A 144179-nucleotide genomic window follows, 5' to 3' on the forward strand; every position below is an offset into this window, starting at 1 on the left:
TATCGATAAGGACCAGTGATTACACCGACAAAATGTCATTTATATACCTTATTCACTTCTGGGTGATTTCAAAAACTTTTTAATAACCCCTCATATAGTTCAATGTATGGATGCTTAGCATCATAAAATCACAAATTTAAAAAACATTTTAAACAGTTAAAATTGGAAAAGTGCAAAAAAATCATTGTAACATCAAATATTTGGATTTTCACAGTAGGTGGGCCATATTGGTACCAAAAATAAACCAGCTGCTGTGCTGATAAGCAAAATTATGACAGACTGCATTTCTTGATGTTTTATTTTGTTAGTTATTGATGTATTTTGTGCTTAGAAATAAATTCTGTACATAATAACTTCCTGTATACTTTTGTTTTCAAATTACGGCTAAATGGGCTATTCCAGTTGAAAAACATGCACCCCCCCCATGGAAGACATGACCTTAATCTTCCATACAGGGAATGTGAATTTCAAGTGGGGTTACCTGAATGGGTGACTTCATTTGAAATCTACATCCCTTGTGTGGGAGATTAAGATCATGTCTTCCACAGGGGGTATATTTGAAATCTATAACCACCCATCCATCACCTGACATTTTAGGCAGCAGTTTGCTCCTGGGACGACAGGAATATGCTGAATTCTAAAAGTAATGCTTGAATAAATTCTGTCATTATGCAGTTATTGTCCTCTTCCCTATACTTAATACACAGAGCCCGCACAGTACATCGTGACCTCCCAATTTACACTGCGTAGATCCATGTGTTATAGGTATGGGGGAGTTACTACATGTAGTTAGCGTTGTCAGTGAAAAACGGTATGCTCAAATTACTGGAATTCTCACATAATCTAGGAAATCTACTTTTTAAAGACACCTGTAATTTTCATAAAAAAATATTATTCAGAAGATTAGCGAAGGGTTACATGTATGAGACGATGTCAGAGCAATCTTTCTCAGAAAAGCGTTCAAATTACATGTCAAATTCGCCTCAAAGTACCGCTATATTCATCAGGTCGTATATGGTCATTTTCACGGTAAAGGGTGCAACTTTGGATTTTTAACATTTTAATCCGTAGTGTTCTAATAAAGACACAGAATTCCATGATTTTTGGCCACATAAGTCATCTAGTTAGCAGCTACCTTGGGTAGCATAATCAGCTTTGGGAGTTACTGCGTTCAGTTTTAGCAGGCTTAAATGTACTTAATATTGCCATTTTGAAAAACTATAAAAAACAGTAACATTTTTGTAAAACCTTGTGTTTTCTTCAGTTAGTTCATGGATAATTTTTCTTATCCTGAAAGTACGGTCATATGTTCAGTAAACACTGCCACATTAGATTTAATTTTGAACAGCCCTGTATTTTTGAGAACCGGACTTGAGATTTGTCGTTTGAGGTTTCATTTTCCGTTAACAATTGTTAACAAACTTTGTGGGTGTAGCTTTCATAGGCGTAGATCCTGGGGGATGGGGGATTTATCCCCCAATATTTTGCCAGGGGGATGGTCCATACAATCATCCCCCCAATGTTGACGCCTGATAATGGGTTTCTGACCAAATTAACCTCATATTTGCACATTTTAGCCCCAAAAGTGCAAATTTTCAGCGCTTAGCGCGCATTTAATCTACTTTTACACCATATTTCATCAGTTTAGCTTCAAAATAGCAAAATTTTTCGCGCGCATTTATATCAAACTAATTTTGTCGCCAATTGATGCTGGATTGACTATACTTCAAGATTTTTTTCCAACTTCATCCCCCCAATGTCAAAAAGAAATCTACGCCAATGGTAGCTTTGGTTCATAATTCTTGGTTATTTCTTCACTTCTTCTTGATTCATAACAGTTGTTATCTTAACTTGAAATGGGTAACAAAAATTAGTCGATTTGCAAGCTTTTAAAATTTTTATAAAAAAAGAGCCGTTTTTCCGTTAACTTTTTGAAGCCTCCAAACAAACTGTTCAGCAAGCTTGTGCAAATATAAATAAAAGAGCTCATCCAATCTATTTATCAAAATGTAGCAAAGTAGATCCTCAAGTCACATGTTTTTTATCGTGGAGATATATATCACCGTTTGAAAATGGGACCCAATACAAACTTTCCGTTAACAATTGAAGCCTCCGAAACAAATGAAGCCTCCGAAACAACAATAAGATTAATTATCATCTATGCATATCTAAATTGGTGTGTTTCATACTGATATCTGCATTGTAATTATTACTTGATATGTGCAGAATGTCATAAATTTAAAAAAAATTTGACATTATGGTTAATGTTTGGAAAATATACTGATACCCAAAAAGCCTGTTTCGGAGGCTTCACATGCAAAAAACACCATACTTAACAAATGGGTGAAAAAATTAACATGTGATAAATCTACAATATCTGCCGCATAGAATCATTGATTCAATATACACAAGAAAATAACAGCTTAGATGATCCCAACACTGTTGTTTTCAAAAAACTACTTCTGCAATGTTTAACAATTGTTAACATGAAGCCTCGAAACAAAAAAAAAATGACTTGCTGTGATAATTTAATTTTGTCACAACTGAAATTCAATACTTAGAAGCAAAGCATGAAAATTGGTAATTGTGATATTTTTTACCTATTTTTTATGTCAACTTGTAGTGGTTAGCCAAATATTTTACTTTTATGATCACCTGTGTTGTTAAAGGCCCTTTCAGTGATTTCACAGGAACATTAAAAAAATGGAAATTTGTCAGAGTTGCTTAGAAATAAAGAATAAGTCTACAGAATTTCATTAAACCACTTTTCCCCTGAATACATCGACAAATTAGTCTAAAACAGAAGTTTTAGAAAGGTTTTCTACTTCAACTCAGATCGACTCGAGAAAATCGAGATTTTCGTGACAGTCGCCACCAATCGACTGGAAAAACTTCCTAGTCCAGTGTTTCTAACACGGGGAAGTAGAGTCTAAATTGATTTAAAACAGACGCTTAATTTTTGTAGTAGAAAACAAAATCAGCAATTAAAGGTCACCGAGGCAAACTAACGGTTAATTCAAATATGAAAAACAGTTAAAAGCTGTTAAAATTGTGTATTTTGTTTAAAATAGTAGCTACTGATGTAATAAGTAGTAGAAACAATACGCACGCGTGTTGGTACGTGGAGAGTGAGCTTCTTTTCGATCTCGAGTCGGACTTTTTGTACTGTCAGTATCAAAAGTCCAGAATCATGCAAATGCTTTATTTTGTCTAAAATACACGGCTTTCGACCGAACCACTAGCAGGCTATGTTAGCACATCTATGCCAATTACAAAGGTACCAAAATCTGAATTTTGATGATTTTTTACGATCGTCCGGATGAGCAAATCACTGAATGGGCCTTTAACTGAAGCCTCCGAAACACAAATCGCTTGAATTGCCAATTCTAAAAAATAACTCCAATTTCTGTAAAACTTGGCTGGGAGGTTCCTTTCATCAAGTAGTATTTGTACATGAAGTTAGACATTCAAATTATTTTTGGAACCCAATTAAAACTTAAAAAATATGTTTAAGGTTTGGAAATTTCCATTGTAAATGACACTTGATGTTAAAAAATTTCAAAAGTGCAATTACAAACATAACAAAACATGGTATAAAATTTAACTTATATCTGTTGACTTACTTTGGAATGGGATTTCACATGTATTCCAGCTTTCATGTCATAATTTTCTGAGGTTATGTAAAATACATTTTTCTTGGATTTTAACCAAAATGTTATGGAAATGTCAAATTTTTATTAGAAATCAAAAGGTTTAAGCCTTGAAACATTATTTTACTGGAATTTAAGTTGCTTCTATGCATGATTTCAGTAAACAGAAACATATTTAAGTGGTTTGAAATTTTGACCCAAAAATCAAAAGTTACACCCTTTACTGTGAAAATGACCATATAGAAGCAAAACGCCTTGACCAAAAACCTTTTTCTTCAGGTAAATAAATAATAATAAATTTTGGATTTATACGCCCACTATATCCTTATATGGTATGTGAAAAAGAAATATGATTGGATGGTGGGAATATATGCGAAGGATGTCATTATGTAAATGACTTTCCAGGCCGAATTACCTGAGTTAGTGGATGTCATCACCATTCATCGTACACACACAGTGTGCATGATTATCGATCAATTTTCTCATTACGTTTCACTACCTGGAGAGAATTGATCAAAAATTGAATTCCCTCCTGAGGTTCGTATCTGTCAATGAGTTGACCAGATTACAAGGATGTCATTAGAGCTAGAGGCAGTATATAACACAAAAGGGTCAATGAGTTACATAAAAATGACCTTGTGTGGTATTTAGTTCCCAGGATGTGAGTTTTGCTTGAGGCAATTTGTGGTTAAATGTTCATCCCTCACTACAAGAGTTATTACCGTCGATTTGGTTAAAAAGGGGGTGAGACATGATCAAATCTCTCCAGGTAACAAAACGTAATGTCCTCTCTTTTTTCGCCGTTGTGATGGCAGCCGGGAAATATTTTTTACTTTTCTCCCTACCCACCAATTTTACAATATATAATTTTGCCCTCCTCTCCTATCTATTTTGTATTGTTTCCTCTGATCACCTGCACACTTATACTTTTGATGCTATGGATAGCTATTTCAGGGTGTGATTCAAAGCTTGTGAAATATCCTATAAGTAGTAGAAAATACTGAAAAACAGTGTGAAATTGGGCTAAAATGCTGCCAAATTTTGGCCAAAAAATCCAGGATATCAGGAAAAATCTTGGAAGATTCACATCCCTGCTACTTTTTATAGGGGCTGTGCAATAATTATGTGTACCCTGGGGTGGTGAATTCTCAAAATGGTCTGCCAAAAATCGCTGCCCCCCCCCCCCTTTGGCCATGCCAAAAAATCTTTGCCGCCCCTTTTGACATGCCAAAAAACCTTTGCCCCCCTTTTGACATGCCAAAAGTCTTTGTCCCCCCCCCCTCTTTACACCTGTAAGATTTTGAAGAACCCTTATTTAAAACCTTAAACATTGCGAGCGAAATGTTGCATATTTGAACATGTTCCTGTTTTCGTGATCAAATCTCTCCAGGTAACAAAACGTAATGTCCTCTCTTTTTTTCATTGTGATGGCAGCCGGAAATATTTTTTACTTTTCTCCCTACCCACCAATTTTACAATATATAATTTTGCCCTCCTCTCCTATCTATTTTGTATTGTTTCCTCTGATCACCTGCACACTTATACTTTTGATGCTATGGATAGCTATTTCAGGGGTGTGATTCAAAGCTTGTGAAATATCCTATAAGTAGTAGAAAATACTGAAAAACAGTGTGAAATTGGGCTAAAATGCTGCCAAATTTTGGCCAAAAAATCCAGGATATCAGGAAAAATCTTGGAAGATTCACATCCCTGCTACTTTTTATAGGGCTGTGCAATAATTATGTGTACCCTGGGGTGGTGAATTCTCAAAATGGTCTGCCAAAATTGCTTGCCCCCACCCCTTTGGCTGTGTCAAAAATCTTTGCCCCTATATAGAATAGGTCCTTTTGACATGCCAAAAACCTTTGCCCCCTTTGACATGCCAAAAGTCTTTGTCCCCCCTCTTTACACCTGTAAGATTTTGAAGAACCCTTATTTAAAACCTTAAACATTATGAAATAAATGTTGCATATTTGAACATGTTCCTGTTTTCGTGATCAAATCTCTCCAGGTAACAAAACGTAATGTCCTCTCTTTTTTCGCCGTTGTGATGGCAGCCGGGAAATATTTTTTACTTTTCTCCCTACCCACCAATTTTACAATATATAATTTTGCCCTCCTCTCCTATCTATTTTGTATTGTTTCCTCTGATCACCTGCACACTTATACTTTTGATGCTATGGATAGCTATTTCAGGGGTGTGATTCAAAGCTTGTGAAATATCCTATAAGTAGTAGAAAATACTGAAAAACAGTGTGAAATTGGGCTAAAATGCTGCCAAATTTTGGCCAAAAAATCCAGGATATCAGGAAAAATCTTGGAAGATTCACATCCCTGCTACTTTTAGGGGCTGTGCAATAATTATGTGTACCCTGGGGTGGTGAATTCTCAAAATGGTCTGCCAAAAATTGCTTGCCCCCACCCCTTTGGCTGTGTCAAAAAATCTTTGCCCCCTATATAGAATAGGTCCTTTTGACATGCCAAAAACCTTTGCCCCCTTTGACATGCCAAAAGTCTTTGTCCCCCCCCCCTCTTTACACCTGTAAGATTTTGAAGAACCCTTATTTAAAACCTTAAACATTGCGAGCGAAATGTTGCATATTTGAACATGTTCCTGTTTTCCTACACCTTTTTAAGGCATAATAAAGAAATGGTGCCTAAAATATCTCTGCCAAAAATTGCTTGCCCCCCCTTTTTGGCCTCCCAAAAAATCTTTGCCCCCCCTATAATTCACCACCCGGGTACACATAATTATTGCACCAACCCTTGTTTGAGCTTGAGTTTATTGGAAACATGGATGCAGCAATGGACAGTTATGAAATGTTTTATGAGTTTACAGCAAAGATTTTCTTCTATTTAGCTTTGAATGAAATTTACACACAGATAGTAATAAAAAACCCATTAAAATTATCCCGGGGGGTCACTCTCACACAAAAGTGCCTCCCACCCGTGTCCGAACACCTCTGAAATGCACCCTTAATGCAGGGCTGTCAACTCTCACGCATTGGCCGTGAGTCTCACGCATTGGGTCACTTTCTCACGGTCTCACGCCAAGGTAGTATAATCTCACGCCTAGGTAGTAAATCTCACGCAAAAAGCTGGAAAATGAGTAAAATCTCACGCATCGTCATGAATAATTTGTTGCTCCTACCCCCCCCACCCCCGCTTTTCACATTCTCGAGCGCCGTGGCTCAAATAATCATGCTACAAAATGAACACTGGAGTCGGCAAATCCCGGTACGCCTCGGTTTCACGCCAAGCAATTCCAAAAAGTTGACAGCCCTGCTTAATGGCGAATTTTCACATAACCAAATTGCACCCCTTAATGGCGAAACACATGCAAAATCCTACCCTAAATTGCGTAGCACATGCAAAATCCATACCCTAAATGGCGTCAACTGAGAAATATATATATTGATACCCTAAATGGCGTAAACAGGGAAATTAACTAATTTGATACCCAAGGTGTCTTTTTGATGTTGCAGACATATAGATAATGAAGAAAATATGCTCAAAAGTAACAAGAATCAGTAATAATATTACTAACCCTAAACGTCTGAAAAAGGACCCCTAAATAGTAATGCCTTCTGAAAAAGTACCCCTTTTTCAAAAAGACGTCGACGTCGCTGTGTGGTGAAAAACATACCCTTTTAGATGTTTTTCTTGGACACAGGTGCATAACAAGTCAAGTAGTGAGTGACCCACCCAAGAAACTAAAATCTAAACAAAAATTTTGAAAAGGGGCGACCCTGATTTTGGCCAATTTTTGGTCGGTCGGTGGAGGGCAAGCAAACAAATTTTTTTGGCCTAATCAGGAGGTACATTATTTGGCCCCAACAAGGGACACTCAAACATGGTCGAGTTGGCTCTCTTTGGGCGTTATCACAATCTCTTTGATTTTGGACAGAAAATCTATTCAAGTCTCTTTAATATTCCAACAATTGGCTATTCCATTTAAAATTAATACACCCCATGAGGGTTACCCAAATGGGTACTCAATTTGATATCTACACCCCCTATGTGGGAGATTAAAGTCACATCTTCCATAGGGGGTGTGTGGATTTCAAACAGAATAGCCTACCTGGATACAGACGGACACATAAAGAGTTCAGGTGTACACTTCATTTCGTTAAACTTTTATTTCATCACACTTTTATGTTACTTGTAAACTAGGATGATAATAATGGTAACCTGGTTGTGTTTGGTATAAATTGCAACCAGAGCTGTAGCCAGGGAGATGCACCCCATGCCAATCTGGAAAAAGGTCCACTTTTTTCTTCAAGAGCATTGAAAATCAGCCATTTTATTAAAGGACAAATTCACAAAAGGTCTGCTTTTTTTCATTTTTTTTTTAAAGATGAGCCCTTTTTTGCAGGGAAAATTCACTTTTTATCTCCCTCCAGCCCCAGTGAATCCTGGCTATAAGTCTGATTGCAATTACATCTAGTTTGGTCATGTTTTACAAGAATTCTACCAAGAATCAACTCATCTCTGACCAGAAAATGTGTAGATTTTTACAGTTATGGCCAATCCCAATTATAGAGAAGGATAATAATTATTTGGACTCCCTTTGTCGTCCTGTTTGATATAAAATTGGATCGGTTGAGCCCATATTTATTGGTCGAGCTATGAGTTTAAAAATATTGGACAAGACTTAGTCGAGTCCAATATTTTACAACTCATAGCGAAACCAATAAATATTGGGCGTAAAGCATCCAATTTTATCATTATTATGTTTTGGATCCAATATTATCACAACTTGGATCCATCAAAACATAATAATGGTGTTTATTGGTGCAATAACTGGCAGGGTTTTCAGGTATTCAGGTTCTTACCAACAACCCATGGAAACTACAAAAACAACTGCATCAAATCTTACGATAAATATGCGTTAGTGACTTTGTGTCACTCCGAGTAAGTTGTGCCATGACAGATTGTACCTAGGCCTAAAAAAGTTTGTACTGCCCTAAAAGTTTCAAAGTAAGGGTTGGTTGATCTGTAAAAAGTCTGGCTGGTAGCAACACCTGGGCTTATGACTATTAAGTATTGGTTACTAGTCTGACGAGTTAGGTTAAAAAAAATGTTGAAGGTACACCCCAGAATGTAAGGTTACACTGCATACATATTCATCATATCAGTCATGCTAATCTTTCTCTATAGGGTGGTAAGGCAACAGAGCCAAACGTGTTTGAACTTTCAATCAGCTATGCATATGGTATTTATAAATACCGCATCAATTTGGACACCATTGCATGCTGCCATTATGGCTAGGTGGCAGTATGTCTGGAGAGTTGACCTCTGGCACAGTGGTTGGTACCCAGTGATTTTAAATGGGAAGACAATTGACATGAACAATTTCAACTTGTCATCCAAAATTTGGTGTATTTGTCTCAACAAAAATCATTATAAAATGCTTTGTTCCTGGGAGAAAAGTTTTCCATAACATATTAAAGTTGCAGCATAACCCAACAACTTTGCACGAATCATTTTTGAGTAAATCCATGCACACCGACATGTGTCCTATTCGCTTCTCTGGAGTGGATGCTTTCATCTAGGTACTTTTGCTGGACAAATTGTATGCAGTGGCTGTGCCCTTTATATATCCCAAGTAATATAATTTATAAATATCATATCCATAGCTGTCAATTGAGCATCGATACTTGTTGACCTTTATTAGTTTAAGTTTTAAAATATCAATTACTTGAATGCTGTTACTTGTGAAACATGGAAGTTGACATGACCAATACAATTTAACCAGTAATTCTGATTAATTAGTTGATAGTTCAATAATAACGAGTATCAATGCAGCACCAACAGTCGATCCTAAGATCAAACAAGTTTGGCTCATGTGCCTAATACAATTGGTGTATTTCTTCATCTCATTTTGTTTAATTCAATCAATATAATACACACTGCAGAAAACACATGACTACACACATGCTGGACAGGTGTCTTCTTTGCACATTGAACAAAAGTGTTGAGATTTTATGGCACTGTGGATATTTTTCTACCTCCGATAACCGATTAAAATAGTTCAATAGCAATGGATGTTCTTTCCATACAGCAGTTCACCAGCACTAGTCCAGTGTATGTTTCCAATCTGTTAACCCCATGGGCCCTACTGACCAAATTATCATCTTCTAAGAAGTATTTTGATTGGTTGCAAGGAGGACTATATCATGTATTGAGCCAATCAGAGATATGGTAAGAATAGACAGTAGGAATGTGGGAATTAAGCTTAAAAAGGCTAAGCGATCTAAAACCTCAATTTTGTTTTGATTATATCGTTTTCTACCAATCAGGCTCAGTAAGAAAATCACACAAGAAAGTAACTAGCCTTTTTGGAAGACCACAACTCAAAATATTTTTTCATCACTCAAATTTTTTCAAACTAAAATAGCAAATAAGTCCTATTACTTTTTTTTTTAATTTGTCAATAGTGCCAAAACCATTGCCATGTCACATGGCTATTTTAATGGAAAGAGCTGCATATCCAAAACAGATCCAATTCCAAATATTTGAAATCTACACACCCTGTGTGGAAGATTAAGGTCATGTCTTATAGGGGTGTATGGATTTCAAATGGGTTTACCTGAATGGGTGACTCTATTTGAAATCTACACTCCCTGTGTGGGAGATTAACATCATGTCTTCCACAGGGGGTGTATGGATTTCAAATGGGGTTACCTGAATGGGTGACTGTATTTGAAATCTATACCCCCTGTGTGGAAGATTAAGGTTATGTCTTCCATAGGGGGTGTATGGATTTCAAATGGGTTTACCTGAATGGGTGACTCCATTTGATATCTATACCCCCTGTGTGGGAGATTAAGGTCATGTCTTCCATAGGGGGTGTATGGATTTCAACTCAACTGGCATAGCTCATTGAACCTTTTGAGAATAAACCTCTTACTCTCAGTCGCAGTCAGGTAAACCATACATAAAGAACTATGGGTCAATTCTACTCTTGTTTATAGAGGATAGAAAAAGAAATCAACAGTGCCATCCAAATCAATCTCACACTTTTGATATGGCAATAAAATATAATAATTCACTATACAGTTCAAACGCAACATCACGAGCCAAGCTTCTTGCCAGCGCCCTCTAGCAACGCTTTTTCTTCAGCTTCTGAGCTCATTCCACCTTGCAGTCTCATCTGCAACTCGTTTCTCTCGTCTGGCGAAGTAGTATGGGTATTGGGCCTTTTCTCTCGGATGATACATGTCTAATACCTGTGAAAAAAGAAAGTTATGATGAGAAAATAAATAATGTAAGAATTTAGTCATGATAACAATAATATAGTGACAAGGCACATATCCACTCAATTAAGAGTGCTCAAGGCACTAAAACAAAAAACAAACAAAAACTAGAAGCAAAATCATCAAGGAAAATAACTTCAGAATTACAGAATGTCTCTGACATACGATGAGTTTTAACAACTTTTTAAACACAGTAACATTTTTAGCAGTTCTAATATAAATAGGCAGTTCATTCCATAGACGTGGAGCTGCGATTGCATATGATCTGTCACCCCATGATTGGATTTTGCTTCTTGAAGAATTTGGATGTGTTTCCAGATCGAAGAGTACAAGTGGTAACATAATTTGAAAGTTCAGATAACCAAAAAAATTATGGTTTTACTTATTAAGGGATCTGGAATGAGCGTTTTGAGCGTTTCGACAGTATTTTTTGTGGGACATGAGAGCACATCAGACATATCGATTTGCATTCTGAATACGAAAAATGTCTTTCTGATATCAAATAATTTTCATTTTTTGAAATTCACGATATAATACAAATTTTATGACAAATTATTAAAATTTGATATTTTTCACATTTTGATATATATAACAGTCCTCGAGTAAATTTTATAAATCTAATAACATATTCTTAAAGTGTATGTAGCTGGGAGGAAAAGCCGAAGATCAATTGAAAATTTTGACCTTTCATATTGAAAATATGGATTTTTTCCCAAAAAGACCTATGTTTTGGAAAAAAAATTCACATCTTCATTCCACCTACATACACTTTTAAGTATAAATATCAGATTTATAAAGTTTACTTCGAGTACTGTTTTAAATATCAAAAATATCAATTTTTAATCATTTGCCATAAAATGTGTATTACATTGCGAATTTCAAAAAATCAAAATTATTTGATATCAGAAGGACATTCTTCGTATTCAGAATGCAATTCGATATGTCTAATGTGCTCTAATGTCCCACAATAAGTACTGTCCAAACGTTCATATCACAGCCCTTAATTACTTGGAAATTAATATAAAAGTTACGGACGTCGTTGGAAAACAGGCAGGCCAAAATCCAGTGAAAATCACGAAGGGTCCCAACTGACACAATCCTATCCTCGGATAGATTCCAGAACCCATACACCCACTATGGCAGCCTTAATCTCCCATGCACAGGGTGTAGATTTCAAATGTGGTCACCCATTTTGGTAACACCCCCTATAGAAGACACAACCTTAATCTCCCACACAGGGAGTGTGAATTTCAAATGGAGCCGCCCATTAAAATAAATAAATAATAAATGTTTGTATTTATACAGCGCCTTTCACATGTGAACATGTACCAAAGCGCTTTACATTTATTTCGCCGTCATTAGAATATGTCAGCTGCCATACAATGCCCAAGGCATGCTCATACCTTTAGGGCGGCGCTCAATGGACAGTATTCATAACAGCTCCCCATTTCACACCTGGGTGGAGAGGAGTAATCTCACGTTTAATCGAGATAAAGTGCCTTACTCAAGGGCACAACACGATGGCGTCGCCGGGGCTCGAACCCGCAACCTTACGATTATGAGTCCTAGCCCGTTCCGCTCGGCCACCGTGCTCCCATTCAGGGTTGTCTGTTCCAAAATGGGTTATTCTAGTTGAAATTCATACATCCCCTGGAAGAAACAATCTTATCTTCCTAACAGGGAGTGTGAATTTCAAATGAGGTTACCTGAATGGGTGATTCAGTATCTAATCTACAACCCTGTATGTGCAATATGACAATTGACTTTTTTAAATTCCTATTACACCCCCTGTGCAATATGACAATTGACTTTTTTTTAAATTTCTATTGATGGGGAAGAACAATTTGAGGCATATCACAACATGATGCAACAAATTTTACATTCAGTTTGGCCCCATTATGACCTTCGTGGGAAGCATGGGGGCATAGAAAACATGGAACCAATTCTAGTTTTATCATTTGAGGTGTTAAGGATGCCAAACATAATTGGTGTCACTAATGTAGCAAGAAAAAATGCTAACTCAAATAGCACTACATAGCGCCACATACTATAACTTACAAATTCAGGGGATGGTATATCACGTTCATATCTGGTTCCACCGGGTGAGTCAATAACTGTTAAGAAAATATCAAATAAGTTGAAATTTACAATAGATGATAAAATAAAATTTAATAAGTAAATGATGTTAGGCCAAGTAATAACCAACATGTATATCATCCAAACTTTCTCAAAATTTGTTGAGGGAGGCCCTTATTATTTGTTACTGTGTTATAAATTGGCCATTCATTTCTGTGTAAAATCGCAATTGCAAAGGCTTTGTCAACACAAGAATATCATAAAAAGTGGGAGGCCCTAATATATTTGTTTTATCCCCATAAGTCCTACCCTTAGGCGACCAAAAAAGAAACCCTGTTCTACGGGCGGACGGACCTTTCAAGTAGGGTCGGTCGGTCGGCTTTTTTTTTGTTTTGGAAATGACCCAAAAAATAACCATAATCGGTAAATAATTTGCAATTTGAGAAAATAAAAAAAAAAAAATTTTGTTCCTGAAATTTCCAAAATTTGGGTCGGCATTCATTTGTACAGGAAAAAAAATTTCCCCAATTTGTTCAAAATCTGGGTCGGTCGGGCCCGTAGAACAGGGTTTTCTTTTTTTCGTCGCCTTAGCTTGAAGAAGTGTTTGCAATGTGTTATGATAACCATGAACTTCTGTACATGCTTTTGCCATTTCAGAAACAAAGTAAAGGAGCAAATAAGAAAAATAACAAAATTATTTGAAAATCTCAATAAAATCGGTGAGGGCAGCCTGCAGGGCAGGGATGATATACATGTAAATGTTATAAATTTATTTTACTTGGCCTTATGTGAATGAATCTGAAATGTTTTTGACATATTCACAAAAGGTTAGAAAAGGTTACCAGAAAACATTTAAATATTGGGTTATATTATGGGTATAGGGTATTAAACACTTTTATAACATTTCAAAAACATTTTTTTACAATTACTGCAAATATTCAAACATAATGGTATTGAAGTGTTGACAAATATTTGACAAAAATGTTTGCCATTTTTTTTTTACAATTTAACATTTTGAAAATATTATAAAAAGGTTGTTGTAGTGTTTGAAATGTTTTCATGACCTTTATATAACCCTACAATTAATGTTACTAAAACCTTTTTACCCAAAACCAAACTTGTTTTAAAAAGCGTTTTGTGTTTGCTGGGCAGATACAAGTCTACGACCTGCCCCCCCAATTACAATGATCTGCCGTGTCTGGAGGATTGTAAACACTACGCTGAATGAAACGCGGTGTCGCAAGGTACATCCCTGCTAACCAACACTCTGGTTACTTTAAAAAAAAATTAATTTAATATAAGCCAAGGTGTCATAAATCATTCTTACATTTGTATGGTTGTGGATGTTGTGAGGTGTACATGTCTATATATCTACATGTGTATATCATTCTTACATTTGTAAGGTTGTGGATGTTGCGATTCCCACCATTCATCTTCTCCTTCTTGTAAGAGCCGAGTTGCTACCCTCATATCAGTCTCATTTTTATGTTGATCGAAACGATCCCTCAAAAGTGCTGCCTGGTACATAAACTTCAACCTGAAATATATCAGAAAATTTTATACCGTACCATGGTACATTAAAAGTATTGTTACAGAAATATAAGTCAACGACTGGATTGAAATAAGGGACCGGGCCGGGACCACAGGCAAGTTTTGCTAAGAACCAGGGGGCAATTTCTAATAATGAGGGGCATTTTTTTTGTATTTAAATACCCTTACACTACGACAACCTCTGTCGGTTAACATTCACTAAAATTACACGCATAACTTGTACAGTTGTAAACGACAATGATTCAGTCTGATGATGAGTTACCCAATCATGAGTATAAACTCAGTTTTACACAATGACTAATTTACATCTAGGCACAAGAGGCAGCGTTCATGTACTGTTACGGTCGATCCTTCATGTAATTATTTCAATCCTAACTCAATTTTGTAAAACTTCTGTGGTCCGGGTACAATCGCGTAGAAGTGAAAAGGTCAAAGGTCGCCGCGCTGGTAGGACGCGAAATAAAAGAGCTCCGCGAAAAGGGACAATTTATTTTATAAAATCCGTGATTATCTCATCCATCCTGAACTCTTTCTCATCAAATATCAGACATTATAAGTATCTACTGTTTTGTGGATAATTGGGGAGAAATTCTGTGGATTTCCGAAGAAGATATCACCATTTTTTGGACTTGTGTATTTGTTGTGTATAAAACGATTAATGTTACGTTGAAGCTAAATGCAGCGGAGACCAACATATTTTATTACAGGAGCAGTTAACGGAGCAGACCTAAGTTTTTAATATTGTGTGGACTAACCAAGTTTTTAATTATCGTCGCTCATTATAGTCGAGTATTTGTATAAAGGAGAAATCCAAATTTTAAAATTTTCGCGGGAATCGACGCCATCTTGGAAACCGGAGCTGACACCCAATGAAGAGGAGGAACGCAAGTATTATCAGTATATCCTATAGTATTTATGCAGATTTCATAGACTAGTTTACGTGCCATAGTGAATAGCAATAGTGAATGTTATCAAAGCGTTGTAGTAGTTGTACATGTAAAATCATCACACGTATGCAGGACCAAGCCAAGTAGCAGCTATAGCAGAGAGGAGTGTTGTTGGACAAAGTTGTTCCAGTACATGAGTATTTTAAATTAAATGTTTGTGGCCGTGCCCGTGGAAAGTACAGTGGAAAGTAAAATTTTGTGATAGTAAAGTACATTTTGTGATATACCAAGAAACTTATTGTAGCGAATATCCAGCAGTGGCTTCGTTTGCAGTTTACACCGAGACAGACAACATACAGAAGAGGAATTTATTTGGCCAGTGTCAGTACAATTGTTTTAAAAAAAGTTATATGGTTTGCTGTTGAGTGAAGTGACAATTCCGTATAAATTGTGCAATATATTTTTGTGAAGTACTTATCGTAGCAGGGTATCCAGCAGTGGCTACAGCATCCAAGACAAGCAGCAGAGAAGGAGTGTATTCATCAGTGGCTTCGTTTGCAGTACCCAAGCTAAGCAGCAGAGGAGGAGAAATTTAGTCAGTGTCAGAAGTTAAATATTTTGCTATTGAGTGAAGTGGCATTTTTGTGATAGTGCATCGTACTTTTTGTGAATTACCGTACCAAAGAAAATAAATGTACATTGTAGCAGAGCATCCAGCGGTGACTACGATAGAAGCAACAGATTAGTCCCAAACAAAAATGTTTGGTAGACTCATAACCGGTGCGATCTTACCTTTCCGATGTTGATTAAGATACTTCTTGCATCGATCCCGAGATGCGGAAAAAACCAATAGTCATTTTGTCCCACATAAATGAATAAATAACAAAAACCCCGATCCCCGAGTGGACTCACCCATCCGGTGACGTCACACACGATAATCATCCCTTATCCGACTTGGGCAGCCCCTACTCGCCAAACTTGTAGGGGCGGGGGGTCGGATAATCAACATCGGAAAGGTAAGATCGCACGGTTATGAGTCTACCAAACATTTTTGTTTGGGACTAGACTCAGTACACCGGTCGATCTTACCGCTTCCGATGTTGATTAAGATACTTCTTGCATCAACATCTGAAAGATCGATCTAGCAAGTAACCGACGGATGGAGGTACAAGATTGGCCAGCATCTGATAAGGATCGGGAGTGGGTAGCATGGTAATCGCGAGGTCAAACTATTTCCCCCCCTCACGGCCGAAACAGAAAGACTACGTGAACAGACAAAAACCCTGAACTGAAAGTGCAGTGGTTAAGAATAGAAACACTGGTTCTTACCATGTTGGAATTCTGATTGTCCGCAAAACACCTGATACCCAACCACCATGTTATCTCCCAAGAACAGCCCTGGTGAACTTATCGCCTGGTCGTTGGTTTACGTTTTTGTAGTAAACCGTGGAAAAGGACGACGGGTTCTTCCAGGACACAGCCTGACAAATCTCTTCAATGGGGACCCCCCTATGGTAGGCCCACGATGATGAGATAGATCTGGTTGAGTGGGCCTTGGGGCGCGGCGTCTTTTGCCGCCCGAGTCCACCAACACCTGGACCAGCCACCGTGCAGAGTCTGCTTAGCGGCTGGACCGTGCGGTTCTGCGTGGGTGATAAATAAGCGGTCATGAGCCCCTCTTAAGGTTTGTGTTCGGCCAAGGTAGTGCTGTAGCGCCCTCACCGGGCACCACAACCTGTCTTCGGCTATTGACGAACCCTGCCCAATACTGGGTAGGAAGAGGGGTGAGTGTCGGAATGTACTTCGCTCGTTTTTTGCAAGAAAATCCGGGCGTAGAAACAGCGTCGCTCCGTTGTTAGTAAATCGGAGGCTGACTTGAGACTGCGTGCAACTCCGAGCAGCGCCGTCCCGAAGCCAACGCCAGAAGAAAGGCATTTTAAGAGTGACGTATTTAAGGGTCGCTTTTGACAGGGGCTCAAAGGGGACCCTTAATATACTCCAAGACTGTGTTGAGGTCCCATGGCGGGACCACCTTCCTTTCCGGCGGGCGCTCGTTGAACATACCGTCGAGAAGAAGACTTAGGGACCCATCTGAATTGATAGTCGACCGCCTTCAAATCCCGATGAATCGAGAGAATGGCTGACTTGTAGTTGGCTATCGTTGCCTGCTGAAGTCCTGACCTGAACTTTTCTGTCAGAAAATCTGCCACTAGAGGCACAGGGGCTCTAGTGGGAGATGTATTCTCTCATCGCACCATGCGTAGTAGGGAGCCAAACGCTGACTATACGTGCGGAGGGTAGACTCGCTCTACCCCGGCGATGAGAGAAGCAGCTTCTGATGAAAAGCCTCCCTCCGCCGCACGTTCCCTGATAAGGGCCATGCAGCTAACTGCAGGTGCTCTAGTGGTAGACTTGGTACCTCTCCTCCGGGCATCCGGAGTAGATTTGGTAACTTCGAGTACTCGCGGCTGTGCCGCTAGTAGATCCACCATCGGTCGAAACCACAGGTGTTTCGCTAGAACGGTGCTATCAGAATGACGTTGCAATCCTCCCTCCCGATCTTGGTCACCACCCTTGCGAGCAGTGAGATCGGGGAAAGCGTAAGCAGTCATTCTTCCCAGTCTCACGGACAGAGCGTCCACGGCGAATGCCTGTGGGTCTGCGACCCTCGAGCAGTACACCGGCAGCTGATGATTTCGATGAGCTGCGAACAACTCTATCGAGGGGTCGTACATCACCTCGAAGATCGCCTGGGCGACCTGCGGAGCAAGGGACCATTCTGTAGGTCCCGACACCTTTCCTCGTGACAGATCGTCCATGAGGATGTTGGTGACTCCCGCTATGTGCATCGCTCTCAACGTAATCTGCCTGGCCTTGCACCACCCTATCAGGCGTGGTGCGTGCAGGCACAACCGTGGTGACCTGGTGCCCCCTTGTCTGTTGAGGTAGGCCACCACGGTTGTGTTGTCTGTTTGGACAACGATATGAGATCCCACGATCACCTTCTCGAAATGCTGGAGAGTTCTCTCCACTGCCCAAAGTTCGAGAAGGTTGATATGGAACTCCGCCTCCGTGGCCGACCATAGGCCCGAGACTGAGTCCCGTGGATGTGGCCCCCCAGCCCAGCTTTGACGCGTCGGTCGTCACTACGTGGCCGACCGCTGGTGCAGGAAACCTGACACCTTGAGTCAAATTGGGCTGATGGGTCCACCACCAGAGTTCCTCTCGCGATCTCCGACATCGGAACCGCGAGGGATATTGGGTGACGACTGGGCCTGTAAAAGGCTAGAAGGTGTAGTTGTATAGGCCTCATGTGAAAGCGGCAGTGCGGCACGAGGTCTACCATACTGGCCATAAGGCCCAAAACCTTCATCCATGCCACAGCGGGTGCCCCTCTGACTCGCCAAGAGTCGGGCACACCTCGCCATGTTCGCACCCTCTCGGTGAGGGCGCCGCGATCCCTCCTTGAGGTTGATCTGGGCCCCTAAGAATAGTGGTGTCTGCGTCGGGACCAAATTGGATTTCTTGACGTTGATCAGAAATCCCAGGTCCCGCACCGTCGGACTACTAACTCCACGAGACACTGTGTCTCCAGCGGGTGCGTCCGTAAATGAACCAATCGTCCAGGTAGCACCACATGTTGACTCCCCTGCGCTTCAGGTACGCTGCCACCGCCCTGACCAGGAGTGTAAACACTCTGGGGAGGTGGACAAGCCGAATGGCAGGCATCGAAACTGGTAAGTTTGACCCTGTACCTTGAAGCGTAGAAACCTCTGATCTTGAGGTGCGATCGGAACATGCAGATATGCGTCCGAGAGATCTAGCGATGCCGCCCACATACCCTTGATGGGGCAGGCTAGCACCGAGCGAGAGTCTCCATTCTGAACCTCTTGGGCCTGATGAACTGTTCAACGGCTTGAGGTTCAGAATGGGCCTCAGTCGCCGGTCTTCTTTGGAGCCAGAAAAAAGTGCTCCAAAACCCCTTGGTGAAAGGGGGGTAGACCGACAATCGCTTGCTTCGTGAGAAGCTGAGTGACCTCTGACAGTAGTGCCCGACGCTGGGGGCCGTCTGGCGGCACTACCGTGGACCTCTGAATCGTGCAGGCGCACGAGGGGTGGCTGGTAAATTCCAGCCTGTAACCCCCACTGACCACTGACAATACCCAGGCGCCCGGTGAGATGGCATGCCATCTCTGGGCGTAATGCAATAAGCGTCCGCACACAGGGGGAACCCCCTGTGGGATGGCCAAGGCCTGCCGGCATGGCCTGTCGACCGCCGTGCCCTCAGGACCGATCTGGTTTGCCACCCTTAGAAGAACGGCTCTTCTTAGGGGCTTGCCATCGATCCAGCACTACTCTTGCGCTTCCCAGTTTTTTGGGAGGTGCTGGAGTAGCCTCGGCTCGGGTGTAGTCTGTGGTGCTGGCGTCCTGCTGAAGCCGGAGCTGGCGCTGAAGAACGCTTAGAAGACTTCTTCTTCTTGTGCTTCTTCTTCATTTTACTGCCCTTCCCTTGGTCAGGGCAGCCTCTGACTTCTTCAGAGTGCTCTCATTGGTGGCCTTCTTTGCCCGGTCCTCTACCGTGGCGCAAAAGGCCTGTCCAAAGAGTAGCCCCTGTCCCACCGAGTCTGACTTCTTCATTGCTTCAGCAAAGTCGGAGACCATAAGTTGACTGGAGGGACAGACAGGCATTCTCCGGCGGCGAGATGACATCCTATGGGCTAGGCCCATAGAACTCTCGTTGAGGTTAGCTGTTAGCACCGCTAACAGATTAACCTCGCGGAAGAGTTCCGACGTTGCCCGCCGGTCGTTCGCTACCTTCCTACCGAGGTGCTCGGCAAGCGTGGTAGCGACGCTAGAGACTCTGATAACCGAGCGTGCTCGCTTATCGATGAGCTTTAGCTCCTCCTCCCACTGGGGAGAGACGACCCGTGCGCCTTGGCCGCTAGCGGCAGGCGCTAGCAACGCCTGGATCCATGTCAGGGACCCTGAGGTAGGTTTCGTAGCCCCCCTGCGAAACACGCAGTGGAAGCGTGCAAGCACGCGGCGTCGAAGCTCCAGCGAGCCTGACAGCCCTACGAAACCTACCCTTGAGGTCCGCCGGGAATGCAAGTGCGGGCGACCCTTGTGTGGACGCCAGCTAGCTGGGCATCCTACTGAAAAGATGCCCTGGTCCTCCTGAACGGACTCCTCCTGAGAGAAAGCCAGGCCCAAACCTTGGGCCACACGGCTCATCACCTCAGCGGTGTCCGCAGGCAGACCATTGCTAGCGAGTTCCTCACGGGGAAGCGGGGGAAGGATACCTGAAGCTACCTGCACAGCCTCATCAGACTGTGAGTCGCTACTGGTTTCATCTTCCGACTTCTTTCCCTCGCCTTCAGACTCTGACTCACTCTCTGATGAGGAAGAGATCTGACGACGGGCATCTGAAGGTGGACAGGGAGGTGTCGCCACCGTGTGGCTAGCCAACTGAACACCAGCAGAAGAGGGAGTACTCCCGCCAGACCCGAGATGCTAGCCATAGCACCCGGGATCCGCGCTCTCGCTGCTGTCGCCCTAGCCATAGCACCGTGCGGCCTACGCTGAGCTCTGTCAGGGTTAGCCACTCGCCGCCCAGCCTGGGTAACAGCTGGTGGTACTGCGTGCCCATCGCTAGGCGGCACTTGCCACGGTGCTGGACCGTGGAAGAAACCACCCTGCGGCGGATACCACGGGCATACCCTGTCGGTAGCTGACCCTGAAAGGATCCGCCACCAGGGAAACCCCATGGAACGGTAGTACCAGTACCGCCTCCCCCTGTTGCCACAGAGACTGTGGCAACCAGGACGCAGTACTGCGGTACCTGCGTGGTTGTAGCGTAGGTGCCCGGTAGGGCTCCCGGCTGCGCACCACTGTACCCATGCCTCACAGCGCCCCCCGCTAGAGGATCAAGCCGTGTGTATGGGTACCCCGCTATACTGGCTGTCCCTTGGCTAGAAGGAGCTTGCCTAGTATCACGGGTAGCTGAGCGTGTATACCCCGATCAGTCACCTCGCTACCTGAATAGGCAGTATCAATCAATGGAGCCATGCTCCGCTGAATAGATAGTGATCGATCATAAGAGGGTAATCGACCCATTGACTGTAATGGATCACCCACGCTCTGCTGGCTCTCGAGGACATAAGTGGGTTGTTGATCAGCCAGGCTGTTCAAACTACCTACCCTAACCTCTTGAGCCTCGCCCAAGGTCGCTGTGTGTGGCGGACCACTCACGGCAGCTATGGGCGCGCGTGCATAGTGGCTACCACTGAAGTCGAGCCGTAGCTCGTCTCGTAGCTGCCACCGTTTGCACTTGGGTCGCTGTCCCGTGAGAGACTGCGAGCCCAACCCGGTATAGCCGCTAGCCAGTCCCGGAGGACAGCCGGCAGCCATTCCAAGGCCCAGGGCATCACTCGGCGGTCCCGCCATGGAACGCTGCCGTGTGACAACCCCAGTTGGTTCTGCTAAGACTACACCCGGCGTTAGCCCCGGTATCGCCTCTCTGCTAAACCCATGCACGCCATTCGACCCTTGCGGGAACGAAAGGCGTGCTGCGTGCGTGGATCAACCCAGGCAAGCCCGGGTTCCACTGGCACGCTGCGCGTGCTACAGACCGCCGAGGCAAGCCCGAGGTCCGTTCGCACGCTGTATGCTAGGATTCAACCCAGGCAAGCCCGGGTACCCTTGGCATACTGTCCGTCGCCGGCTACTTCGCGGTGCTAGACCCGCTGTTACATCCAGCAATAGACGGGTGTCCACCTGCAAGAAACTCGCTAGAGATCTCACTGGTAGACTGGTACTCGCCTGTTAGGGGCAAGTACCGCCCTGCTGCCTGCTACTAGCTTAGACGTTATGTCAGTGCTTTTCGCTGGCTGCTAGGCCTTCGGGCTCGCTAGCAGTCCCCGGAGGGTCCGCCTGCTTGCCGGGACCGGAGCCCCAGAGGTTACCTTAGCGTGGCCCTTGCCGTCGCGCTAGTACCTACCATATCAATCTTACCTGTAGGCTTCTGTTTCTTGGTCTTCGCTTTCTGTCCGTGTCGAAGACCCAAACGAGCGCTACTTTCTAAATCCTCGAAGTGAATGTCCGATAAGCCTATGCAAAAAGAAGCACACTTATTTGATTTAGAGCAATCCCTGTGGGTGTAGCAGAGTGGATCGGGTCCCACTCTGCCACAAGGGAAGGGCATGATTGACAAGGCCTGGACATTGTAGTAATCGGGAGCGTATAGCACTACCCCCAGAACACAAGCTCAAGCCCAATAAACAGACCCACACGCACAGTGGCTGTCGCTGATGTAGTGGTATGATATAAAAATATATGTACAAAGGGATGAAAACTGAAAACCTTTTGCTATAGATTTGTCAGGCTGGTCCTTCGAAACCCACGAACTCTTAGCAGTAACTCGTCATCAGACGCGTACTGAAAGATATAACGATAGAGCACACCATAAACATAGCGATAATCACTCACCATACATGTATACACAGTACTGTACAAACATCTATTGTAACTTACTAGTCTGCTATAGTTGTTTTACGTGAGAACAAAAATAAAATGGCGCCCTAAGGGCGGCCATTTTGAAAACGTGTGTCCCGTATACGAACGGAAACAATCATACAAGCTCAGTTTTTGGATCGTTTTTGTCAATTTTCTAGCCGAAAAATGTCGTCAAAACTATCTCCCTAGCGTACTATACTGGTTGGTTTTTACCTCAGGTGTAACAAACAAACTGTATATCTCGTCCTTTGGTTCGTAATGATACTTAGCGTTGGTAAAGAAAAATCCACACGCCTATCTCATCTAGAAACCAAGGAGGATAAGGATGATTATCGTGTGTGACGTCACCGGATGGGTGAGTCCACTCGGGGATCGGGGTTTTTGTTATTTATTCATTTATGTGGGACAAAATGACTATTGGTTTTTTCCGCATCTCGGGATCGATGCAAGAAGTATCTTAATCAACATCGGAAACGGTAAGATCGACCGGTGTACTGAGTCAAGACAAACAGTAGTTGGCAGCAGTGAGTATGAAAAGACTTGTATTTGTGTAGTGCAATATATTTTACGGGAGCAAAAGAAATAATTGTAGCAGTGGCAACGAACAGCGGCAGCAAGCAGTGGCAACGTAAGCAACATCCAAGATAAGCAGCAGATAAGAAGTTATTTTATTATATGAAGATGCTAAATGTTTGATGTTGAGTGTAGCTAGTGGAAATTATCGTGACAGTGCAATATTTAGTGGTATGACTCTTTCATAATCATCGTACAGTGTAGAACAATATATTCTTGTGTAGTACCAACTGACATAGTAACTGTTAGCAGTGACATCCAGTGATAAGATATGTTATGAAGCTTTCTTGATTACTGTGAAGTGAAGTGAAGTGTCAATTATATGATAGTAGCAGTGGCAACGAACAGCGGCAGCGAGCAGTGGTAACGTAAACAACATCCAAGATAAGCAGCAGATAAAAAGTTTTTTATTATATGAAGATGCTAAATGTTTGATGTTGAGTGTAGTGGAAATTATCGTGATAGTGCAATATTTAGTGGAATGACTCTTTCATCATCGTAGAACAATATATTCTTGTGTAGTACCAACTGACATACATGTAGTAACTGTTTGCAGTGACATCCAGTGATAAGACATGTTATGAAGCTTTCTTGATTACTGTGAAGTGAAGTGAAGTGTCAATTATAGGTTAGTAGCAGTGGCAACGAACAGCGGCAGCGAGCAGTGGCAACGTAAAACAACATCCAAGATAAGCAGCAGATAAGAAGTTATTTTATTATATGAAGAAGCTAAATGTTTGATGTTGAGTGTAGTGGAAATTATGGTGGTAGTGCAATATTTAGTGGAATGACTCTTTCATAATCATCGTTGAACAATATATTCTTGTGTAGTACCAACTGACATACATGTAGTAACTGTTTGCAGTGACATCCAGTGATAAGACATGTTATGAAGCTTTCTTGATTACTGTGAAGTGAAGTGAAGTGTCAATTATAGGTTAGTAGCAGTGGCAACGAACAGCGGCAGCGAGCAGTGGCAACGTAAAACAACATCCAAGATAAGCAGCAGATAAGAAGTTATTTTATTATATGAAGAAGCTAAATGTTTGATGTTGAGTGTAGTGGAAATTATGGTGGTAGTGCAATATTTAGTGGAATGACTCTTTCATAATCATCGTTGAACAATATATTCTTGTGTAATACCAACTGACATAGTAACTGTTTGCAGTGACAACCATATGTTATGAAGCTTTCTTGATTACTGTGAAGTGAAGTGAAGTGTCAACTATATGATAGTGCAATTAATATTGAAGCGTGCTCCAAGTAGACGGAACGCTTTCCTGCATCGCTTTTATTAACTTTTAAATGATTTTCGCTTAGTGGATGTATCCTGTTTTTAAAAGAGTCGTGCCAGGAGATATTTAAATCGCAGTGCATCATCCTTTTAACATTGCAGTTTTTGGTGTTAATTTCGTGAACTTTGTGAACTAGTGAAATAAATTGTGTTGCAGTGTTTTGAACTTTTTTGGTGTGCATCATAAGCGGGAGTAGGAGCATCACAACGCTCAATCTTTTTCATCGCAACCTTTTTCAACAATGGTAATCCCCATCAATCAGGAAAACCAGCTAGCAAGGGAGTGTAATGTGTGTGGCAGACAGGGAAGTCATAACCGTAGATGGATTACATGTGGTGAGTGCAGCCAAGATTACCATGCCAGCTGCTGTGGTGTATCAACAGGTGATTTCAACCAAATCAGAAATGGAAAACAGTGGTCTTGTCCAGAGTGTACATCTCCCTGTACCATGTGTGTTGACAACGTAAAATTTGGTGAGGAGGGCCTGGAGTGTGATGCATGCGGGGCATGGACACACTGTGCCTGTGCTGGAATGGATAATGATACTTATGATGCCCTCACAAATAAATCTTTCAACTGGTTGTGTCCGCACTGTGAGATAACTTGCTTCACCAACTCGTATTTTTCTTCAACTGAAGGAGAGACTACTGACAATGATGACAATGACAAGGACAACAAGAGTGGGGACAACGACAGAGACAAAACTGACAGGACCAAAAATAAAAGGAAGCCCGCAAGCAAGAAGAACTTGCGGAGAGAGATGTTGTTTACTACTCTGAACATAAATTTCCAGAGCATCATGAACAAGCGTGCATGGAATGGGAGGCTATGATTCATGAACTAAAACCGGACTTCATCCATGGGACAGAGACATGGCTAGACTCTTCAATAGAAAATGCTGAATTTCTGCCAGATGGATACGCTTTGCACAGGAGAGATAGATCTAGTGGGACGGATAGACATGGTGGTGTCTTTTTTGCATACAGGAAGGACCTACCAGTCAACCCAGAGGAGGCTTAAAGGCATTCCTACAATGCACTATGATTGGGAAATTTGATCAATATAACCTAATTTTAAAGGCAAAGTCCCCATTGCCACACACACAAAATGGTCATTTTAAAACTGCAGCCAACGAGCTAATAGTTGAGACTTAGGACTGATATTTGATTTTCTTACAGGAAACATTCATATTGTCCCACTGCATTAATTTTATTCCTAAGTCTCGATGTTATGAATGTTAAATAATAGGATGAAAACACCAGATATTTGCACACAATTCCAATGCAAGGCATGATCAACTGTACCATATGTGTACAAAAGCCAGACATACAAGGTCAGAAACCCCATTGGGTTGTGGGAATGTCTTTAAACATCCTCTGCAGTCAACCGTAGACAAGAGCTGGAAACAAACAGTGAGATGCTTTGGTGTCAACTTGATATCCAGGGGAGAAGACCTATACTGTTTGGAACATTGTATAAGCCCAAGCATGATGATATAGAAACGGTCGAAGACCTAGCGGTGATGTTAGAAAACATCAACAACCACTCCAAACTCAAGGACGTAGTCATACAGGGAGACTTAAATCAACCAAACATAGACTGGGTAGACAAGACGGTGATTGTAAACCATCCGCATCCAAAACAACTGCAGAGAGGCTGCTTCAGACTGTACAAGAGCATGGCTTAGAACAGGTGGTTGACAAACCAACCAGACTCAACAGCATACTTGATTTCGTTCTCACCAACAACTCTTCCTTCATCAAAAATGTGGAAGTCATACCAGGCTTAAGTGATCATGAGGCTGTGCTATCAGTGCTAAATGGATTTGCTCAAGTAAAGAAGAAACCTCCCCACAAGATCTACCTGAAGCACAAGGCTGATGTGGAGAAGATAAAGCAAGACATGAAGATCTTTGGTGACTCCTTCAGAAATGAAGCCAACCTCACTGTCCAAGAAAAATGGGACATGTTTGATAGTAAGATCAAACAAGTGATGGAGGAGAACGCTCCAACCAAAATGTCATCCAACAGAAGAAATCTTCCTTGGTTTACTAGAACTCACAGAAGAATGAGCAGGAAGAAGGGTAGAATGTACAGTAAAGCCAAAAGAACTGGCGATCAGAAAGACTGGGAAGAATACAAAGAGTTCTGTAGAACCGCCAAAAGAGAGTTGAACCACGCCAAAAGAGAGTACGTTATGGGTAAGCTAACACTTTCTATGGAGGAAAATCCAAAGGCCTTTTGGTCTTTCATAAAGAAGATCCGCCAGGAAGATACAGGAGTTGCTGATCTGAAAGTCAACAATAAAATAATCAGTGATGATCTTGGGAAGGCTGAAGCCCTTAGTAACCAGTTTGCAGGAGTATTCACCAAAGAAGACACAAGTCGAATACCATCACTAGGAAGAAGTAGCATCCCTGACATTCCAGATCTCCGGATTGGTGAAGAAGGCGTGCTGAAGCAGATTAACAACCTGAAACCAAACAAGGCCCCTGGTCCAGATGGTATACCACCGTGGATTCTCAAAATGTGTGCTGAAGAGATAACCCCTGTTCTCACAGACATCTTTCAACAGTCGGTTGAGGAAGGAACTCTACCCAATCAATGGAGAGAGGCAAATATTTGTGCCATTTTCAAGAAAGGGGCTAGAGACAACCCTGGTAACTACAGAGGCGTATCTCTCACAAGTGTAGTGAGTAAAATTCTGGAGCACATAATACACTCACATGTTATGAAACACCTGGAGAAACACAATATTTTGGTGGACAACCAACATGGTTTCAGAGCCAAGCACTCCACTGTCACTCAACTAGTGTTAACCACTCATGACCTTACTAAAAGTATGGAGAATGATGAGACAGTTCATATGGCCATCTTAGACTTTGCCAAAGCATTTGACAAAGTCCCCATGAGAGACTCCTTGGCAAACTTGATCACCATGGTATCAGAGGATCCCTGCTGAAATGGATTAGACACTTCTTGACTGAAAGATCTCAGAAGGTGGTATGCAACGGCATGGTATCGGCCCCAAGGGAGGTGCTTTCTAGTGTACCTCAGGGTACAGTACTAGGCCCCCTATTGTTCCTGTTATTCATAAATGACCTGCCAAACAACATCAGGAGTACTGCTAGATTATTTGCAGATGACTGCGTCATATATGCATCTGGGAAGACCAGTAGAGAGATGGACATACTGCAGAAAGATTTACACCAGTTGGAAAAGTGGCAAGAGGAATGGGAGATGTCATTCAACCCAGCCAAGTGTTCAGTCATGAAGCTATCAACTAAGAAAGAAGCGCCTCGACAGAAGTTACAACTTCTGTGGACAACCGCTGCAAGAGGTAGACTCTCATCCATACCTTGGTGTCGAAATTGATAGCAAGATGAGCTGGAAGGCTCAATACCAGAAGTTGACATCCAAAGCCAACAAAGTTCTTGGTTTCCTCAAGCGTAACTTGTGGTTTTGCCCGAGAGAAATGAAAGAGACAGCTTATAAAACGCTGGTACGTCCAATCCTGGAATACGCTGGTTGCTCTTGGGACCCGTACAAGAAGAAGGACATCGTAGCCATCGAGGCAGTGCAGAGAAAGGCAGCAAGATTCTGTATGAATGACTACAAGCAACTCAGCAGTGTCACAGAAATGACCAGAGTGCTGGGATGGAAAGCGTTACAAGACAGAAGAAAAGACGCCAGACTCCAGCTCATGTATAGGATCATGAATGGGGAAGTTGGAATTAGAGCGGAAGACTATGTTCAACAGGGTGGAACAGCAGGATTGAAAACAAGAGGAAACAGCAGGAAACTCAAAAGGGAGCTGATCAGGAAGGATGTGCACAAATTCAGCTACTTCCACAGAACGATTTAACCGACTGGAATGACCTCGACGAGACGACAGTGACAGCGACGAAGCGGGAAATGTTCAAAATAAACTTCATTAATTAGCTCTTTTCGCGACGCGACGCCATTAAATGCGCATAGATAGGGACAGGTACATCTGAGTGAGGGCGCTATTTATTTTACTTGATAATAAAGCCCTATGTAAATCTGTGCCATTTGTGCCACTGAAAACACCATTTTTGGAGAAAATGATGAATAAAACCAAAATTTATCTGTTTCAGATGCTCTAGTATACAAATATTTACTGCTCATGAGGGATCTGGTGGAATCTATTGGTCCCCGAGGTGAACTGGAGACCGTGAGCCTACTATTTTCCCGAGACCGCCAGGTCGAGGGAAAATAGTAGGCTCACGGTCTCCAGTTCACCGAGGGGACCAATAGATTCCACCAGATCCCTAATTTAGAGCAGTAAATATTTGTTTTATATCCTTCATTAATATATTCTTTGTTCATTAAACACAAGGCATAGGCCTAGGCATAAATGTAGGCTAGGCCTAGTCAAGGCTACGCCGGCCTTGCTTTGTTTTGATTGAATGCACAAAGCACGCACACAGTTGAGTGGCTAAAGCTTACCGTGAAAATGTGTGACAACCTCTACAATACCGCCGTGAAACGAGTAGGCCTAACCATGTTAACATGTTCCCTGTTATTTCACCATCAATATTAAGATACTGATCCTGATGTAACTCAGATTTATGCCATTAAAGCGCCACATTTTAGCTGCACTTCTGTCATGTCTGTGCTGCTTAATTTTCCCGTTAGTTGTGTGCTTCGCAAGACCAGAGAAGATGAGAAGAAAAGACAAAACGAATTGCTACACATTAATACCCCGGAGCCGGTACTGATATCCCGCGATGTGGCGAGTTGCATTGACCACTAGGAACTGCGACGCAGTTACGAGGTCATACGCCGCTCGGGACGCAGCTCAGAGGGAGATAGTAAAACTATTTCCCGGAGATAGTACTTTGAATAGTACCCGTTCCTCATCAATCGGCTTGTTAACAAGTTTGCAAAATAGCAAAACTATTTTTGGTCACATGATACTCGTTTAACCAATCAATGAACGAGAATATATTAATGAGGGATATAATTTGCATTGACAACAGATTCAATGCTTTAGGAAGCAGAATGCAACATAGACTTCACTTTTGAATTTTTTTTTCTGTGAGATATGCCTTGGTGAAAATCACCGCTTTTGGTCAAAAAAGGGGTCAAAAGGGACATTTTGGGAAAAATTCTATTTTGACCCAAAATTCATCTTCTGACAAAAGGAAACATGGTTTGACAAAACTTTCATCCTTTTCACATAACAATTCCAGTTTACTTATTTGCTGGGAGAAAGCACTTTTTTGTTATCGCTTGGGAAAAATCATTGTTTTTGCCTAAAATGGGCCCAAAATGGCCGAAAAATGGCAAAATTTGACCAAAATTAACACAAAAATCACTTTTTTACCACCTTAAAATTTGAATTTTCATACAAAATTTCACAGATGTGTTGAAAATGATAACATACATAATATTCAACAAAAATTAGATTAAATTACAGTGAAAACAAAAAATTGACAGGGGGCACAAAAATTATCAAGTCCCCCCATGCCATGTTCCGACAGTAATTTCGCCATAACTTCACTTAGCAATACAGTAGAAGATTGGTTTTGGTGTCAAATTGTTTCTGAGAAGTTCTCTCTTCCAATAAACAACAATTCATGTTAATAGAATTAATTTGAAATTTTTATGCCTGTCCCTAGCATAGACCTTTGTCCGTGAAGTTGGTGAAGTACAGCATGTCTGGCAATGCTGACTCAACCAGAACCAGAACCAGAACCAGAACCAGGTCGCCTACTACGCGCCGCGCAGAAGACCAATGGGTCAGCCGGGTTGTTATCAAGTGCATTGATCAGCCCATCAGCGTGATTGTTTTATGCTTTTGTGTTTACGCTTGTGTACGCGATGATACGCACAGGCACGACCACAGCACAGAAGAAGTTTAAAAAAAACAACTTTAGCGTGTACGCAGTGTAAGGCGCGTGTATACTTTCTTCTGTAACGCGCTATATTCACGTGTGTTTATCGCGGAGCCACTAGCGTTCACAGTGTTCCAGTTTGGCCAAGAATTACTTAATTTGATTGTAGTACAGGAGCAAAATTCTGCACCATTCCAAGCTCCCAAACTTGCATGTAAAGCCTCTGTCATGTCTGTGGCATGCCTATTTACATATTTTGTATCATACCTATCTGCTCCGATCCATGATTCCAAATGACGGTAGCTTTTCTTGTACAAACGCAACACTCGTTGCGAGTGTGAGAGGAAACTGGTAGCCAAAGTAGCCATTTTTTTCCAGATTTTTTCAGTCGAAACGCCCTCTACCGACTCGGGATTTTTGTTGTTGGTGGTTTGTTTTATCAACAAACCAAAAGAGGTCGCACCAGCGGGAAAAATGAACTCAGGCGAATGAACTCGCGGTTCAAGCCTTTTCGTGCTAGAAATTTACTTAGTAGCCAGTCTGAGATGGATACACAGAAGCTTCATCATCATAGTAAAAAGCTCAAAGATGTCTTGGGTAGGGTTGTGTTCATTTTTATTCATCAGTTTTGATATTACCGGTAAATGAGTCTGGATTGACATGCATGCCATTGCAAGCATGCCTTCCGAATTCTGCATCCCATACATGCATACCTGTAGACTGTAGTAGTGTATATTTAATATTATTATTTATTTTTCATGTAATATATGTAATTGTAAGCTTATGATCAATGGGTCAAGAAGTCAAATAGCACCCTGGGCTTTCTACGGCTACGCAGGAGGAACCTACGGAAATTTCCCACCCAACCAAAAAAGGAATACTCTTCGTTTTTTTTTTTCTTCTCGGATACTGCTTAACGTCCCAAGTGGAATAAGGCAAGCAGGAATTTGTGCATGCGTGTGATTTTCTTAGTCTCTTATGTTGCTTTCCTTTGCTTTGAAGAAGCTGTGTAGTGCTTCCTTGAATTGTTCAGTGCTGGTGATTTCAGTTATGTTGTGTGGGAGGTCATTCCAGTCTCTCACAGTTCTCGGCACATACATGTATGACACATACTCTGTCACCATGAGGATAAATGTAGGTATGCTAGGTGAATTCAAATTTGCCATCAAACTGCATCATTTTATATATCAAATTAAAGCTCTTGAGTAAGGCCGTAAAATAAAATTAATATTTTTTTTAGATTTTTCAATTTTTTAGACTTTGGAATGATTTATGAAATCTTCATACATATAAATAAGTTTATTAGAGAACAAGAATCACTTCCAAGTCTTTTTGTGGTACTCTAGGGGGTTTATCCCTCAGAATTTTACATTTGAAAAAAAAAAAAAGGGCCTCATCGCTTCCTCGAGCACTGTTGGAGAAGACCGAAAACTACTGACAATGCTAATTTTACATTGAAAAAAAAAAAAAAAAAAACACCTCCCTCCCTCATCAATTCATGAAAATCCTCTGGGCGAGAACCAAAACATTAATTTTATACGGCCTAAACAAAGCCAAAACTGAAAACCTTTTTTTTCATTGCACTTTCCGTAGCAAAGTTACATCTTGTCAAAGATTGACTTTCATCAAAAAGATTCAGCTAGCAAAATTCCCCAAAACGGCATTTCGGGGGTGTTTCTAGATCTTAGTCTCATTATGATAGCAGCTTTTTTTAATGGAACTGCTATCAAAATCCCTCTAAAATTCCATGTGCGATTGTCTTATAACCATAAAAAATCATATATTTGGGTCAAGTGACGTATAGAAAACATATTTATGTAGGTTAAGTAAATTTCCTTCTTCGGCCAGTTGTTTTAAATTTCTATGTAAATAATGCATTGACATTGTCGGCGAATTTGACTGACTAGCAAATGTGTTAACTAAGGTTTGCCTGGGATACCTAGATAATGTAGTTCACCACGTAAACTTGTATGGCTCAAAATTCGAACTGCTCACCATTAAGTTTACTGCTTTCTGTGTTTTGAAATTTGTTGACGTTTTAACGATCCCCGATTCCTGGTTGATTATTTTAGCTGTGTCAATGCATTGAATTTGAATGCATTTTGAAATCATTTAAAGGGCATTTCGTGATCCACAGCCTCATCCCCCACTTTTCTCAAAAAAAGTTGAGATTTTTATATCACTGGAAACCTCTGGCTACATAATGTTTATGTACAAAATATTTCTTGCAGATTAATTCGCTTTGCAAAGATATCGTGAAATTTGAATTTCGTTCTATGGAGCAGTGTAATACATAAATCATGCATAACTCGCAAACGCAAAATCGGAATCAACTGAAATTTTGGGAATAGGCTAAATTTCGTGGATATGTACCGAAAAATGTCATAAAAAGAGGATGCTAGGATCACGAAATACTCCTTTAAGGGGGTACTACACCCATTGGATTTTTTTGCGGGTTTTCTGCATTTTGTGGAGAAATGAGAAAAAAAATTGGTCAAAGTGGTATGCAAAATGAAGGGGCAAATCTTCTTGTTCTATTGGTGGCATCGGTATCAATGTAGCTTACATGCTTTTAAAGGTAGAAGCTCGGAAGAGGTACATAGACCTCGATTCACAAAATCGAGTTTCTTTAGAATTTCAGAATTGATACCGTTAATCCAATCACTCACACTTGTTAAGCATTTGTGACAGACGCTAAAAGTATAAAAATTATTTTTGGGGGGAAATTAATTAATTATGCACAGCTTTGAAAACATTAATATGCATCAATTTCATGTTATCAATGAAATTAAACTTATTTCCCCCCTTTAGTTGACAATGATATGCAAAATTTGTGTTCGCAAGGCAGCATATTTGTTTCAGGTTTGATAAGGTTGAAATTAAAGAACAGTAAATGCCTTGGTTTTCAGTATTAGGTGAATTTTTGCTCAGTTTTCTGAGGAAATACGGGAAGCTTACAAAACATGATTTATAATGCATTTGTAATGTGAATCGGTATGTTCACAATGATAACAGCTAAATGGGACACCCTACTAGTTCATGTGTATTAACAGTTTCGTCACTTACCTGTACCGCATGCTGAAATCATTCCACTTTAAGAAAATCCATTATAAATCCAGTATAAATCCATGAAACTCACTGTATTCGCTTGCGAAAGACTTCCGCATACATTTTTGTACAGACGCCATGATTTGGTTTTTCTAGCGGTGGGCGATTCGATACCATTTTGGTATCGGTCAATTTCGATACAATACTTTATTTTTATGGAACGAGGCCTATTGAAAACAAAAATAATTATTCAAAAATTGAAAACAAATATTAAATAAAAAATCTTTCATTCTCTATTAGCGACTTCAGGTAGCGAATAAATTGTGTGTGGTAGGCCTATAGGGACCGTCGACCGTTCACAAACACTTGCTGGGGGGGGGGGGCCGAAGCAAAAAAAATTCATCACACAAATATTTCGGGGCCCCTTTTAGCCTACAGACCTCCTATCATTCACATTTAAAAGTGCATAGAAACTAGTTTACGCTAGGAATCCTCATTTCATACAATTTTTAACAATGTTTCACACACCCAAAGTTTTCGTGTTCTTGAGCATTGTAAAGTTGCAATGTTCGAATCCAATCAAAGTAGGCCTAATTGCAAATCTTTTACAAAATATTTTACAAACACCACGGTTATATGTTATGAAAGATTTGAAACTATAGCCAATGTATTGGTTTTGTTTAATGTTTACAATTAATTTCAACACAAAAATTGTGTTAATAATGTTTTAAACTTAAATTGTCAACAGAAAGAGTCAGCTGATCATCAGGTTTTATGTCTTCTTTTAACATGAGTGGAAACAAAGGAACCCAAGAATGTGCAAAGTTATTGACTTCGCTAGCATCTTAAATTTAAACTCTGAGTCAAAAATAAGCTTTGTTTCATTAATTAAAAAGAAAGTTGTAAAGTTGTTGTATCTTGTTGGTAAAGTGAAGTTTGCTCCTGGTTTTATTATTACCTGTGTTGCGATTCAAATCCCACAAAGAGTAAAAACGTTAGTTATTAAATGTGGTAGGCCTCAGTACCCCCTCCAATCCCCAACATAGGCCTACACATGGACTCAATTAAGGCTGGATTCAGGTGGCTGGCCGCCCCCAAATAAATAAATAAAGAGAAGAGAAGGGAAGAAAGGAGAAAAGAGAAGAGAAAAAATGGAGGAAAGGAGGAGAGAAACTAAATTGCACGTAATTGAGTAGGCCCATGTGTAAATAACCGCACAGTCGGGACGATTGGAAGTAGGTCCTATAGGGCGAGTTTCCCGACAGGAGTCTTATTAAGCCGTAGTCTTAAGGTGGCCTTGAGGCTATTAAGCCTTACCCGCTCTCGAAGCCCGAGTCTTAACTTTAGCCGGATTTCTTCAACGCAAATTCAACCTAGTCTTAGTGGCTTTGCAGGCTTAACGCTTGACAACCTCGTCCCTTTCAACCAGCGACTTAATTGTATAGGCTGTTGGAGGTAGATGTACATAAGCTGTGGTCCTCACGGTTTACCGTACTAACAAGGTTGCCGTCTCATTATCGCAATGTTCCCGGTGCAAAGACTAGCCTGGACCCACGGTCTTGTGCTTGGGCTTATACCGTACACAACTTGATGCAAGAATATTGTGTCTGTTTTTGTGTCTTTTATGTATTATTTTATTTCCACTTGACTTTTTATGAGTCCAACTTGTATGAATGATACGTCTATGATTTATACTGTGATTTTTTCTTTGCATCCCAAAAGGGTAAAACTGTAAGCCTAATGGAAAGGAATCTGTGATTCCCTAAAAGGAAAGCAACCAACGTGCTATCTACTGCTGATATCAGTAGTCTTCTCAGGTCTCACATGAAGTTATTTGTTGGTACAATATTTATAATTATTTAAGTAGAAGATATAGCAATATTATTAGGCCCATGAAAGTCAATTCCGAGTTTATCGTCCCTTTTTTTTCCCAGGTTGGTGAAGTGACTTTTTCATTTTTCATTTTTCATTTTTCATTATTTCATCAGATTTCATTATTGACCTAAAGTGCGTGTTGATTTAAAGCCACACTCATACATGTTATTTATAAACATGTTTTTATATGGGTAGGGACTAGAAAAGTTAGAAAAGAGCCTGGTTTTGGTTCCAAGTTATAAATTTATATGTTTTACAAACAAAAATATATGTTTCCAATTGCTAAAACTGGTGAAAACACTGATACATGGAAAATAATGAATTATTTTGGCATTTTGAAAATTTGACGCGGTGTTTTGGTGTCCAAAAAGTGACGCTGGCGGGGGACGATAAACTCGAATCGACTTTCACGCTACTTTATATGCATCTTATCCGTAAATTCAGTTTTAATACTGCATGCATTATTGTTTCGTGTCAAATATTTACTATATCTTTACCAATTTTGTCCTTCTTCTATTGTATTAAATTGATGTCCAACCTGGTATAATATAGGCACTCCAAAATAATATTGTAATAGGCCTACTTATGAAAATACGAGTATCAAACTATTAAGGCTTGGATAGGGACATGTGGTATCATATAGGTCTTCATGATGATGATGATGATGATGAAGATGATGATGATGATGATGATGATGATGATGATGATGATGATGATGATGATGATGATGATGATGATGATCATGATCATGATGATGATCATGATGATGATCATGATTATGATCATGATGATGATGAAAGATTAAAAAAAAATTATATTCGTTGTTAAAAAAATCATCATTCAAAATGAGCAGGTCTTATGATAGCAACAGCTACTTAAAACAATTCAACTAACTCAAATGAACACTAAAATAAAATGCTGAAATGTTCAACTAAATCGTCGAACAATTACTTACCCACAGTGGCGTAACTAGACATTTTCATTTGGGGGTGGGGTGGGGAAAGCGGGGCAAACATAATAAATGAGGGCAGGCATCGTTCATGCTGTTAGGGTTTGTAAGGGGTGGAGTGGGTCTGAGGAGTTGTGGGATCTGCTTGGAATGTGTCCCCGAACATTGGCGTAGATTTCTTTTTGACATGAGTTGGGATTGAAAAAAATATGGTACAAATGCCATAGTTTAATAAGCTATTAAAGCTGGTGACATATAGGCCAATGGTACAAAAGTGGGATAAATGCAATTTATTTAACTTTAAAAATGAGTTTTAAGGTTAAAATGACCAAATATGAGGTTAAATAATAACTCTCAGAAGTAGGCCTAATTTAGCTTTTTCATGGGGGGGAAGAGCTCCCCGCTTCCCTAGTTACGCTGACTGTTTACTCATGTTAATTGAAAGACCGTCAAAAATATGAAAGATAAACTTCAATTACAATTTAAATAATTTGTAAATTGAAATAGACCAAGGCTTACGACCTAAGACCTGCTCTGAGGCAGGGCCAAGAAAAGCCGCTGTAAGCCTGGTCTAACAGGCTTGCGTAGACTACTGCTACAGAAGACTGATTTCGAGAAATGCAAATTTTACTGAAGCCTGGGGCTAATCCTACAAGCCTGGCACACGGGCTAACGAAGCCTCGAGGCTATGGTAGCCGGGCTTCGGGAAATACGTTTTCAGTTAAGCCTGGTCTTACGACCTCTTAAGCCTTGAGGCTAGACAAGCCAATTGCTAAGCCACCCGTCGAGAAATTCGGCCATAGAGGCCTGCGACTAGGCATTGCTTGAAGGCGGGTCCTCATCCTAAAAGCACGTGAAAATTACTGCGGGTCCGCCGATATGCACGGCCCCTTACATTTTGCCACCAAAGTCAAAAATTAAGACGGACTCCATAACGACTTCATCGATTTATGCATGCTTTAGTAATTGCCAATCTCAAGTTTTGCAAATTGATTTCGGGCCCTTTTTCTGTTTAAAGCAATTGATTCAAATAGTAGTGTAAAAACAATACCGAATGGCTTCAATTCGACCTTCATTTTGCAAATTTTTTTTATTTTTTAGGGGGGAACATCCCCCTCATACTCCCCCTTGTGTTGTGGATAAACATATGATCATTTTCTCTCTTCTTCCAACATTTGCAAATTTAAGCCCAATTTATGTATAGGCTTACAGGAAAACTTGTCCAAGGAAGGTTTCATGGACCATCATTTTACAAATGTGCGGCTAAAATTGTACACACTAGTACCAAAATGGTCCACCAAGTCACTTCAATTTAGTCTTCATTTTACCCTCCCCTCGTGTGTCGATATACAAGTGGCCATTTTCGCTTCTGCTTTCACCGATTTATGTTTAAAACAATTTATAGGCCTACGATAATAGGGAATTGAAACTTGTCCACGAAAGGCTCTCACAAATTTTCGGCCGCCAAACTAAAATTTTACACTAGTATATAGGCCTTGGCATAATAGTGCCAAAATTGTCCACCAAATCGCTTCAATTAGATCTTCATTTTGCACACGTTTTTTTTTTTTTTTTTAGGGGGGTACACCCTCCCTCAGTCAACCCCCTGCGTTGCGCAAGCGCGCTCCGCTGCCATTTTTTTTTTTCATTTTTTATATTTTTCTACAAATTCACCCAAACCCCTGACTGCTCTAGTTCGACAATGGGTACCAAAAGCTGGTATCGCCCATCCCTATGAAGATTGACTACGTACTCTCGCTAAATAAAAGGGATGAATAAGCGTCCTTATCAACCAATCAACTTTTAAGACAAATAGGTGAAAAACGATGTTTTTTCATAATTTTTTTAATTTCACATGATCCGTGCATATATCGCCTAGCTATAAATGAAAAAATATTTTTTTAGACCAATCAAACCAATATATGGGTGTAGTACGCCCTTAATAGAGTATGACATGAATACAAAGTATCGATTTTCATATTAAAAATACAAAATATCTTGAATTTTTTTTAATTTTTTTTTTTTTTAGGTCAACCATGAATGATCCTGGCATTTAGGTCTAGGTCCAGGGACACTACAAAACCGAAATAATAATTTTTTTTTGTTGCAATATTGGGTACCCGTTACCCGCCTGAAAAATGCAGCGGGCACCCGGTACAAAATTACCCGAAAATGCCAGGCCTAATTCCAAAGCAAGTGGTTCAACCTAAATTCATTCCAGCTATTATGAGTACTAACAAAACCAGAGGCAGCCACCTGCAGGATTCAGTCCTACCAGTTCTCATTCTTCCTCAGCGTCATTAATTTGCCTGTGGAACGCACTACGGTACCAGCTTCAGTCGTATCTGCCCCGTCTTTGGAGACCTTCCAAAGCAGACTGAATTCACTATCGTTTCGCTAGAATGGAAGAGGACTTTTTTACTCGCACATCAGCACCATTTCATCTGCACTCAGCGAATCTGTGTTTCCGCTCGCACCCTTTGCACCGCACACAGTACGACTATACCAGTGTCCGAATTAAGAAAATAAAAGGGGTTGTCCCACGGACAACCAGGTTGTAATTTCTGGTTGTCCACCAAAGTTTTTGGTTGTCCGTAAGCTGCCACAATCTGAAACAACTACACGTGACCAATAAAGTGGAGTGAGTGGAGTCAATTTATGAACAATTACTCTTAAATATTTTTAAATATTGAATTGTTAAAACAATTCATCAGTTGTGTCAGGTTTGAGCAAACTAACATGCTGAAAAAGTGACTTTTGGCTGCAGATCTTTGGTTGTCCGCCGGACAACTAGAGCATTATTTTCGGTTGTCCGGTGCATGTTTTGGTTGTCCCGGGCGAACGGACAACCATAATTTCGAACACTGGACTATACTCTCGGGAGTGAAACAGTATGACTATACTCTGGAGTATAAGGCTAAGAGGACTGGCTAATGGTTGGGGCGCGTCCACGAGCTTCATAATCGAAATGTTGCAGGTCCACGGTCGGTGTGTTGCGTCCTTGGGCAAGATAGCTTAATTCCCATTGCTTCACTCCACCACTGGTTGTAAAATGGGGAGCTGTTGGGGGTAATCACAATCTAATTCTCTGAGAGTACCTGTGCATCAGTTGCGGACTTGGTGAAGGGGAAATGATTCTGATACAGGGCATAAAATAAGGATTCTGAAGGGTGCCCATTTCAAGGCAAATTTGAAAGGGCACATGTTAAAGAATTGACTTTGGACTTACTTGGACTTATTGCTTTCCTCCCTCGGATCCTGGGAACCTTGGAGCCAGCCGTTTCACTCACCATGGAAGTCCATATGCCTCTGTTTGTGACCATACTCCTTGCATTGTAGATTGATGTAATGCCAAGTTCTTGGCAGCTGTTTTTTTATGTTGTCAAGCCAGCGCTTTGGGGGTCTACCTCTAGGCCTGTGTCCAGGTATTCTACCTTCAAGGGCATGTTTAGTGTATCTGTCCTTTGGCATACATATGATGTGACCAAAGTAGAACAGTTGTTTGGCTTTGATTTTGTCTAGTATTGTGACCTGACTGCTTGTTGCCTCTCTTATTGATGTGTTCCGTAGCCTATCTCTTCTGGAGACTCCCATTATCCATCTTTAAAACAAGACATCTCGAACACCAACAATCTCTTCTCGTCTCTTTTCTTGAGCGTCCAAGCTTCTGCCCCATATGTAATTGCTATTGACAAGATTAGCACCTGGTAGCAAGGTCTTAGCTAGCCATGCGTCCACCCGTCTTTAAGACGGCCTAGTCTAATTTTAGACGGGTGGATTTAATGGATTTTACAGATGTGATAGCTCTAATGTGATGATTTTAAGGTTATATGAACTTGAGACTAATTCAGAGTGACATGTAAAGGCCAAATCAGGACATATTTGACCCTAGTGACCCTTCCATGGGTATAGACAAGTTGTTTTATATTTGAGGGTCAAATTTTGGTGTCTGCTTGGACGGGTGGTTTCCGATTTCTGGCTAAGACTGCCTGGTAGAGTTCCATTTTTATGTCAATACTAATTTCTTTTGACTTCCATATTGTGGTTAACTTCCGCATGCTTCCCATTGCTAGTCCAATCCTCCGTTTGATGTCTTCCGTACTGGTTGAATTCTCTGTGATAACTCCTCCCAGGTAGGTGAAGGTTTGGACTTGCTTCAGTTGGTCACTTTCTATGAAGATGGTTATTGGGTGGCTGACTATGTTGATGATCTGTACTTCAGTTTTCCCCTTGCTTATAGTGAGGCCAAATTTCCTGCTTTGAGTGTGGACTAGAGTTGCAAGTGATTGAAGATCTTCCTCTGAATCTGCCATTAACACAACATCATCGGCAAACCGCAGGTTGTTAAAGAATAGTCAGCAATTAATAGGGCATCAAGGCAACTGTCAGGAGGCAATTTGCCTTCGGGTATTTTGCAGCCTGCTGATATATCCTAATGCATGAATTGCAGCGGAGCAATAATTGTTGAAGTGTGCTGATAACTAGGTCATGCTTAGATGAAGTGCATGTTAAATCACCGACATTTTATTTTTTATGCGGGGGATGATCATTGAGTGTGTAGAAGATGCCATGTAGGCTCGCCCTTTAGTTACGGGCTCGCAAGTCATCACATCACCATGGTGATCATGCCGCCTCGCCTGGCAAACCTAGCCTCAGGGCAAGGGGTGAATAACTTACATACTCGAATTAGAACACGATAGTTACACCCTGGGGGAGGCACTCCCTACATGTAACTGAAATGACAGGGATGTGCCTAGGCCATGTTAAAAGTAGGGGGCTTTCAGGTCAAATGTACAATTACAAAAATATGGGGTTGTTCAGTACACAACCTGAATAAAAATGGGGTCATTCGGTATGAAGCTTTATATAAAGTGGGCCATTTTTGGGGTAACAAACTGTAAAATTGGGGTCATTGGGTACAAGATTGCCAAAATGGTGTTATTGAGCACATTAAGGTAATACACTATTTTAAAGTGTTGCGATTTGGTAGTTCACAACATCTTGCGAATGGTAATGAGCTTTGGCAAAATTGCATTGCTCATTTCCTTATGAGCGTGTAGAAGAATTCAAATATCACAGAAATAATTTTGTAGGTCCTGTGGTTCTTGAGTTATGTTGTAAAGAGGGCTGAAACAACAACACTTTTGTAAAATGTACATAACTCATTAACAACAATAAATTAAGCAAGTTTTCAAATTATATAATTTGTAGAATGAACATTTGCAAAACATCAAGGTGTTATTTGTCAATAATTTATTGATCTAGAGAATGAAAATCGATTTTTTTTTTTTGTTTCGACCAACAACTCCTCGTCTACCCTTAAGTGACCCTTCCATGGGTATAGACAAGGTATAGACAAGTTGTTTTATATTTGAGGGTCAAATTTTGGTGTCTGCTTGGACGGGTGGTTTCCGATTTCTGGCTAAGACTCTGCCTGGTAGAGTTCCATTTTTGTGTCAATACTAATTTCTTTTGACTTCCATATTGTGGTTAACTTCCGCATGCTTCCCATTGCTAGTCCAATCCTCCGTTTGATGTCTTCCGTACTGGTTGAATTCTCTGTGATAACTCCTCCCAGGTAGGTGAAGGTTTGGACTTGCTTCAGTTGGTCACTTTCTATGAAGATGGTTATTGGGTGGCTGACTATGTTGATGATCTGTACATTGTACTTCAGTTTTCCCCTTGCTTATAGTGAGGCCAAATTTCCTGCTTTGAGTGTGGACTAGAATTGCAAGTGATTGAAGATCTTCCTCTGAATCTGCCATTAACACAACATCATCGGCAAACCGCAGGTTGTTAAAGAATAGTCAGCAATTAATAGGGCATCAAGGCAACTGTCAGGAGGCAATTTGCCTTCGGGTATTTTGCAGCCTGCTGATATATCCTAATGCATGAATTGCAGCGGAGCAATAATTGTTGAAGTGTGCTGATAACTAGGTCATGCTTAGATGAAGTGCATGTTAAATCACCAACATTTTATTTTTTATGCGGGGATGATCATTGAGTGTGTAGAAGATGCCATGTAGGCTCGCCCCTTTAGTTACGGGCTCGCAAGTCATCACATCACCATGGTGATCATGCCGCCTCGCCTGGCAAACCTAGCCTCAGGGCAAGGGGTGAATAACTTACATACTCGAATTAGAACACGATAGTTACACCCTGGGGGAGGCACTCCCTACATGTAACTGAAATGACAGGGATGTGCCTAGGCCATGTTAAAAGTAGGGGGCTTTCAGGTCAAATGTACAATTACAAAAATATGGGGTTGTTCAGTACACAACCTGAATAAAAATGGGGTCATTCGGTATGAAGCTTTATATAAAGTGGGCCATTTTTGGGGTAACAAATTGTAAAATTTGGGTCATTGGGTACAAGATTGCCAAAATGGTGTTATTGAGCACATTAAGTGCCAAAACTGTGAAAAAGAAACTTGGCCACCTTGGGAACTTGAATCAAGCAACTGGATGTTAACTTTTGGGAATAAAAAGGGGGTCATTGGGTAGCAGGAAATAGAAAACGGGGGGTCATTGAGTACCTGATTTTTTTAAAAGGGGGTCATTGGGTATTAGGTAGGACAATAGCTGAATGTGCGATCACGGGGCAGGGAAAATAAAAGAAAATCACATTTTTAATAATATTACTTACTATTTTTTGTTATTTGATAAAATTAGAATCACAAAATGTTCTGATAATTAATATGAACAGGGTGCATTCATATTATTTTCATGACTAAACAGTTGTTTATGTCCGAGGGCCATAACCATTTAGTCATGGAAATATATGAATAAACCCTTAACTCATTGGCAAATTTGAACTTTCTATCATGCTTTCCATGGTCAGAAAGTAAATATTTTGTTCTGGGACTGAATTATTTGGGCTAACCAATTGGCTCTTGTTGTCATGATTACTTTCACTCGAAAAAAGCTGGATTGAGATCAACAGACAATGGACGCCTGCTGGAGCTTCGCCCAGGAACCCTATGGGGAGATAGATCCTTCGAAGTTGGTGTACCTAAACTATGGAACACACTGCTTGTAGTACCGTACTAAGAACATGTGACAATATCACAGCTTTCAAATTTGGACTTAGGACCCATCTGTACAATGAGGCATTCAAAAAGTGACTCTTTTAGTATTTGACTATTTTTCTTATGAACTGTGTCACCATGTTGATATACTTTTCTCAGATCTTTTGAACTTGTTGTGTCAAGCGCCATTGAGTGTCGAAGGCGGATACCGGCGCTATATATCGTCATTATTAATTATTTTAAAATCAACCAATCAGGATGATTAAAAAAAAAAAGATTTTTCTAATTTTTGATTAGCCAATAGGAAGCTCCATAAGAGGCCATTATCAGGAGGCAGTAAGACATTGCTAAGAGAAGCTGTTCTACAACTTATAGATCATCATCAACAATTGGACCTACTTATTAAAGAGGTAAGGATTTAGCCAATAGGAAGCTCTGTTATATAATTGAGTTGTTCGTAGTGGAACCTCTTCCCTCTTAAACCATAAGCTTCCAGCATCTATAGGATTATGATGATTTTAACTTCTGCGCTGTATTTTGTGTGTAAATCCCCACTACACTTTCATTTCGTCATATTAATAAGTGCCCTATCCAAAAAATAACTTTGAACGTTTGGACAGTATTTTTTGTGGGACATGAGAGCACATCAGACATATCGAATTGTATTCTGAATACGAAGAATGTCCTAATGATAGCCTTTTTCATGTGTCTTAGCCAGGCATTGTCTAGCTTTTGCGTTGTCATTTTAGGCTTGCTGTTTCATCTGTCCTGGCTTCAGCTTTTGCAGCTATAGGTCTATATCACAGCATCTTCAATGAGTGGTGGGAATCAATTACCTTTGTTTTAATATTCCTCATTGCAATTTATTTGAATGCTTTGCAATTAATGGTTGCACTTTAATGTTGTAGGCATGTAGCTGACTTGAAGAAGGGGACTGGTGGTTATCTCAATGTATCTTTCTCCAGCACCCACCAGTTCCAAGTACAGGGCAATAAAAACAGAAAGAAAAAAAAAGAATGTCCTAATGATATCAAATAATTTTAATTTTTTGAAATTTGTGATATATATAACATACTACAGTACTTGAAGTAAACTTTATAAATCTAATGATATTTACTTTAAAAAGTGTATGTAGCTGGGAGGAAATCAATTGGGTCCTTTGTATCAAAATTTTCAATTGATCGTCGGCTTTTCCTCCCAGCACTATACATACACTTTCAGTACATATCATTATATTTAGAAAGTTTACCTCGAGGACTGTTAAATATCAAACATTTTAAATTTTAATAATTTGTCATAAAATTTGTATTATATCGCAAATTTCAAAAATTAAAATTTATTTGATAATATCAGAAGGACATTCCTCATATTCAATTCGATATGTCTGATGTGCTCTCATGTCACCTAAAATATACTGTCAAAACATTCATACCATGCAGAGCCCTAAAGCACCTACACTGTAGAGCGAAAGCGTTAATATACTGCCAAGCTACAGTGTTTAGTTATCTGTTACTACCGTACTGACGCGAGTATAGTCCCACCTTCGAGTAAAGTCCCACCCCCAAATTTTCGAAAAATTTCAGAAATTAAAAAAAAAGAATGCATTCAAATTCAATGCATTTTGAAATCATTAAAATAGAGTATGACATGAATACAAATTATCAATTTTCATATTAAAAATACAAAATATCTTGAATTTTTAAAAAATTTTTTTTTAGGTCAACCATGAATGATCCTAGCATTTAGGTCTAGGTCCTGGGACACTCCAAAGCCGAAAAAAAAAAAAAAAAATTGAAATTCAAGTATAGTCCCACCCCCCACCCCCAATTTTGAAAAATGTTCACCCAAAAACGGGCTCACGTCAGTACGGTACATTTCATGTTCCATCAGGAACAAAACCAAAAGTTTGATGATGTCTTATAAACTAAAGTGCCTTTGTTAGGATTCTGATGACCCCCTCACTTCATCCCTATAATGTAAGTCTGAACTGAAATATTAAAAATTCTAACTTAAAAAAAACCCAACTCTGACCGAAATTTTAACTAGTTTTTTACAAACATTTTTGACCCCTCCCCCTATAAACGAAAGGACTTTTATTTTTGGTTTGTTCCTTATAGAGCTCCAGTTTGCAAAATTCATCAAGAAATGTGATCCCTTCAGAAGTCAACAAAGATGACACAATATCTCACACGCATGGACAATTTTCTGGTAAGAAAATGTTTGCAAGTACCGTAACCACTCGGGTAAAAGCCCACCCCATACAATGTAGATGGCAGATTTCACTTCAAAAATGGAGGTGGGCTTATAACCGGGGAAGGGCTAGTGCATGAATAAAAAAAATAAGAACAATCATCCCCCATTTGTATGCCCAATGTACCAGTAATTTCTATCTTCTATGTCAATTTCTTAAAATTATAAGATAGTGTGGAATGTTAATTATCAAGTGATATTTTTTATATTTGTTCTTAAATATAAGAGCAAAGCACTGATTTGATTTAAGAATTTGGCCAAACTTTAGTACTGGGCTTATACCTGAGTGCACCCTTGTTCCCAGAATGTTTTGAAAAATGGGGGGTGGGCTTATAGCCAAAGGTGGGCTTATGGGTGGTTACAGTATTATAAGAATATCTGCACAAACATTATTAACCAAACATACGGAAATTAAATCCACATATCGTAACATTTGCTGAGAATGATGCCCTCAATACTTAGTATCTGTCAAAATTCTGATTTTGATACAGTTGCAATGTACTTTAGAAAACTAACATACCTTGCATGAAAGATTTTAAGGCTTTAAGTGCTGTAGTTGTGACAAAATCAGACATTTTGAATAAAATAACGGCATAAGTTGTTGAATTATTACAAGCAAAGTAATAGTTGAACTTATAGTTTATAACACTGTACCTCTCACAGTCCTACATGTACATACTGTCAAAGTGGTAATTTTTGCGCATATAAATTTTTTGCACTTTGCCAAGTTTAAGGTAAAGGAGATGATAAACAGTGATCGGAGTGCCCATCTCTCTTTCATTGGCGATTGGGCCAGACTCCTCCATGTAATGTTGCTATACAGGGATCGCTATACCTCCTCTACAGCGAGTCTGTTACCTTCCCAGCATTTAAGAATGCCGGTACCCATTTAAACGCCTGGGTGGAGAGGAGTAATCGAGATAAAGTACCTTACTCAAGGGCACAACACGATGGCGTCACTGGGGCTCGAACCTACAACCTTCTGATTCTGATTATGAGTCAGTGCCCGTTCCGCTAGGCCCCCGTGCAAACCGTAAGCACCCCCTTTTCAGTGCACCTGTTCGGGGGTGGGGGGGCTATGTGACTGATACAATGGATTCCAATAAATTTTTTTATGCTATTTTCCCTTATTACAGTTGATTCCTGTATATCATATCTCAAAGCACAGGCGCAAGCAGCTGGCATACCACTGGCAACATTGGCAGCTAATGTGTGTGTTGCCAAATTGAGTGAAGTTCTTCAGCAGTATGAACCTACGAAGTGTCCATACTTTGATAAAGAGGCAAAGGTAATTGGGCTATTCCGTTTATAATCCACACTACCCCTGTGAAAGATTTTAGAAACAACTTGGGGAGTATGTTTTTCAAATGTAATTGGCTAGGGTCAATCATTTTGAAACCCATACTCCCTCTGTACAATGTAAATGGCTTTACCTATATCTTCCACAACTGGAGTGAGTTTATCAAATGTAAGTTTCCTAATTCTTTATTCTATTTGAAACTCATACTCCCACTGTGGAAGACTTTAACTAAATCTTCCGCAGGGGTAGTGTGGATTTTAAATGGAATAGCCCATTGCATTGTCATAAACATTGGTCTATTCCAGTTGAAATCCCTATGGAAGACATGATCTTAATCTCATATACAGGGAGTGTGAATTTCAAATGAAGTAACCCATTCAGGTAATTCCATTTGAAATTCACACTCCCTGTGTGTAAGATTACATGTAATGACTTCCATAGGGGTGTATGGATTTTAATTAGAATATATAGCACATTGTACTTGTGTAACGGTAAAGTGAAGGTATACCATTTACAACTAACTTACATTGGTAAATCAAGAAGGTGGTAGGTGTATTTCTAGCATTTAACAAGCGAAAACATTTTATTGGCCCCCACACATATGTGGGGCTTATGTTTTATGGTTGCCAGCCTTGGTGGTTGGCTGCCTGCCTGGTTGGTTGGTTGGATGGTTGACTGCCCATCTGGGCGGAAGCAAAACAGTTAATCCACACTGCAGCTTAAATGCAACAAATGTAACAAATCAACTTCAAACTTGGTATGGTGATAGGATATGGTGGGCTGATGTGCTGTATATAGTTTTGTGTCATTTTATTTGCATATTTCTGAATATTTATTTGCATATTTTGCCCACGTTTTCAATAATCCACTCGCTTATCATTCCCTCACTTCTAAACTCATTTAAAATTGTAATGTTGATATTTGTAAATGGAGGTGTTATGTAAATGAGTTATAATTTCTATTGTTACTGTACAGGTCAGTAGCTCACATTTTACCAGTTTTAAATATACTTGCAGGGCCTCCTTTCAACTAAGTCCTTTGTCTTTGAAGGGCTAAAGAAAGTTTACATAAATAAAATAAATGTGCTTGTTTGCTTTCAGAATGCTGTTGAATCTATCCTGGACATTGTTGCCGCATTGAAAGAAACACACTCTTTTGACAGGATACAATTTGTCAAGGAACTCAATGCCAAGGTACTTTTCTACATCCAAATATACTTAAATGTATTACTATTAGGAATGTATTAAAAATACATCCAAATGAATTAAGAATATGCCTAAATGTTAGGAATTCACCTAAATGTATTAGGAATACACCCACATGTATTAGGAATACACCTAAATGTATTAGGAATACACCCAAATGAATTAAGAATACACCTAAATGTGTAAGGAATACACCTAAATACACCCAAATGTAATAAAAATGCACCCAAATGAATTAAGAATATACCTAAACTAGATTTCGCGGTTCTCGGGTCGGGCGGTTCTCGTGATAGGCCTATTTCAAAATATCCAAAACCTGTTACCAATATACCTGCCATGACCTTTCAAACTACTTTGAAATGCGTCTCTCAATGATCAAGACCCAACTTGACACAACTTAATCAAATATGTAGCTGTGATGCTTACTTAGGTAGTTCGGTAGGCCTACCCATAATCTGGAAATCCACCATTCGCCTCTTCCAAGCCCTGTCCATTGGAGGCTGTTACTAAAGTAATAAAATCAATCAGGAGAAACGTGATTGTGTACGCAAACACGGTTATAGCCCTTACCATAACTGATTATTTTTATGTTAACCATTCTGGAGGACCCCGGAAATAGCCATGTTCTGCTGAAATAGGCCTATATGCACGTGTTCCGTATATATCGAAATATATGTATTGAAAATAGGCCTATTGGTCCGTTGAGATGCACCTGTTAGTCACACTGTATGTTCCTTTGCTTTTGCATTGCAAGTTTTGTTCCTTCATATTTCATTTTCCCCACGGACTTACACGGAGAGGGATGCTGCTTTGAGATGTGCGTGGCATGGCCCTGGGTATGGGTTTTCGGCGTGCATTTTTGTCCGTGTACGTTGGCATGTTTTCATGGTCCCATTCCTATATGTTTTCCCATCCATGTTTACCTTTTTATCTTAATTATTATGGTGTTTTGAAGTTTTTGGCCTGACCGCTGTTTTCTTTACTCAAATTTCAAATTTTGTAGAACTTTTTTCTATTTCATTTTAATAATTTTTGTTTGTTTGTGTGTTTTATTTTTGTTTTTGAACTGTTGGCACTGTGATGGTTGAATGCAATAATTGTTACAAATATATTTATGGTACAAATTCTATTCAATGTAATTTGTGTACATCAATTTATCATAAATGTTGTGTTGATGCAAATCATGATGATATTAACAACTGGTATTGTTTCAAATGTTCTTGAACTATTTTTCCCTTTAATCATATTGCTGATGATAATGAGTTCTTATTTACAATTCAATCTTTGAATAATTGCCATACTTATAATAAGTTTTTAGAATTAAAATTTGATCCCTTATTATTTGAAATTGGTATGAACAATCATACCAATGATTATTTGCAAAGTGATGTCTTGAATTCATGTAATTGTATTTTTAATCCAAATTCAGACTTCAAACTATCCATCAAATCTGGTTTCTCAATTCTTCATTTAAATGCTCGTAGCTTTAATAAAAACCAGGATCTTATTAATGCTTTTATTTCCAATTTAAATGTTACCTTTTCAGTTATTTCTTTATCCGAAACCTGGTTTAAGGAAGATCATTCTAATTTGATTAACATTACCAATTATAACTTGCTTAATTTTCCTAGAGAGGGTAGAAGAAGTGGTGGGTCTGCTCTTTACATTCATGAGTCGTTGTCTTACATTGATCGTTCGGATTTAAATCTAACTCAAAACCAACATAATGTTATTAATCATTCGGAGTCTGTTTTTGTTGAAATAATTTCTCCAAATTCTAAAAATATAGTTGTTGGTAATGTGTATAGAGCCCATCATACTGATGTCGATGTTTTCAACTCTGATTTATCTATATGTTTAGATCAGATTCTAGCTGAAAATAAGTTGTCTTATATTTCTGGCGATTTTAATTTAGACATTCTCGATTTTGACAAAGACCGTAAAATAAATGAGTTTGTTAATAACTTTTATTCTCACAATATGTACCCTCTTATTGATCGTCCTACTCGAATCACTGATACTTCTGCCACTATTATTGATAATATTTTTACAAATGTACTTGACAAAAAGATTCAGTCATGTATTTTCATTAATGATATCACAGACCACTATCCTATTTTTCAAATAACTGATGATGTTGATATTCATATTGATGCTCCTAAATTTATTTACACTCGGTCCTTCAATCAGAGTAATAGGGACATTTTTACAAATCGCCTTGAATTGACCGATTGGAACCATATCTTATCCGATAATTCACCCACTGGTGCATATTCAAATTTCATTTTAAAGTTTAAGGATATTTATGATAGTTCTTTTCCAGTACAGCGCAAGCGAGTTTCTAGAGCAAATGGAGTCCCTCACAAACCCTGGATTACTAAAGCCATCCTGAAGTCCATCAAGAGGAAAGATAAGCTCTATCGTAAATATAAACATTCTCCAACAGCTTCAAACAAGCTTGCACTGTCTGAGTATAGGAACAAACTTACTTCAATCATTCGTGCATCTAAGAAAAGTTATTTTTGTAATTTACTTGATATTCACAAACGTAATATGAGGAAGACTTGGGGAGTATTGAATGGCCTCTTGGGTAAAAGTAAGAAAAGTCTTCCGGATTCTTTTGTTATTAATGGTAACAGTGTGTCTGATCCACAACAAATAGCTGATGGCTTCAATGACTATTTTACCAACATAGGCCCTAATTTGGCCAGTAAAATTCCTGATGTTCAAACAAATTTCAATGATTTTCTCACATCTGCTCCTTCACCAATGAACTCGATCTTTCTTAAGCCAACAGATGAGGAGGAAATTGTTGATATTTGTTCATCGTTCAAGTCTAGTACAGGTTGTGGTTATGATGATATTAAGCCTGACATAATTAAGAATATTATTCACTTAATTAAGACACCGTTAAGCCATGTTTTTAACTTATCAATAAGTACATGTGTTGTGCCGGACGATCTCAAAATTGCCCGTGTTGTTCCCATTTACAAATCTGGTGATTCTACTTTATGTAACAATTATCGTCCAATTTCTGTTTTGCCCATATTTTCTAAAATTTTAGAAAAAATTATTCACAAAAGATTATTTGGATTTCTTGATCGTCACAATTTACTTCAAAATTGCCAATTTGGATTTAGACATAACCACTCTTCTTACATGGCACTTCTCACTGCATATGATAAAATTGTTTCTGACCTAGATAAGAATTTTCATTCCATGGGAATCTTTTGGACCTCTCAAGGCATTCGACACCATTGACCATAACATTCTCCTGTCCAAACTTAATCACTATGGGGTCAGAGGAAGTGCCTTGAGTGGTTCAAGAATTACCTTTTGAACAGAACTCAGTATGTTGTCTTCAAAAATCATAAATCATCATTTCGTTCTGTATCATGTGGTGTGCCACAAGGCTCAGTGTTAGGTCCACTGCTTTTTATTATCTTCTTAAATGATATTGTATTCTCCTCTGACAAATTTAATTTTGTAACGTTTGCAGATGACACTAATGTCATCGTCTCACATCCAAATCTTTCTAATCTAATTACTATTGTAAACACTGAGTTGGAAAATCTTTCTGTATGGTTTAAATGCAATAAGTTATCACTTAAGAGCCAGTCTCCCTTATTATGTACCCAAATCAGGGGGGTTGTGATACAAAAAAAAATAGAATTTTCTCTAAAAAATAATTTTGGTACATATTAGCACCAACAACTCACATGTAAAATATGAGCGTGCACAGCGCCCTCGTTCAACTTGAAAAATTCTTGAAATTTCAGCCTCTCTGAGCCTTACTTGCAAATGGTAAACTTTGGAGGTGCATAACATAAATGCGCCATCATCATCCCAACCTGCATTTTGCATTTTTTTAAGTACCAAATGGTTACATTACAAAAACCAAGAAAAAAAATTGGGATCTTGATGGCGCACAAAATCAGCAAATCCAATGATTTGATGAAAAGCGCCCTCGTGCAAACTTCAAAGCATCATAACGGGCTGCGCCATCAAGATCCCAAGTCCGAACAAGTTTGAAATTAAAGACCTCCATGGCAAGTTTCATTTTTCAGCAAAAATTTTTTGGGATTTCATTGGCTCAACGAGTTAACAGAGGTCAAAGGTCAAAATTTCCTATTTTCGCACATTTTTGCACGCCTGTATTATTGAGCGCAAACGTCACCCAACTCACCAAATAGGATTTCATCAAAGAAGAGGTAATTCTCTGCAAAAACTGAAAAAAAATTAGCTTGGGATCTCTTGATCTTCAGATTTTTCAGATTTTTTGAAAATGGACTTAGCGTCATTTTGGAGGTCAATTTGACCTCTTTTTCTCACTCGCTTCTCTATGTGGGCTTTTTACTGCATCATAAAAGATCGCCAACAAGATCCCAATTTTATTTTTCATCGTCTAGCTTCTTTGGCGACCAGTAGACAAAAAACAAGCAACAGCTAATTGGGATCATGTGGGTGCACTAATATAAAAGAGGTCAAATGTCACGCTTTGTGCCAAAGTGATGCATATTTGCCTATGTGCAGCACGCAAGTGGAACTTTGACCTGCAATAAAAATGTGCGCCAACAAGATCCCATCTTACTTTTTGGATGATTGTATAAAGGGGCTTATGTATAACTGATAACAAGTAAAAAAAAAGTGGGATCATGTGGGCGCACTAATTCAATAGAGGTCAAAGTTCGTACTTTGTGCCGAATTGGCATTACATTGCCTATGTGCAGCACAAAAGTAGAACTTTGACCCGCAATAAAAATGTGCGCCAACAAGATCCCATCTTACTTTTTGGATGATTGGATAAAGGGGCTTATGTATAACTGATAACAAGTAAAAAAAAAGTGGGATCATGTGGGCGCACTAATTCATTAGAGGTCAAAGTTCATACTTCATACAAAATTAAACGATTTTTTAGCCTAAAGTTGCGAATTCAGCAACCTTTCACTCAAATTTTGCAAAATATGACTAAGTATTTTGACAAAAAATTTTTACTCTCACCAACTACCATGATGGAAGCAGCATCATCTGAAATGCACTCACACAAGTTTCTATGAGACATGTCTGGTGATCCCCATTGAAAAAATAATTCGGCACAAAGTATGAACTTTGACCTCTATTGAATTAGTGCGCCCACATGATCCCACTTTTTTTTAAATTGTTATTAGTTATACATAAACCCCTTTATCCAATCATCCAAAAAGTAAGATGGGATCTTGTTGGCGCACATTTATATTGCGGGTCAAAGTTCCACTTTTGTGCTGCACATAGGCAATGTAATGCCAATTCGGCACAAAGTATGAACTTTGACCTCTATTGAATTAGTGCGCCCACATGATCCCACTTTTTTTTTACTTGTTATCAGTTATACATAAGCCCCTTTATCCAATCATCCAAAAAGTAAGATGGGATCTTGTTGGCGCACACTTTTATTGCGGGTCAAAGTTCCACTTTCGTGCTGCACATAGGCAAATATGCATCACTTTGGCACAAAGCTTGACCTTTGACCTCTTTTATATTAGTGCGCCCACATGATCCCAATTAGCTGTTACTTGTGTTTTATCAACTGGTCGCCAAAGAAGCTAGACGATGACTAATAAAATTGGGATCTTGTTGGCGCATCTTTTTGTGATGCAGTAAAAAGCCCACATTGTGCAGCGAGTGGGAAAAAGAGGTCAAATTGACCCCCAAAATGATGCTAAGTCCATTTTCAAAAAATCAGAAAAATATGAAGATCAGGAGATCCCAAGCTAATTTTTTCAGTTCTTGCAGAGAATTACTTCTTCTTTGATGAAATGCTATTCGGAGAGTCAGGTGACGTTGGCGCGCAATAATACAGGCGTGCAAATATGTGCGAAAATAGGAAATTTTGACCTTTGACCTCTGTTAACTCGGTGCGCCAACGAAATCCCAACAAATTTTTGCTGAAAAATGAAACTTGCCATGGAGGTCTTTAATTTCAAACTTGTTCGGACTTGGGATCTTGATGGCGCAGCCGTTATGATGCTTTGAAGTTTGCACGAGGCGCTTTTCATCAAATCATTGGATTTGCTGATTTTGTGCGCCATCAAGATCCCAATTTTTTTCTTGGTTTTGTAATGTAACCATTTGGTACTTTAAAAAATGCAAAATGCAGGTTGGGATGATGATGGCGCACAATGTTATGCACCTCCAAAGTTTACCATTTGCAAGTAAGGCTCAGAGAGGCTGAAATTTCAAGAATTTTTTAAGCTGAACGAGGCGCTGTGCACGCTCATATTTTACATGTGAGTTGTTGGTGCTAATATGTACCAAAATTATTTTTTAGAGAAAATTCTATTCTTTTTTGTATCACAGATGGGTACATAATAAGGGAGATTGGCTCTTAACATCGATAAGACTAATTTCATCATGTTTAAAAATAGACACAGTAATAGAAAGTATGATGATGATCAACTTGATATTTGTATAAATGGTATTAAGGTTTCCAGAGTTGCCAATACTAAATTCCTTGGCGTTATCCTAGACGAATCATTAACTTGGTCTAAGCATACTTCTAACATTGTTAATATTCTTTCAAAATACTGTGGCATTTTATACCGTTTCAAAGAGTTTCTTCCTTGCAAAACGTTATTTTCTTTATATAACACTTTAGTGTTACCTCATATTTTGTATTGTAATTTGATTTGGGCAGATCAAAACAACAGCCATCTTAATACTGTTCACCTAAAACAAAAACGAATTATGAGAATCTGCTCAAATTCCCACTGGCTTGAGCACACCCGCCATTATTTAAGAAGTTCAATACTTTGACTATTCATGACATCCACAAATTAACGCTTGGTTTATTTATGTATAATTACTCTCACTGCAACCTTCCAGGTACTTTTTCAGATTACTTTGTTCAAAACAGATACATTCACAATTATCCTACTCGCAATTCTTTACAGTATCGTCCTTATAATTTTAAATATGATTTAGCAAGGAACACTATCAGAAGACAGGGTCCTTTGCATTGGAATTCGATTGATCAGGAGTTGAAAATACTAAGTCAATACATGTTTTTAAGAAAGGGTTTAAGTTACATTTATTGTCTCGGTATTAATCATGTTAATATTATATTCTTCCAGTTGATCATTAATTATGTGAATTATATTGCCATCACATGCCAGCAATACTCTGTTTGCACCTGTCTCGTCCTGTTTGTCTGCACTTTGTCCTGTCCACTGTTTGTAGCAAGTTTTTCATGTTACATTGCATATTTATGAAATCTCAAGGTGGCCAATTTTAACGAGCTCTGCTCTCTTTTGGTTTTCCTACCAATGAACTGTTTTGTATATTTATCATGTTATGTATTTTCGGTGAAATAAATTGAACATTGAACATTGAACATTGAACACTGTAATGCTTTCCGATGCGTGCACTGTACTCCGCGCACAATCCCGTTGATACTCCGTGATAGCGCACCGCGTGCACGCGATAATGCACCGCGCGATAGCTCCGCGCGCACGCGGTAGCGCGCGGACAGACGGACAAACTCTCTATAATTAGTATTAAGATGTTTTAGGAATACACCTAAATGTATAAGGAATACACCCAAATGTATAAGGAATACACCCAAATGTATAAGGAATACACCCAAATGTATTAGGAATACACCTAAATGTTATAAGGAATACACCCAAATGTATTAGGAATACACCTAAATGTATTAGGAATACACCCAAATGTATTAGGAATACACCCAAATGTATTAGGAATATAGACTAAATCCGTCAGTCTCCTAACCTATGCGCACGGCCGCTTCTCTGTGCCGGTTCGGAGACTGACAAAAATATAGCGCATAGAGTGTAGCAGTAGAATTTGTCCCTCGTCATGAAACGTCACTTCATGAATATGGATTTTTCAAGCATATAAGACCGAAATTCACATCGGCGATGCGCTGGCTCAGTTTATTTTTACTGTCGCTTAGATGTAAATTTCAATGTAATTTCCTAAAAGATAACTTTTACTAATCTTTCTTGACTTTCAATGAAATATGTAGAAACTTTGAGTAAGTGGGCACACCTGGACTCCACTTGGGCATATACAGTGCTCAATTTTACGTATATTTGATAAGGACAAATATCGTAACCGGGGATGGCACCATGCAATACATGCATGCTATACACACATGCACATAAATGTGTATTGAAAACTGCAGGTGCTCCTGAAAATGTGAAATGACATGAGCCTGATCGTCAAAATACTTCTCCACCGCCCTGCACATTAATGGCATCTGCAACCTGACATACCAGAGATGAATGGGTGAATACTGAGTCTGAGATTTGTGCCGTTTGTGGTAAGTTTACTCGGACAGAAGTCTGAACTGTCACAACTTCAACTGTTGTCGTGTTGAGCGTGTACTGCTGGTTTGTTTAATACTGGCATCATAATACTAATCATGGCGTGTCCGTCCGTCCGTCCCTCTGTCCGCGCGCTATCGTGTGCGCGTGGCTCGCTAACGTGTGCTCGCGGTACGTATCGCGTGCGAGCTATCGTGTAGTGCGCGTAGTACGAGCATCGGAAAGCATTACAGTGTGGTTAATCGTGCAGGTGCATCTCATCGGATTCCAAACGGCACACGTGCAGAGGCCTATTAGTAGTTTAAAAGGTCAGGGCAAGTAGGCCTATATGGGTAACGGGTGTTGGGTAATGAGAGATAGTCAAAAGAACCACCCAACCCGAGAACCGCGAAATCTAGTTATATAAAAAAGGCGGAAATTATTCGGGTTTTGTTACTGCGTGCGTCAATAAAGTCCGAACTCACGCTTGCGTAAATTTACATTTAATATTAAGCATGCGCCAGTCACGCATTGCATTTACACAACAACTAGCGTAAGCACTGCGCCCAACAGGATGCTAGCTAGATGAGTCTTATTTTTTCCGCCTAATGCTGGTTTCATACTTTTTGCCGCTCAGCGGCATGACGCTTCACCGTGCCATTTGTACTTGTCTGCAAGCCGAGCGGCACACCACTGAGCGGCAGTGGCATGACTCTGAATACCACTCCAACAATTGTATTTTGTTCTCATACGTCAGAGCGACACCGCTCTGAATTGATTTGGAACTCTTTGAAACCAGGTCACCAAACTCAAGGTGTAGAGTCTTAATAGTGTGCGCACCATGGTGATTGCAACAAATGATCAAATCACAGGTACGTCCCGTATTCGTTCCATCGACCAGGGCGCTCAACAAAATCATTTAAAATCATTTTGGGTGGGCGCTGATTTTTTACATTTCTTAGGCCAAGAAGATGTAAATAAAGGCCCAAAATATTCATCTATCATCGTGGTGTGTCATATGTTTCAGATTTGCATGGGCAGAACTAATAATGTAATATTATCAGTTTGTTTGATGTAAAGTCACTACAAATTATGTAGGTGGGCGGTTATAATGGAACAAATACGGTACGGTACGGCAACCTAATCTTTCAGCCGCAGAGCGTACACATACAATGGTGGTCTGTTGAAGGTGGCACACTGAAAGTAGGCCCAACTGATGTTAACTATCAAACTTGAAGCAAGTAAAAAAAATACTATGGTCAATGTTTATGAATTCTAAAAATAGGCCTAAAAGTAAATAAACCAAGACTACTAAATGTTTTGTATTGTTTGTTTTTTTAGTACACAACATGACTGTATAGTATTCAGCAACTTGAAGTTTCACAACTCAGATGACAATCAATTATCACTGCAGGTATGTACAAATTAAACAACAAAAAACATTGTGAGAGAAAGATATGATCACTTCCATATTGAATTTTGAACTGGAAGTCATGCATACAGGTCATAAGTTTTGTGTTATTTAGACCAAAATGTTTTGTGTTTATTAAGACAAAAATGTAAACCAAATAACCAATGTAGGCCGAGTATACCCAAGAGGGGGCAGAGTGCCCCGGCTTTTCCCCTGACAAAAAATGGAAGAAAAAACTACCTTTCTGACAAAAAATGAAAGAAAAAACTGCCCCTCTGACAAAAAATGAAAGAGAAAATCTGGAGGGCAAAGGAAAAGAAAAAGAAAAGGGGCAGGAGCTCCTTTCCACCAATATTCACCCTGATCATGGGCAAAAATAGTGTAAAATGCATGAATGGTGTTGTTACATGTGCAAAAACAACAACATTTTAACTGTTCAAATGAGGGGCCTTCATGAGGCCTCATCGTACCACTTTCGCATGAGGCCTAAAAAATGTTTGATCGGCATAGCCCGACCGACCCCCAAAAGTGTCCCGACCCTGACTTTTTTTTTTTTTGCAAAATGAAAAATAAATTAATTAAATTTTTTAAAAGAAGAAAAGTTCAGCTAAATGGGTCATCTGGTTACGCCAATCAAGCAATTTTTTATGCCTATTACAACAACTTTTGAAATTGGAATGTGTTACGATTTTGAAAGCCAACATGCTGTAATACCGTACATGATTGCATATCAATATTCTTTACTTTTATTGATTTAGCGTTCTTTTTTGTTGTTATTTTGCAGATCAAGAAGATGGATTTCAACTATAACAAGTTTTGCCTACAGCAACAATAGATGAATGATTAGCAAGCAATGGGTGCTGGCATTTTGCTGAACTGAAAATATGAAAAAGACCAATTGTAACATTCACAATCATTGTTTAAGAGAGCGATTTTGTAACTCTTAATTCACATTCCTCCAGGAGTGAAATTCATACCGTAGTTTTCCTTACTGATGTTAACAGTAACAGTATCCTGCAGGGTTCATCAAAAATAAATGAAATAAAAGATTGGGTCAGATTTTTATCCAAGTCCACCTCATCTCAGTCATCTGAGTCAGAGCGATTCCATTTGTATCCAGGTCAGTCAGCCACTTCCGAATTCATTTGTGTCTGAGTCTAGACTCAAATCCAAGTCCAACAAGACTATGGCAGATTTCATGCTCATAATCGGAAGTTACAGATTTTATATTAAAGATTCCAAAAAAATTGCCACCAATCCCATTGTAGATGTTCAGTCACAAAAACAGGTGTTATATTTCTTGTAACTCTACACCCATACATTGTGAATCGCAATCGCAATGCATGTAGAGTCACAAGAATTAAAACACCTTGGGCGGGTGTTGTTTTCTTATGAATAATGATTAGGCCTACTCTTCATGATTTTGTTGTTTATTATGTAGGGTGTCATTTGTGGGTAATTTACTGCCCGGTACCTGACGATTTTTTGGGGTAACCGGTACCCAAAATTGCAAAAAAGTTATTTATTTTTTCGGTTTTGTAGTGTCCCTGGACCTAGACCTAAATGCTAGGATCATTCATGGTTGACCTAAAAAAAATTTTGCACGATGTTTTGTGTTTTAATATGAAAATTTATACTTTGTTTTCATGTCATAGGCTACTCTATTAATGATATCAAAATGCATTGAATTTGAAAAATGCACAAAACATTGTGCACATTTTTTTTTGGGTCAACCATGAATGATCCTAGCATTTAGGTCTAGGTCCAGGGACACTGCAAAACCAAAAAAAAAATTAAATTTCGGTTACCCGGGCAATCTAGTCTCTGTCCGGTGCCGGCGAGCCCGTCCAAAAATGCCAGCCTTATTATTATGTCAATGCAACTATTGGGTTGATCTGTGTTTGTCATTACCCAGCTTTTTGGCTGTCCGTGCTTCTTGCCATGTGCATTCACTTTCTTCTGGACACAGATCATCTCCATGTACCGTATTTAATTTTAAAATAACTTTCATAATGTGTGATTTGATTGTATGAGCAGTAGTTGATTAAGAGCAGGGGCTGGTGGTTATTCTCTTTGTACCAGAGATGTAAGTTTTCGGAAATTTCCTGGGTTTGTTTTGGTTTGGTTCTTTTTCGTGGAATTTTCATGCCTTTCACAGGAGTTTTTTCGTGGCTTACATCTCTGTCGTGTGTCTTTTCCCCCCACCAGTCCCAAGTACAGGGAATAAAAAAGGAACAAAGAATTAAAACACCTGTTTTTATCTTTTTCTAAGTTTTATGATTAAGAAATAAACAATAAAAAAAGTGCACACTTCACAACCGGATCAAACTGCACCACTAATAATAACAAAGAAAAAGTAGCATTTTATTATTAAAAACATGCAAGAAATCATTAATGTTGTGACCAGATTGACTCTTCTCTTACAATATATCATCACTTCCCTGATCATACAAAGTGACAAAAACAACAACACTCCAACCCCTTCAGATGCTCCTTTTTTGTCTGAATTCAGTTCCTAAAGTTATGTAATGGGACTACTCTGCACTGCACACCCCTACCAAGATTTTAGTTCAGTGCTCGCACCACAGAACCAGTCACACAATGAGTCCTGAATACATACTTATGAAGAGGCAGCTGCTACTATGAGCCCCAACTTAGTAACTCGGGCCATGACTTAGTAACTCGGGGCCCGACTTAGTAACTCAGGGCAACGCTTTAGTAACTCAGGGCCCGACTTAGTCACTCGGGGCCACAACTTAGTAACTTGGGGCCTTGACTCAGTAACTCGGGTCCGAGATAGTAAGTCAGGGCCCCGAGTTACTATCTCGACGCTGGTTACTAAGTCGGGCCCCAAGTTACTTAGTAACTTGGGGCCCTGACTTAGTAACTCGGGTCCGAGTAAGTAACTTGGGCCCGACTTAGTAACCCGGGGCCTCGACTCAGGCCCCGAGATAGTAACTCGGGGCGATAGTAACTCAGGGCCCCACTTAGTAACTCGGGGCCCGACTTACTAACTTCGGGGCCCGGCTTAGTAACCCAGGGTCCGAGATTTTATTTTCTTTCATGTCACTGGGGCTCCGTAGACATATGACCATCCATCAGGCACGTAAAAAGGATAGAAGACGGAACCTAAGCTACTAAGGGTGGAATTGCACCACCACCAACTTATGCAAGTTGACCACTAGTGCATAGTGTAGTGCTAGAAGTTCCATTTTAAACCCTTAAAACACATACAGTATCTTGTGCAATTGACATATTCAAGGTCTGTGACCCGATTGACAGCCTCATCCCCAAGTTGAGATTTTTATACCATCAGAAACCTGAATTACCTGATACTACATCACATTAAAATGTATTTAACTTTACTGCGATATCGTTTGCTTGCAGTACGGACCTTCATGATAAGATCATGATGTACCGTACACATAAAAAGGTGTGACATAGGCCTAGCCCTAGCTGAGGCTAGCTCTAGTATTAGACTTAGAGCGCCACTTTTGGGTATTAGTTCCAAGGAAATGAAGAAATCCTTGTGACCAGATCCACAGTACCCACACATTAAAGTTCCGTTCATACCACCACCGCATAATTTGCGATGCGTTGCTTTGCGATGCCGATATATCGATTACTTTTTACTGCAACTCAACGCAACTCGTCACATTTCCAAGTTCAAAAGTATTTCACTTCATTGCGATATCGCAATGCAGTATTTTGCAGTACGATGCAGTGCGACAACGCACCGCATCGCATTTGGGATGCGGTGCTTTGCGATGCCGATATATCGATTACTTTTTACCGCAACTCAACGCAACTCGTCGCACTCAAAGTTAAAATGTATTTAACTTTACTGCGATATTGCAATGCAGTTCTTGCAGTGCGACAACGCACCGCATCGCAAAGCAACGCATCGCAAATACGGTGGTAGTATGAACGGACCTTTAGTTTGCAGTACGATGCAGTGCAGCATCGCACCACATCGCAAAACAGCGAATCGCAATGCGGTGGTAGTATGAATGGACCTTAAGGTTCGTTCATACTACCACCACATTTGCGATGTGTTGCTTTGCGATGCGGTGTGGTGCCGACGATCAACGATTGTGACACAAGTTTTACTTTCATATTACTTTTTTATTAGGGCATACATGTACAACTACAAGAACTCCAAAAATCATTTGAGTTTCAGTAGCCTTCGATCGCAGGCCTAAATGTCGGGCCTAGCTGTGCAGTCGCGTACATCACATATCATAGTTTTAACATTAAATCATGTATATAGGCCTACTAGGCCTAGGCCATATAGTAGTCACAGACACTATAGGGGCCTAGTATAATTTAAAAGAGTCCTGTACTCCTAGGCTATATTTTTCACCCATGTGTCAGTGATGTCAACGCATTGTGGAGGCTATTTTCACTTACACATCAGCAATCTATGTGGTGTCCTTACTGTGTGCAGGTGTACACCAGCAATTTCATGGTACGCTAGCTATTTGAACTTGAAGCTGCGCCCAAATGCAATGAAATGCGCAGTCATGTCACTGACATCTACTCACTGCCACATCACAGGTTGCAAAATGGTAGAACTATGGACACCAATATGGCAATAATATTTTTGTTGAAAACAAGTCGGTCTGGACAAACACATATTAAACATCCGGGATGACATCATATTCATAGGCCCTAATCATTTCCCTTTTAAAGTAATTTATTATAAGCTGAAGCTTATTTTATACTCAGTTTTGTGAGTAAAGATTTTTACACACTGCACTGCGGCCTCGGCATGATCAGTCTCAGCAGTCAGCATGCTCAGGGTCAGGCATCAGAAACCCGATAATATTGCATGCTTGTGCATAAGCTTTCTTGCAGATCAGGCATGCATACAATGCATAACTATGCAGGTCGTTTGACAAAGATATTTCTCGGATAATCATCCATAATTAATACCTGACTAAGTTGACGGTAGATGAAAACTTGCATTCGGCCTGCATGCCCGGGCCTACATGATCATGTCTGTGTCTGAAAACACAAGCCCTTACCCGGCCGGTTCTGCACCGGGGTTCTGCATGCCCTTTTGATGAAGCTATTCTGAACAAATAAATGTAGTGATTCCTCCAAAATAATCATGAAATACATGATTAAATGGTTAAATTACGATCACCAACGACACAGTTTATGTAAACAACTTCACGTGTCATGCGTGTGTGATGACACGATCCCGGCACAATAAACCTGTACCGCTGATATTTATGACAAAACAGGACACTACTGCAAGACGCTCAAATGGCAGGAATCCTGCCAGAAAGTGCTACACTTTTTAACACACAAGTTTTGTCAGGCCCTATCGCGGCCGAACAGGATTATGGGTAAAAACGAACAGGATTGTGGGTAAAGTAGGACGCCGCCGCGATAGGGCCTGACGGAGATAGGCTATTAGGAATACACCTAAATGTATTAGGAATACACCCAAATGTATTAGGAATACACCTAAATGTATTAGGAATACACCCAAATGTATTAGGAATACACCTAAATGTATAAGGAATACACCCAAATGTATTAGAAATACACCTAAATGTATTAGGAATACACCCAAATGTATTAGGAATACACCTAAATGTATTAGGAATACACCCAAATGTATTAGGAATACACCCAAATGTATAATGAATAGCGAAGTAATTCAAAATCTGTAAAGCACAAAAAACTACACGTAATAAAATGAGCCCTTTTACAGAGTGGGTAGTAAATCAACTGCTGGTGCATATATAAGTAGAGACAATTCTTTCATGAAATAAATGAAAAGCTATATCAAAATTCCTGTTTTCTTGTTTTCCACAGGGACCATTGCCTCTGGAGTTACTATGGCGATTGCATGTCAAATCCATCATGACCTTTGACCTATTCATCACATCTAATTTGGGTCAGTCCCAAGCCTTCACGACATTTACCAGTGACGTTGGACGTTGTTTGTTGAAGTGTGTGGAAGAGGAACAAGAAATATGTACTGACATCATGAAAGGTAATGGTTACAGACCAAAACTGAGATATTACATTTGAAATTCGTAGTTACACCCCCTATGGAAGACATGACCTTAATCTAAAGTGGCAAGTTCTCTGTGTCACAGAAAAACGGAAAAATCCATGGAATTAAAGAAAAAAACCGGAAAACACAGAATTTCACAGAAAGATGTTTTTCCTTGAGAAAAATAAAACTGAAGAAAAAATAATGAGAATGTGAGGTAAAAGTAATGACAATGAACACTGTCTTCTAAAAATATCAACCTTAAAACAACTAGACAGAGTAGACATACGCTTATATTTAATTGTTTTGATTTGTATTTTTTGATTTTGATTTTCAGATATTTCTCAGTTCTTAATTGCCAATGGATATGGGTCTAGAATTGAAGTTGAAGAATCGTCGTCCTCTGCTACAGCAGTGCAAAAGGTAGGAAAGGGGACACACCTGTCTAGATTTTTCACAATGCCCGGCATATTTTGTTAGCAGTTTGTAAAAATAAACAATTCTTACATCTTCCCTTTCCAAAAACAAACAGGCTAAAACAGGATGACCAATAAGTTCAAATTGTATCTATGCACAGAGGAGTAAGATAAGACAGAGCGCGTACCACCAGTCAAAGTCTCCGCCTCATCCGATAATGAGGGCCGATTGTTCCATGAAATGCGACAGGCGAGACTGCTACGCAATTACCGCGTATTTTCAGTGTCTATTGCGTAATCGCTAAAGCACACAACGCTCTATGCAGCGCTGGCGTGATTGTTAGACACAGCACGATCGAACAATCGGCCCTCATGAATATGCGAGAACTGGTAGCATACAATACACAATACACGGGGACTTTGACAGGTGGTACGCGCTCTGTCTTATCTTACTCCTCTGTGTATCTATGATAATATTATACAGATGGAGTGAAACAAATTGAAAAGTGATGGTTATGAATGAGGTTAAGGACTTTGCATCAGTTGCCCCTCCCTCAGGATATTCCCCGGTCCCAAAAGTAAACTTACGATTTGTCACAATACCCTCAAAACAACAGTCATTAGCCTCTTATTGGTTTGTCTATTCTACTTGAAACTCACACTCCCTATGTGACAGACTTTAGCTAAATCTTCCACAGGGGTAGTGTGGACTTTAAATGGAATAGCCCAATTTCTGTAACGCTGAAAATTTACTCTTATTGGACTCCAGAAATCCAAGCTAAGTCCAGTGGCGTGCGCAAGGGGAGGGGGGGGGGGCACGTGCCCCCCACCTTTGTTGGTCATTCGGGGAAAATGCTAAAACCGCACCTTACACACCTAAATCAGACTCCATTCGGGGGAACTGAACAACCTGGCGCCCCCCCCACTTTCAATGTGCTGCGCACGCCACTGGCTAAGTCTTTCCAACTTTGACTTCTAATTTAAAATTTCATGAAATAAATGTATTACTTTATCCTTAAATGTTAATCTGTAAACACTTTCAAGAAAACATTAAGCATCATCATAATGAAACCTTGACAGTGTTCGAAATAAGGCGTGTCCTTCGTCAAATACCCGTGAAAGTAGGCGCGGACCTGCAAATTTCCTACGGTATGGGTCCGTGTGACCTGTAAAAATTGAACCAAGCAAAGAGCAGAAAATCCTAGTTTTGTTGTTCCACTGGAAAATCTGGTTCACATAATATATCCAGCTCCCTGGGTACACTTTCATTTAGTTTCCCATTAAGTTTTCAACCCTGGTATTCAATTTTCTACAATCAACATACCGTGATTGCCATTTCTCTCTTGAAATTTCAAAGGCAACCCCGGACCTTTGAAAATTGGTTAGGACCCTTGAAATTTCTCCGGACCCTTGGATTTTTTTCTTGTTTCGAGGCCTGAACCTCGATCAAGTTGGCACCAGGTTATTTGTATATTTGAAATCAATATTAATGAGTTAATTTGAATATTTTTGTGGCCACATATGCATGTAATTCTTGTTGACTATTACTTTTGCAGGCGTGTGTTGTTCTGTTGGACACTATTTGTGAAAGTAAGTGTTGTACTCATTGTTTCATTATCTTCCTGGTTTTATTTAGCCATAAAGGGGGATTTTGCAATGTCATATTCTTTCTTTGTGTATAATATAGATGTAGGGGCTAGGGTAGACTACCCCGTAGTCCACTTGCCCATTGTGCATACTCTGGATATTGTATTTAAGCTTAAAACTGTTATTTAATTAATGTGTGCACAATTGATAGATTTTCACATCTGATCAGTCACCCTACTCCCTCTGTTTGTTAGCTTCCCAAGTGGACTACTGACATTGCCTTGCGGTTAAGATTTTTAACACGGGACTCTATGGAGAGTTAGGCCAATTTCTGGCCTAACTAAAATTGGCCATGATGTAATGCATCTTTAAATGGATCTGCCTTGTGATTGGTCGCCCATACCTCGCTATGGTTTAAATCGTCTGGGCCCGCGCCATTACCATTAACTACACCGTAAACAACTGTCTGTGGTATTTGCGGCGCCTTTGTGTAGACGCGAAAGATAATCTCTCATCAAACATCTAGCGCGTACTTGTGGTTAATGGACTGATAAACAAGTATGCTTGACAGTGTGTTTTAGAGAGCACAGTCCAGGGGGTAAAGTTCTGCTTACAATTCAAAGTTCATAGTCGGATTTTCGGGGTTCGCTATCAATAAACTGGTAGATTCCAAAATCAGAATTGTTCAGTATTAAAGTGAGCCGTTATAATTATGCAAGATAATGTTGCATTCAATTACTTTTATTGTCACTAATCGTCTGATATTTTTAACTCTTTATGACCATTTTACTATTGAATACTTTAATTTTAATAAACATCAGTATAAATTTTAGTTCAACGAAATGGGTTCATCATGACTAATAATAACATATTTTTAATAAAATTCGACTATGGCATAGTCGAGGGCTAGGGGTGTATATTATGTGACTGTCCACCACAAAACGCTTGTAATGTCAGCCCCGTTCAATTTTGTTTTATTTTGTGTTTAGAAACTATATGTCATAAGCTTTAAAATAATATATTATTTGACTTCAAATGATATCCAGAATCAGAGTTATGATTTGTTGAACTTTGCTCCTTCAGCAAAAGGCTACCATATTTCGGTGCAACATATGTCTCTTTTCCACATTGCTGGTAATTAATATCAAACGGTCATAATTGGCGGTCACTTCAAATCATTCCCAACTCATGTCTACCCAACAAGTGTCTAATATAATGCTTTCTCTTTGATGTCAATTTACTTAGAGATTCTAGATAATCCTGGTGCAAAGGGCCCAACTGCCTTAGCCAAGCTACTAGCGCTAATCAGGAACAATTCATGTCTACCCAACAAGTGTCTTATCAAGTTCTCCTCTCATCTCCTGGTGCTGGTACTCAGTCACAAAGCTCATATTACTGGTAAATATCACATATACATGTATATGTTACATATATATTGGCCTATTCCAGTTGAAATCCATACACCCTCTGTGGAAGCCATGACCTTACACAAGGAGTGTGAATTTCTAATGGGGTTACCTGAATGGGTAACACCTATATAATAGGTCTTCCATATATTGGATTTCAACAGGAAGAGCCCATTCTTATTGAGTACCCAAATCCAAACCAAAGAGATCAATTCTAATCAGAGCCAGAGATAAAAATACTAAAGTTTGTTTGGCTTATGCTGGTTTCATACTACCATGCCACTGAGCAGCGTGACGCACACGCATTGCAGACAAAAGAACACAATCAAGGCTTGTCATTGGCTGATACGCCATGCCGCATTACAGTTGGCAAGAAAAATGAGACTCATGACATTGTGTATTGATATAAAATGTTGGGAGCAACACCCATGCGAGTTGCACTCCAGTTGGGAGCAACACCCACGCGAGTTGAATGTTGCTTAATGCTTGACTGGCCGTAACAAAAACTAAATAATTTTCGCCAATTATAAGCTGCTTTAGTTTTTTTGTGACATCACCTGTCAATTGAACTCAAAAAATATTTGTTTATGAATGATCTGAACACAACTGTAAAACTGTAAACATGTATAAACTCTCTCAAACATTAGGCCTTGGTAATAGGAAACTTTCCTTCCTGAGGGCACCATGTCAACAATGCCTTTCCCGAAGCAGTAATTAAGATATTGTGTTTCATTGTGGCTTTAAATGTAATGATGATAAGTATATAAAAGTATACATGTACCACTCACATGAGGTATAAGCCATCTGTCGGTATTAAATTACACAAAACCAAATACAAATAGTTTTGCATGAAGCTCCTAACTTACTCCTACCATTAAAATGAGAAAGAAATAACTTTCTGCAATAATGTATTAAATTTTAGTTAAGGATGCCATTGGAACCCAGGAGCAGTGGTCATTTGGAAGAGCACCCTCTGGAGTTACCAGTATGTACAGGGAGCTGTTGTTAGCTATGGAATGTAAAGATGCTATGGATGTCATACACAGAGTATTGGAAAGAGAGGAGGTAGGGATTGATTGATCAAGCAATCATTTTGCTTAGTTGCTTGATTGATTGAACAATTTTTGTGTCTCATTGATTGATCAGTTTGCTTGCTTGATTTATCAATTGGCTTGCTTGATTTATTGATCAATTGGCTTACTTGATTTATCAGTTTGCTTGCTTGGTTAATTGTTCAGTTTGCTTTCTTGATTGTTTGATCAGTTTGTTTGGAATATTGATTGATCAGTTTGCTTGATTAATAGTTTGCTTGCTTGATTGATCGGTTTGTTTTCCTGATTGTTCAGTTTGCTTGCTTGATTCATCAGCTTGCTTTATTTATTGATCAGTTTGCTTGATTGATCAGTTTGCTTGATTGATTGATCAGTTTGGTTGCTTGGTTAATTGTTTTGTTTGATTTCTTGATTGTTTGATCAGTTTGTGTGATTACTTGATTGATTATTGATTAAGCATTGATTGCTTTGATTTGTTTATTGATTGGTTAATAAATGATTGATTGAGTGTTTGGGTAGGTGGTGGGTGGGTGAGTGAGTGAGTTCAGTGGGTATAGGATGAATGAGTGGTGTGTTTGGATGGGGAGTCAAAGAGAGAGAGAGAGAGATTAAATCACCTGCATAAATATTTTGACAATTATTACAATTTCAACTAATATTCTGTGTTCCTTAAACCTTGTGCATAAAAAATAAGACATATTTGTCCTTTCTTTTTCAGGTAAACTGGAAAAGTTTGTTGACCTTTTCTTCTACCCTGCTTGTTTGTTTCCAGAAAGCACCACAGATGATGAAAGGTAAAGTGGTGTAAATCATAAAACGTATTTTCTAAACTAGAATAGAAATTTCCAGAACGCCCTTGACCCTGCTACGAAAAATATGTATGCCGGTCTGTGGCAGACGGGGTCTACTGCAGACCCGGGTTTGTTAGCAGAACCATGACCCATGTCTGTCACGGTTAAACCCATGACAGACCCAGGTCGTCAATGGGGGAGATTGGTTCTGTTTATCTCCCGTCAAAGTACTGTGTGACGATGTCTGAGCATGCGCAGTTGCAATTCTCCAAAATTGCGAAAGGGCTTATAGGGGTATAAGCTTTTTATTTTTTATAATGTGGTCTTTTATTTCAGAATTGGTAGGACTATATGGAACTTCTAAAAATGTAAAATATGTCTATTTCCTTTCATCTTAAATACAGATATGATTGACAAGCTTCTCAACCAATCACTAGAGAGCTGTGAGCAAGATGGTTTGATTGCTGCCTTCCTATTGGCTAGACAGGCAGCCAATGAGGGACCACATGTCTTCCAGTCCTACCCTCAATGGTTCAGGGATCATTTTGGTGAGGGTGCTAGTTGCCTTAGCAACAAGAAGACGGTGGCATTTTTTCTGGCTTTTCTTACAAGCCTTGTTCCACATGAACCTGCTGAATACCTGAAGGTAGGTGACAGAGATATTAGATGTTATATCCTTCATTATATACCTCATATATAGATTCCTCTCATCTGATTGGTTAAAAGTGGAGTCATTAAAATAGCTGTTCCCCCTTTTTCTATCAAGATGACGTCATACAACAACTGTGCCCCGGGCACAGTTGATTCTATGCCCGGAAAATAATTGGATATTCGCAACCCGAATACACAGATCGCTCAGATACATTGCGCACCCACTATACGGCCGGCGTTGATTACGAGTGTTGAGACTATCGCGGTCACAGTTCGCAATGAATTTGACCTCTCCTTGCTTGACGACGATCTTTCACCGGCAGTAGTGAGTGCAGTGATTGTTTACAAATGTTACATGTCAAGGATTTATACCTGCCAAATGTCACTTTTTAGACAAATTACTACGACCTGGAGACTCGGCAGTGTGTGATGTTAGCACAGAAACGGTAGGGTTGTTTTAGATTATGACATCGGTAGATATCGGTCCAAATTCTGCACCCTTGCTCTTGCATGCACTGTCATGCTGTGTGCATTTAAGCCTAAAGGCCTATGCAGTTAAAAGCTTGTAGGCCTTGTCAGTCAGGAAATCTTTTAACCAATCAAATGAGAAGAATCTATATTATTCGGTATATAAAACAAATATTGACTGCTTAATATTGGGGGCACAGTTTAAAATTATAGGCCCTCGGTGATGTCAAAACCATGACTATGCCCTCAGCTTCGCTTCGGGCATAGTCATGGTTTTGACATCACCTCGGGCCTATAATTTTAACTGTGCCCCTCATAGCAGTCAATATTTGTATATTAATATGTTCTTGTTTATTAATTGATTAAACAAGTATAATGTGACCAAAAATAGTTTCAAATATTATGCAAAAAGCCAATTGATGAGTGAATGGGGTACTATTTCCTTCTGAGTATTTCCCCCTGGGGTATTTCCCTCTGAGTGCGTATAACCTCATTGGCACATTGCAGTTCCTAGTGGTTGGTACAACTCGTCGCCATGTACGCAGGATTCACCAGTTCCGGGGTGTTACTGTGTAGCAAGTCATGTTGTCTACCGAAGCACACAAGTAGCACAGAACTGCAGCTAAAATACAGCGTTTTCATTGGGCATAATCTGAGTTACATCAGGATCAGTATCTTGATAGTGACAGTGAAATATAGAGAACAGGGTTACTCGTTTCAAGCTGGTATTGTAGATGTTACAAAAATTTCACGATAAGCTTTAGCCACTCAACTGTGTGTGTGCTGCGAGCATGTACATTAAATCAAAACAAAGAAAGGCCAGCCTAGCCTTGACTAGGTCTAGCCTACATGTATGCCTAGACCTATAAGGCCTTGCATTTCTAATTTTTTAACCAATCAATGAACAAAGAATATATTAATAAAGGATATAAAATAAATATTTACTGCTCTATATTCGGGATCTCGAGAAATTAGTAGGCCCACGGTCTCCAGTTCACCTCAGGGACCAATAGATTCCACCAAGATCCCTTGGGTCAATTAATATAACGTTTGAGTAGTCTGGAAATATTGAATCCACTTGATCGATCCCCAATACTTCTTGAGATTTTTCTCAGTGTATTAATGGCAGCTACTTAAGCTTCCTTAAGGGCAGTGTAATGGGAGAGAACATGGACCTTTTTGAGCTTCATTATTTCTGAATTGTATGTCCAAAGTATATAAAACTATACATTTTTGGAAAGGAAATGAGTCAAGGAATCCCATGGTGACGTCAGATTTGTTCAAAAATCTCAAGTTTTTGAAAAAATCACAAAAATTCACTTTTTTACCCCAATTTTTTTGTGACAAAAAAATCCGAAAAAAAAAAAAAAAATTAAGTTAGCTTTTCATGAAGAAGAGACATGAACTTAGGGAAGGTTTTTTATTTTTTTGAAATTAAGTCTCTTTTTTGAAATATTGAAAAAACATGTGAAAAAAGCCATTCTGTCACTCTATTAAGCTAAAAATTGCACATAATGGTGTATATTTTGTTTAAAACAAATATTTTGAAAAATAAAAAACCTTCCCTAGACTTTGATGTACTCTAAAGGATAGTGCAAAGAGTTTACCCTTTGCTTGCATATTTTTCGAGTTATCTTGTCACAAAAATCGCGCAATATTGTCAAAAGTGAACCCTGAGAAATCGACGTTTTAGTAAAAAAATGTCAAAATTATGCACAAAACGTCTTTAAAATTTAAAACGGTAAGCCTTTCACACTTGTAAAAGCTGTATCTGGTGCATGGTCTAAATATGCATCTTTTTGCACCAATGAATCTATAATCTCTGCTTTCAGTGTGCCAAAATTCAAAATAATTAAAAAATCTAAGTGGCATTTTGACTGCAAATTTTTGTTTTGTTTACACCACATTTGCTGGCGTTAACAACATACCAAATGCGCCTTGACTGCGTTGGACATACGCCGAGAGTTGCGCCAGCGTCAAGCGACGCCGAATCGCCAGCGTAGTCACAATATTTCGCATTCACAGCATTTCTGACTCATTATTTCCGCCAATTTACTAAGCTGTCTTGAGCTACATAATGTATGTGACTTTTTAGAGTTGAAAAGAGTGAAATAAATCAAGCAAAAATACGAATAAATATTAGCAAGTTGTATTTTATCAGTTTCAAGTGAAAGAATACATCTTAGTGTTGATAAATATCAAAAAATCTCAAATTCGGTCATGGACGAATGTGTCTTCCATTACTCTGGCCTTAAGCCGTTTCTTGATTGACACATAGAATTTTTTTTATCAAAAACCAAATACATTCTTACAAAATGCTGCCCCAGAGAATCAGAGAATAATTGGTTAACAATTGAGGGGCTAGTTCTAAAAGGGGGGTTATGTCACATTGAGTGTATTTCGAGATGCATGGAGGTAGTTTTTTTGTCCATGCAGTTTCAATGCTCCACCACATTATTTCACTTTGTTACTTGCGCCATGATTTTGTGACTTAAGGCCAATTTTGCTGGAGCAATCGCGCAGCAAGAATCAAATGCGTGCGGGGAACATGAGACAAAACTATTATTTTTTAAACGTCCTCAGTTGACTTGTACTATTATTTCATTGAATTTTATATAAGCTTTTGTGATATGCAATAAGATTGATATTTGTGTCTTTGCAATTAAAAGGCCCACCTAAAGAACCAGCCGCATGTTCCAACAAAGAGTAGAGAATCACTTGCTGATTATAACTCATTAGCTAAAACCAGACTGGCTGATCTGAAGGTGCCATTGGAATCAGAGGGTATATACAGCTCTACATCTACTGGTAGTATTGGCATGAAACAGTCAGGTAAAACACAGGTAGGTAATAATTGACTTCACATAGTGTTTGTACAGCCCCCACACACACCCCTACGGGTGTTAGCCTCCAAACGTGGACAGTCCACAGTTTAGGACTAGGCAAATGCGGATGTTTGAAACGGCATTCAATCGACAAACTGGAACTTTTTTGCCATTTATTTAATATGTGTATGTGTTTCAGATGCAATTTTACCTGGCAACCGCAGATGGTATGTTTAATGCACAATAGAGGGTGTATCTCTCAAATGCATTTATACATTCAGTTGTGGTCGTTTGCACTACTTCCGAAACCTAGGACGGTCCCTTGTTGCCGAGTGCTCTGCGGTGTAAATGTGAAATATTGTGCGTATCCTCGTTTGTCGGTAAACCCATATGCACAAATTCACATTTTGAGAGTGTGGACAGCTTAAACACAGAAGTGGAGTTCTGATTGGCTGATTCAATCTTCTGACAATCATAACAATCTGATTGGCCTATTGCGTGTCAAATGTTGATCAGAGCAAAAGACTTCCGTAATTCTCTGGAAATAGATACAAGCGGTAATTTAGAACGCTGTGTATGAATATTCATTAACAACCTACCATGATATTTTTTCAATAGATGCAAGACCAGGCCATGGAGGATGTAGAGAAGTCAGTTGCAGCATATGAGAGGACCTCTAAGATGCCTACTAATGTCATGGAAGCAAGGTATACTGGGCTATTACAATAGTTGAAGTCCCTACACCCCTATGGAAGACATGGCCATAATCTCCCACATAGGGGGTGTAGATTTCAAATGGAGTCACCCAGTAATCCCATTTGAAACTCACACTCCCTGTGTGGAAGATTAAGATCATGTCTTCCTTTATGGTGTGTATGAATATCAACTAGAGTAGCCCATTTCCACAGTACAAATCACAACGTAAACAGTGGCAATCTGCTCCTAAGGCGACGAAAAAATAAAACCCTGTTCTACTAGCCCGACCGACCCAGATTTTGAACAAAATGGGAAAAAATGTTCCTGTACAAATGAATGCCGACCCAAATTTCAGGAATTTCAGGAACAAAATTTTTTTTCTCAAATTGCAAATTATTTACAGATTTTGGTGATTTTTTGGGTCATTTCCAAAAAACAGACAAAAACAAACAAAAAAAACGACCGACCGACCGACCCTACTTGAAAGGTCTGTCCGCCCGTAGAACATGGTTTCTTTTTTTCGTCGTCTAAATGGGCCAAATAGATCAAATATTTTATACTAACATGTTTGACAGGGATGCCAACTAGTACGATTTTGCCGTATTTTGTACGATTTTTTGTTTAAAATACGATTTTACGTTTTCCCCTCAAAAAATACGATTTTCCGTTTAGCCTATCAAAAAAAAAATTATTAACCACCTAATGCTTTGTCTTCTGAAGGTATTTAGTTAAAACTATTTAGCTCTATTAGTGCAAAAGAATAAGCATAAAAGGTTTCCTATCTCCTTTTACTTCCGACTTTCACACACCTCTTTTTACTTCCGACTTTCGCACCATGCATGCACATTCAAGAAATATTTAATAAGCCTACAAGATGGTTTCCGAAATAATTTTCTCCTGACTTGCAGATTTTTCATGCACATTAATATTTTTTATTAACCAACTTATGCTATGTCTTCTGAAGATATTTAGTTTTAACTATTTAGCTCTATTAGTGCAAAAGAGAATAAGCATACAAGGTTTCCTACCTCCTTTTACTTCCGACTTTTGCACCATGCATGCACATTAAAGAAATATTTAATAGGCCTACAAGTATGTACAAGTAGGTTTCCGAAATAATTTTCGTATGCCTTGCAGATTTTTCATGCACATTAGGTCTTCTGAAGATATTTAGTTTTAACTATTTAGCTCTATTAGTGCAAAAGAGAATAAGCATACAAGGTTTCCTACCTCCTTTTACTTCCGACTTTCGCACACCTCCTTTTACTTCCGACTTTCGCACCATGCATGCACATTAAAGAAATATTTAATAGGCCTACAAGATGGTTTCCGAAATAATTTTCTTCTGACTTGCAGATTTTTCATGCACATTAGTATTTTTTGTTAACCACCTAATGCTATGTCTTCTGAAGGTATTTAGTTAACTATTTAGCTCTATTGGTGCAAAAGAATAACCCTACAAGAAGGTTTCTGACCTCCTTTTACTTACGACTTTCGCACGATGCATGCACATTAAAGAAATATTTAATAGGCCTACAAGATGGTTTCCGAAATAATTTTCTCCTGACTAGCAGATTTTTCATGCACATTAATATTTTTTCATAAAGCATCTTCATCTAACTGCTACACATGCTATGTCTTCTGGAGGTATTTAGTTAACTATTTAGGTCTGCAAAAGAATAAGCCTACAACATGCTTTCCGACTTTGTTTTCTCAATGGTGCACGCAGTGGCACATTAATATTTTTAATATTTTTCTTTAACCATGCATAGACAATTACTATAGGCCTACCCAGTACAGTCTTCTAATTGACATTGACATTCATGACATTACATTGTTTACTTTTTTTTTGAAAACATGAACAAAACCCGATGTTAGGCCTATCGACTGATGCTATAATGATAATGATGATGACGATGATAAATGATTTTCTGAGCTTGAAAGTTTTAACAAAGCATGCTTCTATACATTAGAAGTAACAAAACCCAATGTTTCCAGAAATATATCAATTTCTTTCCTCTACATACTTTATCCAATTTTGTGAGGTCAAAGGTCACATACAAGGTCAAAGGTCGACTGAGGTCACCAAATCTTTTAATAATTATTTTTTAACTGTGCATCACATATCCGAAAATCAGCTGGATCAATTATGTGATTAAAGAAATATGACGACTTTAAGATGGCCGCTTTCCATGTAAAGTATAGCAAAGTAGCACTTTCAATGAGTGATAACTCGTAAAGGAAACATCTTTCTGTATTGATTTATTACATTGATGGAATGTTTCTTTGGCATTGCCAAATTCATAAGGCGGGCCCCTGGACCCCCGGCCGTAGTCGCGAGCGCTACGCTTCACAAGTGTCCCTATTTCTAGTTTTCAAAAGTTGGCAGGTATGCAACGGGTCATTTTAGTTGACGAAATGTTTACAGCTAGTTACAAGTAAAATTACACATGATCTCAAAAAATACAGTTTTGTATGGCAAAATACAGTTTTTGGGGTCTGTGAGTACAGTTTCTTGAGTTGCAAGGTTGGCATCCCTGGTTTGATTTTAATGCTGCGACCACTGAATTTATCACTTACGTCACTGGCTCCAGGAAGGCAAAAGCACTTCTGGTTAACTCTTGTCCATAAGTAGGATTTAATCTTTCAGTAGAGGAAGTCCTGAGGGCTGAGCTTTTGGAACTCTACTCAAGTGCCATCTTCAGAGCAACTAAATAAACATGATGATGTGTCTTATATCTATGGTAACTGTGTGTCAATGTGATTGATAGGAAGTGTCAATGAGTGTCATTTGATTTATTGATGACACTCGCTCGAGTTCTGAAAGCTCTACCCTCTGAAAAGAACTTCACTAGGGAAAGATTAAATCCTACTCATGTTTACCAACCTAGCTAGAGTACCAAGGAATTTCAAATCAGCTCTTGTCCTTGCCAGACACAAACTAAATAAACTTGTGTTTCCAGCATGCACTGTAATAATTATGTTTTCAAATTTCATTTGACTTGCAGCATATTTCGGAGACCTTACTACATCGGTCGATTTCTACCAGCACTGCTTACACCTAGACTGGTAAGATACTGTACATTGTGTACCAAGTCTTGGTTTCAGTCTTGGTTTCTTGGTTTCAGTCTTGGTTTCTTGGTTTCAGTCTTGGTTTCTCTGTTTTTTGTGTGTCGTTATAATGAATGGCCCAGTAATTTTCTCTTTCTTTTTTCTTTCCCCTCCCAGCTGCCAGATGTGCCAGACAGTAAAATGAAGTTCATTGAAGAATTGAAATGGTAAGATAAATACTGAAGTAATCAAAATGAAATGAGTCCCAAGTCACTACACTGGGTTTCAAAAATGAACAGCTGTCCTTTGCTCAGATTGACGCAAGTGCCCAGTTAATGAGCCACATGGGCGGAGCTTTGTGTTCACTTCAAGGGCGCCGATCTGCGTCGACCAACGATTCGACGCACAATAGGCCAATTACTGGTCTGTTGCTATGATTGTCAGACAATTAATTCAGCCAATCAGAACCCCACTTCCGTGTTTACGCTCTGTACGTTCTCAAAATGTAAACAAGTGCCGTTCTTCTCTGACAAAAACTATAATACATGTATTGATTTTGAGATAAAGCCAATAATAGCTTTCAATTTCCTTTGTATTTTATTGTTCTGAGCTTTGATTAGTAACACACAGATTGGAATATTTTCATGCCTGTGCTCTCTTAGCGTACTTGAATTCAGCTGATGCCGGTACAGTGTTCAGACCTAGCGAAATCGCACACCTTACGCGCAAAGTTTCTTTTGTGTACGCCTGCGCTATTTGCGCTATGGGTTTGCTCACATGGTACCTCGACTCTCATAGGCAACATGCCATGTTTCCGGTGTGTGGTTCTGAGTAACACTAAAATGGCCATATAGCGCCATAAGTCCATTTGTGATTGGGTTTTCATTAAAATAAACTCTGAACATGACTCATACAATGAAATTAAAAAGTAAGTTGTTTTTGTTTGCCTAACAATTAAACGACTTGGCCCGAAATTAAATGAGGACATACATGTATCTGATAGTGAAAACTAACAATATTTGGGGAAAAAATTAACAACTATTTTTGATGCAATATTGCTTTAAATATAAAAGCTAACTGTAACCCTAACCTAACCCCTAGAAACCCACCATGTAACAAGGGAAGTTTTCATCTGGTGCCATCATTGGAGAAAAGGAATCGCAGAAAATGGCAGATGATCTGTGTACTTTTACTAGGTAAAAGCCAAGCAGCATCGATGCTGCGCCCCCTCCAAGCGATGAAAGTCAAAATTTCTGTATGAAAGATTAATTTGAGACCGATATTCAACTTCATTATAACCAAAATTAATTAGTGGTAGGCCCTATTTGAGCAAATTTTCACGCATCGCACGCAATTGTTTCAAGAATCGGGAGGCGCCATTATGTAGGCCTATCCTTAACCCTGAGCGCCACAACCCCTAAAGTTTGTTCGGTTTATATAAGGCGGAAAAAATAAGACTCATAACAACGTGTATTGATGTAGAATGGCATGCATGCAGTTGGGCGCAATGCTTACGCTAGTTGTGCGTTGTGTAATGCGTGACTGGCACACGCTTATGTGAATTTACACAAGCATGAGTTGGGACTTTATTGACGCGAGCAGTAACAAAAGCCGAATAATTTCCGCCTTATATAAGCCGAACAAACTTTAGCTACGCCACTGTTCGAAGGTGCAAAATCAACCATTATACACAGTTTTTCACTGCATTCTGAAATTTCAATGATCACAATAAATCATAATCAAACCTCTTGAGTTTGATTGACAGGTGAAGGCAGGGACAATGATCTGAGTTTACCTCTGCAGATAAGGCCGAAAATTATTTGATTGGCGTAACCCGACCGACCCTAAAAATAGGCTCGACCCTAGACTTCTTGCTTATTTTTTTTGCGAACAAAATTTTAAAAAAAAAAAAAAAAAGTTCAAAGACCTTTATCATACGCAATTTACCGCTTAAAATGTATGTTTAAACAAAAAGATTGCCGACCAACCTACCCTATTTTACGCCAATCAAACAATTTTTTAGGCCTAACTTTAGAAGGTAATCTGCTGTCAATCAATTGTTTTTACTCAGTGCTGACAAGATCCCAGCCAGCATGCTGCAGAATTATGAAGATGCCTGCGCCAAGGAAGCCAGCTCTCTTCTTGAAGGTCTGTATTTAGCAGAGTTGTAACTACTGTAAAAGTGGGAATTTTTACACTACGTTTATTTTCGCACTTTTCACATTCCAAGCTGCTACCGCGAAAATAACAATGCGCAAATATATTCCTTTTGTGTATAGGCCAATGTAAGGAAACTTAGAATTGTGAACTTAAAAACAAGGGAAACAGTTCAAAATTGGCAAAACGCGAAAAATTAATCTTGCAAAAATTTTCGCTTTTACAGTATTTCGGATTTATCCAGAAATTCGAATCTGGAGCCATAAATTTAACAATTCTGTATATTTTTGTAAAAATAAAAGAAAAAAGAATTTTGTTGTTTTTGTTAACTTTTCTGGAATTAGATGAAATTTTAGCATAAAAATAGCAACAACAAAAATTAGGGGTGTAGCCAATTTCGATAAACTGCTTCGCATTCCTTTTTGATAAACAATTCATACCATTCCATGCATAATACACAACACATCCCCAGTGACCGCTCTTCCCAGAGAAAAAGGGACTGCTCTAATTGGAATATGACCTTGAGACCCACAATATTTTAACACATTGGCTCAAACCCTTTCATCTCCAATCTGAGATGAATGTTAATGAAGTACATATGTGGCTGGTAAATCTTGTAAAACCAATAACAGATAGCAAGCATACATGTTTATCATTTCCTATTTATAATGCATTATGCAGATAAGGATGCCACAGGATTTGGCAAGTATCGTATTCATTCAATTAACTGCCCATGCCCCTATAAGCGCCCACCCAGTGACTGTACACCAAGCAGACTGATATCTGCCCATGCAAATCTGGATCATGGTCTGAAACATACGGCACACTGATGATGATGGATGAATATTTAGGGCCATTTTTACGTATGCAATTATGTAAACAATGTATAAAATAATCTGCCACTATATGCAGGTCCTGTAGAGTAGACATCGCTTATTAGTCACTTGATCTGGCTCACAGAACAAACAACAGGTACTTATAATGAAAGACAAAGATAAAGACAATTTATCGCGTCTGACGTCACCTGTCAATCAAACTCGAGCACGGTTTGTTTACAAGTGTTGTGATGATGACTTGCTGAACGCGGATTTATAACCGGGCGCCTTATTGTTGATTTTGCACCTTTCGACATGCAAACCATCTCAAAAGTTAGGGCTTTATAGTAAGAAACTTTCTTTGGTGAAGGCACCATGTCCACAATCCCTAGAAAAGCTGCTTTTGCCTTGTAAAAGTACTGAACTTTTTCGCCATTTGCTGCTATTCCTTTCTCCGATCAGCACCAGATAGATCGGTCTTCCTTTCTGGCGCTGATTAACCTGTGTAAACCAATCAAGGATCGTAATTGACAGTGACATCAGACGCGATAAATTGCATTTATCTCTGTCTTTAATTATAAAAGTGGCACCCTGCTTCAAAGAAGTTGCCATTTTATCAATCTGTCGTTCTCTTGCTTTAAATTTTATCCTGGCATTGTTTGTTTTCTTTCAAATAATTGTGAGGTTTAGTCAAGTTGCAATGAGCTATTCCAGTTGAAATCCATACACCCTCTGTTGAAGTCATGACCTTAATCTTCCACACAGGGAGTGTGAATTTCAAATGGGGATATTGGAATGGGTGACTCCATTTGAAATCTACACCCCCTGTATGGGAGATTAAGGTGGTGTCATTCATAGGAGGTGTAAGTATTTCAACTGGAATAGCCTATGTTTTCTTTCCAGGAGCATTTACTGATGATGCCTTTGATGATTGCTTGGAACCGATTGACTCCCTGAATGTCAGCCTGGAGAAATTGCCCTCAGCAGTATTGGGTAGCCTTCAATCCCAGAATGCATCTGCTAATGGTAAGGGACCTTTTTCTCATGGACTAATCCATTTGAAAGGCAACCCCCCCCCCCCCAACTGAGGAATTCCAACCAAATACAACAGTTTTCATCTCCAGATCCAACCATATTTCGGTTGATCCATGTAATTATTTTGTGTAACCTAACCCTAACCTTAATCCTAATCCTAAGCACAATCCTAATCCTAACACTAATGCTAACCCTAAAATCCAATGAAGGAATAAATAAAAAAATAAAATAAATTTCGGATTTTATATAGCGCATTTTTCCATAGGATTCAAAGCGCTGTAATTTCGCTGCGTGGTGAATCATCACAATCAAATCACATCAACTAAGCTGAATAACCCACTTTTCATCCATAAAATGGGGAAAAGGTTTTATTTTATTTGTTTCTAATTTGAGGCCAAATTGTGTAAATTGCAACTTGAATTATCAACAATTTTTATCTGGATGTTAACATAACACTTAAACATTTCCAGTTGTATATTGAACCAATATATACTTTTTCAATTTTTAACACATTAAAACAAGGAGGTAATAATTAATAAAAAGAAAAGAAAATCTCTTACTGATTGAATTCTCAACCATTTAATCAATATCAATCCATTTCTAACTCTAGTATATAATGTGTATTATATTCATCTCATTTAAGAACATGGACAGAAATCCAATGAAATAACATGCAGTTTCTCATAATATCAAAATCTACAAATATAAGGAAAACTGAAGAATTTGTAGAAAGTTTTAAAATGCATCTGAAAATACAGAAATGCCATTGAACATTCAGGTTTGCCAAACCTGCGATTTTGTAGCCCAATTGGGCGAAGGTTGAAGCTTTTCACCGCAACTTGCAACAATTTTCTGTCCCATAGAAACCAATGGTTAAGAAAAAAATTGGGTGACTTCCCAAGATTTCTGGTAATTCCCGCAACATCCGGTAGTTACCTGTCCCATAGAAACTAATGGTTAAAAGAAAAATTGGGTGACTTTTTGATAATTTGACCTGTGATTTGGGCTGACAATTTTAGCGACCCTGTGAACATTAACCACTTACTTCTTCTTTACAGGTATAGCCCAGCATATCTCTATCATCTCAGATAGACTTAGTACAGTCTTAGATAGCATTACACAGCTACTAGGTGAACATAATGTTGGACTGGATGCAGACTGTGTCATACTGGACTTGGATAAGTCTACCCATAATATTCATGCACAGCACATGCAGGTATGGCATCCTAGATGTATGTGTCAAAATTAGAAATATAATACCGTATTGGTCCGAGTATAGTCCCACCCGTTTTTTAGGTGAAAATTTTTCACAATTGGGTGGTGGGATTATACTCGAATTTCAAACTTTTTTAAAAGTTTTTATTCATTATTTTGGAAAATTTCATTATTTTCAAACTTTCATTTAGGGATTCAATCATGTTTCACCGTTGTTCATCACCGTTTAACAACGATGCGGCGCGTCGTCTGCGTGGTTTACTTGCGAGGGCAGCTTTAGCTGCCCGAGCGAAGTAAACTCACGCAGACGCCGCCGACGCGAAGTTGTTAAACGGTGATGAACAACGCGAAACATGATTGAATCCTTTCAACAACGAAAAGAAGATAAAGATCGTATAATTCACGATTATTTCACGAGGAAATGTCAGTTTATCATTGTCACTACAAAAACTTCGCTGATTTCTCTGCTAATATCAGCAATAAAACTACAGAATAAAACAGCAAAGTTTAGCCGCTACCTGAAAAATACTGAATTCAACTTGTAAGCTTGCATACGCACAAAGGTTCCAGGCATGACGAATTTTCTGGCGCTCCGCGTAGCGCTGTGGTCTCGCTTCAGCGTTCACAGATACGCTTCAGTAAAAGTGTGGATTCATCACGGATTAACAACGGTTGGCTCCTGTACAAAGGTATAGGAGGAGTTGTTGAATTACATGGGTATACCTATATTGTTGATGAAAGACCATCTCAAAACAAGTATTAATGCTTAGATCATCATTACAGACATTTTGCAACAGATTGAGAAAAGATTTGAATTTCTTTTTTTTAAATGAAAAGAAATTTGTAATTTCTGTAATCACTTGAAATAATCCTTAAATTTCCATTATTTACCACATCCTCTACCCCTACAACTAAGGAAAACTGCTGATTATGATCAGCAGGGGATGTCAGATATTTTGAGAGTTTCAATTTTGATTATTTCCATCTCAATTTTCAGATAATTGACTTTTTTATGAAAATAATGAAAGTTTCGGTCAAATTGAAAAGGTGATGCGGGCGGGTGATGGGAAACTAATAATTTTATTATATAGGCCTAACTGTCTATTCATCACTTATTGACAGTCACCTGGCAGGTAAAGCGTTAATATGCTGTCGGGTCATTCTAATACCATACTACCAATTTAATGGCAGAACCCTTTTGATCAAAACAGTGGTGCGACTTTTATGGATAGCATGTCAGCAAATCAATTCGACACAAAGGAACAATGCATTACGTAATCTATTGTTTCACCATGTTTATATATCTTCCTTGAGTGAAACACAGATTTAAATTCATGTGCAATATCACAAGCACTCATTGGTTAGCGTTATTGTAAAGCAGGAAATTTTTACGTTCATGAAAAGTTTGCGAGTGCACTCAAATCTTGACATTTTAATGCACAAGAATTTTCAGGCCTGAGAATTTTCATGTTTAACCCTGAATTCAGGCTTTTGGGGACCAAATTTCCGCACTTTCTTTTAATTTCAGTCCATTTTTGGCCTTTTTCATAGCCAATTTCATGGGCTTTTTCAGGCTTTTTACAAACTTTTCAGGTTTTTTCATGGATGATCATTCTCATGCCTGAATTTAATTTTCCTTCTTAATATTATAATAGAACTCTAAGGAAATGTACAAATTCAAGAAAACTTCATGTTTCAGAAACACTGGTTCTCTCCAAAATGTGAAATTTTAATGCCGCATAAATATCATATCTGGCATTAATTGATCCTTATCCCTTTATTTCCCACAGGTAGTAGATATGATAATAGACAGTTTCTGTAAAACTTGCCTTGCTGTGAAATCATCTAATAACCATCTTGATACAGGAAGCAGAAATGCATTATGGTCCAGAAGCAATGCATTATGGGCTAGTCAGTTGGTTGCCATGGTGAGCAAACACAGATCCATGATTGGTGCACTGTATCATCGATTGTGGAACCTTGCACTTGAGCAGGTGAGAATCATACTGATTATGATGTTTACATGACACAGGAGCAGCATCAGGGTTGTCATATTGAAGGCGAAGCGTAGCGAGCGAAGCTCTCGCGCCTCGCACTATCTTTTTAGTGAACGCTAGGGATTGGGGAATAGGCTTTGAGGGTACCACCCCCATAAAAAAAAAATTCTTGCTCTTTTTATGATGAAATATCATCATCCACTTCCGGAAATGTAAAAAAAAAAAATGAATTTTGACTTTGTTATAAAGCGCCCTGGGTGCTTATTGGAATGAATACGGTAATATTATTTGACTTTTATTGCCAGTTAAATGGTAACCAAAAGATTAGGATTTAGTAATGTTTTGTGTGGCAAAACAGGATAATATTTTTTAATCCATAAAAATTAGTGCTGTATATTTCTAGAATCTGGAGTAATGAGTACATGCTTTAAAGAGAGCACACCACTAACTACATGTATATAATGCCCCCATTCAAATACACAGTAAAGAACACAAATTTGAGACATCTTTGAACAACTTCATTTGGATTGTTGGATTCAACTGTTAGCATGATTCTTTTTGTTATTTGTACAAATCCAGTAAAAATGAAGGTGTTAAACTCACACTTCACGAATTTGAGACATGTTTGTGCAATGATAAAACATGTTTGAGATATCAAGTTTGGTATTAAATTAAAGCTGATCATGTGAATATTATACTTTAACCAATATACCATTACTAGTTTGCCGCAAAGAAAAAATTAAGGTGCAAATTCAACCCTTAAAAATCGCTCAATTTTCAAAGGTGCAAATTCAACCCTTAAAAATCGCTCAATTTTCAAAACCGAACGTTGTGCAGAATCGTGCGAAAACTTCATCTGTGAAATAAAAAATTGGGACTTTTTCTCAGAATACAATGTACTTCATGTAGACACTTGTCGGAAGCAAATGAGCTGAAAACTTGCAAATTTTGAGCGGACATTTAGACAAAGCCGCAACAAACTCAAATAAGCAGTGGACTATTTTAAGTGCACTTTGCTGGTACATAACACATGGAGTGATTTGAAGGTGCGGTAAAGGCTCACTCGCTCCTTTGGTTTCTCCTTTGTTGTCAAGAAATGTTTTATCCAGAGAATATACCTTACCATTCCCAGAATTCTTTGCAACATGATGCATAACCTAATTACAGCAAATGACACTCGATCCTATTACTTTGTTCAGGTTCCCTTTGTTTTCATGTTGAAAATAGACTGGATAAATATGTATGTGCTCTGTTCATTGAGTTACTTTTTGTCACTATCGACACTATATATCTACCTGGAGTCACCGGCACTAGCTTTGAAGTTCAGCGTGTGCTGCGTTGGCTTAGCGTGGTTTCTTGTGTGTACATATGCGGCACATTGATCATGCGCGTAAAAGTATGTACACGCATCAAGTAACGCTAAGCTAATGCAGAGCATGCTGAACTTCAAAGTTAGTGCCGGTGATGACTCGAGGTAGATATAATATAGCTAGTAAATCAGGACAGAAAGTTGAAATGAAAGAAATGCATTGTGGGAAGTGTAAGACTTCTCTTTGTTTTATCATCATGCTCAAACTAAACACATAGTTTCATTTCGTTTTTAGGGCAACACTTTATCAACTCCCCATATACACGGTATTGCAGTGTTTCTAGTCCATCTTCAAGTGAACCAACAATTGTTTCCTCCAGTGTTTATTTCTGGTGGTGCTACAAATCAGCAGGTAATTAGGTACAATTGACCTTTTCGGTAAATCCCATAAGTTGTTACGGGTAGGCCTTGAGATGATGTTATTTGACGTCACGCTAATGTGCACATAATTTGGCGGACATAGTTAGCGTGCATTTCAAAGCCATGAAGTGCGCATTGCAGTAACGGTGTGCGCATCGGCGTGACAACATCACAGGTCCGTCTGCAAAGGCTTACGGGATTTACCAAAAGTTGTGCTTATTTGAGATATAGCCATCTTCTGTTACTTTTGACTAAAAAATGACCTGGTGGAGCTCTGCATAAATTTTGTAGACCACTTGTGCAATAAGTTTGATATATGAATAATATCAGTGGGTATAGATAGTGCTAGGGGCTGCAATTAATTTGTATTGCTGCCCTAGGCAAGCTCCCAATTGCTGCCCAGTCATAGCCTTAAAAGGGATGACTTGTTGTTGTTTTTAATAATATCAGTGGGCATGGCTGGCGCTAGGGGCTGCAATTAATTTGTATTGCTGCCCTAGGCAAGCTCCCAATTGCTGCCCAGTCATAGCCTTAAAAGGGCTGACTTGTTGTTTTTGATAATATCAGTGGGCATGGCTGGCGCTAGGGGCTGCAATTAATTTGTATTGCTGCCGTAGGCAAGCTCCCAATTGCTGCCCAGTCATAGCCTTAAAAGGGCTGACTTGTTGTTGTTTTTAATAACATCAGTGGGCATGGCTGGCGCTATAGGGGCTGCATTTTTTTGAGCTCTGAGTGTGCAATAAGTTTGATATATAAATAATATCAGTGGGCATAGCTAGCGATAGGGGCTGCTATTAATTTGTGTTGCTGCCCTAGGCAGGCTCCCAATTGCTTGCTGCCCAGTCATAGCCTTATGGCCAACTTGTTGTTGGTTTTAACATTGGGCAATTCCAGTTGAGATCCATACACCCCCGAAATAGAATCACTCATATCACGTAGCCCCATTTGAAATTCATACCCTGTGTGTTGGAGATTAAGCTCATGTCTTCCATAGAGGTGTATGGATTTCAACTGGAATAGCCCAATAATTCCACACAATGGGTGTTTTCAAGTTTTTGGTGGGCGGATTACACCACAACTAGCACACATGCTTGTAGTTACACCACAACTATGCACACATTTGGCCACCCTCAATCCTCTATATGGCCCTAGTATGTATATAGTGGTAGATTAGTGCAGGCTCTGTGAGTGGGATATACAATCCGATATGAATAAGCCCAATCGGCATTGTAACTTCCGGTTTTTGAGAGCAGTTTTGGGACACTTTGACCTCTGACAAATCGGGAAAATTGCTGTAATTATTATTCATTCATTTATTTATTGTAATAATGTCATCATTAATAATATTGTAATGTAAATAATTAATTTATGAAATAACCATTTTTTTAAACAATTTTTATTTGTAAAACATTTTAAATAACATTTTGTACGCACAAGAAACAATTATCCTGATAGGTCAGAGGATAAAGTGTCCCTAAACTGTCCCGCAATGCATTGCAAATTTCAATTCCGATTTGGCTTAAGGGGGTAGTACACCCCTGTGGCAAATTTGTGACTATTGTTGCATTTTTCTCAAATAATAATAACACACTGGTAACAAAAGTTATGTATATTATTGGGGCAAGGAATCCAATCACTACACTGAAATTTCAGTGACTCCAGACAAGCGGTTCAGTATATATGATATGAAACGAGGTACATCCCAGCAGTACCTTATTTCTTATTATAAATAACAAACCGCTTGTCTTGGGTCACTGAAATTCCAGTGCAGTAATTGGATTCCTTGCCCCTATAATATACACAACTTTTGTTACCACTGTATTAATAGTTTTTGAGAAAAATGCAAAAATAGACACAAATTTATCGAGGGGTGTAGTATCCCTTAATGACCTTGGACTTGTTGTGAATTCCTGTATTTCACTTTTCAGTTATTATAACATTGACAGTTATTACCAGAATCTCCCAATACTTTCTTTGCCATATACAAGTGCTGTGAAGTTATCAAGACCAAACAATGTGTATCTTTCTTTTGCCTCATTTGTATTGACATTGAATTGTTTGTTTGTTTGTGTTTGTTAACTCCAGAGTGACGGTTCCCTATTGCATCATATCAGCAGATATTTGCCACACCATAATGCTCAGAGGATGCAGTTCTCTGTACAGTAAGTGGACCGAGGATCGCCAAACCTGCAATTTGGTAGCCAAATTGGGTGACCTTTGAAATATCGTCTTACGGCTTGAAAATTACAATCGCGACTTCAAAGCTTGAGTGGAAAAACATTTTAGCCCATTTTCAGTGAATTTTTGCCTCAAACTTTAATCATGAAGATTTTGATGATGATTTTTAGATGAAAATAATGTTATTTGAAACAATAGAGGACACCTCATTCTTCATTATTTAAGTTCTATTTTAGTTAAGGACACACCATTTGATTCTCAGGGGGGCATGGAAGTTTGGATCAGGTGTAATTTTTTTATTTTCAATTTTAATGTATGCCTTTATGCAAAGTTAGGTGGGGCAAAATGAGGTATTTTTACTCTCATCAGTGGGACACTAATGAGACAAAAAAATTTTGTCTCATTAGTTGTTGTTTTTCAATTTGTTTCTTGTGTCAATTTGTGCCACATTTTGGGTGTTACAAAATGGGCTGACATTTTTTGTCAGACTGTAGTCACATGAGCTATTCCAGTTGAAACACATACAACCTCTATGGAAAACATGACCTTAACCTTAATATGAACCATGAAAGAATTTTGTCCTTCAGAGGGGACATTAAGCCGTCTGTCCCGTGAACAGAAGAGCCATATAGATGTACATTTTGTACCACATTTCTGGTGTTACAAAATGACCAACATTTTTTCAGACTATAGTCATTTGAGCAATTCCATTTGAAATACATACACCCTCTATGGAAGACATGACCTTAATCTTCCACACAGGGAGTGTGAATTTCAAATGGGGTTACCTGAATGGGTGGCTCTGTATATGAACCATGTGAGAATATCATCCTTTGGAGGGGACATTATGCAGTCTGTCCCATGTATTGAAGAGCCATATCTGTACACGTAGCGTGCAGTCAGTGTCATGTTTATCCAGGGTTGTTAAACCCAAACAAATCAAATCTTTTCACAGGTCACATTAAGAAAAACTCACATTGTATTGGCTAAGTAATAATTTGTTATCAAGTCCTTAAAACAATAATGCCATTGGAAAGGGCGCTAATTGTCAAAAAATGTCAAAAAAACAATGTCAAAAAAAGAAAAATGACTGGAGTCTGACTGAAACATTTTAGCCAATTTCTATGGGGCTTTCATAGAATTTGGGGTCAAAGGTCATTAAGGGATCACAACATGGCTGTGTTTGTGGTCTTAAACCACAGCTATGTCTAGATTCTATTCTTATTATTCATTTTTATTTTTCCAGATTTACGTCAGAAGTGATAGATTATACCCAAAGATATGCAAGAGGCTCATCAGAAAACCAGCAGGAAAATAACTTATCAGTAATCCCAGCGGATGTGGTCAAAAAAGTAAGTTTACAACTCTAGCTTAGGTATCCACTATGATAAAATATTGGGCCTGCCTGGTGTCTATACATACATACATTTAAATATTTCTATAGCTCTGCTACATTTAGAAAAAAGCACTCAAAGACAAAAGCAAAAGAACAACATGAGAAAAAGCAAAACAGTGAGAACTGCCTATGAATGAAAGGCTACAAGTTATATTTTAATAACATCTTTCAAATTTTTTTAAATCTGATATTTGATACACCCAAATGTGTATTTAAACTGATATCAGTTTGGCAAATTTTATAGTTTGAAACATTACACATGAATAGTCTGGTGAATTCAGATGTCAGACTTTGAATAGTAAACCAGCCAAAGCTTGTCATCCAAATGGTACCAGATATGCACTAGACTAGTCTCTTAGCTAGCCACCTGTCTAGCCGACATTTTAGACTGGGAGTTTGCTCATAGGATGGGCAAAATAATGCTTTTGACAAATGCTGCATTATAAATGTAGGTGTTAAGAGAGGCTTTTGACCTTTGCAAAACAAGGCATAGCAACCCATATTTGAACTCTTTGAACCCCCCAATAGGCTGTAGAAATCTAGTAAATGTTTTAAAGGTCAAATTAGGACAGGCAATTTTATTCAAATGACAGATAAACCTCGATTTCTAGCTAAGACACTGCATTAGACTTTTTCTAAAAGGCAAGTTTTGATGGGATACCATTATTTTGAAATGTGAAGTCTTCTTCTGAGAGTAAACAATTTATTTTACATAAATTTGTTATCTTTTTTGTTATCATATTTTCCTTTGAAACACAAGTTCTACCACCTGCTACTGAGGGTGTGTCCAGATGTAAGACAATGTGCCTCAGATGGCTTGAGTTGCAAGAGACACAGGGTCATAGGAGCCGTCTGGTGGACAGCAGCCTTTGAGTTGTATCACAACAAGCAAACTCAAGATTTGATTCAACAATATAAGCAGGTAAGGGGTATGATTTGGAGAACAGAACATTAGTCTGAAGTGTGATTTGTCCAGAAAAGGTTAAAGTTAGGGTTTAGTAAGGAATGTCAATATATCGAAAGCAATGTTGTAGATGGGGGAAAGCTGTGCCCTGTGAGAAGTCTTGCCCCTGATTCTTTGAGATAATTTGAAATTTGATTCTTAACCCCATGAGAAATACCTGCCGATTGGCCAAACAGACAAACAGAAGTTTTCACTATCAATTGGACCAATCAGCAACATTGTTAGAATAATTTCACCACACAAAAAAATTGGGGTGAATTACTTGCAAAGCCATTGTGATTGGTGATTAAAGGGAAGATACAGGGTGTCCCAAAAAAAAGAGGCCCCTCATTGCGCCCTCTTTTTCTCCTATTTCTAAAAAGTTGATTAAATATATTTTGGTATGTAAAGAAACCTTTAATCATTAGCTTTAATAAACCAAAACAATTATTTCAATCGGCTCACAACTTTTGAAGATATGCCCCTTTGAATAAAAATACCTGTTTTTCACTCTGTCCACGGATAGCAAACAGGGTGGATGGGATGGCTCATGCTGTGGAGTGGCCTGCACGATCACCAGACCTCACACCACTTGATTTTTTCCTTTGTGGCAAAATCCAAGATCTTCGCAAACGTATTACTGAATGCATTCGCAAGTATCCGGCGCACAGGGATGGTACGCAACGCAATTGATGCAATGAGAACCAGGGCTGAAACCTGTATTCGCCAAGGAGGCAACCAGGTAGAGGACAGAGCAGCACAGTAAACTCACTTCAGAAGAACCAAAGACAAACCAAACAGCCTTTAAGAGCTACTTTTTATCATAAAAAGAGAAATGACTTATGTTGTAAAGAAAAAAGAGGGAAAAAAAGCAAGAAACAACAAAGTAAGAAAGTAAGAAACATAATAAAACGCATAAATAACCAAGAAAAAATAAGTAATTGCAAGTAAAGCAAAAGAAGTCCCATTCGGCAATGTTCGGCATCCATTTACCCACAAATTAATGACACTATTAACAAAATCCATTGCCATAACCCACCGGTAAAGCCCATTCCATAAATAAAGTTATTTTGAAGAATGTTTGATATTCATGCATGGTATGTGTACTCCTCGCTTTTCAATCTTTGAAGTAGCCAAACCTTCTCCGTGGACAGAGTGAAAACGGGTAGATTTCTTTAAAAGAGCATATCTTCAAAAGTTGTGAGCTGATTGATATAATTGTTTTGGTTTATTAAAGCTAACGACTCAAGGATTCCTTACATACCAAAATATATTTGATCAACTTTTCAGAAATAGGAGAAAAAGAGGGCGCAATGAGGGGCCTCTTTTTTTGGGGACACCCTGTATTATGTAATTGACCAATCAGAGGCAATCAGATGGGCAGGTAGTACTCAGGGGGTTAAAATCGATTCTTTGAGATAGAATAAAATAATCTCCTATACATACCAAAAATATCGGCTAACTCCAGGAGGGGGATAAATCCATAACACAGGTGTCAAAATGAAAAATGCTTGGATAATTCTAAAATGCATGTTAAACTGTCTGTCTTGTCACAAGGGTTAAAAAATGTATAGTTTCGACTATCTACGACTTAGGGTTATAGAGATACAAAACGTGTCAAAGGTCAATCACACAGAGTCAAAATTTTAAAATGCTCTGATTTATTTAAAAATATACTGCAATTGTTCATTTTGCCACAAGGATGTCTACCATGTTACCTTTACCATGTTAAATAGCACAAAAATCAAAGGTCAACAGAGTTAAATGGTGATTGACCTTGTTTGTCCTATTTCTTGGTAACCGAGTATAAGAGGCAGTGCAATTTTTATTTAATTTTAACCCTGTGACTAGATGAAACATTTGAGCCTATTCCGATAAAAATCAGAGCATTCTAAAACATGGACCCTGTATGATTGACCAGTTGCACAAATACGCACCTTTAGGGTTTCCCTATAGGGTTTCCCCTACCGGATTTGTACCTAAATTCCTTTCCACAAGGTAATATGCATATTGCATAATACAGTTCAGAAGTTAATCCATCTCCTTTGTTATACAATATGCCCATTAACTTGTGGGAAGGAATTTAGGTACAAATCGACATCTGGTAGGGAAACCCAAAAGGTACGTATTGAACAGGAGTTTTTTCTTGGTTGCCTTACAGTAACTTTGTTTATTTTCATCAGGTTACGTTTCAAGAATGGCTGTTAATGGAATTACAGGTGGAACCGTACAATGATGGAATGACTGCTATTGAAAGGTTAGCATAAACAATGCACCCAATGTATTAGGAATACACCAAAATGTATCAGGAATACACCCAAATGTATCAGGAATACACCCAAATGTATCGGGAATACACCCAAATGTATCAGGAATACACCCAAATGTATCAGGAATACACCCAAATGTATTCGGAATACACCCAAATGTATTAGGAATACACCCAAATGTATTAGGAATACACCCAAATGTATTAGGAATACAACCACATGTATCAGGAATACACCCAAATGTATCATATCAGGAATACACCCAAATGTATCAGGAATACACCCAAATGTATCGGGGAATACACCCAAATGTATCGGGGAATACACCCAATTGTATTAGGAATACACCCAAATGTATCAGGAATACACCTACATGTATCAGGAATACACCCAAATGTATCAGGAATACACCCAAATGTATCAGGAATACACCCAAATGTATCAGGAATACACCCAATTGTATTACAAATACACCCAAATCTATTAGGAATACACCCAAATCTATTAGGAATACACCCATATGTATTAGGAATACACCCAAATGTATTAGGAATACACCCAAATGTATTAGGGATACACCCAAATGCAGTTTGTTTGACGCACAACAACACGCAAACAATACACCCAAATGTATCATATCAGGAATACACCCAAATGTATCAGGAATGCACCCAAATGTATCGGGGAATACACCCAATTGCATTAGGAATACACCCAAATGTATCAGGAATACACCCAGATGTATCAGGAATACACCCAAATGTATCAGGAATACACCCAAATGTATCAGGAATACACCCAATTGTATTAGGAATACACCCAAATGTATTAGGAATACACCCAAATTTATTAGGAATACACCCATATGTATTAGGAATACACCCAAATGTATTAGGAATACACCCAAATGTATTAGGGATACACCCCTAGTTAACCCTAACCCTAATGCTAAATGTAAACCTAATGTTAACACTAATCCTAATGCTAACCCTAATGTTAACCCTAACCCTAATGTTAACCCTAACCCTAATGGTAACCCGAACCCTAATGTTAACCCTAACCCCAATGGTAACCCTAACCCTAATGTTAAGCCTAACCCTAATGGTAACCCGAACCCTAATGTTAACCCTAACCCTGATGTTAATCGTAACCCTGATGTTAACCCTAACACTAATGTTAACCCTAACCCTAATATTAAATGTTGACCCTAAGCTTAATGTTAAACCTAACCCTAGCCTTATCCCTAACCCTGATCATAACCTAAAATGCCCTAAACTTTAACCCATTTTGGATTTATGACCCCTCCGACTAATCGGCTGTTCCTGATTTGATAAACATTAATTTTTTTTTTTATGCAGACAAGATTATTACAGATGGGCAGTCCATAACCATTTCCTTTCCAAATCTACCCAAGATGGCGGCTGTGGAGGATCTTACAAACACGCCTGCTCCTTGATACTAGAAACCCTTCTTGATCACGACATCAAGTCATCATTGCTTAGCAATAGAAAGTTGTGTTGTCATGGTAGCAAGGGGGCTGAAGCGGTTAGGAAGGGACAAAATGGCTGCCGTGGTGAGCTTATTCAACTGCTTCAGGTGAGTCAACATGACAACAAAATCATTTTCAGATTTTTACCGGAATTACAAATTTTTTGTTTTGTTTTGTTTTCGACCGCCTATTCAAAATAAAAAAGGATCAAGACAAAATCCCTTGATATTTATCTATGTCCGTGCAACGGGGCATAGATATTTAACCCCTAGATATTTCCTAGGGTAACCTCAACCCCAGAGGTCAAAGGTTATGGGCTACAGGGGGCAATATGTGTAAAATTTCAAACAGCTCTAGCTAAAAAAATATAGCGCCCTCTGGGTTCATACTTGGTACAATGATGGCCCATGGCCCTAGATGTATCCTATAATAGCCGTAACTCCAGACGTTAAAGTTCAAAGGCTTTAAAATGCTAAATAAGTACGACACAGTGTCGTGCAATGTAGGTAGCATTTTGGTCTGTCAATTTGATAAAATTCCCTTAAAAGGGAATGTGTACGCATTTGGCTTGTAACAAATATGTACAAATTTAAACCTTGTAACAAGGGCTCCCACATGTGGGTCACAAAGTTTTCGTTTGTGGGAAGGGGTTTAGGTGGGGTCACAGTCATAGATATTCATGTTTGGTCAAACACAACTGTGCCATCTGGTTCCATCTTGTGTCCCTAGTGCAATGAAACACTGGTTCATTTTGATAGCGAGCTTTGCCGGCTCCTGATGGCACTTACCATATTATACATATTGAGTAGGCATATAAAGTGCCGGGAATCAGGTCAGGGCGGGCTGTCATGGTGATTGTGTGTCACTGAAAATCGGGACAAAATCCCTTCATATTTTCATCTCGTGTTGCTAGTGCAATGAATTTTGCACTAGCAACACTGCTTCATTTCGATCGCGAGTTTAGCCGGCTCACGATAGCCATTACTGTATAATATCAACCATGATTTGGGTAACCAACAAAGTTTGTGGATACGCAACTGTTGCATACAATCTGAGGACAGTGACATCATAATTTTTCTGCTATTAATTATTCATGAGGTCGTCCATGTTTTTTTTGACGCCATCTCAACTAAAGTCATTTTTTTGCAATATATGAATGTGACTTTTACAAAGTCCGGGATGTAGCCTCCCTGTGGCAGTGTCATTTATCTGCTTCAAATGACCTGTGACTTAAGGGTGGTCTTAACCCTGGAATTATGGAAACTTTCGGGCTTCATAACTGCTAAATTTATTAGTCTAAAGAATATAAAAGTATACATTTTTAGACTGGAAATGACTTGCTGAAGTCATCTGTGAGGTCCAATTTGGGCCAAAATGCTCAATTTTGGAGAAAATCCTAAAAAACGGGTTTTTTGGCCCAAATTTTTTAGTAACGTAACAAAAAAAAAATTGTTTGGCCAAAAAATTTTTTATTAATTTTAAAACTAGATAAAAATATCTAGGGACCGTTTTTTTATTTTTTTGAATTTTGAGAAATTTGCACCAAAATTGGTCAAAAAATGCAAAATTTTCAAAAAAATCATAAAAAAGCCTGATTTTCGCTCAAATTTCAAATATTTTTGGTGAAGTTGGTCAAAATTCAAAAAAATGAAAAACGGTCCCTAGATATTTTTATCTAGTTTTTAAAAATTAATAAAAAAAATTTTTGGCCAAACAATTTTTTGTTACGTGTACCATAAAATTTGGGCCAAAAAACCCGCTTTTTGGGATTTTCTCAAAAATGAGCATTTTGGCCCAAATTGAACCTCACAGATGAATTCAGCAAGTCATTTCCATTCTAAAAATGTATACTTTTATATTATTTAGACTAATAATTTAGCAGTTATGAGGCCCGAAAGTTTTCATAATTCCAGGGTTCAGACCAACCTTAATGTAAAGATTAGCCTTGTGTAATACTCAGGTACTGAGTTGCGCTGTCTCCACCTTCTTGTATACAAATCCGACTTGACACATTCCTACACCTCACTGGCAGCCATCCATCCATTTTACGCGACGCAAGAATCACAGGCGTGCAGCATTTACTGTTCCCGTGACGCTGCGCAAGTGCAACGCGCTCCGATGCGCCCGCGATATGGCCGTCTTGGATCTCAATCCAAAAACGAACTATAGTAAGAATTCCAATTGAATGAACGCAGCTTTCAACAGCTGCACTGATACAAAAGCGATCGTATATTGCGTATTTCAACTACAACGCGAAAACACGACCATGGATACAATGCTAACCAATCACGAGTGCGTTGGCATGGTTGGATTGACTACCGCGTTACTCACGCACAATCGCACACGCTGGCGTACATCGCGCAGTGTACGCAAAAAATCATCACGCTATTGAAAGCTACGTTCATTCAATTGGAATTCTTACTATAAGATAGTTTAGCGCGGATGGCCCCCAGCTATGGCCGACTTAATCCTGACCATCATTTGGCTCGTCGGATTCGTCTATAGGGTAGGTACAAATTTATTCCTCAGGAAGAAAGATTTTGTTTCGTAAGAAAGAAAGAAAGATTTTGCAACTGTGGTGTAGTTCATTAAACTTGTATGCAAACTTTTGTTATTGAGCAAAAATGCTTTATTCCACAATATTGCACAACACCCTATTAGGCCATGCAGCCAGTATAAGATGGGACATGACCTTTGGAAAAATACACGGGTCCCATGGGGAGACGAAGATCAGACGGTATACAAAACTTGTGGAAAATGTGTGGTACCTTTATTTAGTGAATGTTGCCACAACTTGAACATGTCCTTTTCTTGAACAAAATTATTGACATTTAAGTGAAAAAAGAACTGGGTCGTGTACCATCTTATACTGCATAGACTAAATGCAAGCTACAAATAACCATATTTTAAATAATCTTGGGAAAATTAATGTTAGGCCTAAAATTTTGGCGTAACCCGAACTACCCTAAAAATAAGTCCGACCCTGACCTTTTTTAACCAAAAATAATAGTATGTTACGCCAATCAAACCATTATTTTTTAGGCCTTACTAACCTGCAAGAAAATGATCAGTATTTGAGTGAGTTGTAATAAATTACTACCTTTTTTATGTATTTTTTGGGCCTGAGGCCTGTGTATACTGTAATAAAATTTTTTAATCAATATAAAACATGACTAAAATATCATTCATGTGACGGCCTATATTTTGTACTTGGGCGACAGAGTACAAAATTAAATTTTGCTAAAATCATGTAAAATTGGCCATTTTGGTGGCAAAATTGATCATGATTAATTTTGGCTGAAAATTGTTGGAAATATATTTGCAAAAAACCTTCAGATTTTGGTGATATTTAAGGGTAATTTTTTCCTCCAGTAAAAAACACACAAAAAACGACCGACCGGCGACTGAACCTACTTGAAAGAAAGGTGCGTCCATCTGTAGAACAGGGTTTTTTTGTCGCCTCAGCTAAGATTTCCAAATTTTGCGAGGACACAGGTTTGCATTATGATGTCATAGTGGTGTCATATGGGGAATGTTTTTACTTATTTTGGTATCAATGGAACAAATATGGTTACAAACCTATAGCGAGCATTAAAAATAAGCCCTATCACAGCGCAATTTGCACTCCAAAATTCACCTGTTGCGATACAACTTAAAGTGTATTGCAAAATTCTGATACCATATTGTAATTGTACTGACTTTATGTGTTGATTGTGTGAGACTGCACTTCAAATTGCTCTGTGTCAGATCGAAAAGGCACCACAGCTTTCAAAATGGGGTGCAAAAGTGTACCTAAATATCTTGGGAATACACCCAATAATCTTGGAGATACACCCAAATGTCTTGGGAATACATCCCAAATGTCTTGGGACAATTTTAATGACTTATCCTCCACTTTTAGGTAATTTATACGTTATTTTAATTGATTTACACTTTCGCTGGTATCACTCATTGAGCCTTTAATTGACTGGCCATGCAGCAACACATCATATTAGGTTTTAATTTCATCATGTTAGTAAATTACTTTAATGCTTTATACAAGGTTAATTTATAATATGAATTATAATTTACTCTGACTCTCTACACGCGGATGTCGACTGCAGATCTAGACGACAAGTTTCTTTTTTTTCTAATTCATAAATGTCAGAAATGTAAATTTTCATGACCATATTTTGAATCGGCATAAAAAATGCATTACAATGAGTACAAACAAGCCTAATATTGGTTCAGTGGTTCTTACGATAGCTCTTGATATTTTGAGAAAATATCTCAGAACTTGGACTTGCACCTGTAGGTTAATAAAAAAAAGTGTTTAGGTTTAGTACTTGTGTAAACCAAATACTTTGGTGTTCAGTTTCCTGTCACATGGGTTATGTGTGAAGAGATGATGTGACTCTCATTAATTTTTGAGTGTATTTCATTATCAATATTTGTGATGTAAGATGGCAAAACAGGGATTAACCTTGACACTGAACACTGTTTTTTGCTAACGGAAGTTAAAGAAGAAGCGAAAAAGGAGAGAAGATGAACAAAAAATTCACTTGGTACCCCCGTTATTTGAACCTTCTGGACCCCTCGCGTGCAATGCAAGCACATGATCACCGACTGGTAGCCACTGGGGTTTTGTTTTCGTGGGCATGATATAGGACTTAATTTGGACTGTAATTGTATTAGGAATACACCCAAATGTATAGGAATACACCCAATTGTATTTGGTATACACCTAAATGTATTAGGAATACACCCAAATGTATTAGGAAACTTGGGTATACAGCTAAAATATCTTAGCACTACACCCAAAATGTCTGGGGAATACACACAATTGTCTTAGCAATGGACCCAAATATATTAGGAATACACCCAAATGTATTAGAAATGCACCCAGATGTATTAGGAATACACCCAGATGTATATTAATATCTTAGCAATACACCAAAATGTATTAGAATACACCCAAATGTATAGGAATACACCCAAATGTTTTAGCAATACACCAAAATATCTTAGCAATACACCCCAAATGTCTTGGGAATGCACCCAAATGTTTTGAGCAATACATGTCCAAAATGTCTTGGGAATACACCCAAATGTATTAAGAATACACCCAAATGTGTTAAGAATACACGTAAATGTATAGGAATACACCCAAATGTTTAGGAATACACCCAAATGTTTTAGCAATACACCAAAATGTCTTAGCAATACACCCAAAATGTCTTGGGAATGCACCCAAATGTTTTGAGCAATATACCCAAAAATGTCTTGGGAATACACCCAAATGTATTGAGAATACACCCAAATGTGTTAAGAATACACCTAAATGTATAGGAATACACCCAAATGTATAGGAATACACCAAAATGTCTTAGCAATACACCCAAAATGTCTTGGGAATACACCCAAATGTATTAGAAGATTTTAATCCATCTGTCCATGAAGTAAAAGTAATAATAATAAAAAAACAGAAATAAAGAACATGTCCTATAATAAAGTGTTTGTTTTTTAGTTACAAACAAATAATTCTTGTCGCTTTTAAGGGAGCGTGGTCTGCATTGGTATAGATCCTGGGGGGATGGGGGGGGGGATAAATCCCCCCAATATATTGACAGAGGAGGATGGACCATACAATCATCCCCCCAATGTTGACACCTGTATGTGGGTGTCTGACCAAATTAACCTCATATTTGGCCATTTTAGCCCCAAAAGTGCCCATTTTTGCACCATATTTCACCAGTTTAGCTTCAATATGGCAAAATTTTTCGTGTGCATTTGTATCATAAACTTATTCTGTCGCCAAAAGGTGCTGGATTCACTATGCTTCAAGAAATTTTTCCAACCCCATGACCCCTATTACAAAAAGAAATCTACGCCACTGGTGGTCTGGTTTTTATGTTATGTTTTATATTGAGGCCTACCATTAAAACAATTACCTTTCCAAATTTTGAGATGTGTTGCTTTAGCAGTTTTAATAATTCTGGTGTGGTTACCACAATTGCCACCGTTTTGTTCACGTCATATAAGTGAAACATGTCTCAGACGTTAAATTTTTTCTGGAGTAATGAGAAATATGTGAGCTTGCTTCTGATAACAAAACCTCAGTTTAGATGAAGAAAAATGGGGGATAAGGCTGTCTATCGGGTCACTCCCCTTTAATATTGATGGTTCTTCATCTTCATTTTGTTTGTTTGATTTGTTTATAATTTCAAACTTTGCAATGACCGCAGCTTTTAATTTGCACTTAATAATTTTAATTATTAAGTGCAAATTAAAAGTGATTTGTTTAATGATTAATTACCATCTGACATGCAACAGAATAATGATAAATTACCAGACCGGAATATTCTGCCCACACAAAAGCTGTAAATTTTGTCTTCAGTAATTGATATAGGCTGTCCTGATATCATTTACTGAGTTATCACACTTTTTAATTTCCGTTCCTTCCTGCGTTGCTGTCAATGGATATGATAGATGTGATGCGGGGGACCTGGGTTTCATTCTTTTTTTACCAATTTGTGGACAAAGTGATTTAAATCTGCTCAATACAGCTAGTTTTTAGTGGCTTTCCCAGGACCTGGGAAAGGGGACCTTGGAATTGAGAAATACATGTATGTCAAAATTGTACAGTGTAAAAGTGTATAAAGTTTCTTCTGTAGCGCTGCATGACCCATTTAGGGTATGCCTGGGAGGTCTCCTACCCCTCCAAATTGAGAAATGTTTGCTAAAATATATGTAAAAATCATACATTTTATTTATAAGTATCAGATCATTGTTTTCTGTCGAGAAAATTTGCCAAAATGTGTATGTCAAAATTTCCCTGATGGGCAACTGGGGAAAAGGTCAATAAGACTGAGTGGGAAAATAGGGGGTGTATGGATTTCAAGTGGAATAGCCCATTAAAGCAGATACATTGGTCTTATTTGGCACGGCAGCAATAAGTCTGTACAGACACCCCTACACCCTCTCTGTCAGTGTGGGACATTTTAATGTCCCACACTGACTAGGGGTGTATGAATATTAAAGTGGAATAGCCCATTAAAGCAGATACTTTAGTCTCATTTGGTACAGCAGCAATAAGTCTGTACAGACACAAATCTACACCCCCTCTGTGGGACATTACAGTCATGTGTATGAGGGGTGTATGGATTTCAACTGAATAACCCTTTCAAGCAGATACTTTGGCCTTATTTGACACGGCAGCAATAAGTCTGTACAGACACAAATCTACACCCCTCTGTGGGACATTAAGGTCATGTCTTCCATAGGGGGTGTATGGATTTCAACTGGAATAGCCCGTTAAAGCAGATACATTGGTCTTATTTGGCACAGCAGCAATTTACGTCATGAGGTTTTGATTTCATCCTGTCAATTAGTAGATTAACTTTATATGGCTGTTTAGTTTTGGTTGGCTGCTCTCACGTAAGCATTATTAAGTTATTCATAACAATGTAAAACTTTCACGCACAACCAAGACTGGGGGATACTTGATATCAACAAGGGGTATCATCCATGAACAAGGACTCTGAAAAAGCACCCTAAACATGCTTCATTTGAAATTGCACTCTTTAGAGTGCACACCAGTAAATACAAGTCTCCTACACCCTGGGAGCAAAAAATCAGTGTTTCAAACGAGGAAACGTGCAATACGACTAAATTAAATACATTAGAAAAGGCTTAAAACCCAACTATTAGGCCCAGATTCATATTTAATCCTCATTTAGGCCTGGGAAATAGATTGTCTGTGAAAAATGAGCAGGATCTGACTTTTTATTACAATTTGGCTAAACTTTCAAAATGTGTTACATTTCAGAAACACCAAGCTATTCGTGAGGTGGTGTATGCTGTATGGGCTATAGGGTGATCTAGTCGGCATTTTTCTGGAAAAAATGCTGGACTCCGTATATAATTTCTACAATAAATGACTTCATCTGACCTTCGACTTGCAGAAAGGGTAAGTTTTGAAGAACTGAGTCGCTCTGGAGTCAAGAAAATGACGCTTTTCCTGGACCCTGTTTGTACAGAAAGTCAATGGGAGCTATTTACTGGTGTGCACCCTTAAACAACTATGATATCTTGAACCAAGTATTGGTATTATCTTATTCCCTTAGTAATGTCTTTGGACTTTTAAACCAATTAGTTATTTAGGACACACATCCATGTTTATGTTTACTGTAAAAATACCTAAACCTCACAAGATGTCAGAGTTACATATTTCCATGATTTCATACATTTTTTTTTTTTTTTTAGGACCCTAAATTAATTGAGTAAGAAAACCTGTTTTGTCAAATTTACTAGTTTTAGATCCCAATTCATGTTTTGTACAAACAGTGCAGTGCATTGGAACTTGAAAATGAGCTTTTTACACTCACTGGTCAATGTCCAGTGGCTGCTTTTTGACCCCTTATGGGAATCATGGCAGATAAAACAACATTACATCACCCTTTATGGATACACAGATCCAAAAATACATAAATGACAAGGCATCAAAAGGCAAGGCATCAATATTTGCGAACACATCATAAAAACTTGCTCATTTTTATTATGGGTGTAAAAAAAAAAAAAAAATGGATTAAGTTGTGTACAGATCATATTGACTCACCCTGTAGAAAAGTTTTAAAGTTTTGATTGAGTCTTAATTCTCCCAAAGTATAACTTGGTAATTAATGAATGTAGCAGATACTTTTGTTATCATGGGAGGTTTTAATTTCATCACATGATGTTTATGGTTGGTCAGATTTGGTTGGTTGCTCTCGGTAATCCTATGCCTCCATTTGATACAAAAGAAAATGAAATTTGAGGTAAAATAACTGGATGAGATAATCATGTCATATCAGTTTCATGAAACAATAACTCCTCTTGGGACGAGGGTTTGATTTTTGACAGGTTTTAATGAAGAGTTGGTGTCAAGCTGTATCACCCCATTTGCTATAATGACGCACGGATGGTATAAGCCAATGAAATGTCTTGTACTTGCCAAGCCAGGGAAGTACAGTTGTCATGATTGGTTCATTTGTTGCACTAGCAATTCAATTTGGTTTGTGCCAATCTGGGCGTACCTGGTATTGTCAGAAAATTGAGCAGACCGGGGCATAATCATATCGGCTGCGCCAGAATCAAGACGTGGATTTGTATTTGTCGCATTTGTTATTACTTGGATCGTTTGTTACTTGGATGCTTGGAATGAAAGGTAAGCTATAAGCTGATATATTATATATATATAATATTGTATTGCAGTATGTATATTTTTGTGATTACCTCATATGGTTATGTGCTTCTGAGGAGTGAGGCCCTGTGGCCTTATGAAACAGATTTGTAAAGCATCATGTAGCTGTATCAAATCCAATTAATTAATTATATTGTAAACATGTTAAGGGATCCAAAATGAAGCGTTTATTATGCGTTTACAGTATTTTTTGTGTGGGACATGAGAGCACCTCAGACCTATCGAATTGCATTCTGAATCGAAGCATATCTTTCTGATATCAAATAATTTTCATTTTTTAAATCACAATATAATACAAATTTTATGACAAATTATAAAATTTGATATTTTTCAAATTTTTGATATATAACAGTCCTCGAAGTAAATTATATAAATCTAATGATATATTCTTAAAGTGTATGTAGCAGGGAGGAAAAGCCGACGGTCAATTGAAAATTTTGACCTTTCATATTGAAGATATGGATTTTTTCCCAAAAAGACCTAATTTTTTTTTGGTGTTTTGGGAAAAAAATCCATATCTTCAATAATGTAAAGGTCAAAATTTTCAATTGATCGTCAATTTTCATCCCACCTACATACACTTTAAGTATAAATCATCAGATTTATAAAGTTTACTTCAATTACTACTAAATATCAAAAATATCAATTTTAATGATTTGCCATAAAATGTGTATCAAATTGCGAATTTCAAAAATGAAAATTATTTGATATCAGAATGACATTCTTCGATTCAGAATGCAATCGATATGTCTGATGTGCTCTAATGTCCCAAAATAAATACTGTCCAAACGCTCATACCCCAGCCCTTAAGAATTTGCTGTAATATATTCATATGAAAGATTCACAGATTAAGCAAACTTGAGTAAAAAGAGTTCGAATTTTTTGAGAGTAGGCTTGTAGTATTAAAATCACTGTAGTCAAAATTTAGAAATCAACTAGATGCTTATGTGAGGTGGGAAAGTACTCTTAAAGACTTTTAAAATATATGATTTCGGTCAAATTTTAATTTGGTTATTCTTTGCCAAATGTTATCAAATATTAGTAACAACTGTCAGGAAAGTTTTCTGAACATTTTAAGCAAAACTAATGATGTAAATTAAAAATTAATTTACTATAATCTTAGCTGCTGAACTGTAGTGTTCTATGGGGATATAAAGTCATGATTATGACTTTAATTCAAACTTGCTCTGTGGTCCTAAAAAGCAATGAGATTGGCTGAATCCAATTACCGTATTTATTTCAATAAGCGGGCGCTTACTTTTTACATGGTCCTGAGACATTCTAGTAGCTTTTCTGATGCAGAAAATGTATTGGAAGTTTACACAGGACTTCTAATCCCCCAGCTATTTCACTGTATCAACATCTATCCTTCACTTTAACATTATTGGTACCTTTTTGGCTTTAGCAAATTTAAATTGAAAATACCCTGGGTGGGCGCTTATTGGAACGAATACGGTACTGAATTATGTGTAAGTTGGGACATGTGTAAACATTATAAATATGCCATAAAAAATCATGTTTGAAAAAAATTGACCAAACTCATTTTAAAAGATGGTACATTATGGCTTTAATTCAAATATTTTAGGGGAAGGTATTATTGTCGATTTTAATCCCAGTTTTTTGTACTTAACATTTGACTATCTGCACATGAATTTTGTCTATATAATTGACCATTTATTGAGATATTAAAAAATAGTGTTTTTGATGAAAATGTTGTCATAATTAAAAATATTATTCAATAATCTAGAAACCTCTCACTGCCTTTAAATTGTGACATGAACTGGTCCATGGGGGCCAAAGGTGGCAAATTCGAAACTGAGATAAAGGTGAAAATATGGAATAAATACAATAAAATACATAAGAAAACAGACATCAAAAAACTTCGTAACTTTAGAACCAAGCATGCTAGACCTTTGGTGTTTTCAGTAAACGATAGCCTATTTTATGTATAATGTAATAAGTACAGTAACTCAATTTTCAAAAATGCTTCCTTTGGCCCCCATGGACCAGATCGTGTCACAATTGTACTTTTTTGCCATTTTTTACATTTAAAAATAAAAAATGTTAATTTGCTTGTTTTATAAACTAATTGTAATGTACTTCATTCTGTCAGTGGATGCATGCCTGGGATACATAATGTCCTAAAGTTAACTTTGTCTGTGTACAGGTGTGTATGGTACACATCAACCACATGATATATCCAACTGGATGTACTTCTTATACTTAACTCAATTGTGATTTGTTTTACTCATACCTACGAGGGGGTATCAAAAGTTTTAGAAATCGCCCAGAAGTGAAAGAGCTATATCAATGAAATTTTGTCAGTGCAATCACTGGTCCTTATGTACATTATGGTCCAAAAATGGTCTCATAGGTATGTTTACTTTTTTTACAGGTGGCACTACAACCTTGGCGGAAATTGTTGCCACACCTGCACGCTCTGGTGTTAAAAGCACGCAATCAGAGCCAAATATGTGATAATTCCGTATTATTTTGTATAATAGTTGCAAATGTACATTCAGCTTACACTCGCCCTTCCCTACCCCCATTTTTCAATGTTGGGAGACTGTAATTTAGAAATGATGACGATTTTTTCCAAATCAACATTGAAATAGGGGAACGGGGAAGGATGTTGGCCAATTAATGCTCAGGTGTGGCAACATTTTCCGCCAAGGTTGTCTGAGCCGAATGCAAAATATTTCATCTAAATTTCGTTTTTGTCTCATAACTCAAAAACGGAATGTCGTATGAGCTTCATATTGCACACGATTTGGGAGTAGATAATATTCTTTAGATTCATAATAAAAATTTTGACAAAGAACTTGGTTTATTTAGGGAGTGGTCACTGAAATCACCATTTATGCTAAATTACACACATTTCGTAATTAGGGATCTAATCTGCATGATTTTCTGGTAAATATCAGTAATGGAATATGCATTTTTGCACCAGAGTGTACATAAGGACCAGTGATTGCACTGACAAAATATATTCACTTCTGGGCGTTTTCTAAAACTTTTTGATACTCGTATGTATGAATAAAATCACAACAGTGTGCTCACTGGAAAAGAAATTGAATCCAGATTTTTTTTTGATAGTGTTCTTGATATGTAAAAGTGCAATCATTAAATGTATGGGTAATTTTGCCAATCTGCCCTATTTTTGTTTAAAATAGTGGTGAAAATTGCCAAAAATGTTCTTGAAATAGACCAAAATAGTAGGAGATTTTAGATTTCTGCATCCATAAAATGAGCATCAAAGCTTAGGGCACCCTTATTAGTCATTATATGCACTTGCACATTTCCATGGCAATCTTAAATTATAATTATGACGAAACATTGAATACTGTTTTCTAAGCACTTTATTTGTATACAGATAACCCATTCTGTGCTTTCAGTGTAAATGTGGGCCATAGCTTGATGCTTGTACAATTTGGCTTTATGTACTTTAGCTCCCCGTCCTTTATACACAATGATAAAGAGTTGTGTCTTCTTATTTCTGACTATTTTGAGATATATTTGGCCATGCAGGTAAAAAAGAAAATCAAATCGCCCATCATTAAAACTTTTCAACCTCAGACATACAATGTGCTTGAAATCAATCAATATGATTAGATGTTACTCATGTTGGTGACTGCATTTGTCACTGTTTTGCAAAAATTGGCAAATACTTTTTTTTTCATAGCATTGTGGAACATTGGGTACAAAACATTTTTTTCCAGTGAAAAGGAAGAATAATTATTCATGTAACTGAAGAAACTGAACGAAATGTATGAGGAAATGCAAGCGGGCTGGGTTTGTCCAAAAAATAGGAATTTCCTCAAACTATTGATCAGTCTGAAATGTATGAGGAGAATACTAATTGTGTCACTTTTATTTACTTTCTTATTTAAGCCATTAATTGAATTAATTTTGCAATTTTTTTCCGAAATTGATTTTTTGGCTCATTTGTAATATTTACACAAATGTCCCAACTTGCACTAATTGGCATCAGCTAAATTGTTTGTGTTTGTAGAACAATAGCAATTTTAAATTAAATGAGTATTTTGTGATTCTAGCATCCTCTTTTTATGGTATGTTTGAGTAGATATCTGCGAAAAAAGTTTATTCCAAAAATTTCAGCTGATTCTGATTTTGTGTTTGTGAGTTACTCATCATTTATGTATATTACATTGCTCTTTAGGCCACTGTGCTGTCATTTCATTCTGTTTATAGAAAGTAAATACAGTCGTTATAAAAATCTTGACAATCTTGAAATTCCCTTTAATGTCTAAATTAAGACATTATCCCCCTGTAAAGCTCCATTGTGCCAAGATATTAAATGACTAGAATATCTTCCTGACAGTTACTAATATTATTTCATCATTTAGCCAAATTCAAATTTGACAGAAATTGTATATTCATTGCATTATATGACTACTGCAATTATATAGAGCCGACATAGTGACGCTTTTTTCAATTCAGTTCAGTTTTATTTCATCACAAAACACATTGGTAATACTGATTAAACATTTTTGTAATAAATTAGTATCAATATACAAAATGCAATAGATAATAAGATAATAATATTATAGGCCTATTACTAGGGATGCCCACTGTCAATACAGTTTCCACTAGAACGATTTTTCATTTACTGTGTGCGTGCACTCACACACGTATTGTCTATGGAGAAACTGATCGATACAAGAAATCCCAGGCCTGTTAAATGGCGTACATACTTGTTTTGATCCAAATGTAGGCCTATATCAGGGTGTTTCAAGAAATTCCTGATTCCACCAGAAAACATTAACCAAACTTTTTCCTGTTTGGTCAGTAAATAGAGAGGACCTTCCTTCATGAAGAGATCAACTTTTTTAATGAAAAATTTAATGAGATGAGAACTACAACAGGTTGAAGTGACACCATTCCGTGCATCAGGTGTTCAAACGCAAATTATCTCTGAATTTGGAGTGAATCAGACAAGCAAACTTACATACTCATAAAATTTAACTATTTTTGGAGACAAAATGTGTAGGATGTTAAGAAATTTAAGAATGTTTAAGCCTACCGCGACCCATCTCAAATCATGCACTCCCCGTGCACTTCTCACTACCATGTCCATTTCATATGCTATCCATCATGGCTTCCATGCACACACAGTGTATTGCTCAATGTAGTAAAGATAACCTTTGAGTTGGAGCAAATTTCTCAAAATTGGTAGTGATTAATGTTACCAAACTTATGCCATGATGAAATATAATAATTTTTGAAGATAAAATGTGCTGACCTTAAAAGATTGAACAATGTTTAAGACTACCGCTTTTCATTTGAAATGATGCACTTTTTGTTCATCTCCTCTATGGAGATATTTTCCATGGCGGCCATCTATATCTCTGGAATGAAACGTCCGATTAAGATTATTTAAACGCCAAAATGTTTCTTTCATCAATTCCCAGCCAATAAGTTAGGTCTGAATCAATTTAAAAGTACTTCAATTTTTAGTGGACATGCCTACTATTACAAAATAATACCGTATTGGTCCGAGTATAGTCCCACCCATTTTTTATGTGAATATTTTTCACAATTGGGGGGTGGGATTATACTCGAATTTCAAAGTTTATTTTTTTCCGGTTTTGGAGTGTCCCTGGACCTAGACCTAGATGCTAGGATCATTCATGGTTGACCTAAAAAAAAAAAAAAAAAATTTCAAGATATTTTGTATTTTTAATATGAAAATTGATACTTTGTTTTCATGCCATACTCTATTAACGATTTCAAATGCATTCAAATTAAATGCATTTTGAAATCATTAATAGAGTATGACATGAATACAAATTATTAATTTTCATATTAAAAATACAAAATATCTTGAAATTTTTTTTTATATTTTTTTTTAGGTCAACCATGAATGATCCTAGCATCTAGGTCTAGGTCCAGGACACTCAAAACCGAAAAAAAAAAACTTAAAAAAAAAAAAAAAAAAAAAAATTTTTTTACAATTTCTGAAATTTTTCGAAAAATGGGGGGTGGGATTATACTCGAACGTGGGACTATACTCGGACGAATACGGTACTATATTATAATAATGTGGTGTGTGAGATGTGGATGCCACAGAAACGCAAAGCGTGTAGAGTAGTAGCACCTGTTTAATAGTTAGAGAACAAGTATACAAGTATAGCAATAATACAAAATTTATGATCATGAAAGTATATTGATAAAAAATACATGAATAATGTTTAATGTTGCAGCAAATATCAGGTAAAAGAAAAAGGAAATGTTTAAACAAATAATAAATTAAGCTGCAAATGTTAGCATTCTATTGATGTAATGCTGGAAATGTATGAATAAATAAATAAATAAATAAATAAATAAATAAATAATATAAATAAATAAATAAATAAATAAATAAATAAATAAATAAATAAATAAATAAATAAATAAATAAATAAATAAATAAATAATATAAATAAATAAATAAATAATATAAATAAATAAATAATATAAATAAATAAATAAATAAATAAATAATATAAATAAATACAAAGCATAAATCAAATTCTTTAAAGGTCCGTAACCCGATCGACAGCATCATCCCCCCGATTTTTTTTATTGTTGATGAGGTTTTGGTGTCACATAATAGATACTATTTTTTTTTTTTTTATCCTGAAATTTGACGCTCCAAGTCGATGTATTTCCGGAGAAATCATGAAACACAGCGGTTTTTACAGGCTACCAGTTGTTCGCATTTTACACGACACGGGAGTTTTGGGTAGTCATAGAATGAAATCGAATAGATTCGGAAGACTTCACCCCAGTACCAATTAGTCATAAAATACATCAAATAGGCCCCCTAATGTCAAACTATAGATGGCGCTATAATGATATAAAACAAAAATAAAGAAATACATAAGAGGCGAAATAAATTAGGAAACATGACCTATATTGTCAAGCATGATACGAGGAATATGAAAAAAATGATGAGAGCACCTCCCCCCCATTAAAAAATTAGTTAAAAAATAAAACAAAGAAAAATCATAAATATATGAAAATGTGCATCATCTAGCTAAAAATAAAGAAATAATTAAGCGAAGTAAATACAGCATGGGCTATCTTGTCAAGAATGATAATGAGCGCAGTGATATGTAATGTTTTTTAAGATTAATCAGTATGAATAGAGGGTATAAAAGTTTACAGGGGCGAGCCGGTTTTCAGTGCCAAGGCGAACACTTCCTGTTTCCACTGGGACATGCACTCGGCCGTTGTTCCGGGATGCCTGACCAGAATGCAATTCACGCGTACCAGTGTATTGGCTTGCTAATATGCTAATTATTCACATTTATGCTGAAATTGTTCCTGTTTTCTCACATAGATCGATAAAGGGGACAATATTTGACATTGTATGTAAGTTTGAAGAGAATCCATATCCTAAACCGATAGGGTTACCCCCCTTTAAATGTATGAATGTAGACAGACAAACACTGAGAGTCTGAAGATTGAAACATGAAAACCTAACAGTACATGCAGAGTTGTATTTATTTTTTTAAAGCATATAGTTTTTTGTTTAATTTGATATTAAATTAAGCTTGAGAATAGTGATATTCTTTGATACACAAATCGTCTTACCGGGAGGGGGTATTTGGAGGTCATTGCACTATGGCTACTGCAGTTATAAAGTGGTGACATTCTTTGATAACAACTACAAATTATAATTTTACTAATTATTTGATTTATTTCTCTTCCATGCTTCATAGCACAAAGTTGATTGATGATCACATGAACGCTGCATTGACAGGCTGTATTGGACACCTCATTGACTGACGATCACATGAACGCTGCATTGACGGGTTGTATTGGACACCTCATTGACTGACGATCACATGAACGCTGCATTGACGGGTTGTATTGGACACCTCGTTTACTCATCACATTAAATCATGTAAGTTATTAACACATCAATTAAAATTTGCATGTGTTTGGCAAAAGTTGTGATGTTTATTTGTTTGTTTGTTAAACACAGTTGGTCCTACATATTATGTTGGCAATGTATTGTGGATGTTTGTACTTTGAAGTGGGGGAGGGCCATTTGGAGAGTTCAAATATGGCAAGTTGTCACATTCAAAGCACTCGAAGATTATATTTGGTTTGTTTTAATGTGGCATGTTATGTTGATGTATTGGAGATGTTTGTACTTTGGGGGAGGGCCATTTGGAGAGTTCAAATATGGTGAGTTGTCACAATCATAGCACTTAAAATTATTTTGATAAAAGTTGGGATGTGGCATGTTATGTTGATGTATTGGAGATGTTTGTACTTTGAAGTGGGGGAGGATCATTTGGAGAGTTCAAATATAGCGAGTTGTCACAATCATAGCACTTAAAATTATTTTGATAAAAGTTGGGATGTGGCATGTTATGTTGATGTATTGGAGATGTTTGTACTTTGAAGTGGGGGAGGACCATTTGGAGAGTTCAAATAATGGTGAGTTGTCATTCTCATTGCACTTTAAGATTATATTTGGCAAAAGTTGAGATGTGGCATGTTATGTTGATATATTGGAGATGTGGCACGTTATGTTGGTGTATGTTTGTATTTTAATTGGTGGAGGGTTATTTGGAGGTCATTGCAATGTAGTTACTGCAATTATAAATGTTAAAAACTGTTTAATATGTACAACAACATCCAAAATTTAGGGTTAAAAAGACAAAACAACCTGCTGGTCAGTTGGTACTGTTTTAGTTTGCTTTTTTGCTCTTATAGGTTGTTTTGTCTTTTTAACCCTACATTTTGGATGTTGTACATATTAAACAGTTTTTAACATTTATTTTCCTTGGTTACACTACTTGAATCTTTTTAAAGATCCATTCAAAATTTCCCTGCTGGTCAGTTGGTACTGTTTTAATTTGCTTTTTTGCAATTATAAAGCCTACAATAAAGCTTGAAACAATGATTGATTCATAACCTCATTAATATACGCAGCAAGTGCGATCCAATCACAGATAATAACTATTAAATACGCGGACGCAAATGCAGGTCATTGAAAAAGTATGATGACCACGTCTCGTGACGTAGCTAAAAGTACGCTCTACAATGACTGCGTTACGTGACGTGTTACACGTTCGATCAATTTACGCGGACGCTGGCCGCCGTATTTGGACATCGGATGATTGCGTGCTAGTGTGATTGGTCGCTAGCGGTATTTCCTGAATGGGCTATTCGATTTTATACAGAGAAAACGACAGATAAAGTTAAAATTGTGTTCTGTTTTCAAATTAAAAGAAGAAAATGTGATGTAAATTGAATTTAAAAAGTGAAAAGTGACGGTTATGAATGAGGTTAATGACTTTGCATCAGTTAATTTTCGGGTATTGTGAAATATCTAAACATTGTGCTTTGGACCTCGGAATATTCCTCGGTTCCAAATAATGTTTAGATATTTCACAATACCCTCAAAACAACTGAAGCGCAGTCATTAACCTCTAATCATTTACTAATGAGCATAATAAGTCAAATTCATTGTTTGTTTTATACACTTTTTTTTATAGCACAAAGTGGATAGACGATCACATGAATGTTATTGGCGGGTTATATTGGTCATCTTATTGACATCATGTAAGTAATTCACTTTAGAACTTGAATGTTTGCAAAAGTTGAGATCAAGTGCAGTTAGTGTTGATGCATGGGGATTTTTGTCATTTAAAGGGAGGGAGGACGATTTGGAGAGTTCAAATATTGTGAGTTGTCGCATTCGGAGAAATGTTCTTGACCTGGTGTAAGGGGTGGGTGGGGTTGTGGAAATGTGGGTAATGGGGCAGGTAGTGTTGGTTTGGGGTGCTGTAAGGGTAGGGGTCGGGATGGAGATGGGTGGGGTGGGTGAGGTGGGATAGGGATGGGTAGGGGGATACTGGGGATGGGTTGGGTGAGAGGGTTGGTGTGTTGGTGGTAAGAATAGGCTGGGGTATGGGTTGGGGTGGGGTAAAAGGGGTACGGTAGGTGGAGAGCATGGGGTAAGGGGTAGAGTTGCTAGTTGGGTATGGGTTTGTAGGAGTGGGGTAGGGGTGAGGTTGGATGGGGTATGGTAGTGGTAGGGTAGGATATGAGTTGTGGGTAGAGTTGGGTGGAATTTATGGATGTGGTGGGGTGGGATAAGGTGGGTAGGGTAGGGCTGGGGTTTGGATGGGGGTATGGTAGTTGTAAGGTAGGATATGAGTTGTGGGTAGGGTTGGTGGAGTTTATGGATGTGGTGGGATGGGGTAAGATGGGTAGGGTAGGGCTGCGGTTTGGATCGGGTATGGTAGTGGTAGGGTAGGATATGAGTTGTGGGTAGGGTTGGGTGGAGTTTATGGATGTGGTGGGGTGGGATAAGGTGGGTAGGGTAGAGCTGGGGTTTGGAAGGGGTAGGGTAAAGGGTTGAATAGGGTAGGTGGGAGATGGGGTTGGTAGGAGCGGTGGTAGATGTAGTGGGGTGGTACAGGTAATGGGTAGGGTTGGGGGAGGGGGAGAGGTAAGTTAGGAGGTAAGTGGGAAAATAGTAGATTGGTAGGTGTAAGGGGTGGTTTGGGGTGAGGGTGGTTTGGGGTATGGATTGAGGGATAGGGGTGGGGTTCGGGTGTTGTTGGGTAGGTGCATAGGGTTAGGAGGTAAATGATGGAGGATGGGGTAAGGGAGGGGTGGTGGGGTAAGGGGAGGGGTGGTGGGGTAAGGGGTTGAGTTGTTGTAGGGGGTTAAGGCATATTAGTGGTATGGGTGGTTTAAGGGTAGGGTAGTTAAGGGGTAGGTGGAGAGATTAGGAAAGGAATGGGAGAAGGGATAGGGTGTAGAGTTGATGGCAGGGTGTAGAGTTGATGGTAGGGAGAGTGGTTGAGGGGGTTTGGAGATACCTTTAATTTGCATCCATTTTAGGCCTATCTGATAAGGTTGGGGTATTTGTGATGGTATGGGGGTTGATTATGACAGCAGGTGAGACTTGAGTTTGTTCGGCTTATAATTGGCGAAAATTATTTGTTTTTTTGTTACTGCTTACGTCAAGAAAGTCCCAACTTAACTTAGCCTTGCGAAAATTCACATATGTGTGCTCCAGTCACACACTATGCAACACGCCACTAGTGTAAGTGTTGCGCCCAACTGCGTGCATGTCATTTTGTATCAACACAAAATGTTATGAGTCTTTTGTTTTCACCAACTATAAGCTGAACACACTTAGTGGTGCGAGAACTACCTTGCTTTTTAACGAATTTATGCACTTGGACATTTTCGCTGCAATCTCAAATTTACTTTAAATATCAGTTTTATACTGATTGATTTGATTATGTATTTGTGTGTTTTGTATTTTTATACAGTGCGGTCGACTAGTCCACCAAGAAACCTGATATCACGTAATGGACTAACGCTTCACAACAAGCAAGAAAACCAATCCCCAAATAGCGCAGGAAATCACCCGTCTCTTTCTAAACACCAACACTTGCGATTTATTTGGTACAATTTTGGCTAAATCTCTAACTATTGTCAGAACATTCGTGGATCTGCACCTGGCATATAGTCTGCACTGGGCATATCTACCGCTAATGTGCGTAGCCCCACCGATGTTATAGGTACAAGCGTACTCATGAAGAATTGAACATTTTAAAACTATACTATCCACGATACAACAAAATTACAACAAGTGCCCCCATCTTTGGTTTATAGTACATTTCTTCTAAAGCGTGGAGCATCAACAAGAGGTCTCACAAATATTCTAACAGCGCCAATTTATATCCAAAAAATAATCTAATGTCCAGTTTATTGTGTTGATTTTGAATGAGTAAGTCGCTATAGTCAGCAGTTATTTCTTCACAGACAGCTCATTTTTCCTACATGATTTGAACACATATTACTGATGTTAAGCGGAGCAGACGGACGTTAAAGCACCAGAGTCCAATCCCTTAGAGAACTAATTTCACTTTTGTTGTAATATGTGGTGAAGTACTAATAGTAATATTGTTTATAACTGTCATCTGTATTTGGGTGTATTTCTGTTATACATTTGGTTGTATTCCTAATACATTTGGGTGTATTTCTAATACTGGCTGTATTCAGAATACATTTTGGTGTATTCAGAATACATTTGGGTGTATTCCTAAAACATTTGGGTGTATTCCCAATACATTGGGGTGTATTCCCAATACATTGAGGTGTATTTCTAATACATTTGGGTGTATTCCTAATACATTTGGGTACATTCCTAATACATTTAGGTGTATTCCTGATACATTTGGGTACATGTATATTCCTATTTTATAAATAGGTGTGTTGTTGTAAATGCATGTATGTGCATGTGTACTTTTTAAGTAGTTATATTTGTATTAAGTTCAGAAATTAATTCATTTCATTTGCTGTTGTGGTGCTTGCTTGTTGTGCTTTATAAAACCATTATTATTATTATTATTATCTTAAATAGAACGTGTGATTGAACTAAATATTGATAGTACTTGTACATTACTTGATCATCTGTATTTGGGTGTATTCCTAATACATTTGGTTGTATTCCGAATACATTTGTGTGTATTCCGAATACATTTGTGTGTATTCCTAATACATTTGTGTGTATTCCAAATACATTTGGGTGTATTCCAAATACATTTGGGTGTTTTTTGCATGATAAGAACATGTACTGATGTTCAGCGGAGCAGATAGTTAAATGTTAAATTGCAGAGTCCCTTCTTGAGAGAACTAATTACGGTGAAGTAACTGACCTTGTTATAAATGTGTACATTTTGTATTAAGTTCAAAAATTAATTTCTTTTGCTATTGTATTGTACAGTGCAACTTGAAGCTTGCTTGTTGTGCTTTATGAAACCATTTTATTATTATATCAAATCATTATATCTATCTTAATAGAACGCGCGTTTGAACTTAATATTGATACCTTTCATTAGCCATAGGCCATATCTTGTACATTGTAATTATCACACTATTCTAAGCTATAGCGCAATGGCAGTAAGAACTGTGATAGCTTTGGTAACCATGACTACCATATACCTTTGTAACATTCCCCCAGTTACCATGGTTACTGCATATACCCATATGACCTCTGTCTGGAATGTATCCCTTTCAGAAGCATGTCAAACCAGTGCGGTTATAAATGAAACTGAGCAGATAGTCATGTCAGGGAGTCGAACCCATGAGTGCACTGTGAATATAGCTCACAACGTAGGTATTTCTATAATGATTCTTTCAGGTGAGCTTATTGGTGCAGACTATTTGTATGTAGAGAGAATAGGGAAGTTGAATCTGTGCCCAAATAGGTATGTGGTGTTAAATGCAGCTCGTATGACCTGTCCTGTATCATTTAAACATGGTAATCTGAGGCTTCACTTTCGCGGGAGTGTAACGGTGCAGGTTACAATGAACAAAACGGTACATTTCCTTTGTCCTGAAAGCCAAAAAAAGGAAACCCATCTAGAAATCACTCAATGCAGCCATGTGGCAGGATACAGTAAGCTTGTAATATGTAATGACACCGTTTGTGATTTTCAGTGTCCACCATCTTGTAATACCATGTTCAGTGACAGAGAAATAGCGTATGACTGTTCTGCTCAAAATGAAAAACTTCATGGTCAAAAATCATTTCTTATTTTCCCAAGTAGACTTGAACACCAAGCAAAACTAAACCTAGACAGTAATCAATTGACTATGCTACAGGTAGGTGTATTTCATGATCTTACAAGATTACAGATACTATGGTTAAGTGATAACAAGTTGCACAATTTGGAGGTAGGTGTGTTTAGTAATCTCACCAGACTGCAGGAACTGTGGGTGGATGGTAACCAGTTGGCCATGCTGCAGGTGGGTATGTTCAGTGATCTCATTAACCTACAGAAACTATCGCTATTTGATAACAAGTTGGTCAATTTGGAGGTAGGTGTGTTTAGTAATCTCACCAGACTGCAGGAACTATGGCTATATGAGAACCAGTTGGCCATGCTGCAGGTGGGTGTGTTCAGTGATCTCATTAACCTACAGAAACTATCGCTACATACTAACAAGTTGGTCAATTTGGAGGTAGGTGTGTTCAGTGATCTCAATAACCTACAGAGACTATGGCTATATGATAACAAGTTGGTCAATTTGGAGGTAGGTGTGTTCAGTGATCTCACCAGACTGCAGGAACTATATCTATATAGGAACCAGTTGGCCATGTTGCAGGTAGGTGTGTTCAGTGATCTCATTAACCTACAGAAACTATCGCTATTTGATAACAAGTTGGTCAATTTGGAGGTAGGTGTGTTTAGTAATCTCACCAGACTGCAGGAACTATGGCTATATGAGAACCAGTTGGCCATGCTGCAGGTGGGTGTGTTCAGTGATCTCATTAACCTACAGAAACTATCGCTACATACTAACAAGTTGGTCAATTTGGAGGTAGGTGTGTTCAGTGATCTCAATAACCTACAGAGACTATGGCTATATGATAACAAGTTGGTCAATTTGGGGGTAGGTGTGTTCAGTAATCTATTTAACCTACAGAAACTATGGCTATATGATAACAAGTTGGTCAATTTAGAGGCAGGTGTGTTCAGTGATCTAATCAACACACTATACCTACATATAGACCGAATCCAGTTGAATATACTACAGGTGGGTGTGTTCAGTGGTCTTACACGCCTGCAGAATCTATGGTTATATAGTAACCAGTTGGCCATGCTGCAGGTGGGTGTCTTTAGTGATCTTATAAGGTTAGAGATACTAATGCTAAATGATAACAAGTTAGTCAAATTGGAGGCAGGTGTGTTTAATGATCTAGTCAGATTAGAGATTCTTGATTTAAGTGAAAATCAACTAGTCACACTTCAGGATGGAGCATTGTATGGACTAAACACACTTTTAAATCTGTCTATCGCTACAAATCAACTGACGGCTCTTCAGCCAGCGATATTCCGTGATCTTCACAGGTTAGAATACTTTTATGTCCAAAACAACAACCTAACCTCATTACAGGTTGATCTAATTCAGACTATTTTTCATCTTATTACTGTAGATTTCTCAAACAACCAGTTACAAACAATTCCCAAAATAGGACACTTGAGAAAGTTGAAAATACTTAGACTTATGAATAATACACTATCTAAAGTGAGTAAAAATGTATTCCAAGGTGTCCCAAATTCCACCAATGTATTTGTTGATCAGCCTGAGATATGTGAATGCTACATGCCACATGTAGGAAATTGCACTCCATTGATGGGCAGATCAGAATACCTCACATGTGATAGGCTGCTTGCAAACAGGACATTAATGATATTTGTGTGGGTGTTTGGATTTGCTGCCATATTTGGCAATATCTGTGTCATTTTATGGAGACATCTACATTACAAAGATCTTAACAAGGTTCAGTGTGTATTACTAGGAAATCTTGCTTTCTCTGATTTACTTATGGGTATATATCTGTTAATAATAGCATCTGCGGATGTGTATTTTGCAGAGTATTTTCCAATGAATGCCAATGCGTGGAGAACTGGTACAATGTGTAGGATTGCCGGTACTCTTTCCATTACCTCAAGTGAAGCCTCAGTATTATTTGTGACTCTCATCAGCATAGACAGGTTCATAGGCATTAAGTACCCTATGTCTACTCGCAAATTACATACAAAATCAACCTGGATTATTGTTTCCCTGATGTGGCTTGTGTCCTTTCTAATGGGTATAGTTCCCTCGATTCTTGCAGGAGATCATCCCAATTTTTATGACAATTCACATGTATGTATTGGACTCCCTCTAGCTCAAAGTGCCATATATAAAACAAAATACACACACTTCCTACAGGACAGAATCGTCCAACGGAAATGGCTTGAAAGAACAAATATCACTATTACTGAAACAGAACAGTTAGGCCAGGCTCCAGGTATGTTCTTTTCCACAGCAATATTTATTGGATTTAACTTTATCTGTTTTCTTGTTGTAGCAATTTGTTACATAGCCATTTTTGTCAACGTTGCCCGTACGTCCAAGGAAGCTGGACGGCAACGGGAAAGGAAAGAACAAATTCAGATGACCTTGAAAGTTGGCGCAATAGTCGGGACTGATTTCTGCTGCTGGTTTCCAATAATCGTGACTGGGATCTTGGTGCAAAGTGGATTAGTGAAGAATATCCATCCCAATGTATTTGCCTGGATGGTGACGTTTGTGTTACCCATTAATTCTGCCATTAATCCCTTTTTGTACACTCTGACAGGTGCCATAGTAGACTTTGTTAAGAGATTTTGTGCTAAGAAAAATGATGATGGAAATGAAATAGAAATGAGAAGATTTGGAAGACAGCCCCATCCTTAACCACCTGAGCACTACCTGCCGATCTAATATTGCCACTGATTGGTCAATTACATGATATCTTCACTTTAGTCACCAATCAGAATGGAGCTTTGCAAATAATTCACCCCAATTTTTTTGTGTGGTGAAATTATTCTAAAATTGTTGCTGATTGGGCCAATTGATTATGAAAACTTCTTTTTGGCCAATCGGCAGGTAGTTCTCATGGGGTTAACAGATTGTTGTCACAAAAAATACATGCCTTTATGAGCTTGTGAACTGTTTGTATTAGTTTTCAATGCATGTAGAGATTCATGTGGCACTGCTAGCATTACCAAAATTTGTGAGTCACAGTAAACTTCAATGGAGATGATTTGCAACACAATCTGGTCCATGGGGGCCAAAGCAGAGATGCCAACCCACCATATTTGTTAGGGAGGCGCCCTATTTTTCTGAACATTTTTGTCCACTCTGACACCCAATTTTTGGCAACTTCCCTATTTCAGGCAAGTTATGTGCCATTGAAGTTGCATGTAATTTTGAAAACCTCCTTATTTTTTGTTTGAATCCTCCCTATTTATTCTGTATGTTAATGTTGGCATCTCTGCAAAGGCGGCAAAATAGAAATTGAGATAAAGGCAAAAATATGGGGTAAAAAAACAATATACATAAAGAAAAAAACATCACAAAACATTAGAACCAAGTATGCTAGAGCTTTGGTGTTTTTAGTATGACAGCCTAATGTTAGTATATAAGGTAACAATTATAGTAACTCAATTTACAAAAATGCCTCCTTTGCCCCGGAGCAGGTTGTGTCACATTTTATTCTCGGCAGTAGAAATATGCACCAAAAATTGTGTTACTGATGCATACCAGTGAGAAGCGTGATCTAACATTTTGGTCACTTCAAGAAAAGACCTTAAGGTGGTTCGAAAGGCAAGGTTTAGGGAAATCATGAATTCCAACATTTTTGCAAATATCTCCAAAACCTTTCATGATACAATCTCAAGTGAGTTTGTGCTTATGTAGGGATATGTTGGCCATGTTATGAAGGTAATAAAACCGTTGCCATGGTAACCAAGCAGTCGCTATTGGCTTCTGACCAATCACATTAAAAGTTGTTTTTTCCTGTTTTTTCAAATCACTTCATTTTTCCCAATAGAAGTATACTCACATGTTGAGTCATGTTCCTGCACACCTCCACTGATTTTCCCGTAAAAAAAATCCCAGTGGAGGGGGGGTCAAAGTGAAATTTTCGTTTTTTGGCCACAGATTCCATATTACTTACAAACTTTTTACGGTTTTTTTTTAACGGTTTTATTACCTTCATAACATGGCCAACATATCCCTACATAAGCACAAACTCACTTGAGATTGTATCATGAAAGGTTTTGGAGATATTTGCAAAAATGTTGGAATTCATGATTTCCCTAAACCTTGCCTTTCGAACCACCTTAAGATGTATTGAATAATTCATTGCTTCAATAAAATTTAAATATATTTCCGTCACACTTGTTGTAGGAAAAATCATGAGTCGCAACATCATCAATCTGTGCAGAAATGCATACATGTCCTAATACATGATAAAACTTAGATGACCCTGCTACATTAGTTTTACAGAACTGTTTTGTAAGGGCCGCATGTCCTAATATTATTTTCTAGCATGCCGGATTTCAAACTACAATTATGCGGAAATATATGGTGTTAAAGTTTGAAAGAGAGAGAGAGAAGGAGAGCATAGATTAAGGACCAATAGCTCCAGCGCAAACTGGCAAAGTCCAGCCTCATCTATGAGACAGACAGATTGAGGGGAGAAGGACAGGGAAGAGTATAGAGGCCGTCAGCCTTTCGCCATCTTGTGGGTATAAATGATACGCGTGTGCATGCGTCGGACACTACGCGCAGGGCGCAGCTTGCCACGCAACTGTTTTCACGCATCGACGCAGTGATTTTGCTGTTCACGCATGGAGATCGAACGACCATCACAGCGTGTACCCTCAAGATGGCGGCATATGACGTCACAGCCTCTATAGAGAGGCAGATAGAGAGGGAAGAGAGAGTGTATAATCATGAAAATTATGAGGTTGAAAGTTCAGAAAGCGAGAACTTTATTAGTTAGTCTGTACTGTTTAAGAAAATAAGTTGAAAGTTGTTATTTTATTGATAAGAATTATATCAATTTAAAATGTGAATTGCATGTTTTATTTATAGATGAGTAACTTCACATACAACTTGTACTGGTTTTGAAGTTTCACTATTTACACAGCGATTGAAATGTTTATTTCTAATTAAAATATTTAACAAACCACATTTTATGTATCATCTAGCCTCATTTGTTTTGAATAATGGGCTATTCTAGTTAAAATCCATACACCCCCTGTGGAAGACATGACCTTAATCATACGCACAGACAGGGGTGTGGATTACAAATGGGCTTACCTGAATGTGCGACTCAATTTGAAATCTACCCCTCGTGTGTGAGCGATTCATGTCAGGTGTATGGATTTATTTTTGGTTCATCTCAAGTTCGGTAGTGACGTAGGTGCGTATTTCGCTCGACGTAATATCGAATCCTGCGCGTAAAGCTAAACGCCCTGAGTGTACACGAATGCGTACAGGGCGGTTTGTCAGCACGGAGCTGCACGCTTACAGCGAAAGAGCATTGATGTCACTACCAAACTTGAGGTGAACCAAATTATAGTGTACCGGATTATTTCATGCAACTTTTTTTTTGAGTACCCAGAATTATAAATGGGTTAAGATAGGGGTGGAGGTGTACCAAAATCCTCGGATCAGCTCTTAATATCGCCATAGAGTGTTGCATGTTCTTGAAATTAGGTCTGAATGACAACCAAAATAAGACAAAAAATGACAAGGTCATTTTTGGTCATTTGGGGTCATTCAGGGTCAAATCGCCACAGATGTTGCAGGTTCATGAAATTTGTTGGGAACAACCACCAAAGCAAGACAAAAGATGTCAAGGTCATGGAGTCATTCAGGGTCAAATCCATATAGATTGATTGTACATGTATGTTCATTAAGTTTGGTATGAACAACCACTGAAACAAGACAAAAAAAAGGCAAGGTCATTTTGGGGTCAAATCACCATAGGTTCTTGCGGTTTATACAATTTTATGGGAATAACTGCACTGAAGCAAGGCAAAAAAAGGTAATTTTGGGGTAATTCAGGGTCGTCTTGGGCCAAATCGCCATAGATTGTTTGCATGTTCATAAAATTTTGTATGAATGACCACTGAAGCAAGACAAAATAATGTCAAGGTCATTTTGGGGTCATCCGGGATCAAATCATTATAGATTGTTCCAGGTTCATGAAATTTGGTGGGAACGACCACTAAAGTGAGACGAAAATGCCAAGATCATTTTGCGGTCACCCAGAGTCAAATCGCCATAGTGTTGAATGTTCATTAAATTTGGTGGGAACGACCACCAAAGTAAAACAAAAAATGTCATCGTCATTATGAGGTCATTTGGGAAATCCAGGTTCAAATCCAAATAGATTGATGCATGTTTGTGAAATTTAGTCTGAACGACCTCTGAAGTGAGACAAAAAAAAAAAAAAAAGGCAAGGTCATTTTGGGGTCATCCAGGGTGAAATCACCATGAAATTCTGTATTAACAACACAGAAGCGAGACAAAAAATGTCAAGGTCATTTTAGGGGATCATCCGGGTCGGATCGCCTTAGATTGTTGCAGGTTCATGAAATTTGATAGGCGTATGGTAGCGAAAGCTGGTGGAAGGATCCATACACATATTCGGGGTCTTCCAGGTTCAAATCGGCATAGATTGTCGCAGGTTCATGAATTTTGGTGGGAACAAGCACTGAATCAAGACCAAAAATGTGAAGATCATTTCAGGGTCCTGAAGTTTCATGAAAATCCAACAATCTTTAGTATTGTGACCCTTGGTGACATTAGAATGACCTTTAATAAAATCCCAAGTAGAAGTACCAAGTTTCATAAAGATTCAACAAGCTTGACTAATTTGACCTCAGATGAACCTGAAATGACCTGAAATTCCGAGTATTATAGCACCAAGTTTAATCAGGGGGGGGCCGGCCAAGATTGGCTGAATTTTGACGTTGTCATTGGTTTTACACGTAAACACAAAAATGTCTCAAATTATTCCAAAACTGTACGTATGTTATTAAGCACTATTTTATCAGTCTAAATCCGTTGAGGTTCGCCAGTGAACCTCATTGTAAAGTACTGTTTTTGAATGTTTTGTATGAATAACGCATACGGTATGTTTATGATATATACCTAAAATTTCCCCATTGTGTATCACGGTTCGCTTGGTCTAATGGTAACCGGTCTCGCCTGCGGTGCATAGGGTCCCGAGATCGAGTCCCGCTCACTCCCGGCTATAATTTTTTTTTTTTCTTCACATTTATTTTGAATCCAAAAATATTAATTTTTATGTGAAAATTTATACATTCACTGAGAAATATATTTTGTGCATTTTTTTTTTCTGTAACGGGGCCAATAGAGCTAAAAACACAACTCAGCACGGGGCGTCCAATGTCCAGGCAGTGTTGCCGTCATATTGTCTGTTTTGTTTACGATATTGGCTGTTGCCACAGTGAATAATGTAGTCCACCATCGTCTGAAGTTTAATGAAAATCAAACAATTTTTACATTTGACCTCAGATGACCCCTGATGATGACCTTGAAAAAAAAAAACCCATATTCAAGTAGAAGTACCAAGTTTCATGAAAATTCAATATCTTTACTACCGTAATGACACGAGTATAGTCCCACCTTCGAGTAAAGTCCCACCCCCAAATTTTCGAAAAATTTCAGAAATTAAAAAAAAAAAAATTGAATTTGTATGCATTTTGAAATCATTAATAGAGTATGACATGAGTACAAATTTATTCAAAACACATAGGCCTACAATTTTTTCTTTTAATCAACCATGAATGATCCTAGCATTTACATCTAGGTCCATTCGAGTATAGTCCCACCCCCCCAATTTTGAAAAATGTTCACCCCAAAACGGGGTGGGACTATACTCGAGTCAGTACGGTAATTTGATCTCAGATGACCCGATGACCATGACATGACTATCCCCACTCTTACCCTTACCACACCACAGCCCTCGCCCCTAACCCTACCCATACCCACCCTATGCCTCCATATCCCCTAATTATTATACCCTACCCCTCTGAATACTCCCATAATACACCAAAGTTAGCTTGCAATGAGATATGAATTGTTCACCTCAGAGCATTATTTTCATTAAAACTTAAACCAAAACTTTATTAATTTGACCTCAAATGACCTCCTGTCCCGTTGAACTGATCTTCAAATTATGAGACACAACCGGGGACACAACACGATAACATAAGTTTACTTGCAGTGAGATTTGATCTCTCCACCTGCATCTATCTATACTACTAAAATAATAGCCGTTGTCTGTCTGTCTGTCTGTCCGGGTATGCGTTTCGACGCATGGTTCCGATATTTCAGACATATATGGGTATCAGGCGGGCGCTGTTTACCGGATAGTTTTGAACAACGCTCTGCAGGGTCTATTGTTCTATTGTTTCCGATTAGAGCGCTGACATATTGGAAAATGTTGCCAATCAATATTCATGAGAGTGTACATTCAACGTCCAGTTTGCGAAATTGGGTGAGTTGTGTTTGGTAAGTGTGAAATACATCTGACTGGGCGTTTTAATTACGTAACGAATAAAGGCATTGACATCGTCGAATGGCTGCCCAGTGCTGTTATGTGTTTAGTTATTATATAGGCCTAATAATTATTATTAAATGTATTCATCGTTCCTTTCTTTTCCCTTCTCTGTACTTATTCTTTCCTAGGCCTACATTTTATCGCTCCCTCGCTCTCATTGTCCCCTCTCACCCTCCCTCTCTCATTCCCATCATTTTCCTTATATTTCTATTTATCTACTTGTCTTTATTATCCCTTCCTCCAGCCCTCTCTCATTCTCCATATCCCCTCCTCCCCTCTTCCTCCCTCCCCCCTCCCAAGACTTCTCACAGAGGTGAATCTGTCCCTCCCCAACCCCCTCCCCTCTTTGGATACGCCACTATTTCTATACCAATCTCCTTCTTAAAATAAAATTAAATGGACATTTCTTAAAAACAACCTTTATAGGCCTATACTTATACTTACATTATCATGTATAGCGATTACCATTATAGTGTAATATAGATATATGGACTGGAAATGGCAGCCTTCATACATTCTAATGTGTAATCGATCACCAAGAGCATTCAATTTATTTAAATGAAACACCTATCGTCAGGTGGGTGGTAAAGATGATTGCATCGACAGCTAAAGCCTCCTTATAGTCTTCAGACCCACACAAGCACACATTTGGGATACATTGAGTACAATCATCTACAATGGTACCACTTTACACATGACTGCCCTTACACATGACTGTAGTGTGGTCACTTATTGATACTACGCCTGTTGTGTAGAGCGTTAATATGATGCGGATCAGTGACCAATTTAATGGCGGAACCCTTTATTCAAAACAATGGTACCACTTTTATGAATAGCCTGGCGCAACTTCTAATCGGCATCAAACGAACAAAAGATTATATAATCTATTGCGACTCTATTTCTATTAAAAGCTCTTTGGTTTTGAAGGTCATCGGAGGTCAAGGTCAAAGGTCAAAATTTGTCCGATCGGGCCCAAACTTGGTGGGTGGGATCCTTGATACGAGGGAAATATATGCCCAAAATAAAATCGAGGTCAAAGGTCATTACGGAGGGGTCAAATTTCAAACTTTGTCCAATCGGGCTCAAACTTGGTGGGTCGAAACCTTTGTATGGGGGAGCATGAAAAACATATGGAGGTCATCCGAGGTTAAAGGTCAAAGGTCATGGATTTCAAACTTTGTCCTATCGGGCTCAAACTTGGTGGGTGGAATCCTTAGTATGAGGGGAGCATGAAAAAAATTACATTAAGGTCTTCCGAGGTCAAAGGTCATCTCGGGTCAAAATTTCAAACTTCGCCCAATTTGGCTAAAAGTATTCTCCATATCACGGGAGCATTAACAAAATCGAACCGAGGTCACTCAAGGTCAAAGGTCGTATGGGGTCAAATGTTAGAGTATGCCCAATTGGGCTTAAACATGGTAAAAAGAATCATTGATATGTCAGGTACATGTCATAAACTCAAAAAGGGTCATCAAGGGTCAATCAGTATCTCTATCATGCAGCTGGCGCCCTAATAGCTACAGGGCCATTACAGCTGCAGGTGCACTAGTCTATACTATAATAATCATAAGCGTTGTCTGTCTGTCTGTCTGTCCGGCTATGCGTTCAGCCGCGCTTCGACGCATCAAGCCGCAATTTCAGATATGGATAGGTGACGGGAAAAGCATGTTGACCGGGTGGTTTTTGAAGGGCCCCCTCGAGGTCAAAGGTCATCTAGGGGGAAAATACCTTAAGTGGATAACAAACAAATGGATACAAAGAATCCAGTAGACGATTCCCAACATGTCTCAAGTTGCCCAAGCAGCATGTGCTTTTTATGGGTGAATTCATTAATTCATTCCTGGAGTATTGCCAGAGACCACAAGGGACAAGAGATATTTTGCTTTCAAAGAAATAATGTCTCTGTAGTAGCTGCAGGTACCACATGGCTCACTGGAAGCAACTAGAGTAGGAATATGGGGGATTCCCCAATATCTATACTAATAAAATAATAAGCGGTCTCTATCTGTCTATCTCTCTATCTCTCTATCTGTCTATCTGTCTATCTATCTGTCTGTCTATCTGTCCGGCTATGCGTTTCGCCGCACTTCGCCGCATCGTGCTGAAATTTTGGATATAGATAGGTATTGGGAAAAGCATGTTGGCCATGTGGTTTTGAAGGTCATCGGAGGTCAAGGTCAAAGGTCAAAATTTCAAACTTTGTCCGATTGGGCCCAAACTTGGTGGGTGGAATCCTTGATAGGAGGGGAATATAATGTGCAAAATAAAATCGAGGTCAACCGAGGTCAAAGGTCATTACGGAGGGGTCAAATTTCAAACTTTGTCCGATCGGGCTCAAACTTGGTGGGTCGAAACCTTCGTATGAGGGGAGCATGAAAAACATATGGAGGTCATCCGAGGTCAAAGGTCAAAGGTCATGGATTTCAAACTTTGTCCTATCGGGCTCAAACTTGGTGGGTGGAATCCTTGATGCGAGGGAATATATCATAAAACAAAATTGAGGTCAACCAAGGTCAAAGGTCATGTAGGGGCTAAATTTAAACTTTGCCCTATTGGGCTTAAACTTGATAGGTGGTATCCTTTGTATGAGGGGGCATGAAAAAAATTACACCGAGGTCATCCGAGGTCAAAGGTCATCTGGGGTCAAACAGTATCTATTATGCCAGTGCTCTCACAGCATCAGGGCTCTCACAGCTGCAGGTGCACTAGTGTTTGAAATTGCTGATATAAACTTTCAAACTGTATATGCTATCATGCTGCTGGTGCTGTCACAGCTTCAGGGCCCTCACAGCTACAGGCGCACTAGTACTACTAAAATAATAAGCTCTGTCTGTCTGTCCGGCTATGCGTTTCGCCGTGCTTTGACGCATCGTTCCGATATTTCAGACATACATGGGTACCGGGCGGGCACTGTTTACCGGGTTGTTTTGAAGGTCATCGACGGTCAAGGTCAAAGGTCAAAATTTCAAACTTTGTCCGATCGGGCCTAAACTTGGTGTGTGGGATTCTTGATACAAGGGGAATATATGCCCCAAATATAAAATCGAGGTTGACCGAGGTCAAAGGTCATTACGGAGGGGGTCAAATTTCAAACTTTGTCCAATCGGGCTCAAACTTGGTGGGTGGAATCCTTAGTATGAGGGGAGCATGAAAAACATTATATAGAGGTCATCCGAGGTTAAAGGTCAAAGGTCATGCATTTCAAACTTTGTCCTATCGGGCTCAAACTTGGTGGGTGGATTCTTCGATATGAGGGGGAATATATGTGCAAAACAAAATTGAGGCTAACCGAGGTCAAAGGTCATGTAGGGGATAAATTTAAACTTTGCCCTTTAGGGCTTAAACTTGGTGTGTGGAATCCTTCGTATGAGGGGAGCATGAAAAAAATTATACCGAGGTCATCCGAGGTCCAAGGTCATCTGGGGTTAAAAATTTCAAACTTCGCCCAATCTGGCTAAAAGTATTCTTTATATCACGGGAGCATGAACAAAATCAAACCAAGGTCAAAGGTCGTATGGGGTCAAATGATAGAGTATCTCCAATTGGGCTTAAACATGGTAAAAAGAATCATTGATATGTCAGGAACATGTTATAAAGTCAAAAAGGGTCATCAGGGGACAAGCAGTATTTCTATTACGCACTTGGTGCCCTAATAGCTACAGGGCCATTACAGCTGCAGGTGCATTAGTTTTATTAAAAATTGAATGTTTTGTGAACATTTTAATCAAAAATGTTTTATACAGTTATACAGCCATACATCACAAAAGCAATTTAATAAATTCTTATACAGCTGCTAAGTTAATTCAATGGTTCTTGCCCATGTGAGACCATAGAGAACATCTGGGTGAGTATTGAACTGCTCAGTTGCATGTATCATTTGCATTGCATGTTACATTGTATGCGCAAAGTGATCATTGCGGTGCGATATCTTGCATCCATGTGTGAAGAAATCAATGAATTCGCCAATTTGATGCACAGGAGTGACTGGTCAACTTGATTAAAATGGCCATAAAGTTAGAGTGGACGTTAATTAGAATGAGAATAAAAGTTTAGAGACCCAGTCGCCTGATATAACACAAAGATAGCATTTATATGTTTGTGGAAAACTTGGCGTGCGACCTTGGTGATTCCACTTAAAATAATGCTATCCCCCGTGTTATATCAGCCAGGCAACAGACACACGGCTGAGTCTCAAAACACTACTTTTATTCTCCAACCAAACCAGTAGCCACAACTTTCAATTATGACAAGGTGATGGTCCATATACCTATTGCGTCTTCAAAAGCATAACATATTTCATTAAAATGCAACTCAAAATACACTGCATACTGTTTTATCCATGTAAATGATCTTCAAAGTGGTATATTCATAATATTATTTAATAAGTGTATTTCTCAGTGAGCAAAATTCAACCGTTTTTGTCATGTTACTTGCATTATATGTTCCATAGAACATACCTTAAGGCGGGTCGGAAGGGAGCATGACCTAGCGGTTTTGGGACTCAAATATTGATATAAATAAAAGAGCCACATAAGAGGAATGGTATGGGTTTCATACAGGAGATCCTATGGTTATACAGTGGGTATCAAAATAAAGTAAACAGTTTGAAAAATGCTGTCAGATAAAAAAAATATGAAGCATTTGGTCAAAATGCTCTAGTTGATAGCTGAAGCAACATCATGGTTTTCCCACAACTGTAAAATCATTGGCATAATGTGACCATTAATAAAGATTCGGTGACCATTTTTGTGAGCCAAGTAAAAATGCAGTTGCGCAAAGTTAATTATAAGCAAAACGTCATAAATATCACAAAATTGGACAATTTTACAAAATGAGCAGCAAATGAAATCATTTGATGGACATTTTTTACAGTTCATGTATTATTGTTTAAAATGTTAGTTGAAAAAACTTGGAAAATGTTCAATATGAAGGCCCAAATTGAAGCAGTTTGCATTTTATTTCCAGTGGCATGCCTAGACATTTTGTCAGCAGGAGGGAGCCAAACTTGTTACACTATTTTAGCCCCATTCAAGGTGAATTTGAATGTATAGAGGATAATGTGCACTCTGAGCGTGCGGAAAATATTAAATTTCATACTATTTTAACCAAGAATCAAGGTATAATACTGAATATTGCCTGCCATTCAGAACCTCCCGCTTCCAAAATAGTCCCATACCATACTTTGTGAACCTGCTAACAAGTAATGTGTAATTTTTCATTTTTTATTCATTTGCTCATTGTATCCTGCATGCACAGTGGCTGTGCAATCCCCCATTTCTGAAGTGTATGATGCAATGTTTTTCTTTCTTTGTCTTTTTATTTATTTATATTTAATGATACTATTTTTAAAAAGTACAATATTAGTTTCTGTAAATGAAATTTTACATCATTCTGTGTGTTTTATTGATGTTATTCTTTTTTAAAAAAATCTGCATGTTTGTTGTTTTTTATCTTTGTAAATTTATCATGTAATTTGACCTTCGGGTCACCTTTTGATAAATGTTAATAAAATATGAATATATATGAATATTTTTACAGCAAGCCTACTTAGACTAGTAAAGTATTTGCCAAAACATGGGGGGGGGGGTGTGGGGTGGACATTTGTTATTGTATCCCCCATCCCAAAATGTGAAGGGTACATGTCCCCCTCCTCCCTACCCCCCCACTATTACTAACTACTATGGTAGAATGAGAATGAGCAAATTACCTTTTTAACTTAACTTTAGAAATTATGAATGTTTTTTACCCATGCAGGAGTTGATACTACTATTATCTGTTGATACCTCATCTGACAGTTCATCACCATGGTTACTGTCCATCCTTCACAACAAGATAAAACACTGCAAAGAAGATACTAATAGAGATGCAGAGATGGCAGTATGGGTAGTTTGTTTTATGAGGTTAGTACATGAGGTAGAATCAAAGAGTACCGACTCCGCCATGTTTGTATATGATGAGCTCTGTTGCAAAAGGCCTTATATCCACCTCTGGCTGAAATTGAGTTATTGGTACATGTGTATGACATTATAATGTGGGTAAAATACACATTTTGTTGGTTGTTTGACCTTCATACCACCTTCCCTTCCGGAGATATCATATATTTCCCGTTTGGGAAATCTTAGGGAATTTCCGGAAATCTAAACTTAAAATGAATATAAAATTTTAGGAAAATACTTTTTTGACGTATAGTAGCCTTGAACAAAAACTATTAAAACCAAAAGGAACTATTTTGGGGTCACTATGTTTAAAAAAATCATTGTAATTAACAAAAGTTGTAGCTGCAGAAATGCTCCAAAATGGCATTTTGCAGAATTTATTTAAAACATCATAATTAAAAAAGTAAATGAGATTTCAATTTTTATGCCTCCACCGGAGGTATTATGTTTCCTGGTTGTCCGTCCGTCTGTCCGTCCGAGCTTGCGAGTGCAATTTCTCGGAACTGGAAAGGCGTATAGTGATGCAATTTGATGGAGGGGTGGCAATTGTAGCAGGTTTTTGTTGCAAAATATGGTAATTAAGTACCTAATTTCCATAATTTATGCATATCAAGCAAAATAACCTTGTGCACAGATTATCTGGAGATCTGTACAAGTTACAGTGATGAAACTTGGCAGAGTAGCACAGCCAGAGGTTCTTGACCTGATTTGATTTTCAGCGCAAAATATGCGTAATCGCAAGGTCATTGTTAGGTCATCCGGGGTCAAATCGCCATATATTGTTGCATGTTCATGAAATTTGGTGGGAACGCCCACTGTAGAATACAAAAATGTCAAGGTTAATTTGGGCGTCATCCGAGGTCAAATTGCCATAGATTGTTGCAGGTTCATGAAATTTGGTGGGAACAACCACCCTGGCAAGACAAAAAATGTCAAGGTCATTCAGGGTCATCCGGGGTCAAATCGCCATATATTGTTGCAGGTTCATGAAATTTGGTGGGAACGACCACTGTAGGAATACAAAAATGTCAAGGTCATTTTGGGGTCATTCTGGGTCATCTGGGGTCAAATCGCCATAGACTGCTGCAGGTTCATGGAATTTGGTGGGAACGGGCACCTTAGTGAGGCAAGTGATGTGAAGGTCATTTTGGGGCCAAGTGAAATTGCACCAGTTAAAATGATGGGCGTCAAGGTGGAGGCATTGTGGCCTACGCTTTGCGTCGAGAACCGCGTAGGTCGAGAGCCGCGAAATTCTAGTTCTTTTTTATTTTGAAAGCGTTAGTTAAGTTATATAAAGTATAAACAAATGGGCTAAAATTTGATTGCAAAGGTGGTTTCTAGAAAAGGGGTAAATTTATTTTGTTGCAAAAGCCCTTACATCCACAAAAGGTGCGATATAAAAGAAATAATAGAATAAATAGGAAGGCTTGAAATTTGTACCAAACCTATTCTTTTAGTTTCTGTTTATCAACACTTTATCCAAACCCAAATTAAATCAAATCTAGCAAGTAATTAATACTTGCACAATTAAAAAAGCTATTTTTTTTCTTCAAAAAGTGGATGTAAGGGTTTTGCAACAAAGCTCTTCATATGAGATCGGTTTTGGATTAAGTGGCCTCCAAGAGCGACACACAAACATGGCGGATTTTTTTTCTGTAACTTGGCATAAGGAATGTGTGTGTAAATAAACATCGCACATGCACCTACTGCGCTTAAAATACTGCATGAGATTCCATGATATGGGATATTGTAGCGGCTAGCAACGCACCGTCTTCTCTTATAAAAACATTTGATTTCTGGTCCTTGCCGATGAATGTTGCAGGTACATTACAATGAAAGAAAAAGATAAAAAGACTAGTTTGCGTCTGACGTCATCTGTCAATGAAACTCTGAGCATGGTTTGTTTACAAGTGTCGTGATGATATGAGTTGCTGAACACGGCGGTAAAACCGGGTGCTTTATTGTTAATTTTGCACCATCAAACATACAAACCATCTCAAAAGTTAGGTCTTTTAGTAGGAAACTTTCTTTGGCGAAGGCACCATGTCCACAATGCCTAGAAAAGTTGCTTTTTGCCTTGTAAGAGTATCGTAATTTTTTCGCCATTCACTGCTATTCCTTTTCTACGATCAGCACCAGCCAGATGAATTGACCTTCCTTATATGCGCTATTAGCCAATCAAGGATCGTAGAGAATTTGATTGACAGTGACGTCAGACGCAAACTAGTCTTTTTATCTGTGTCTTTCATTATAAGTGGCTTCCATACTGACAAACCAAAATGGTGGATGTCCCATACCCTAGTAAAAATGAGGATGCAAGTATCAGTTCTTGCGCAAGTTCTTGACCCTCAAAACAAAGGAAAGTTGCAAATACTTGCAAATGCTTGCATCCAAATGCTAGTATTTCGGACACTTTTTCTTTAATCTGCAAGTTTCTTGAGTGAATCTTGAGTGACCACGATCATGAGGAGTGTAACCAACTTGCATTTTACTTGACTTTTTATGCAATTTTATGCAAATATATGCAAGGTTTCATAATTGGCACCTGTCAATTATTGTTCTTGCCCTGTTATATGCTAATTCGTAATTTGGTCATCTACCCCTGTTCAGAGCTCTGTTCTGCCTAAGCTGCATGATGTATGTTAAATGTCTATACCTATGGCTATACATAAATGGATCAGAGGACTTCATTTATGTGACCTCAAGTAACTGAATTATGTACACATCCATTAAGAAGATTGAGAGTCATGGATTTTTTTAGAGACTAGAACTTAGAAATCTATAACCATTGCATAATTATGGTTGGGAAAATCAAAACTCAACCTGACAAACGCCCTAATCGCAAGACCGCTGACGCTGACCTGAAACAAGATTTTACCCTGGAAATAATCTCAGTTTCAATCAATCTTCTTACAGTGCTACTGTGATTTTGTGTGCAGTGACCCGGGCCCACTGCAATGACACCAGTGCATAAAAAAGTTCTGAATTTTGATATTCCAAACAGAAATCGGAAGTTTAAATAATCAAAATCTGTGATGAAATTTACTATTTTACTACATTATTAAAGTTCTTCTGTCCCTCTCAACATCTCTGGAATATCGAAAAAATCGACTGTGCATAGCCCTGCTTCGGACCCTGCTTCCACTGATCTGTAATGCTGCCTGCATACTAACTTAAAATGGCATAGTGGGTTTTTTTTTCAACAGCGTCATAAGTGTGATCTGCACCAGCCTTACTGTCATTATACTCCCCTTTATCGCCAGACAAGGGGTGTGGACTCTGATTAGCCAAATTTTTCTTTCACAAACATTGAGGCTCAGTGTCAGCCAATTAACACTGCCAAGCGTCCATGGGCAGCTGATGAGCAGGCACTCAAGTTTCATGCAAGGTACTTGATCTTTGCTGGGGTGAGCTCATGTTTGCATGCGATAGGCCCAAGTTCACTGTTAACCATACTGGCGTCCAAAATTGAAAATTATAGGCCTATAACTTGAGCCAGGCTGAAAAGCCTATAACAAGCATGTGGCATACATGTATACCCTGAACGTAAGCCATTCTGTATTGAATATTTTGTGAAAAACTTTTATATTAATAACTTTCATAAAATCTCATAGTTCTAAAATATGATCTATTTCTATCTAGGATTAGTATTGTCTTGTATAAAGCATTGTTATCTAAATGTTTGTATTCTTATCTCTTTCAGTTTAAATCACTAAATAACACTTTTCAGATTGTTTGTTCTTGTCTTCTTTATCGATGGAGTCATTCATAAGAACTAAATACTCCTGTTTGAAAAGGAATCCAAGAATTATGCAATCATTCTACTCCAACAATCCCCCGTACATTATATACTATATTTAGTAACCCGAAATGATAACCTGAGCTTTATTCCTTTTATTTTAAACCAATCCTCTCACATCCAATGCTGTATGATTTTACACCTCTCCTATATGCTTTACATTTTCTAATTTTTCTTTGCTTACTAAATTTTATTATCCAAACTGTTACACAACACATCGACACATCACATCAAAGCTTCCATTGGGCGCCCGTTCCTTTTTGTAAGGAATTTTTATTATTTTTATTTTAGTTTTTCTCCTGTAAAATAACTTTCAATGACTTCTATTTGCTATTTCTGATATTAATCGTATCCGAAGGGTTTTTTATTCTGAAGTGCAATTTGAGTGGAAGTTTTTTGCTCGAATGTCTTTTGATCCGAAAGGTTTTTGATCCAAAGTTAATTGTTCTGAAAGGTTTTAACTCCAAAAGGTTTTTAATCCGAAGAATTTGTTCCGAAAGGTTATTTTTGCGAAAGGTTTTTACTCCGAAGGTTTGTGTTCTGAAAGTTCAGTGTGTCTGCTAATTTATGTGTTATCGTCAGTAGATAGCAATACATAAATGAATAAATGCGGTATTCAGTGCAACTATCAGGTATTGCGTAGTCAATGATTGTCAAGTGTCCTCGCTTGAGGATGTAAGTTTAGCTACGATTTGGCTATCTTCTGCAGAGGCAACTGATAGCCAAATGGGAGTTTACGCTACAATGCTATCTTCAGTATTTTCATGACAACCATCCCCCTTCAAGAAAATGACAACACACTTACTTGCAAGTACTTTGCAAGCACACACAAACACTCGGCAACTTGACATTGTAGATAGTGCAAACTATTATTTTTCTGAATCTCCTCTGGCAGATGAACAATTTGCTGCCATTTTCAAGAAAATCAGAGCATCTTTATTTTTTTTCCCTGTACAAATAGAAGAGTTACCTCTGACCTTTTAAGCCACTTAACGTTAGAACCACAGGTTGGATTGAAAAGCATCATCAGGGGTCCGGGATTACCTGCATCCACCTTATAGCTTGAGGATGTAAGTTTAGCTACGATTTGGCTATCTTCTGCAGAGGCAACTGATAGCCAAACGGGAGTTTACGCTTACAATGCTATCTTCAGTAGATAGCAATACCAGAGTGTACAATGCTCTCTATAAAGTGTGTATAGCAGCAGTAGACAGTAATACCTGAGTGTATGTTAGAATTACGTGGCCTATTATCAGTAGATAGTAATTATAACAGAGTGTCTGCTAATATGTAAGCTATCGTCAGTAGATAGCAATACAGATATGAATAATGAAATTCAGTATTCAGTGCTGGTAGACAATTCAACTATCATGTATTATGTAGTCAATGATTGTCAAGTATCCCGCGCTAAATACTTGCGTCTTATGCAAGTTTCTTTACTGTTACCGGCAGCGTGCTTGCGTGTGCTTGCAAAGTAAGTGTGTTGTCATTTTTTTTGAAGGAGGGTGGGTGTCATGAAAATACTGGAGGGGTCACGGTATTTTTTTAAGCTAAAGAATAAGGGGGGGGGGGGTGTTATAGATTTTCTACACCAAAAAGAGTGGGGGTCATAAAATTATTTAGTTTTTTTTTTTTTTAAAGCAAAGAATAAGGGGGGGTGTTATAGATTTTCTACACCAAAGAGAGTGGGGGTCATAAAATTATTTAGTTCACATGTTATTTGATCAAAATGTCACAGGTCACCATTGAGTCCATGGTTAATAACCTTTGTTTTCTCGTATCTCGCAACTTGACATTGATTGTAGATAGATCAAACTATTGTTTATTTGAATCTCCTCTGGCAGATGAATAATTTCCTGCCATTTTCAAGAAAATCGAGCATCTTTATTTTTAGTTACCTCTGACCTTTTAAGCCACTTTTAACGTGAGAACCATAGATCGGATTGAAAAAGCAAATACATTTTTGAAATCCATAAGCCAAAACGAATAATTTGGTATAGTTTGAAGCGAAATTTGAGCACTTTTAATTTTAGCCCCCCCCCCAGCAATTTTGGGTTACCTCTGACCTTTTAAGCCACTGAACGTGAGAACCATAGATCGGATTGAAAAATCAAATACATTTTTGAAATCCATAAGCCAAAACGAATAATTTGGTATAGTTTGAAGCGAAATTTGAGCACTTTTAATTTTAGCCCCCCCAATTTTGGGGTCATTTATCTCAAAATGCTCAATGAGGCCAAAGTGGTATCAGCCGGATTCCTTGTCAGGGGATGCCAAAGAAACGAAATCAGCAAAGAAAATGGCATATGTACCATTTTTCAAGGTTACTGTATTGGTCTATTGTTTATCATTTGGACTAACATGTCTAATGTGGTCTACTGAAATAGCGTAGAGGCAATAATAGAAAGCATAACTATGTGTTGACTTGAGTGTGGTATTATGTCATAGGTCTACATGTACTATCTTCAGTGGATAGTAGTGCCAGAAACCATCCTCAGGGGTCTGGGATTACCTGCATCCACCCTATAGCTCAAGGATGTAAGTTAAGCTACGATTTGGCTATCTTCTGTAGAGGCAACGGATAGCGAAACCAGAGTTTACGCTGCAATGCTATCTTCAGTAGATAGCAATACCAGAGTGTACAGTGCTCTCTATTAAGTGTGTATAGCAGCAGTAGACAGTAATACCTGAGCGTATGTTAGAATTACGTAGGCCTATTATCAGTAGATAGTAATTATAACAGAGTGTCTGCTTATGTGTGTGCTATCGTCAGTAGATAGCAATACAGATATTTAAATTCAGTATTCAGTGCTGGTAGACAATTAAACTATCATGTATTGCGTAGTCAATGATTGTCAAGTATCCCTTGCTAAATACTTGCGTCTTATGCAAGTTTCTTTACTGTTACCGGCAGCGTGCTTGCGTGTGCTTGCAAAGTACTTGCAAGTCAGTTTGTTGTCATTTTTTTTGAAGGGGGATGGGTGTCATGAAAATACTGGAGGGGTCACAGTATTTTGTTAAACAAAGAATAAGGGGGGGGGGGTATAGATTTTCTACACCAAAAATAGAGGGTCATAAAATTATTGAGGGTCTTGTGAATATTACCAGCAATATTTTTCCAATAAGCTACTACGGTAATAAATATATAGCACACTCAAAAATTTCATTTGCCTACCCAAGCGGACAAAGAAAAAGACTACTTTGCACTACCTCTGATGTCTCGTTCACGCGTTATTTGATCAAAATGTCACAGGTCACCATTGAGTCAATGGTTAATAACCTTTGTTTTCTCCTATCTTGACATTGTAGATAGTGCAAACTATTTTCTTTCTGAATCTCCTCTGGCAGATGAACAATTTGCTGCCATTTTCAAGAAAATCGGAGCATCTTTATTTTTTACTTCTGTACAAATAAAAGAGTTACCTCTGACCTTTTAAGCCACTTAACGTTAGAACCACAGGTCGGATTGAAAAGCATCCTCAGGGGTCCGGGATTACCTGCATCCACCCTATAGCTCGAGGATGTAAGTTTAGCTACGATTTGGCTATCTTCTGCAGAGGCAACTGATAGCCAAACAGATAGCAATACAGATATTTAAATTCAGTATTCAGTGCTGGTAGACAATTAAACTATCATGTATTGTGTAGTCAATGATTGTCAAGTATCCCTTGCTAAATACTTGCGTCTTATGCAAGTTTCTTTACTGTTACCGGCAGCGTTCTTGCGTGTGCTTGCAAAGTACTTGCAAGTAAGTGTGTTGTCATTTTTTTTTAAGGAGGGTGGGTGTCATGAAAATACTGGAGGGGTCACAGTATTTTTTTAAGCAAAGAATAACGGGGGGTTATAGATTTTCTACACCAAAAAGAGTGGGGGTCATAAAATTATTTAGTTCACATGTAATTTGATCAAAATGTCACAGGTCACCATTGAGTCCATGGTTAATAACCTTTGTTTTGTTTGAGAAAAAAGTCAGTATGGTGGCTGATGATACAACTTGTTTTCTTCAGGGTGACCTGCTTTCCTTTGAGACCCTGTTTGATACTTTGAAAAGCTTTGCTACCATCTCGGGATGCAAAATGAATTTGACTAAATCTGAGGTTATTCATGTTGGGACTCTTAAAGGCAGTGATTTTAAACCCTTTAAGGACATTGGTTTGCTCTGGAAGTCAAACACTTTTAAAAGTCTTGGTATTAACTTTTCTCTGAATACAAATGCACTTTATGAGCTCAACTTTGTTCCCAAGCTTCACCAACTCGAACTAATTTTGAATTGCTGGAGAATGAGAAATTTGTCTTTGATTGGTAAAGTAACTGTTATTAAAACACTCTTGCTTCCCCAACTACTTTACTTATTTTCTGTTTTATGTATTTCCATTCCCAAACTATTCTTTAAGAAAGTCAACACTTTATTTTTTAAATTCATCTGGAAAGGAGGGAATGATCGTGTCAAGCGTAACTTGTTTTATAATGACTATGAGGAAGCTGGTTTGAAAATGGTGGACATTGAAGCTTTTTCACAAGCTCAAAAACTTTTTTGGGCAAAACTATTGCTTGATCCTGGTTATGTCTCTGCTTGGAAATGTATTGAACTAAGCATTCTCAGTAAATTCCATGGAAACACATCTCTCTTGTGGAGAGCAAATGCCCCTAAGGCCGTTCTTTCCTCTTTGAAAAACTGCCAGCTCTCTGAAACCATCAGGACTTGGTATATTTACAGGGATCAAATTAAGCACAATATGGGCCTTGGTGATTATCACTTACAGGATCTGCTGTGGTGGAATAAAGATATTCGTCTTAAACGCAGGAGCTTCTTTTGTTATCCTGAATGGATTGACGAGGGTATTTATACGGTTGCTGATCTGGATCGGGGCTATAATTTTGTTAAGACATTTGAGGATCTTGTGATCGAGTTTAATATTCCCATCAAACATAGGAGAAAGTATAATTCCCTTATGAATGGTATCCTTCTTGACTGGTTCTACAATCCTCCTAATGTTGATGTGAATATATTTGATGAAATTGTTGAGGGCCTGATCAAAGCTGACAAGGCAACTCGTCATTGCTACTCTGTTCTAAAATCATATAGTAAAGCTGATCATGCTGAAAAATTTTGGACAGAATCCTGTGATGTAGCTGAGGACGACATTAATTGCTCCGATATTCATGCCAACAATTTCAAATGATCTATGGATACTAAAATCAAATCTTTTTACTTCAAAATATTCCATAGGGCTATTTGTACAAATGAATTCCTGCATAAGATAGGCAGAATTACATCGCCCAATTGCTTCTTTTGTGACAGGTCCAACGAAACCCTTGTGCATTTATTTTGTGAATGTACTATTATCACTCCTCTTTGGGATAATCTCTTGGTTTTCATCAATGATATCACTAAGGAGAATCAAACCTTTTCCACATTTGAGAGATTATTTGGAGTTACTAAGGATGTCTCTCCTCATAGTACTGGCATAAACTTTTTATTTCTCTTTCTTAAATTTTATATTCATAGATGCAAATTTCAACAGGTGGCTCCTTCTCTTCAGAATTTCCGCAATTTAGTTAAGCTTAAATTCAACACTGAGTACAAAATTGCTGAGAAAAATGGCAATCTTGGCAAGCACTTTAAAAAGTTTTCTTTCGACATCGATAAAATTTGATTGTGTGGTTTTTTTTTCAAGTAACTTTTATATTATGTATATTATGTACATATCATGGCTAGATTTTTTAAAGTGTGGTTGTCTTCTGTCCTTTTGTATGTTTGTATGAGTGTGAGTGTTCGTTGTCTTCGTCCATAGTCTTTGCCTTGTCTGTCTCTCTTTGTACCTGTTGCTCAAATAGAATATTTTGATTATGTAATTATTGTTCATGTTCGTTGGGAACTGATGGCTCATTATGTATGTCTTTTCTCCCTCCATCAGTTTCAAGCACAGGGAATAAAAAACAAACAAAAAAAATACAAAAAAACAAAACAAAAAATAACCCTTTGTTTTCTCGTATCTCGGCAACTTGACAGAGGATCCTACAGTTAAGGCATGTGTCATAGTATAGGGAATGTTGATTTTCAGTGCCTCACAAATATATTTTTTACTGTAACTAGCAAGGTATTGAGATGGATTATGTAGCATTGCTTTGGTATTTATGTCTAGTTTGAAATGTAACCAGTTTTACTCCAAGCTAAGTTAATTTGTTGCAAGTGTGCTGCATTCTGTGTCATGTGTTCGAGGCTTTTCCTATATGTTACTGTGTTAAGTATTCATTTATGTCGAAATATTCTGAAGGCCATATTTCTTGAAGGAATTATCCCACTGCTGTAAAAGTTTAAATTTTTTGGATGGAAATTTGATGAGGAATTCAAAAAATCCTCTGATTCTTTCCTACGATTGTCCTTATTATTTCTTAAGTCAGGTATTTTGGTGTTGTGCGCATAGATGGTAGATTTTGAGCGCATTATGCGGAAAAGTACCTTTTGAGCTCACTATATTATAATAGCATCACAAACGCCTCATCAACTATTAGACGGGCCTATAAAAAGCACGCTCCTGTTTTTAGCACTTAGGCCTACTATTTAATAGGGGTATCAGTGTCATAGCCAAAGGGGGCAGGCACGACCCCCCCCTGCCGACGCCATTAGACCTTTCCAACGGGAAGAAAAGAGCCCCTTCTTTCTATTTCTGTATTTCAGTCAGAAAAGGGTATTACAGGACAGCTAAAGAGAATAGTGTGTATGTTATGAGAAATTGCAAGAACCCCAAAATGGTTCTTTCTGGCCTTTGCAAAACCTATTTCACACACACTCAGATTTGGAAGATTGTTTTTTTTTCTTTTTCTATTTAAAATGCACGTAGGCCTAATTATCATGATCATTTATATGATTAGTGTCAAAGCACAATTGAAAAGATTGACAAGTTCAAATATTTATAATGATCTTTCTTTCTTTATTTCTTTCACGAGGCCAATAAAAAAGTAAAACCCTAATCACGATACTGAAAATGATTGACAGATATGATTTATAATTATGCTGTATAATTAATCTGTATCTCGTCTGTCAATCATTGTCAAATCAATGTTGATTAAAGGGCCTATTAACATATGTCGGTAATTCATACAATTGCATAATTCCGTTTTTTAAAGTTGCAAATCTTTTAAAAACTAGATTGTCTCAGCAGCAGGGGACATTAGGCTGTCATGTGCATCTAGGTGTAGAGGCTTATCCTCTTATTCCCACTTGAGCATTCTCAAGTACACTTAAAGTGTTTTGGTCTCCTGGTCAAGTCAGTTTTAATTTAGGGGTTGTTGTTATGTTGTTATAGCAACAAGCTCAGTTTTTCTGTCCAGTCAGCTGTCACTTTAGTGGTGTGCAGCCATTCAGGTCTCCGCCTTATTTTTTAATTCCTTTGTTATGTCCATAGTTCTCCTAGTGATGCACTTGCAATTGTTCCTTCGATCTTGATGGACCAAAAATCCCACCCACCCTCCCAAAAGCTGGAAGGGTGATTCAGTAACTAAATATGGTTAAAGATACTCCAATAAAATGGTATGTCCAAATATGCTGCTTTATGCTTAAAAATAGAGGCTTTGTATGGAATTTCTTGAAATCTTGAAGAATATCATTAGTAGATTGTCTCCACTTTCTACTGCGCTTTTATAGAAGGGAATGAATGCTTTGTATGGAGTTTCTTCAAAACCTGAAGAATCTCGTCAGTAGATTGTCTCCACTTTCTACTGCATTTTATGGTGTTTGAATGTGTTAAGGAGTTTCTTCAAAACCTGAAGAATCTCGTCTGTAGATTGTCTCCACTTTCTACTGCGTTTTATGGTGTTTGAATGTGTTATGGAGTTTCTTCAAAACCTGAAGAATCTCGTCGGTAGATTGTCTCCACTTTCTACTGCGTTTTATGGTGCTTGGATGTGTTAAGGATTTTCTTCAAAACCTGAAGAATCTCGTCTGTAGATTGTCTCCACTTTCTACTGCGTTTTATGGTGTTTGAATGTGTTCGGAGTTTCTTCGAAACCTGAAGAATCTCGTCAGTAGATTGTCTCCACTTTCTACTGCGTTTAATGGTGCCTGGATGTGTTAAGGATTTTCTTCAAAACCTGAAGAATCTCGTCTGTAGATTGTCTCCACTTTCTACTGCGTTTTATGGTGTTTGAATGTGTTACGGAGTTTCTTGAAACCTGAAGAATCTCGTCTGTAGATTGTCTCCACTTTCTACTGCGTTTTATGGTGTTTGAATGTGTTATGGAGTTTCTTCAAAACCTGAAGAATCTCTTCGGTAGATTGTCTCCACTTTCTACTGCGTTTTATGGTGCTTGGATGTGTTAAGGATTTTCTTCAAAACCTGAAGAATCTCGTCTGTAGATTGTCTCCACTTTCTACCGCGCTTTTATGGTGTTTGAATGTGTTACGGAGTTTCTTGAAACCTGAAGAATCTCGTCAGTAGATTGTCTCCACTTTCTACTGCGCTTAATGGTGCCTGGATGTGTTAAGGATTTTCTTCAAAACCTGAAGAATCTCGTCTGTAGATTGTCTCCACTTTCTACTGCGTTTTATGGTGTTTGAATGTGTTACGGAGTTTCTTCAAAACCTGAAGAATCTCGTCGGTAGATTGTCTCCACTTTCTACTGCGTTTTATGGTGTTTGAATGTGTTACGGAGTTTCTTGAAACCTGAAGAATCTCGTCAGTAGATTGTCTCCACTTTCTACTGCGCTTAATGGTGCCTGGATGTGTTACGGATTTTCTTCAAAACCTGAAGAATCTCGTCTGTAGATTGTCTCCACTTTCTACTGCGTTTTATGGTGTTTGAATATGTTACGGAGTTTCTTGAAACCTGAAGAATCTCGTCAGTAGATTGTCTCCACTTTCTACTGCGTTTAATGGTGCCTGGATGTGTTAAGGATTTTCTTCAAAACCTGAAGAATCTCGTCTGTAGATTGTCTCCACTTTCTACTGCGTTTTATGGTGTTTGAATGTGTTACGGAGTTGCTTCGAAACCTGAAGAATCTCGTCGGTAGATTGTCTCCACTTTCTACTGCGTTTTATGG

The 144179-nt window shown here is 38.4% G+C and overlaps 2 protein-coding genes and 1 long non-coding RNA gene across 3 annotated transcripts; 2 read left to right on the plus strand and 1 right to left on the minus strand.

Annotated features, from left to right (window-relative positions):
* Positions 1–9722: 9722 nt before the first annotated feature.
* LOC140146855 (NADH dehydrogenase [ubiquinone] 1 beta subcomplex subunit 9-like) lies at positions 9723–31077 on the minus strand. Its single transcript, XM_072168745.1, has 4 exons — positions 30931–31077; positions 14380–14522; positions 12968–13023; positions 9723–10882 (listed from the first exon to the last, which is right to left on the minus strand). The coding sequence occupies exons 1-4, from the start codon at positions 31029–31031 to the stop codon at positions 10772–10774; spliced, it is 411 nt and encodes a 136-aa protein (XP_072024846.1). The 5' UTR covers positions 31032–31077; the 3' UTR covers positions 9723–10771.
* Positions 31078–31104: 27 nt separating this feature from the next.
* Positions 31105–102476, plus strand: LOC140172115 (Fanconi anemia group A protein-like). Its single transcript, XM_072195461.1, has 27 exons — positions 31105–31260; positions 43860–43972; positions 45680–45770; positions 46949–47100; positions 48213–48305; positions 63861–64041; positions 64382–64467; positions 66017–66050; positions 67293–67445; positions 68376–68518; positions 69224–69299; positions 69701–69942; positions 73085–73258; positions 73859–73947; positions 76945–77005; positions 77165–77214; positions 79059–79135; positions 80863–80985; positions 82053–82210; positions 84000–84203; positions 85811–85927; positions 88021–88097; positions 89360–89465; positions 90270–90431; positions 92636–92709; positions 94081–94318; positions 102456–102476. Exons 1-27 carry the CDS (start codon positions 31152–31154, stop codon positions 102474–102476), a joined length of 3204 nt encoding a protein of 1067 aa, XP_072051562.1. The 5' UTR covers positions 31105–31151.
* Positions 56342–58885, plus strand: LOC140137687 (uncharacterized). Its single transcript, XR_011856886.1, has 3 exons — positions 56342–56637; positions 57962–58034; positions 58816–58885. It is a non-coding gene; the product is annotated as an uncharacterized lncRNA (long non-coding RNA).
* Positions 102477–144179: the final 41703 nt, after the last annotated feature.

The sequence above is a fragment of the Amphiura filiformis genome, chromosome 2, assembly GCF_039555335.1.
Source record: "Amphiura filiformis chromosome 2, Afil_fr2py, whole genome shotgun sequence".
In the NCBI taxonomy this organism is placed as follows: Eukaryota; Metazoa; Echinodermata; class Ophiuroidea; order Amphilepidida; family Amphiuridae; genus Amphiura; species Amphiura filiformis.

Bases quoted from the DNA above. Each gene is read 5' to 3' on its own strand.
- LOC140172115 (XM_072195461.1), top strand. From the start codon at position 31,152: ATGAACTCGCGGTTCAAGCCTTTTCGTGCTAGAAATTTACTTAGTAGC. The intron at 48,306-63,860 runs GTACTTTTCTAC...TGTTTTCCACAG, and splicing joins TCAAGGAACTCAATGCCAAG to GGACCATTGCCTCTGGAGTT. The intron at 82,211-83,999 runs GTATGGCATCCT...TATTTCCCACAG, and splicing joins TTCATGCACAGCACATGCAG to GTAGTAGATATGATAATAGA.
- LOC140146855 (XM_072168745.1), bottom strand. From the start codon at position 31,031: ATGGCTACTTTGGCTACCAGTTTCCTCTCACACTCGCAACGAGTGTTG. The intron at 14,523-30,930 runs GTATGATACAAA...GATATATTTCAG, and splicing joins TCATGGATCGGAGCAGATAG to GTTGAAGTTTATGTACCAGG. The intron at 10,883-12,967 runs GTAAGTTATAGT...CTTTTTTCACAG, and splicing joins ATATACCATCCCCTGAATTT to GTATTAGACATGTATCATCC.